Below are 144,179 nucleotides of genomic sequence, written 5' to 3'. Positions count from 1 at the left end.
GCAAAAAATAAAAAACACCCAGTGGTGATTAAATACCTCCAAAACAAAGCTCTATTTGTCTAAAAAAAAAAAACCAAAAAACTAACATTTTTTAATTTTATAAGGGTACAGTATTGCATGACCGCGCAATTGTCATATCATCATGGGTGATAGCGATGAACGCTGAACATTGGCCTGGACTAGACGCGGGTGAAAGTGTCCGGACTTGAAGTGGTTAAACGTTTAAAATGCTTTTTTTTTAAACTAACTTTATTGCTATTACATAAGGGACCAGAAGCCCTCAATGTGATAGCATATAGATGACAGGTTCTCTTTATAGAGTTATCTGGGGTCGATTAGACCCGGGATATCTCCCCTGTACTTCGCTGCAGCTGATGGAACACAGATCATGTTCCATCAACTGCTTCCCCAGGGAGTGATTTTGCAGAATGACCGAGTTGGACCAGGGAATGTTATATACGTAGCCTTTAGAACCACGCTAATGCAGGTAATGCATTAACCCCTTGGGGCCGACGCCTCCTCAGATGCCGGGAGGTGGGGCGGGGTTTTTGATCATGTGACTGCCATGATTGGCTGTCACAGCAGTCACGTGATTGGAAAGCTCCTGATCGCAAGTACAGATCTGGAGCTTCTCATTTGCTTTCAGTGCCTGTGCGGGGATCTTTAGGTCTGCAAATATGTGGCCTTCCTGGTGTTAAGGCCCACCTGCCGAGAGGTGGCATAGATGGGTAAAGCTGGCAAGAAGGAGTTAGGGCCGATTCACACTATAGAAACGCAGTCCAGATGTATTTTGGATGCGGTTCCACATGTGCACTTTTTACACGTTTTTGCCACATTCCAGTGCTTTTTTTTATGCACTCCAGTTCATTTTTCCCTCCTCTCTTTGTCTTCAATTTAAATCGGGACATGTGCAGTTCTGTGCAGAAAAAATGCTGCATGTTCTACTTTTTTTCTGCAACCGGAACGCACTGGAACTGCAAGCATGGGTGTGAACTATGACATTGACAACCATATAACCTACTTTCTGTGCATTTTGGATGCAGAAAAAAAGCAACTGAAATGCATGGAGTGTGAACTGGCCCTTCAGGTAAAACCTTTCACCTCTGGGAATGAATAATAAATGTTGGTGACCACATCATGTTTGGTACCCTAAGTCCAGTACAATTTTCAGACTGGTTCAGGTGTGATTTCCAATGTCATACACTTTAACAATTGGATCGCATTGGAATCGAACCGGAACCACTGAATGAAACCTCACTGGACTCTTTTACAAATAGTACTGCAAACCAGCCCAGCACACATGTGACCCCGGGCTTCATCAATGTATTAGTTCTGGTATAACATTCTATCAAGCCAAACCATTTACTTGGCGTATGTTTTCCTTCCTCCCTCCCCCATCATCAATGTGCTAATAACAAGGAAATAAAACCTTTCCATTTTACTGGGTTTCTGTGCTTCTTTATGCAATGCAGGCAGATCATGGCTGAACATGAGGGCACCAGCATAGTTCTTCTTGAAAACATCAAGGCACGGCACCCTGCCTCAGTTCTCCTCTTAATGCTGAATTTCTGAAATGACACAGAAACACACACCTTGCAATATGCACTGCAAAAAATATCAGTTTTGGCCAAAAACCTTAAATATCTATAGAGTGAAATGCCAGATAATGTTTTATTTCTTCTATTAGAACTTCTGCCAGGAGTTTACTACTGTTGTGTCCCCAACTGAAGATTTCCCCTCACTACCTGTCCTGGTCAGAGGGAATCACCAGGGTATGAAGTTGGGGGAAAGTTAATTTCCAAAAACTTGTTCCAAAAAATAAAATCTTCCATGCACTCAAAATGCCTCTCAGCAAATACCTTGAAGTGTTTACTTTCCAAAAAGGAGTAATTTGAGGGGGTGTTTGTACTGCCATGGCATTTTTGCATCTAAAGAAATGTGATAGGCAGTCTAAAAGTAAAATCTGTGTAAATTCCATTATCTATACCATAGTTTGTAGATGCTACAACTTTAACATAAACCAATTAATTTACACTTGTTGGGATTTTTTTTACCAGACATGCAGCAGAATACAGTTAAATTCATGAAGAAATTTGATTTTATTGGATATATTTTAAACCAGAACGTAGAAACGATTGGATTTTTTTTCTAAATTTTCTGTCCTTTTCATTCATATAATAAAAAATAAAAACCCAGTGGTGATCAAATGTGTGAAAAAATAACATAAATTACATTTGGGTGCAGTGTTGCATGACTGAGCAATTGTCAGTTAAAGTAGCACAGTGCTGAATGCCCTGGTCATGAAGGGGGTAAAACCTTCTGGAGGACAAGTGGATAACAGTTCTGTTCATGTATTGCAACTTTGATTCGACTTTACACTTTCTGGTACTCGTCACATCGACGTTACACTACTTGAACAAAATTGTTATATTTTCCTTTTTTAAGAAAAAAAAAATTGCATCAAAGTCGCACCCATCCATAGTTTCATCCAAGTCGAATCCTTCTAAAGTTGCATCAAAGTCACGCCTATCCAAAGTCCCATCAAAGTGGCATCAAAGTCAATACTTTAACCGCCTCCCGCCCGCCATATAAGGTAATGACAGGTGCAAGGTGGTTCTCTCCTTCTGGGAGGACGTCATATGATGTCCTCCCATCCTGGAGTGCGCAGCACGGCGATCGGTTGATCTCTGATCAACAGAAAGAGTCAAAGATGTCGGCTCGGTCATGTAATCAGCTGTGTCCAATCACAGCTGATCACATGTAAATAGGGAAATGCCAGTTATCAGCATTTCTCTCTTCATGAGCTGTCACGTTGACAGCTCGAGAAGAGAGGAGAGCCGGTAATCGACATCTACACTGATCATCAGGGCACTGATGATCAGTGTGCCCTGATGATCTCTGTAGCCCCAACAGTGCCACCTGTCAGTGTCCATCAGTGTCAGTGCTCATCAATGCCACCTGCCAGTGCCCATCAGTGCCACATCAATGCCACATATGATTGCCTACCAGTGCACATCAATGCCACATATCAGTGCCCATCTCAGCTGCCTTTCAGTGTCACCTATCAATGCCAGTCAGTGTCACCTATCAATGCCAGTCAGTGCCACCTATCAATGCCAGTCAGTGCTACCTATCAGTGCCGCCTATCAGTGCCAGTCAGTGCCGCCTATCAGTGTGCATCAGTGCTGCCTATCAGTGCCCATCAGTGCTGCCTATCAGTGCCGCCTAACACTGCCAGTCAGTGCCACCTAACAGTGCCAGTCATTGCCACCTAACAGGGCCAGTAAGTGCCGCCTATCAGTGCCAGTCAGTGCCACCTATCAGTGCCTCCTATCAGTGCTGCCTATCAGTGCCATATATGAGTGCTGCCTTTCAGTGCCCATCAGTAATGCCTGTCAATGCCCATCAGTGCCAGCTACCAGTGCCTCCTCATCAGTGCCCATCAGTACCACCTATCAGTGTCCATCAGTGCAGCCTATCAGTGCCCATCACTGCAATCTCATTAGCGCACATCAGTGAAGGAAAAAAATCACTTATTTACAAAATTTTATAACAAAAGCTAAGAAAAAACTTTTTTTTTTCAAAATTTTCAGTGGATTTTTGGTTTGTTTAGCAAAAAAATTAAAAACCCAGAGGTTATTAAATGCCACCAAAATAAAGCTCTATCTGTCTCAAAAAAATAATAAAAATTTCATATGGGTACAGTGTTGCATGACCGCGCAATTGTCATTCAAAGTGTGATAGCTCTGAAAGCTGAAAATTGGCCTGGGCAGGAAGGGGGTATAAGTGCCCTGTAGGCAAGTGGTTAATATTGGCAAAAAAAATGCGAAACATATTAGAAAAGCAAAACATACCGTGAAATCGCACAATTTGCAGTCTGCATACGTGTGAACACAGCCTTCAAGCCGACAGAGAATTTGGCCATCTGAGCCAAATGTCCATATCCTGATTATCAACTCAGATTCAGTTTTGGGCTCTGGTCTTGACTTGAGCAAATAGAAATGTTCTTGGATGGCATTTACTGTGAAATACATAGCGAGTGTAATTGGCACTTATTAGAAATCTCTGCGACAAGTAGCACAAACTGAGACAGATTCATGTACACATCAGTAAGGTGTATATGAATCTGTTGTCAAATTGTCTCAGAAGACTTTTTTGTCAAGACACAATACTTACATGTGCAACATAATTCACTCCAGCAGAGAAGAGGGCTTATTTACTTCCAGTCTCCTTATCACCGGTACGGTGGTATTTCTTTATGAATTTGTTACAGCAAAACCAACAGACAGCAAAAGTGTCACAAATAAGGACTACGTGAATTTGTTGCACATGTTGCTATAACAATGAAATAAATGTCTTCATGAATTTGGCACAAGGCTTCCCTTTACATCCACACTGCCAGAAACATGTTGCAAATGCCTTATTGAGTTGTCCCCTCTTTTATAAATATTCTGACTTCAGTTGCTGTAATGGCGTCTTATCCCTTCCAGAGACCTTTATGCTTGGCCTGAATGTAGCAAAGACAATAACTGCAAACAGTCTCCATCACCAAACACTTGACATCCACCAATATCTTTGTGTTGAGGCAAACAATATGAGGCAGTAGATGTTGGCATTTGCAGTATCTGAAGGTCTGAAGAAATATTTATTTCATAGCCTCAATGTGTGTGTCTTGCAGGAACAATACAGGAATTTAAAATAAGGAAGGGAGGAAGTTATATGATACAAAAATGAAAGAATTACATAAAATAAGTGCAGTAAACACAGTAATCACATGGTGGCAGCATATCCACAAACGGGATGTATTACAGAAAATTACTGCAGTTAACAAAGAGACAACAGGGCAGAATAACCACAAAAGGGGAGAATTACAGAAAATGAGTGCAGTCAACACGGTGACCACAGGGTGGCAGCATAACCATAACAGGGAAGGATTACAGAAAATTAGTGCAATCAACACTGTGATCACATGGTGGAAGCATAACTATAAAAGGAAGAATTACAAATAATTAATGCAGTTGACACAGAGACCACAGGGTGGCAGAATAACCACAAAGGGGAAGAATGACAGAAAATTAATGCAATCAACACAGTGACCACAGGGTGGTAGCAGAACCATAAAAGGGAAGGATTACAGACATTTAAACCAGTTAACAAAGTGACCACAGAATGGCAGCATAATCACAAAAGGGAAGGATTGCAGAAAATGAGTGCAGTTGACACAATGACCACGGGGTGGCAGCATAACAACCAAAAAGTAGTGCAGTTAACACAGTGACCATAGGGTGGCAGCATAACCTCAAAAGTGAAGGATTGCAGAGAAGTAGTGCAGGTAACACAGTGACCACAGGGTGGAAGTACAATCATAAAAGGGAAGATTTACAGTAAATGAGTGCAGTCAACAGTGACCACAGGATGGCAGCATAACTATAAAAGGAAGGATTACAAAAAATGAATGCAGTTGACACAGTGACCACAGGGTGGCAAAATAACCACTAAAGAGAAGGATTACAGAAAATTAGTGCAGTTGACTCAGTGACCACAGGGTGGCAGCATAACTATAAAGGGAAGGATTACAGAAAATAAGGCAGTTGACACATTGACCACAGGGTGGTGACATAACTACTTTAGGGAAGGATTAAAGAAAATTAGTGCAGTCAACACAATGACCACTGGGTGGCTGCATAACCACAAAAGGGAAGGATTACAAAAAAGTAGTGCAGTTGACTAATTCACCACAGGGTGGCAGTATAACCATAAAAAGGAAGGATTAGAAAAAGCAGTGCAGTTAACACAGAGACCACAGGGTGGCAGCATAACTACAAAAAAGGATTACAGAAAAGTACTGCAGTTGACACAGTGACCACAGGGTGGCAGCATAACCACAAAAAGGAAGGATTACAGAAAAGGAGTGCAGTCAACACAGTGACCACAGGGTGGCAGCATAACTACAAAAGGGAAGGATTACAGAAAAGCAGTGCAGTTAACACAGTGACCACAGGGTGGCAGAATAACCACAAAAGGGAAGAATTACAGAAAATTAGTGCAGTTAACACATAGACCATAAGGTGGCAACATAACCATAAAAGGGAAGGATTACAGCCAATTAATGCTGTTGACAAAGTGACCACAGAATGGCAGCATAACCACAAATGGGAAGGATTGCAGAAAATGAGTGCAGTTGACACAATGACCACAGGGTGGCAGCATAATAACCGAAAAGTAGTGCAGTTAACACAGTGACCATAGGGTGGCAGCATAACTACAAAAGGGAAGGATTACATAAAAGTAGTGCAGTTAACACAGAGATCACAGGGTGGCAGCATAACCATAAAAGGGAAGGATTAAAGAAAATGAGTGCAGTTGACACAGTGACCACAGGGTGGCAGCATACCAACAAAAGAGAAGGATTGCAGAAAATTAGTGCAGTTGAAACAGTGACCACAGGGTGGTAGCATAACCTCAAAAGTGAAGGATTGCAGAGAAGTAGTGCAGTTAACACAGTGACCACAGGGTGGCAGCATAACCACAAAAGGGAAGGATTATAGAAAAGTAGTGCAGTCAACACACTGATGACAGAGTGGAAGTATAATCATAAAAGGGAAGGATTACAGAAAGTAGTGCAGTTGACACAGTGACCACAGGGTGGCAGCATAACCACAAAAGGGAAGGATTACCGACAATTAATGCAGTTGACAAGGTGACCACAGAATGGCAGCATAACCACAAAAGGGAAGGATTGCAGAAAATGATTGCAGTTGACACAGTGACCACAGGGTGGCAGCATAACCATAAAAGGGAAGGATTACAGAAAAGTAGTGCAGTCAACACACTGATGACAGAATGGAAGCATAATCATAAAAGGGAAGATTTACAGGAAATTAGTGCAGTTGACACAGTGGCAACAGGGTGGCAGCATAACTATAAAGGGAAGGATTACAAAAAATTAATGCAGTTGACACAGTGATCACAGGGTGGCAGCATAATAACAAAAAGAAAGGATTACAGAAAAGCAGTGCAGTTGACACATTGACCACATGGTGGCGACATAACTACTTTGGGGAAGGATTAAAGAAAATTAGTGCAGTTGACACAGTAACCACAGGCTGTGCAGCATAACAACTGAAAAGTAGTGCAGTTAACACAGTGACCATAGGGTGGCAGCATAACCACAAAAGGAAAGAATTACAGAAAATTAATGCAGTTGACACTGTGACCACAGGGTGGCAGCATAACCACAAAGGGAAAAATTACAGAAAATTAATGCAGTTGACACAGTGACCACAGGGTGGCAGCATAAGAATAACAGGGAATGCTTACAGACAATTAATGCAGTTGACAAAGTGACCACAGAATGGCAGCATAACCACAAAAGGGAATGATTGCAGAAAATGAGTGCAGCTGACATAATGACCATGGGGTGGCAGCATAACAACCGAAAAGTAATGCAGTTAACACAGTGACCACAGGGTGGCAGCATAATCATAAAAGGGAAGGATTACCAGCAATTAATGCTGTTGACAAAGTGACATCAGAATGGCAGCATAACCACAAAAGGGAAGGATTGCAGAAAATGAGTGCAGTTGATACAGTGATCACAAGGTGGCAACATAACCTCAAACGTGAAGGACTGCAGAGAAGTAGTGCAGTCAACACAGTGACCACAGGGTGGCAGCATAACTACAAAAGGGAAGAATTACAGAAAATTTGTGCAGTTGACACAGTGACCACAGGGTGGCAGCATAACTATAAAGGGTAGGATTACAAAAAATGAATGCAGTTGACACAGTGATCACGGGGTGGCGACATAACTACTTTAGGGAAGGATTAAAGAAAATTAGTGCAGTTGACACAGTGACCATAGGGTGGCAGCATAACTACAAAAGGGAAGGATTACAGAAAAGTAGTGCAGTTAACACAGTGACCACGGGGTGGCAGCATAACCATAAAAGGGAAGGATTAAAGAAAATGAGTACAGTTGACACAGTGACCACAAGGTGGCAGCATAACCACAAAAGGGAATTATTGCAGAAAATTAATGCAGCTGACACAGTGACCACAGGGTGGCAGCATAACAACAAAAAGGAAGGATTACAGAAAAGCAGTGCAGTTAACACAGTGACCACATGATGGCAGCATAACTACAAAAGGGAAGGATTGCAGAAAATAATGCAGTTAACACAGAGACCACAGGGTGGCAGCATAATCATAAAAGGGAAGGATTGCAGAAAAGTAGTGCAGTTGGCAGCATATCTATAAATAATTAAGATGTGACAAGAGACATAAACATAGATGCAATAGCATTTCCCATATAACTGCTGTAGGCAGCACAATCGTTGTATTAAAGTCACTATTGTCAGGTTTAGAACAATCAAACAAATAAAGGGAATTAAGGAAGAATTCCTGTCTAATGGCAGAATTCCTCTGTGAATGGACCTTTACTCCCACACTGGTCAGTAGAATTGGGTAATGTAATGGTCAGATCAGCTGTATGTGGGGTAAGGAAGGCCGAAAGGAGGTGTGCAGAGAACTCTCAATGGGTTCTTGTTTAGTCCGGAAGGGTCGCCCTGCAGGCATCCACACAAGCAATGGAGAGTAGGGTAGTTCCCCTGGGGTGCCCAGAGTTCACGGTTAGGACAAGGTCACTATACCTGGGTCCAGGCAGGAACAGGTTAAAGAGTGCATGTCACCCCACTAAACAACAAGACATTTATATTTGTAAACTGAACATTTTTAGGTGAAAGTTCTAAGATACAATAATAGTCCTAAGATGCAGTAACTGATGAATTGATCCTATTACATGTGATATCCATTCCTCAAGGCAGATGTATCTGTGAGCTCAGACTGATAGGGGGCGCTGTCTGACAGACTCATGCTGGCCCCAACCCAAGCCTCTTGCCCATCAGCTCACAATGTCTCAGTGAGCGGTGGATATCAGTTGGGACTAGCACAGAGAAGCCAATGCCAGGCAGAAATGTGAGTGTCTTCCCCCCAATGGTGTACTAAAATTTCGGTAATGTAGACAGTGTGAGCAGCACTGACAGATACCCATCCTTACAATGACCACACAGATGGATTAGCATACATCAGTCCAGGGCCCATTCACACCATGTGTTAATGTGCATGCTACCACAACACTTGGCAATGCATGGTAAGGGTGCTGGTGCAATGTGGTGCCATTCCTATTGGAATTGCACTCCAAAACACCTTCCGATGGACATGCATTGCAGAGTAAAGTGAGGAAATGCAGTACCATGTGGTGCCCTGCCAAAACTTTGCATGCATGTAGGCACCATTTTTGTCAGTGCGCCACAATGTTTGTCAGTGTGTTGTTCTGCTGCGTTGCAATGCACATCTGTGAAAAGGTGCTATGGGGTGCCATTAAAAAATATGTTACCCCAACGCAGGGCTGCTGTTAGAAACCACGGGGCCCCATACAGCCAACCTGACAGGTCCCCCCTAAAAAAAACCAAACAGTTTACTATGCTTCAGTTATGAAGGAACACAGTGAGTGATAGGTACCGATCACTCACTGTGTTCATTCAGGAAAGGAAGAGGCTGGTAAATGTGACATACACTATATTGCCAAAAGTATTGGTCGGCCTGCCTTTACACGCATGTGGACTTTAACAACATCTCAGTTTTAGTCGGAAGGGTTCAATATTGAGTTGGCCCACCCTTTGCAGCTATAACAGTTTCAGCTCTTCGGGGAAGGCCGTCCACAAGGTTTAGGAGGGTGTCTCTTCCAGAAGCGCATTTGTGAGGTCAGGCACTGATGTCGGATGAGAAGGCCTGGCTCACACTCTCCACTCTAATTCATTCCAAAGGTATTCTATGGGGTTGAGGTCAGGACTCTGTGCGGGTTATTCAAGATCCTCCTCCCCAAACTCACTCATCCATGTATTTATGGACCTTGCTTTGTGCACTGGTGTGCAGTCATGTTGGAACAGGATGGGGTCATCCCCAAACTGTTCTCACAAAGTTGGGAGCATGAAATTGTCCAAAATGTCTTGGTATGCTGACGCCTTAAGAGTTCCTTTCACTGGAACTAGGGGGCCAAGCCCAACTCCTGACAAACAACCCCACATCATAATCCCCCCTCGACCAAACTTTACACTTGGCACAGTGCAGTCAGGCAAGTACTATTCTTCTGGCAACCGCCAAACCCAGACTCGTCCATCGGATTGCCAGACAGATGCGTGATTGGTCACTCCAGAGAACACATCTTCATTGCTCTAGAGTCCAGTGGCGCCATGCTTTACACCACTGCATCCGATGCTTTGCATTGCACTTGGTGATGTAAGGTTTGGATGCAGCTGCTCGGCCATGGGAACCCATTCCATGAAGTTCTCTACACACTGTTGTTGTGCTCATCTGAAGGCCACATGAAGTTTGGAGGTCTTTAGCTATTGACTCTGCAGACAGTTGGTGACTTCTACGCACTGTGCGCTTCAGCATGCCCTGACCCTGCTCTGTCATTTTACGTGGCCTACCACTTCGTGGCTGAGTTGCTGTTGTTCTCAGTTGCTTCCACTTTGTTATAATACCACTAACAGCTGACAGTGGACTGTGGAATATTTAGTAGCAAGGACATTTCAGGGATGGCACAGGTGGCAACCTATCACGGTACCACGCTTGAATTCACTGAGCTCCTGAGAGCGACCCATTCTTTCACAAATGTCTGCATGCCTAGGTGATGATTTTATACACCTGTGGCCATGGAGGTGATTGGAACACCTGAATCACATGATTTGGAGGGCTGGCCCAATACTTTTGGCAATATATTGGATATATCAGACCCTTACCCCACTCTCCATCCTGAAGGATCCTATTGTGTGCTTGCAGCTGCCGGTTTGAAGGAGAGGAGGGAGGCCGGTAGCACTGCGGGGGTGGGGGCACATAGGGGGGCCTGGGCAGCAGGGGGAAATGTATGGTGCATGGGGAGGGTCATAGGTGCGACTGGGGGGGGCAATTACTGGAACCGATCTCCTGTATGGCTCTCTCTGCAGCAGCTGAAAGCCAGTGGAAGGGAGAGGATAAGAAGGCAGATTTCATCTGCTGCAGAGAGCACCAAACAGGGGATTGGATTCAGTAATTTCCCCCCGCCATGCCGATCACCTCCCTTCATAATCTGATTCACCCAGCTGCCTGGCCCCCCTGCTGGCCTGGGCCCCGTACATGAGGACTGGTGGTACCCCCTTATACACGGCCCAGCCCCAATATCTCATATTCCTGATCTATGCCTGCTGTGCCATGTATTTGTGTTAAAAACTGTCCTGTTCTCTTTGTATTGCTTCCTTTGTGTGAAATCCCTGGAGTCCAGACCCGCACTGGGACACAAATAGGCCCGGGCATTTTAGACTGAGCAGCCCATTATCTTTAAACCAAATTACAAATAATGACAACTACCAGTTTCTCTATATCTTTTAGTTATATTTTGGCAGCTTCAGTCACTGCTGCGGCAAGTTGCGGCAGACAAAGACCAGCGGGGGAAAGCCAGGAGCCTGATATATGCGCCATATAAACCTGACAGGGGTTCTAATCCCTCTCCACTCCAAAACTAAAGACAAAAAAAGTTTTCCCTTCAGTTGCACTTTAACAGCCAGAGAAATACACGGGTACCAAAAATACCAAAAAATTGAGGAAATTTCTTATGGCACCATTACAATAAAACATAGCACTGTACACTGGATACATGTTTATCTACATTTCCATTTTCCCTGGAGTTCCCCTTTAACTGGAGCCCTCCATGTTCACCAGCCTGCCTCTGACACCTCCAATCTCCCCTCCCCCAACACTCTTCCTACCTCAGTATGGACACTGTTATAGTGCACTCAGTCCGGCTGTGACCTCTCACCCACAAGCTCTCTTCACCCTTTTTTTTTGTTTTGCCACAACCAACATGGCGCCTGGCGGTGGCCTCTTTCTATTCCTGGCGCGCTTCATCCATGCTCCATCCATGCAATGTGTGATGGTGTGCAGGGTGGGGCTTGGCAGGTGAGAGACATGGTGGGGTGTCTGATTATCCATCCTTAGGACATGTGACCCACTGATCAAATGCTCGGTGTGTCCTATGGCAAGTCCAGGCATGCAGCACATCCATCCCAGCATGGTCCATTTTCTGGCTGTGCTGGGAACACAGCCTGCCTATCCTCCAATGATCAGACTTCTGCTGACACACCCCCTACATCCATTCACTGGGAAGATCAGTGTACTGCTGATTTTCCACCTCCACCTCTCTAGGGCCCTTATGCAACTGAGAACACAGATTATGTGATAGCTTATAAAAAAAAAAGGTATTTATAATGTTATATAATACACATACACAAACATTTTTTCCTTCATTTCCATTTTAAACTGAATGGGTTGTTTTACAAGGTGAGGGTTCACATATACTTAGGGCAGCACAGTGGCTAAGTGGTTAGCACTTTCGCCTGGAAGTACTAGGATCGTTGGTTCGAATCCCAACCATGGCACCACCTGCCTGGAGTGTGCATGTTCTCCCTGTGCCTGTGTGGGTTTACTCCCACATTCCAAAGACATGCTGGTAGGTTAATTGAATCCTGTCTAAATTGGCCCTGGTATGTGTATGTATGAATGTGAGTTAGGGACCTTAGATTGTATACCCCTTGAGGGTTAGGGACTGATGTGAATGTACAACATATATGCAAAGAGCTGCGTAAATTGATGGTGCTATATAAGTACCTGAAATAAATAAAATGTACTTTAAGAATGAACGGCACCATATTGCACCAGCGCACTTATTGTGCTGTGTGGATGGGGGGGCTGTCAGGTAGGTTGTAGGGAGCCCCATGATTTGTGATGGTGGCCCTATGTGACTGCTTCAGGGTGCCATCATACAGATACACAGCACAGTTACTAAGTACTTAGCACACTTCTCTTTCAGCTTTGCACACTGGGTTTAAATCCTTACAGGATCACTAGCTGCATGGAGTTTGTGCAGAATGTTGGTGGATGCTCTAATTTCCTTCCAAAAACCTACTGGTAGGCTAGTTGACTTCCTCCTTCCCTAGCCCCGGGATGTGTGGACGTTTATAGCGGCAATAGACTGTGAGCTCCTTTGACATGCAGGGACTGATGTACTGTTTACATAGGTTAGTGATATACAATACAGAAAATCAATTTAAAAGTATACCAAAATTCATAGATTATAATCACCCCTGTGCTGTCACTGAGCATGCTCACTTTGTGAACCTTTTAATTTCTCGGTTAAAATCCCAAGGCACTCCTAATGGACTGGCTGCAAGTGGACACATTTGTTTGATCCTAATAGGTCATGCCGTGACATTTCATCTACAGGGCAGGAATTTCACAGCTGACATTTCTCATGAAATATGTGTATGACAGTCAGTGAACATTGCAATTCAGCTTTTACTAGGCTATGGCAGTAATAGAGCTTTATTAGTGTTGCATGATAAAGATACATTCTGATCAAAATTGAAAAGTGAGCAACAAATAAAATCTGGAGTCACATTCTACCTGCCTGAAGGTTCTGCATACTGCAGGTATATCCGGTATGTGTAGTTATCCAGGTCAGCTGAAACCTAATCACTTGCTTACCGGGCACTTTGACCCCTTCCTGCCCAGGACAATTTTCAACTTTCAGCGCTGTCACACTTTGAATGACAATTGCGCGGTCATGCAACACTGTACCCATATGAGATTTTTATCTTTTTTTTCACACAAATAAATCTTTCTTTTGGTGGTATTTAATCACCACTGGGGTTTGTTGAAAAAAAAAACATTTCTTTGTTTCTTGTTAAAGGTAGTTGAACACTATTGTGGGTATAACATCAAGAAATTAGTCCATAAGGTGCAACGTGACAATGGTGATAAAGTCAATATGAAGATAGTAACTTCCGTGACTGCCGTGGCTGTGAAGAATAAGTGTATAATGCACTATTATTATTATTATACAGTATTTATAAAGTGCCAATAGTTCGCTCAGCGCTGTACATTACAAAGGGGGACAGAACATGTGACAGAACAATACCAATACAATGCAGAACATGAGGGGATTGAGGGCACTAACCAGATAGCACAAATGATTGTGTGTTGGAGTATATAAGACCTACTCCATGGTGCTCAGGAAATGGGAACTCTGCATACGGATGAAGTCGTCAGGTAGGGATTAGCCACCAGGTGTCATCCATCCAGGACAGGTTACCACTCTTCAATAGTATGAGATCACATCTAACAGACCAGGTTAGCAGTATCCAGCAATACGGGTTTCAGCCACCAGGGGGATCATGCATTTAAGTATGGCTCCAATGAATAAAGCACCTTAAGGGAAGGGGGCTCAAAGAAGCCAAAAAACGAGCCCAAAGGAGAAAAAGCTCCAATAGTGTAGTATTTTAATATTACTCACCGCATGGCCCTATTCATGTATGGCAGCCATATTGGATTTCTCTTATGTAAGTGTTTACCTTTTTATTGAATTTTCTGATGTTACTTCACTTGGATCATTGCAATTGGCATAGCTGTTGGTGAGAGCTAGCTATAAAAAAAAATACTGTCTGTAACCCAATAAGGAGATTTTCCTGTCATTTCAATGCCCCTTGTGTCCACGCTGAGAAATATTTGACCCTCTCTTTCTTTACTTTGTCTAACTCTCATAACCTGCACAGGAGGTATGGAGGAAACCTCTTTTATATGGAAACAGCAAATAGATCCAACATTCTCACTCTTACTTTTTATTTCTGCTTGCCTTCACTTTGGTGGATTCCCCTTCATTTCCTTTTGTATCTGACACTTATCAAGTAGCAAGGATGTGGAGGGAAATCTGCAACTGGCAGCACTGGCAATAAAAAGTTGAGAGGTGTTTAAGAAAGAAAAACAGAAATTAGGCTTTGATCTAAATAGTTTTATCGTTGTGTATCTTATCATTGCCTTATATTTAGATGGCAAAAACCATATTTACCTGTTACATATGTAGGGTTGTACCTGATGCTGACTTTTTTTCTTTTTTTTGCGGAATCAGCTAAAATTCAAGCCATGGGGCGGCCCTGTAAGCACCAGCAGATTCAGAACTGTAGCTCAAGCCATTCTCAATCAGTTTTATATGGAATCTAGGGTTCTTCCATGGGTTTCAATGGGTTCCGTGAGTTGTAGATAATTGACATCCCATTTGATGATGCCTGCATAATTTTGGAACCAACGCCCCTTGACAGAGCTCACAGCATGAGTGATCAGTGATCTTTTTAGCTATCTGTAAGGGTGGTGTAGCACCCTCCCAGTTAGCCTGTTAGGTAAATTAACTTTTGGCTTAGTCTATTATCAGAGAAGCAGTTATTGTTTGCTCTGGTTCAGAGTTTCGCAGTTTGGGAATTCTATTGCTTTCAAGCAAAAAGCAACTGCCCCAACCTATAACTGGCCTTTGTACCAAGGAGCACATGGACGGCGATTGCTTCCCCTTGCCTCCAGATGAAATTTCTAGAGCTTTGGGAGGTTGCATTCAGATAACCAGACTCAATATTTATCAGGTCCTGGCCAATCCCTGGGGAGGTGTGCCCAGATGTTGACAGGGCTATTGTTAAATAGTCTGGAGCCCTGAGGAGATTGTCCTATTTCCAGCTCTGTGGGGATGGGATCTGTGAGTTGAGAGGGAACTGATCTGCAAGCTTCAGGGGGCTGTTTGCCCCTGGAGCACCTCTGGACTGGCTGCTGGACTACTCTCCTAATAGACTTGTTCTCTGCTTCTGGGATCTATGAGTAGAGTCTAATTCCTGTGCTGCAGTTTATCCATAGTCTCCATGTCAGGAATGGACTGGCCAGCAATGGTGGGACTCACCTGCCTTATGGGCTGCAGTACCAGGGCTGGCCAGCGGGTGCTCCCAGCAATCAGAGACTCAACCTTGCAGCCAGCCAAACACCTGAAACTGCTTATACTGATGTATTTAAGGGATGGCCAGACCTGCAGACTCTGCCTTGGTGTGTGTTTCTCCTGGGCCCTGTATCCTGTTCTTGTCTGATTCGTTGCTGACCCTGCTCTGATCCCTGGCTTTGTCTGACCATTCTCCTGCTCCTGATCCCTGGCTTTGTCTGACCATTCTCCTGCTCCTGATCCCTGGCTTTGTCTGACCATTCTCCTGCTCCTGATCCCTGGCTTTGTCTGACCATTCTCCTGCTCCTGATCCCTGGCTTTGTCTGACCATTCTCCTGCTCCTGATCCCTGGCTTTGTCTGACCATTCTCCTGCTCCTGATCCCTGGCTTTGTCTGACCATTCTCCTGCTTAACCCCATACGTTCTGACCTCCTGTTGATAATCCCGGCCTGCCTGACGACGCTTGCATTGTATGTACTGTTATCTGTGGGTGGTTTGGTTAGGTTCGTTTGCACTGTGTTATGTTTTAGTATTGCACTGCGTTTATGTATTGTTAGTGTTAATAAATTATATTTATAACATATCTGAAGCCTGCGTTTCCCTGCGTCAGTCACATACCTCTGGTCACACCCGGGAGCCCTGACACTCCGGCTGTGGATGCTTGAACTGTCTCAGCCTGCCTATTTGTGCTGCAAACTGTCTTGTGGTACCCAGCTGCAAGAATTCAAACTATTCTAGTCTAACAATACCTGTGCTAAAAGCTATTTTATGGTCCTCAGCCGTGAACTGTGGATTGCTCCACTCTGCCACTGTTTGTGCTCATACTGTTTGCATGGTCTTCAGTTGTGCACCCATAGACTGTACTAGTCCACAACCTTGTGCTTTATGTTCCTGTATGGTCTTCAGCTGTGTACCCATAGACTGTACTAGTCCACAACCTTGTGTTTTATGTTCCTGCATGGTATTCAGCTGTGTACCTATAGACTGTACTAGTCCACAACCTTGTGCTTTATGTTCCTGCATGGTCTTCAGCTGTGTACCCATAGACTGTCCTGGTCTACAACTACTCATGCTATATGTTCCTGCATGGTCTTCAGCTGTTCACCTACAGACTGTACTAGTCAAACTGTCCTTTTGCTACTGCCACTGATAGAAAAGTGTCTTCTGCAGGTTGTGTTTGGCATTTTGGAGTACCCCACAGCCCTCTACCCTCTCCTTTTACAAGTTTCTTCAAGCAATAGATACTCAAAAATACATCCCCTAGACCAGTGGTCGGCAAGCAGCGGCTCGCGAGCCACATGCGGCTCTTTACACACTAAAATGCGGCTCTTCTGTGTGCCGGGCGCCCGCTCCCCTCCCTCCTCTCGGGTGGCCGCCCCAAAAGTCAGGACAATGCAGCTAGCCCAGCAATGGGCAAACTACGGCCCGGCAGACCTTTTAATCCGGCCCGCGGAGCGTGGCAAACATTGGCTGTCAGGATGTAGGCGGGGCAGCGTGACGAACTCCTCTCCTCTCACAGTCCGCCCTGAAGACCGGAACGGCGCGGGAACACGGCGAGAGGAACGCGCGGAGCAAAGGTAAGTGAATTGACACAATATGGGGAATGAATTACTATATGGGGGATGAATTACTATAGGGGATGAATTACTATATGGGGGATGAATTACTATGGGGGATGAATTACTATATGGGGGATGAATTACTATGGGGGATGAATTACTATAGGGGGGATGAATTACTATAGGGGGGATGAATTACTATAGGGGGGATGAATTACTATATGGGGGATGAATTACTATATGGGGGATGAATTACTATATGGGGGATGAATTACTATATGGGGGATGAATTACTATGGGGGCTGAATTACTATAGGGGGGATGAATTACTATATGGGGGATGAATTACTATATGGGGGATGAATTACTATGGGGGATGAATTACTATGGGGGATGAATTACTATATGGGGGATGAATTACTATATGGGGGATGAATTACTATATGGGGGATGAATTACTATGGGGGATGAATTACTATATGGGGGATGAATTACTATGGGGGCTGAATTACTATAGGGGGGATGAATTACTATATGGGGGATGAATTACTATATGGGGGATGAATTACTATATGGGGGGATGAATTACTATATGGGGGATGAATTACTATATGGGGGGATGAATTACTATATGGGGGATGAATTACTATATGGGGGATGAATTACTATGGGGGATGAATTACTATATGGGGGATGAATTACTATATGGGGGATGAATTACTATGGGGGATGAATTACTATGGGGGATGAATTACTATATGGGGGATGTATTTTCAGTTTTAAAAATGTGGCTCTCAAAATAAATTTCAATCGTGGTTTTGGCGAGATTTGGCTCAGTTGAAAAAAAAGGTTGCCCACCACTGCCCTAGACTGTTCATTGAGCCAGAGTGAACAGGGCATTCCATCTTAGTAAATTAAGTGGAAGTACTTTCCAATTACTGTGTGGTAATAACCAGCTAGGGTCATGTCTTTTGAACCCCGGCTAATCAGACACCAGACAGGTCTGAGATTTCCAGCATTCATTTCTATGGTCAAACTGTGTCATGCTGGACAAAGATATCTGATTTCCTATCACATGCCTGTTTTGTTTTGCGTCTCCTAAGGTCACTCTGCAATAAATCAAGGAAGCATAGAAACCTCTGCAGTGTATTAATGTGCTTTTACTAAACAGAAATGATGCACATACAACTATAGGAAAACAATTCACAGCATAGAAAACATCATCAAATATCCATACAATATACAGATGCCCAAATTATCTATCCTTCCCAACAAATTAGTATGGGCAATGTATGCAATAAGTATACTAAACAGCTAGTTAAAAGTGGTTGTAAAGGCTAAAGGTGTTTTACCTTCATGCATTCTATGAAGAGAGAGGTGCTGGGGTCGAGCCGCAGCTCTGTGTATGTGAATGGACACTCAGAGCAGAGGCTTGGGAGCAAGCTTGGTTGGATGCCCCCATAGCAAGCAGCCAGCAGGAAGGAGGACCCAGGAGTGCTGGCAGGGGAACCCAAGAAGAGGAGGATCAGGGCTGCTCTGCTCAAAGCCATTGCACAGAGCAGGTAAGTATGACATGTTTGGTATATAAAAAAAAATTGCCTTTAACCTCCCTGGCGGTATTCCCGAGTGTAGCTCGGGGTAAAGTTTCAGTACCAAAAGCGGTAACCCCGAGCTACACTCGGGCTTACCATGCGGCGTTGCTCAGGGAGTCCCTGCAGCGCTTACCTTGTCCTTTGCTCCCACGATGCGTCCCCTGCAGCGTCCCCGGCCATCTCCTCCGGCCGATGCCGGTATCTGGCTTTCTTGTTCCGGTCCCTGTGACATCGGGACGTACGGGCGCCAGAACCGGCGGCAAATTTGAAAATTTTTTAAAACGATTATTTCATAGCAAAACATTCCTGTATCAAAGCATTTCACATACATTTTGTCCCTACTGCTTTGTCCTGTGCCCTGCCTGCATTTTGACTGTTCTTTTTGCCTGGAAACTTAGAAAAGTCCACGGCGTCCAAAAAGCGTCCCTTTAGGTCAAAATCAGTTTTAGACCAGCTAGAGAACAGTGATAGTAAATCAGAACCACTTGCAGAATTGAGTGATAATGATTCATGGGGGAAATTCGTCATCAGACACTGAAAACGATTTTGCGACTTTGCTCAGTGATGTGCGAACTTGGCGCTATATTTCAAATTTCAGTGTTTTTGGTTTGATTATATTATTGAATTAAATGTATTATTATTATATTATTATTTTTTATGATTATTTATTAAATTATAATTTATGATTTCGTGTTTCAAGTTTTATCATATCTGGAATGTTTACTAGACTCTTGTTCAGGCAGATTTCAGTGAGTTATTCCCAAATTACAGGCCTACAATAACAAAAATACATATTTCCATGCAAAAAAATGGTACCGCTTTTGGTACAAAATTCCTGACATAATCATACCCCCAGGGAGGTTAATATCACTTTAACTCGGTTTTCCTGGTGATGGCGTCTTCTTCCAGACTGTCCCTTGCTTCTTGGAGTTCTGCAAAAAAACTCTTCCTTTCTCTTTCAATTAGGGATGCACTGAAACGTTTTGACCAAAAACAACCCTATCGACCTTTGGCCAATATGAAAATAAGCACCGATACAGGTGCCAAAAATACTCCAGATCTGAATCAGATTTTAAGGTCTCCTTGCCACCCTCATCAGTCATACTCAGAATTTGAAAGGCTTCCTCACTAGTGTACATTTTGTGGACATTTTTGGCAGTGACTGTACTGAGACCTGATGACACTGGCACAGTGGAGTATTTAGGCCTTGTGTTGCCCTAGGCAACACAAAAATCAGGCGCCCCCTCGCTCTGGCACCGACCACCCACCTGGCCTGTCCCCACGCCCACCCCCACCCGAGAGAGAGAGAGGGTGCTGACCTTCACATCTCCCAACATCCCCAGGAACAAAAGTCAGGCTCTCCCTTCACCCTCCAGCAGCCTGAGGAAGGGCACCAGGGGAGGCTCTGCATGAGATGGAGGGTGTAAGCAGTGCCCAACTCTTCTGTGTCCCTTCTTCCGGATGCGGTGCCACCATCCTAGAAAACGTTGCCCAAAGCAAACGCCATTTGTGCGTCGCAGTAAACATTCAGCACCCATCCCTCCACTCCGCTTTTCCCGGATCCCTGCACAGACAATGGGCAGAGCCGAGGTACGGTCTGCTCCCAGGAAGCACTTGGAGGCTCCTCCTCTCCTTTGGCTTGTGTGGGCCCTGCAGAATCGGCCGCTCAGTGATACAGATTCATGGGGATCAGGGGCGGACTGACCATTTGGAAACTCGGGCACTGCCCGAGGGCCCGGGGTCAGTAGGGGGCCTCATGAGATGCCCCTGGTACCTTTTTCATAGGCTTTTTGAAGTTTGGGCAAGGACACAGGGGCCCCATGATCCCCTATTGCCCGGGGGCCCCATGAGTTGTCAGTCCGCCCCTGATGGGGATGTGACCAGATAAAAGAGGGGAGGGGTTGGCTAAGGCTTATGTCGAACGGGAGGAGTGAGTCTAGCTGTGCTAATCCGCCAACACGGCGTGGCGCGGAATCTGCCCGTGATCCGGCCCGGGGAGTAGGATACTGAACACCCTCTCCTCTGATGGCGTACACTGGTTGGTAGTGATCAGGAGCACTGTTGCTGGATTACAGTGGACTGACAACACTGGCACTGGTCTAGTGGCAATCAGGAACACTGTGGCTGGCTGCACTGGTCTGGTAACACAGAGAATGATGTACTAACAATTAGGAACACTGTGACTCGCTGTACTAGTCTGGTGACACTGGCAGCAATCAGGAACACCCAACCAGCATAAGACAGCAACAGTGTTCCCGATTGCTACCAAACACCAGTCACAGTGTCACCAGATAAGTGCAGTCAGTCATCGTGTCCCTGATGACTGTGGCAGTAATCAGGAACACTGATTGGCGTACACTGGTATGGTGACACTGGCACTGGTGTGGTTAGTGATCAGAAACACTGTGGCTTGCTGTACTGGTCTGGTAAGGCTAGTGATCAGAACACTTGCTTGCTTACACTGGTATGTGGACATTGGCACTGGTGTGGCTAGCTATCATGGACACTGTAGCTGGCTGCACTGGTCTGGTGACACTGTGACTGCTTTGGCTAAGGACCAGGGACACTGTGGCTGGTTGCGCTAGCTTTAGTGACACTGACTGGTTTGGCTAGTAATCAGGGACAGTGTGGTCACAGAGCATACTTGTGCATGCTAGAGGGCATACATGAGCATTGCAGAGGGGAAGCCGTTTTAACCACTTGCTGCCCAGAGGCTGTTTATATATGGCCTTGTATATATACTGCCTCGCCAGCAAGCAGTTATACCAGGATCATGGCTGCATGATCCTTGTACCATTTTTTTTTAGAGCCAACAAAAAACTTTCCAGTAAAAGTGATCTGAGTAGCTTTACAGCCACCTGATCACTTTTACAGTGTGTAGAATAGCCCCTCCCCTCCACACTGCCACCCCATCTCCTCTGTGACTAGTGAAACTCGAAGTGATGAGGATTTCAGGGCCATCATTCCGTACCAGCCACGTAAGCATCTGATCAAAAAAGATCTGTGTGATCAGATGCTTTGAAAGGCAGGGGAGACATTTAGACCCATGATATCTCAATACAGAGTACCTGTCACTGCCAAAAGTTATCACAAGGAGCTTGTTCACCCCTTGTGATAGCAATAATATCAAATGAAAAAATATTAAAAAGTTTAAAAAATGTAAATGAAATAAAGAAAAATAATTACAAACATTTAAAAGCACCCCTGTCCCCTCTTGCTTGCACACAAATGCAAACGTGCATGTAGGTCCAGTATACATATGTAAACAGTGATTGCACCAAACATATGAGGCATCATCAAGAATGTCAGGGTAAGAATAATATTTCCAGTGCCATAGCTCACAATTTAACTCTAAACTGATAACCTGTAAAAGCTTTTAGAGCACCACCTATGGGCAATGTCACGGTTCCCCCTGCTCCTCGTTCTCCCCCCCCCCTGGATCCCTGCACTCCACTGCCCCATTGCATGCCCCTGCGCCCGCATGTAGCCCACTTAAGTGGTGTGCCAGGCGCCAGGGAGCTTCCTCCTGCTGGGGACTTCCACACCTTTCATCGGCCGAGCACCAAGGAGTCTGCCTCTCCACTGCACCTGCATGTGGATTCCCCACATGCAGGCCATCTATCCATCGCCAAGCGCCCCTTCTGTTGTCTCGGTTAACACAGTGCAGCCCCGATGTTCCTGCGCTCTGCGCCCGCTGGAGACAGAGACCGCGCTCCCTGTGGCCGCAGTGAGGGTGTGGGGCTTATTGCTACAGCAACCCAATGCCTGGGCTTGTGTTGCCTGGCAACCTGAGAGCCTCTTGCTCCAGAGGTAAATACCGGAGCAGGACCCAGGCACAAGCAGTCACTCCCCTGCTCGCTCTTCTCCTCCCCTGCTATTGTGCTGTGAGAGGTGCTGCAGCCAGACCCTACAGCCCCCTCTCCATCCCAGGACCCGTGGACCTTTGAGGAGCCTGGCTGGCCTGCCACTGCTAGTGGCCACTTGCTCTCTCAACCGTTCTCCAGAGTTCTGCCGCTGTGCTGTGTGCCAACCCCCGTGCTGAGGACTTAAACCTTGTCCACCAGAGTTCTGCCTCCTTGCTGTGTGCCAACTCCTGTGCGAGGACATACCCCTTGCCTCCCTGTTGTGGGTCCAGACTGTGCTATGGACTAACCCCCTTTTGGCTACCAGAACTCGGTGATCCTTGTTGTGTGCCCACCCAGTGTTACGGACTTAACCTTTTTTTTTCTACCAGAACTCTGCTTGCTATTCTAATTGTGTGCCCTCACTGTCACTCAATAGAAGCCTTGTGTGTCCCAGTGCTCTCCGCATGTGTTCTGTCCCACCTACACCTCCGTGACAAGCAATTTTGAGTACCATAGTTTGTTACCATGTCACAATAATGCGCCGTTTTAAGTCTTAATATGTTTGGTATCTATTTACTCAACGCAACATCATATTTTATATTTACAAAAAATTAAGTATTATATTTTGTTTGTGTGCACTAGAATTCATTTAAGTGTATTTTTTTCCCACAAATTGGTATCATGTTTAAGGGTTCTAAGTAATTTTCTATTAAAAAAATGCTGATTTTAACATGAATGTTAAAAAAAAGTCTAAATTGCCCCATTAGGCAAGTGGTTAAAATGGCCTCCCACCTTCAAGAAGCAGCCATCCAGCAATTTTTTTTATACATCGAATAGAAAACAAATTGTTAACAAGGACTATGCTAAATTCAATAAAAAAAAAAATATAGTAATCAAATAACATTGCTAAAAAAGATAAATATTGCGATTCCATAGGGAGCGATTTTTATTCATTATTATGATTCAATACAAACAATAGTATGATATCTACCTCCCACTGCCAAGGGGGTATTTACAAAATGTATTTGTTACATTATCTGCACCATTACATTGCAACAGTTTGCACAGATTATTTGCATTGCAACATTTATTCTAACTCAAACAGGCATACATACATCATACAGATAAATGAAAATGTGTTTTTCAGTTTTTGTATTTAATTATGTTAGTTTATGTGTTATATATATATAATCTTTGTTTTACAAATAAACATTTAATTTTAAACCAACTAAGCATTGCAGGTTTTTGAAAAAGAGGGCAAGTGTTCAGAATTTTTCAAAAAATGCTTCCACACTGCTCCTTTATTGCTCTGAACTTCCATGTACATGTTCTTTTAAATTTCCTCCTATGTCTACCTCAAGCAACAAAGTGGTCAAGCTGAAGTAATATTACACAACGTTAGTTATCATCTTCAATACTGTGACACATCACATGATCCTCATACACTTGTCCATCTTGGAACTCTACAGAACAATATGGGCAAACCTGTATTGTCGGTATTTGTAGCTCTTCTTGATCCAATCTGTGCCCAAGTGGTTCATTCTGTGCAAGGGGTATACAAATTGAATTAAATTGCAAATTGTAACAATTGTACTTACAGTAAAAACATTTTCTTAAAGTCCACTGAGGGACATGGAAATTTAGGAGTTCTTAAACAATCGGATTATACTTATGCCCACATGAAGTTAGAACACTGGTGAAAAAAATCAGTAACAGCAGGGTTGAGTCACAGTAGTAAACACATAAAAAATGCACCGAGTCGCATTGCAGTTGCACTAAAAAATCTCACTGAAAATCTTATCAAAAACACATTGCACTAATGCAGGGGCGGACTGACAACTCATGGGACCCCCGAGCAATAGGGGATCATGGGGCCCCTGTGTCCTTGCCCAATGTCAAAAAAGCCTATGAGAAAGGTACCAGGGGTATCTCATGGGGCCCCCTACTGACCCCGGGCCCTCGGGCAGTTCCCGAGTTTACAAATGGTCAGTCCGCCCCTGCACTAATGTCCCAGTTGCTAGGACATGCTTTGCTTTGCTGGGTTTTTTTTGCCTTCCTCTGGATCAACTGTGGGTTTAGGATTATAACTTTTTTCTTTTTTTTCTATGGTTGAACTGGATGGACTTTTGTCTTTTTTCAGCCGAACTAACTATGTAACTATGACATTGGTGGTTGCCTGCTTCTTAGCAACTGTCAGCAATCTAAGACTGGCTCTGCTCATTTTTGTGTGCATGTTCATACTCGTGAGCATAGTTGTATAACTGGACTTGGCAGAATGAGAATGCGTACATGTCATGGTGCACATGTGCATGCATGGGCACATCCACAGATTCTGATGCCTGGTGACCTATTTAAACCAACGGCCTGACAAGTATTATTGCTGGATGGTCTTCAGCTTTTCTGAGTGACTTGTGTTTCTGAAAGCCTGCGATCGGACCGGAAGTGGGAGCAGGGTACATGTCATACTCGGGTACCCACTCCCCCCCACCCCCCAAAGGTGCCAATCCTTAATGGAGAGCGGGGAAACAGTCCTTAAAGCGGAACTTTCCTTGTTGGGTGGAGTTCCGCTGTAATTGCACCAATTTCCTGGCACCTGCGCCTTTCTGCTACCCTAGTAGTCCCTGTCTCCACCACCAGGGATGCTTGAACAGGGACTGCGCAAGAGGCCCCCACATCAACTCGAGCTCCACTAACAGGTACAGTGGGGATCGAAAGTTTGGGCACCCCAGCTAAAAATTTGTATTAATGTGCATAAAGAAGCCAAGGAAAGATGGAAAAATCTCCAAAAGGCATCAAATTACAGATTAGACATTCTTATAATATGTCAACAAAAGTTAGATTTTATTTCCATCATTTTCACTTTCAAAATAACAGAAAACAAAAAATTGGCGTCTGCAAAAGTTTGGGCACCCTGCAGAATTTATAGCATGCACTGCCCCCTTTGCAAAGCTGAGACCTGCCAGTGTCATGGATTGTTCTCAATCATCATCTGGGAAGACCAGGTGATGTCCAGCTCAAAGGTTTTAAAAGCCCAGACTCATCTGACCTTGCCCCAACAATCAGCACCATGGGTTCTTCTAAGCAGGTGTCTAGAAAACTGAAACTGAAAATAGTTGACGCTCACAAAGCTGGAGAAGGCTATAAGAAGATAGCAAAGCGTTTTCAGATGTCAATATCCTCTGTTCGGAATGTAATTAAGAAATGGCAGTCATCAGGAACAGTGGAAGTTAAAGCAAGATCTGGAAGACCAAGAAAAATATCAGACAGAACAGCTCGCAGGATTGTGAGAAAAACAATTCAAAACCCACGTTTGACTGAACGATCCCTCCAGAAAGATCTGGCAGACACTGGAGTTGTGGTACACTATTCCACTATAAAGAGATACTTGTACAAATATGGTCTTCATGGAAGAGTCATCAGAAGAAACCTCTTCTACGTCCTCACCACAAAAATCATCGTTTGAACTTTGCAAATGAACATATAGACAAGCCTGATGCATTTTGAAAACAAGTTCTGTGGACCGATGAGGTTAAAATTTAACTTTTTGGCCGGAATGAGCAAAGGTACGTTTGAAGAAGGGGCACAGAATTTAATGAAAAGAACCTCTGTCCAACTGTTAAGCATGGGGTTGGATCAATCATGCTTTGGGGTTGTGTTGCAGCCAGTGGCACAGGGAACATCTCACGAGTAGAAGGAAAAATGGATTCAATAAAATTTCAGCAAATTTTGGATGGTAACTTGATGCCATCTGTGAAAAAGCTGAAGTTAAAGAGAGGATGGCTTCTACAAATGGATAATGATCCTAAACACACCTCGAAATCCACGGGGGATTACATCAAGAGGCGTAAACTGAAGGCTTTGCCATGGCCTTCACAATCTCCTGACCTCAACATAATTGAAAATCTATGGATAGACCTTAAAAGAGCAGTGAGTGACAGACAGCCCATAAATCTCAAAGAACTGGAAGACTTTTGTAAGGAAGAATGGGCAAAGATACCTCAAACAAGAATTGAAAGACTCTTGGCTGGCTACAAAAAGCGTTTACAAGCTGTGATACTTGCCAAAGGGGGCAGTACAAGATATTAACTCAGCAGGGTGCCCAAACTCTTGCAGACGCCATTTTTTTGTTTTCTGTTATTTTGAAAGTGTAAATGATGGAAATAAAATCTAACTTTTGTTGACATATTATAAGAATGTCTAATCTGTAATTTGATGCCTTTTGGAGATTTTTCCATCTTTCCTTAGCTTCTTTATGCACATTAATACAAATTTTTAGCTGGGGTGCCCAAACTTTCGATCCCCACTGTATGTGACAGCAACTAATGACATTGTGCAGCCATTTGTGTCCTATCAACCGATGATACTTGTACCGCCACCAAATGAATGACTTCCTGTTGCAGCAACAAGAGGTTTAGGTAGGCAAACATGGCCAAATCTGGACATTTAGTTTGTCCAGTCCACAAACTGTGTAAACGAAAGGTTCTGGGAACCATAGATTTGGACCATGGCCCTGGACCTGTATAGCACTCTGAAGCTTACTACACTTGTTGCAATAACATGCCAAGGTGAGCACCCAACACAGGATCCAGTGCCTGAAACAAGCATTACAGGCCAGCCCCACTATAGAGGGGTCTAGGTATGGTCCCCAAGGTAAACAAGATATATAGGTAGACTTTTTTCATCAGAGTTGAAGAAATGGAGTCCAGTCCACTGGAACAGTGAGGCATTACAGTTAGAGGTTGAGTTTTACAGTGGTTGGCCTAACATATTTTGTTTGCCAGTGTCCATACTCCTGCAGGCAGCGGTATAACTGGACTGCTTAATAATTCCTAAATTCCTCTGCCCCTCAATGGACAATAAAGAAATAAAGGTTACCAGAGGATAGCTTCAAATGCCCTCAATAGCAGACAGACAAAGAGAATCTGATTGGTTGCTACAGAAAGCTTGTCTACTATCTTTTAAGTCTCCCTGCATTTAATTATTGGAAATGTGCTGTATGTGCAAATATAACCAATGGCAGTCTGGGCATTTTTTGTTTCATGAAGTTTTGCTACCATGACTATAATGGCATAATCATTGTAGTCATGCAAGTTTTGGACAGTTACACATCCATTTAAAGGATATGTAAACCCTAGAAATTGTATTTACTCCCTTTTGGTGTTTTAAACATACTGTTTATTGCCTTTTGTTATATCTGATCAATAAGAGCCAAAAAATAGCTGTTGAGCTTGCCAAAAATCTTGTAACACTATGCTACACTGAAATCCCAAGAAGTCTTAACAGACCAGTTTACTTATGTGGGCTACAGAACACCTAACCCTGTCTTATGTACGAACAAGTCCATGGAGCAAAGTATGCCCATTGAGACAGATCTTACCTGCACATCCACGCATATGCTGGCCTAGCACAGGGTGCGGAATTGACAATTATTGGGAGGAATTAAATAAAAGTGTCTGAGACAAGTTCTATCTCAACCAGTCTGTTGCCCATAGCAACCAACCAACTATTATCTTTCATATTATTCACACAGCTTACTGCACTTGCAGTGCCATTTATTGGTAATGGCACCCCCAAACATGCCAAGCAAGAAGCACGTTCTTACAATTAAATAAATGAGCAAGAAGGTGCAGTACTAGAAGCATAGTAAAAGCAAAGAAAAACCGAAGCCCAAAATGTACATGAGCTTCTTTGCTGTGTTTGCCATGTGCAGGGCAGTCCTATGAAATTAAGTGAGCTGTTCAACTCACAAAGTGTGACAACGTGCAAAAACATGCATATGTACAACCAAGGCATGAACATATGACCTATCAATTTTATGAGGATATTAAGAACTATACTAACTACATTGGCTGCATGCATTTTACTTCTGTGGTCTGTTTACAGAAGTGAATCATGGAAAATTGACTTGGTCTGTACTGTCCGTAGCAGTCGATTTGATCTTCCTGATATTTATTGCCTTCCCAATTCATTTGGAATGGCTTGGCACACCATATCACACTAAAAAGGTGCATATGTGAATGGGACCAAAGTGACAGTCAAAAATTAACAAAGGAAAACACATGTAAGTAGATATTACTTTTGTTCTGGAATCCATGCAATTCTATATTCCTCTGATGCCAACCTGGTGGTCCCTGCTGAAAAGACTTGGCGGAATGCATTCAGGTATAAGTCGCCAATCAAAACCACACGTGAATATTGAATCTCTGCTTTGACAGGTTATGAGCAGTGCAAGCTGGGTAAAAAATTGCTATTATTCTAGAACAGTGGTTTCCAAACTGCGGCCCTTTGCTTGCTTTAATTAGGCCCTTAGGCCACTTTTGTCAGCAACAATGGAGCATAGTTCCTGCCCTTGAAACCTACAATGGGGCATTATTTCTCTCACTGACACCAAGGCTGGCGCATTATTCCTCTCACTGACACCAACAATGGGGTACTGTTCCGCCCCCTAATACCAAAAAGTGGACACTGTTTACTCTCACTGACACCGAGACAATTACTACTCCCGCTGGCCACAGTCCAGCCCTCCTAACGTTTGAAGGACAGTAAACTGGCCCTTTGTTTAGAAAGTTTGGAGACCCCTGTTCTAGAAGAAAGTCGAGATTTTCATATCCACTGTCTGCTTATAGGATTGACAACAGGTTAAACAGGAGGGATCACATAGTTTAACAACAGAAAACTGAGCAGTTCCAACATTTGTCCTTTAAATTTCAATCTAAAGCTGGCCATAGACAGTTCAAATCTCTGTCAGTCCCTGCTGATCTGGCCGAGATTCAAACCATGTATGGGCAGGCTGAATATACCCAAGTTGATCGATCAGTCAGCCTGGGGAGAACCAGCCTGTGGGATTTAACATGCGATTATTGCTAGTGGCTATTATAGCTGCTAGCAGTAATCACTATGTTCTCCCGGAAAGGACAGCTCCCCCACCCCCACAAGAACACAAGAGCTCTGCGGTAGGGATTTCTCCATCGACACTGACTGTGTTGATGGGGGAATCATATGATTTTCTTTCCTGAAACCCATGGTTACAGGAAAGAAAATTGCTCCATCTATGGCCGGCTTAAGAAAAGGCGTATCAGTCCACAACATAGAGACTAGTTCTGTAGTGCAAGATAAGAACTGTGAGAACTCCTTGAGAGGACACAAGAAGTGTGCACAGGACATAAGGCAGCTCTAAGTTTCAGACACAACAACAGGTGGACAGATATAACAAAAAGTCTACAATGGTACGTATATTTACCCAGCCAAAAAGGGAGTAAATAAGAGAAGTTCATTGTTAAGGATTGCATACACTTTGAAGTAGTACTAAAGGCAAAACGTTTTATTTTTCATTTTGGATAGAGTGGAGAAAGATTAGAACCCCTGTCGGGTTTTACTACTGTCTGTGCTCCCATTAGGGAGATTCACCCTTTCTATTTGTCCTGTTTACCATTATCATTTAAAAAAGTTAAAGTACAAGAAAATCACAAATTTTGGGTTATCCAACAATATAATAGAGGGGAAATCTTCCAATGGGGGACACTAGTTCTGGTGACCTGTGGGCGCAAGGGATTCCATTAATATGCAGGGATTTCCTCTCACTTCCTGTTCTGGTTATGGAACAGGAAGTGAAGGTAAATTTCCCCAATTGAACACAGATGGCACTGACTATAACTCTCCCTTACTCTGTCCAAAATGTTTGCCTATATGCAACTTTAAGGTCGGGATTTGAGAACATTTAAGCAGGTAGTAGCATCTGTATACTATGTCATTTATACATATTTCTAATACTGCTTCTTGTTTCCACAGATGAGCAAAGGACAGCGAATCAGGGTTACCAAGGGCTAAAAGCCACCGATGCAGTTGGCACCAGAGCCAAGATGCTCATCTTACTTCACACATGGAATATCATATATACTCTCTCTATTTAAAGCGGAGTTCCAGCCGTTTAATAAATTTTTTTCTAAAGACACCCACGTGAGAGTGGCATCTTAGGCAATGCAAGTTGAGATCACCTGTGCTTGTAATCCTTTGCTTTACTTATAAAAAATAAAATTACTTAAGAAGCCTCATATTGTGAACGCTGCCATCTTAAGTGTGGGCACCTGAAGCCTACTCAGACATTCTTCCAGGAAATTGTGCAGCTGGCTACCCAGCATGCACTTCCCATTCTCGCAGTGTTAAGAAGGCGCTGCACTTTCAGTGTGAAGAAGGAGCAATCTTGAACCTGCGCAGTATGAAGAAATCCCCGCTAACGCGTCACTTCCGGTCTCATAATAACACAAGATTTTGGTATTAGGCATTCCCTAGGACTGTTGGGATAGATGACACCAATATCCCAGAAACCCTAGGAAATGCCTGATGATGTAATTGCCTAGGCGGCCGCAACAGGAAGCGGAGACAGAAATGATCAATCAAAGGTATTTAGGAAAAAAATATACATATATATATATATTGCCAAAATGGACTGTGAAAAGGCAGACCATTGTCTTTCAGGGGAGAAAAAAAAAAGCGGGAACTCCGCTTCAATGATGATGATCAGTTTCCCTTAGTCTTAAGGGAAGTTGCCACAAGCTTGTGGGCCACTTGAGCTTTTTAAACACCTTTCATATTGCTAATAGCAGTATCCAAATGCTCAAATGTTGTCTGAAATGATACAGTTCCTATTAGCATGAATTGAATATGCAAATGAATACAGTTGAATTGAAATGTTTTACAGTTTTGTAATCAATAACATTATCAAGTTTAATCAAAAAGATTTATTAAAATCTTTCCCACAAAGCTGGGAACCTGTGCTCTAGTAAATTACTATGGGGGGAATTTACTAAAAATGCTGCACCACTTTTCTGGCGCTAATCCATCTTGTTAATGAACTGCTCCAAATTCATAAAGCATTTGCAACACTTTTGGTTCTGACAACGACTTGTGCAACAAATTCAGGTAGTTCTAAAATGCACCACTTTTACATTGTGTGGTATTGAATGTGCCATTTTTACATTGTGTGGCATTCAAGGCTCCATTTCTACATTGTGTGGCATTGAATGCTCCATTTCTACATTGTGTGGCATTGAATGTGCCATTTCTACATTGTGTGGCATTGAATGCGCCATTTCTACATTGTGTGGCATTGAATGCGCCATTTCTACATTGTGTGGCATTGAATGCGCCATTTCTACATTGTGTGGCATTGAATGCGCCAAATGTAAAAGTGGAGCTAATTAAGGCCAAATCTTTTTTGGGGTACAGAAAGAAAAACTGTCTCAGACAGATTTGGAGAAAGTGTCTCAAGTGAATTCTAAAAGTGGTGCAGCATGAGCCAAATTAAGGTACAAGTTTTAGAGAGGTACATGAATTTGGTACATTCTTCACCACATTTAGAATGCATGAGAGATAGTTTTGCAAAATCTGTCTGCGCCAGTCTTTATGAATTCCACTTTATGTGTTTTAAATACTACTGTAAATAACCTTAACAAAATGCTAAATGATGTTATCCAAACTCACCTGTGTTAAGCTCCTTGGAGAAAATTCTGAAAAAAATACAAACATATGTCAGATTATTATAATTACAACCTAACCATATAATGCCATATACATTGCTTTACTAAATGTTAACATTAGCGAACTAGCGACTTCAGTATTTCCCTGACTTGTCTTGAAACAAGTATATAAAGCATGAGCCAAGGTCAGTGTCTCAGAATATATTGAAGCCAGAGAAGGCCACACAATTAGCATTTTCAGAAGGAAGTCAGAGATGCCAGACTCTACAATTGGCTTTATTCACGGGGGCGCATAGACCCGTACCTCCCTGCAAAGGGTTGTGTTTATACACCCAGATAATGACAGGTGTTCTGTGCATCCAGCCTGTAAAAACCAATGCCAGCCTGGGAGTTGCAGCAGCTGTTTGGATTTTTCCAAGTGTTTACACCCACACAGAGATAGATACACAGGTCTGAACACAAATCTGCTTCTTGCTAATAGGAGTGGGCCTATACCTAATTGCTTTCACCTCATGTATTTGAGGTTTTATCTGGCCAACCCAGTTTTGTATCCAAGGTACAGTGCCTCTTCCGGACCTATGGCACACTTCTTTGGATTTGTTATTAAACTTACTTGTCCTATGGAGTTAAGGATTGCCTCTGCCCTGAGGAAATGACTCTTTTGGGCAGGGCCAAAGGCCAAAAACCAATACATCATCTAAGAAAGCCATTATGAAGTGCTAGACCTAAGAATCTCATTCATCGTTCACTGATGTGTAGCAGGAAAACCCTAAAGGTGAAACGTACTGGAAAAAGCCCTGCAGGGTAGTGGATGGTGTGTTTTCTTTTACCTCCTCCATTAGTGGCACCTACCAATAAAAATGGTCAAAGGTTGTTATGAATCCTCTGGGATCCATCCTCTCAATAAATTCAACAACTCTTGACATAGGCATCAAACTTTGATAGCTCATTCAATTTTCTGAAGTCACTGCAGAACCTCAATGCACCATCAGCCTCGGGAACCATTACCATTGGACTACACCACTTTGGTTTGGCTTCCTCAATTACCCCAAGATCTAACAGGCTCTGTACTTCCTTGGCTACTGCCTGTCTATGGGATTCTGAGACACAATACAGCCTAAGTCCAACTCAAGCCTTGGGGTCCATGATGTCATGCTAAAATATTTCTGTGCAGTTTGGCAACACTGAAAAAATATCCCTACTTCATTGCAGAAAATCTATCACTTCTTGCTGCTGGTCTGAAGACAGGGAATTAAATATCTAAATCTCCCATATGACTTCCTCTTTCTTAGGGGGCCTACCATCCCTGGCTAAGGGCTTCTCCATCTTTCTAGGCTTTAATTACATTTCCATGGCAGATCTGCTCCTTCTTCCATCTGTCTGGGTAGTATAATTTGAAATGTACTCCTCAACTATATTTAGTATCTCATAGGGTTCCTGCTATTTAGCAAGGAATTTATTTTCCACAGTGGGCACTAAATTGACTACATGATTCCCCGGCTCTGGGCTGCATCCCATGTAAACAGACTCATGGCTGATATAGAAACCAGAAGTTTGTTTAAATTTTTTAATTTGACTGCCAGATATGTACTAGAAGTGATTTTTATAGTCGTCTGATCACTTATATGTCCTGCATTAGTGCACCAGGACTGCAAGTTTGAAACCTGCAGAATATGCTGCAAATCCTTGGTAGTGTTGAATGCAAACCTCATCCTTAGCCAGCAGCTGAACTTTAAGAGGTTTTCACGGATGCTTGGAACAACCTACCACACAAGTACCTTCAGAAACTGCATGTCTATCGACCTGAAAAAATGCACTGCCTACAGTTTCATAACCCCTTCCTGATGACTGCCCTTTAAGTGTGCTTTAAAGTGTTACTAAACCCACAATAGTAAAATCGGCCTGTATATGCAGTAAAGCATGCTTGCTATACTCCCTGTGGAACCTAAGGGGTTAATCCTCTGAATTGTGTAAAAATGCTGCTTGATCCTTCCCTTCTTCCAGGACCCCCCCTCTTATCTCCTGATAAGACATATCATGTGAAGACACTCCACACATGCTCAGTTTGGTGTATATTGCTAGAGAGATATTTTTTTTGACAAGTGCATGTGATCAGAACAGGGCCAATCAGCACTGTCCAAACAGAGGTCAGGGGTTCTGCATCCTCCTACAGCAGAAAGAAAACTCCTACAAACTTTAACCAGTGCTCTGGTGAACACTGATAGAAGTCACAAGACTGCTCTAACTGCTAAAATAATTGCATTTCCATGTTGTGTGTACTGTGGGAAACCAGATAGAGTGAATGCAGGGTCCTGGGTTTAGTAACACTTTAATGTTGGCAGGTGGAGTGGCTCAGGTGACTGCTGTGGTTGGCTTGCTGGCTCCCAACCAGAAGCCATGACTGAGAGCTTTTGGAGACAGCTCAGTCAGCATGCTGGGAGCGCACAGCGAACGTGTTCCCAGCACACAACCTCAGACTACCACCACATACATATGTTATTGGGAAGAGAATAATGAATATAGCCTAATCCTGGCCTTTTTCATTTTATTTTTTTTATTTTTTAGATTTTTGTTTTATATTCCATGAACTGCTTATTTGTAATGGTGTGATGTTGTGACTTATTTAAAAAGTATATATAGCCAAATATTTTATTTTTGTATTTTTTTTTTTACATTTTGGAGAGCAAGGTAAAGTTTTGGCTATGGTTGAATAAGGTCGTTAGGAAAAGTCTTGGCAGCTTGCAATCATTGTAGAATTAGTTTTAAAATTAGCTCAATGTCAGATTTTTATTGCTCTGCCCCTGGTGGGTAGATTCACCCTCTCCATTTGTCCTAGTGGCCATTAATAACAAAGACAGAATGTAATAGAAATTTCTAAATATTACAATTGTCACCAGAAAAAAAGCTGACTGGAAATCTTCCAAAAAGGACACTTGTTCCAGTGGCAGATAAAAAGGAATTTCCTCTGATTTTGTAAAAATTTACTCTCAATATTGCAACTCCAAGACAGGAAGTAAAGGGAATTCTTCTCAAACGGACACAGGCAGCTCTGCGTTATGTTGCAAATATCTCTTCATGCACACATAATAAGCTAGCATGGTTACCTGGACTGTAATTTATCAGCTCCAGTAAAATAGCCGTAATAGCACAGGGCTCATAGAAGATGGCTGTATTTCCATGGCAGTGACAGTGCTATGTAGTCTCTTGAAGTTCCACTTGTACAACTCCACATTACTGTGTAGGACACAGGGGCGGACTGACAATTCATGGGGCCTCTGGGCAATAGGGGATCATGGGGCCCCTGTGTCCTTGCCCAAACTCAAAAAAGCCTATGAAAAAGGTACCAGGGGCATCTCATGGGGCCCCCTACTGACCCCGGGCCCTCGTGCAGTGCCCAAGTTTCCAAATGGTCAGTCCGCCCCTGGTAGGACACCATCTTCCTGTGGCTTTTTGAATCATGTAAAGGCATGCGTGACCTAAGAGAACAGTAGTCATATGACCTACAGAATATATGTGACCATGTTGTCAAATAATTTTTGTAATTGGCCTTATATGTGAAGAATCAATGCTGTAGGTTTGTGTCCTTGTCTCCTGTATATTGTCAAGCATATTATGCTTGCACATCAACCATGCTACTGTAATATGCTAGATGGCAGTTGCCACCTTGCTGATATACAACAAGGAAACCTTATACATGTGCATAAGAATGTCAGTACCACGTTGCAAGAAATTCCACCATCAAAAGTTTCCATTCCCTGGAATGTTTGGCCTTGGCATAGACATACAGGTTAAAATGGCAATTAAAGGTGCTTTTTAAATTGTAATTAGTGTCTGTGTATAAATAGTCAATGAGTTTGTTAGCTCTCAAATTAATGCACTGGACAGGCTAGATACTGAGCCATGGGGAGCAGAAAAGAACTGTCAAAAGACCTACATAACAAGGTAATGGGTCTTTATAGATGGAAAAGGATATAAAAATATATACAAAGCCTTGAATATGCCAGTCAGTACTGTTCAATCACTTATCAAGAAGTGGAAAATTCGGGGAACTCTTGCTATCAAGCCAAGATCAGGTAGACCAATAAAGATTGCAGCCACACTTGCCAGAAGAATTGTTCAGGATACATTGAAAGTCAGGAGAAGTACAGGCTGCTCTGGAAAAAGACAGTGTGTTTGATTTGAAGGAGCACAATATGATGATAGTTGAACAAAAATGAGCTGCATGGCCAAGTTTCCAGAAAGAAGCCCTTACTGCGCCAATGCCGTAAAAAAGCCTGGTTACAATATGCTTGACAACACCTTGACATATCTCACCTGGATTTTTTTGTGGCATTGGCGCAGTAAAGGCTTCTTTCTGGCAGCTCTGTCAATATCAATACCAATATCAAAATTTCACAATTTCGCAGGATATGCAAACTTTTGAGCACAACTGTATATCTATGCAGCTGTGAGAACCAGGTGTGTGTCTTCCCATAACTGTGTCTGTGTGGATGAGATTGTCTGCCCTCACTCTGGTCATGCAATAGCTCCAGAGTCTGTGTACTCCATCAAGGGCACATGGTGACAACAAAGGGAAGAAAAAATGAAGCTGACAGGAAGCAGAAGAAGAGCGGGGAGGTGAGAGCACACACTCAGAGTAGGGAAAGGGTTAAATCTCTAGTTAATTTTTTTCTGCAAACATCCTATTGTAGAGACTTCCTTCCCCTTACTGTGCTTTTAGACAGTTGTCCCTAAAGCATATGGCAAGATTGTTGTTCTGGTGACAACGTTAACATTTTGGATTTCTCATCACTTTCTGTTTTGGTGACAACAAGACAACAGTCAGGGAGCATCTACCTAATCCTTTATAGAAAAGCCAATGATTGTCATCATAAATCTAAAACATAGGCATAAGTAACACAATATATACAGTATATTTTGGATAAGGTAATTGGGGCAAAATATAATTTCGGAAGAGGAAAAAAAAAATGTCTCTGAACATGTAGGACTGACCAATAACTCCTATGAGTATAACATTTTACCAGAGGTTCTAGTGTTTTAGGTAACATAACATATAAAGCATGAATTGAATTTTAATATGTTTTAACGGGCCAAATTAGGCCATAAAAAGAAATGAAATGGGCACAGTTTCCAAACAGCAATAATAGCCAGTTACACCTCTGCATCAATAACTGGACTGCATAGAGTGCTATACAAGTGGGTGTTATGGCTGCCATAACTGCAATGATGTCCAGAACTCAATAGGACACAGTGAACACTTACAGCCATATATAGCAGACAAAGCTGGCTATATACAAGACTTTTTGATCCTTTGTATGGGAATGCGCAAATCCTTTTTATAACCCACATAGATATCTACAGTTTACTGCCTGGGTTGTCAACTGTCTAGAAATGCATGGGGCTTTTAGCAAAAGGCAAAAACTGTTTTGAAAAACTGCTTTGTTTTGTGAAAAAAGCAAATGGCTGTAAGTATACATCAAACATTGTAGTTTATGTAGGTATAACTGAAAAATGTATGTTTTCTTGCTTTTTTCAAATAATAAATAAGTCTCTGCATTTTGTGTATCCTTCTGCAAACGGCTGGCCACTGGCCTGGGCCTTGCTCAGGTTAAAGCCAAAGTTGGATTAATAAAAAGTGATGAGAGGTATCCATTTTATCACAGAAGAGACTGTGGATGCCTCTCCTGTCATAGATGTTTCTACTTGCCTGACAGAAATTCTTCTGTATGTGTACATGCATGAGCAGCTCAGTGTACAATCTTGGCATGTGAGAGTTACATCATTCCAAACTAGCCAGTTGGGATAGCCAAACACTCCAAACCCACCAAAAGAGCAGGTGAAGACAGTAGCACCAGCAACAGATGGAACCCTTTTGTGATTGAATCCACTCCCTAAGCTGTAAGATTGATAGAGTTCCACTAAATATGTTTAGTGACAATCTTGAGTTCATGTATGGCAAAAAACAGCAGAAATTGGAATGAAGCTACTATGGTAGACAAGATGGTTAGGAACCTTGTAGAGTATGACACGGCCCTCAGATTAGACTCCCAAGCTCTTCAGCTCATTGATGCTTTTATGCACATTCAGATTGTTCTTTGTTCTTCAACCACTACACATTTATGCTGGTATACAGGGCCACTAACAAGACATAGCAAAAAGAGACAACTCAATTCTGCTCTCCCTGACAGCTGACCATCCAACCCTGGGTAACGCAGTCTTGCTGATAGCCACTTTCCTTCAGGACTAAGCACTGGTGTAGAACTCTGCAAAGACCTCAAAGGGTTAACTGACCCCCAGACAATTACTGACCCACTTTTGACCCTTGCAGTTTTTCATGACTTTGGGGAATCCTAGGCTAACCTATACAGAAAGTGTTTTTTTACTCTAGTGCAGGGGTCTCCAAACTTTACTGTCCTTCAAACTTTAGGGGGGCTGTACTTTGACCAATGAGAGAAAAAAATGTTCTGGTGTCAGTTGGAGCATACAGTGCTCCATCATTGGTATTAGGGGAAGTAATAGTGTCCCGTCATTGGTATCAATGGGAGGAATATTGCTCTGTCGTTGGTGTCAGTGGGAAGAATACTGCCCCATCCTTGGTATCAGTCAGAGGAAATGTGTTCCATCACTGGTGTTAGTGGAAGGAATAGTGTCCCATCATTAGTGTCAGTGGAAGGAATAGTGTCCCATGATTGGTGTAAAAGGGAGTAATAATGCCCCATCATTGGTGTCAGTGGGAGGCATAGCACCTCATCATTAGTATCAATGGGAGGAATGGTGCCCCATGGTTCGTGTCACTGGGAGGAATAGTGTCCCATCATTGGTATCAATGGGAGGAATATTGCTTTGTCATTGGTGTCAGTGGGAGGCATAGCACCTCATCATTAGTGTCAATGAGAGGAATGGTGCCCCATCGTTGGTGTCAGTGGGAGGTATAGTGTCCCATCATTGGTATCAATGGGAGGAATATTGCTCTGTCATTGGTGTCAGTGGGAAGAATAGTGCCCCATCCTTGGTATAAGTCAAAGGAAATGTGCCCCATCATTGGTGTTAGTGGAAGGAATAGTGTCCCATCATTAGTGTCAGTGGAAGGAATAGTGTTCAATGAATGGTGTAAAAGGGAGTAATAATACCCCATCATTGGTGTCAGTGGGAGACATAGCGCCTCATCATTAGTATCAATTGGAGGAATGGTGCCCCATCGTTGGTGTCAGTGGGAAGAATAGTGTCCCACTGTCAATGTTGCTGACAGTGGTTGAATAATGCTCCAAGGGCTAGATAAAAGCAAGCAAAGGGCAGCAGTTTGGAGACTACTGCTTTAGCGTATAATAAAGCCTTCTCTCCAAAACCATTTAGCTTACACCTCATATTAGCCTACTTTCATGCTGTATTACCCAAAGCAATGATAGTGCTAGTAAAGCAATTGTAGGTCTGTGTGTCAAATTCAGAAAAGCTCAATGTACAGGTCCTGAACAATTGCCTTCAACCCAGTTTATTTCTACTAAAAAATTAATATTACTGATATTTAGGTATTGGTTAGACATTGGAGAGTTACAACAGAGGAAGCAAAGGAGAGCTCTAATTCCTGACAGCACAATCCCAAACAATCCTCTTGTGCATCTGATTTGATCTTTACCTGACTGGAGGTTTTAAGAGAGTCAGCGTCAGCTGCATCTTCTCCAACCTGAAGGCCTGGTTTACACCTATGCGTTTTTTAGTTATTTTTACATTTTGCAGAAACTCACTACCGCTTTTTTTGGATAGGGTCAGGGACTTTTTTACCAGCAGCAGATTGCAACACGCATAGGTGTGAACCAGGCATTAATGATACAGTGATGGATTTGGACTATAAGAAACACTCTGAATTCATAGTTTCTTAATAGCTGTAGAGTGTCGAAGTTTGCTTTAACACATACCTTGATATGGATTCCCATAGACCAGTCCATGGGCCTGAGAGGTGGGGGAAAACGAACCAGAGGCTGCAAAACGTTCCCTTAAAAGTTGACTGTTCAGCTCAGCTACTTCTGCTTGCTTTCTCTGTAAATAATTAATACATTTTGTTAGAGAATATAACTGGATACTAACACTTATAAATAAAGTTGATCCAGGGAATATCCGATTGCCTCTCGGGGGATCGGGAAGGAATTTTTTTTTACCTGCAGGAGCAAATTGGATCATGTTTTGCTGGGTTTTTTTTTTACTTCCTCTGGATCAACTGTGGGTATAAGATTATAAATTTTTTTTTTTAATGGTTGAACAGGATGTACTTTTGTCTTTTTTCAGCCAGACTATGTAACTATGTAGAGAGAATCAAGCATAAAATGAACACACACATTACCTATAAACCTAAAATGAAACTCAGCCTCTGAATACTACTGCACATTCAGACAGACGCTTGACTACTACTATGTTGAGAAATTTTAAACCATGATGTGTATTTATTATTCATTCAACACCTTAAGTTATCCCATGCTTTAAGCAGCTACAGTTGTGTTTAAAATAATAGCAGTCAGACATCACTAACCTGATCAATCACTGTTTTTGGTAGAAATGATATTTCTACATGGCAAATAATTTACTAGCAGGTGTAGTGAAGTATCATAAATCCAACATACCCAACAGTCAGGACATGCATGCTGCCGATTCTGTGTAATTGAATCACTAATTGAAAGGGGCATGGTCAAAATAATAGCAGTGTGGAGTTCTATTAGTAAGGTCATTCATTCTTTGAAAAACAGGTGGCAATTATTGCCCTTATTTAAGGAAGGAAGGCAGCAAATGTTGTACATGCTGATTACAGTGCATTTCTCTCTGAAATTCTGAGGAAAATGGGTTGTTCCAGACATTGTTCAGACGAACAGCATACCTTGATTAAAAAGTTGATTGGAGAGGGGAAAACATATAAAGAAGTGCAGAGAATGATAGGCTGCTCAGCTAAAATGATCACAAATGCTTTAAAATGGCAACCAAAACCTGAAAGACGTGGAAGAAAGCGAAAAACTACCATTTGAATGGATAGAAAAATAGCCAAAATGGCAAGGACTCTGCCAACAATCAGCTCCAGGAAGATCAAAGAAGGTCTAAAGTTCCCTGTGAGTACTGTTACAATTAGAAGACGCCTATGTGAAGCCAAGCTGTCTGCAAGAAGCCCCCGCAAAGTCCCACTGTTGAAAAAAAAACGTGCTGAAGAGGGTACAATTTGCCAAAGAGCACACTGACTGGCCTAAAGAGAAATGGCGCAACATTTTGTGGACTGATGAAAGTAAGATTGTTCTTTTTGGGTCTAGTGGCCGGAGACAGTTTGTCAAACGACCCCCAAACACTGAATTCAAGCCACAGTACACTGTGAAGACAGTGAAGCATGGTTGCGCAAGCATCATGATATGGGGATGTTTCTCATACTACGGTGTTGGGCCTATTTATCGCATACCAGGGATCATGAATCAGTTTGAATACATCAGAATACTTGAAGAGGTCATGCTGCCTTATGCTGAAGAGGAAATGCCCTTGAAATGGGTGTTCCAACAAGACAACGACCTCAAACACACCAGTAAACGTGCAACATCATGGTTCCAGACCAACAAGATTGACGTTATGGAGTGGCCAGCCCAATCCCCGGATCTTAATCCAATAGAAAACCTGTGGGGTGACATCAAAAATGCAGTTTCTGAGACAAAACCAAGAAATAGAGAAGAACTGTGGAATGTAGTCCAATCATCCTGGGCTGGAATACCTGTTCACAGGTGCCAGAAGTTGGGTGACTCCATGCAACACAGATGTACAGCAGTTCTCAGAAACAGTGCTTATACAACGAAATATTCATTAAGTGATTCAAAGGAAAGCAAAATCTTCAAACATTTTTCAGTTTATATAGTGAATGTTTGAGTTTGTAAAGAAGAATACAAACACAGTTTTTTTTTTTTTGAACAGTCTAATATTCACTTTTCTTTCATTTTTTTAGAGGAACAACACAAATTTGATATATTTTTCTTCATGTTTTGATTTGGAATAGAATGTGTAGTGTTACCAATGCATTTGTGTGTATGGAAATAAAAGCTATTAGAAGGATTTTGAGCTTTATTCACTTTTCTCAACACACTGCTATTATTTTGAACACAACTGTAATTCCCACACAACTCCATACAACTGGTAGAATCTGACTTTGAACACCTGCTCTGGACTGAATGCTCTGAAAAACCCACTTCAGTGCTGTATAATCATCTGTTCTTGGATTCCCTCCCTAATCTCTCTACCTTCAGACAGGATATTCCAGAATTAGATGATGAGGACTGGGAAGACATTTGGAATCTCCCCTTTCGTCACTTGGTCTCTTTAAGAGACAGACTCACAAGACAAATTTAGACCCACTAAAATTGTACATTATTTATTTAGCTTATTTTACTCTATATAGGCTTTACAAAATGGATGCTTCAGCCTCACCAGAGTGCTGGTGATGTGCCGATTCTCCTGGTGATTTCTCTCACACCATCTGGAATTGTCCCGCGATTACCAGCTATTGGGGCAAAGGAATCTCCACTGTTAATAACATTGCAGAAACCTCTTTTGTACCCTCCAAAAGTAAGTCTCTGCTTACTGGGTCCTTTCCCACTGTAGCAGAAAGGACCATGCTTAGTCTTCTCCTTTTTTATGTTCGAAAGGCTATTACAATGTCATGGAAGAAAGTTACTCCCCCCTCTCTTACCTTTTGGAAATATATGGTCAATGTTAATCTACCTATGTATAAAGATACCAAATAGAGGATTCCCGAATAAATACAATAAAGTATGGTCAAAGTGGTTGGTTGAACTCTCTACAGCTGTAATGCTTGATAGATCCTAGAATCTTTTGTTAAATCCTGACTCTTTACGCCCATTGCCTGTAACTAAGGCGTCATCTTTTGTCTGGGGGCATCTTCTTTTAGTATGAGCCTGGTCAGCATGTATTAATCTTATGTTTTCTGAGCACGAACCATGCCTTTGTACTTTAGCAATGTCTGTAATCCACTTGTCTACAAACCCAGAGATACTCTCAGCGGCCACTTTATTACGTACAACTTTCTAGTACCGGGTTGGACCCCCTTTTGCCTTCAGAACTGTCTTAAATCTTCATGGCATAGATTCAACAAGGTGTTGGAAACATTCCTCAGAGATTTGGGTCCATATTGACATGAGTTACTGTTGCCTTTCTATCATCTCAAACCAATCTGCCCATTCTCCTCTGACCTCTGACATCAACAAGGCATTTTCATCCACACAACTGCGGCTCACTGGATATTTTCACTTTTTCAGACCATTCTCTGTAAACCCTAGAGATGGTTGTGTGTGAAAATCCCAGCAGATCAGCAGTTTTTGAAATACTCAGACCAGCCAGTCTGGCTCCAACAACCATGCCAAGTTCAAAGTCACTTAAATCCCCTTTCTTCCCAATTCTGATGCTCAGTTTGAACTTCAGCAAGTCATCTTCACCATGCCTAGATACCTAAATGCTACCATATGACTGGCTGATTAGCAATTTGTGTTATCAAACAACTGAACAGGTGTACCTAATAAAGTGGCTGTTTCCCTTCTATTCTGCCCCCTGCGAGGGCAGATTATTTTTGTTTTGGTTTGGTTTGCCTTTGTTATTGGAGTTTCACTAGTGTATTGTAATTGTAATATGCTAATAAAAAGATATTTTAAAAAAAACGAAATTGCCCCCAACATTTGCCTAAAATGCAACTCTGATTTTTTTTTCTGGGTAGGCCATGAAGCCTAAAGTCTAGCAACAACCAAACTCTAGCTATGTGGTCTTTTTGGATTTTTTTATAGTTATGCTGGGAAAGTTGACACTTCCTGGATCCAAATACAATCATTCCATAAAGTGGATAGCATGGTGATGGAACCCCCTTTCAAAGCATCAAAGGTTCGTCAAACCCTTCCAAATCTTAAATATTTTGGACACAAAAAGGAAGACAGAGTTTCTCCACTCTATACAAAAAACACATTTGACTAGTTTTGACTTGCATTTGGATTTAAGACTAAGTACAAGAAGAAACTGTAAGACCAAGACTGCATTCACCAAAAGACAGATTAACAGTTCCTTTAAGATTATTACCATATCACCAGTTCACAGAGGACTAATCTAAAATAGAAGAAACTAGCTAATCAGTCTCTGATATGTGCTTTGGTATGCCCAAAATGCAACTGAGCACAACAATTTTTCTGATGGTTTGTGAATGATTTCATATATGCAGTCTATTTGTCTAAATTTCCACTCCACTATGCTCCATTATGAACATTCTAACTATTGTATGTTAGTTCTTGTTGCTGTCAGAACAGTGCTGTAGGTCTTTGCGAAGTGATTTGGCACTCAAAAATTGTAAAAATAGTGAAATATAATCTTCTAAGCAAAAACTTCCCTACACTAAAGCGCCATCCTCATACTTAACTCTCCCTGTACATGTTATGTTTTAACAAAAAATGTCCTAACCCCCTCAATAGCCCCTTCAATACACACAGCTAAGTCCGTACTTACCTCTTCTGACTGCTATAGCATCCTATGCTGTCTGCCGCCTGGCCATTACAGATACAGTGTTGGGCTCCCTGTACTTTAATGTCCATACCACAGGAGCAAGGTCCCATTCAAGTCTATGGGACATTAGCGTGCAGACATCTAGATTTTTACCTGCGGGGTTGTAGAAAATGTGGTAGGCCACAGCCAACGGAAAGGAAGAAAGGAGGGGGGGGGGGGGCATAACTTAGCTCTGTGTATTGAGGGAGCTTGCATACTTGGTGGGGTGTGATAATGTATGTTAAAATTCAACATGTAGCATTACATTTAACCCCTAAACCGTTGTGGAAGAAAATCGAAACTACAGCTATTCTTAAAAATGTTTCTTCCCCCTCCTCATACTTATCCTACCTAACCTGTCTAAAAAAAAAATCTGCGTACCTACCTACTTTCAATCTGCCCCAGTCCAGTCATGTGATCCTGTAGCTCTGTGTAAAGAGGCACTCAAAAATGTTGTCAGCGCTCCCTCCACTTCCCTGCAGCAATTGCTCGCTGACACAGGGGAGCAAGAGCTGCAGGATCAAGTGACCGGAGAAGATTAAAATTAGGTATGGACATTTTTTTTTTATACAGGTTAGGCAGGATAAGTAAGAGGATGGAGAGGGAACATTTTTAGGAACAGTTAGGCTTTTCTTCCACTTTAACTGTTAACCACCACAGTATACGTATTGCCTTAGATATTTAAAGTAGATGTAAACCCAAACACTGCAATCTTTAAAATGTTAATTTACTTTGAAAAGTAATTTTTTTATTCTTTTTAAATATACATCTTTCATTAAAAGAATACTAGGTGATCCTGCAATAAGTTCCATGTTTAGGCACTTTCTGTTGTATTGTGACACCTCTGTGCCCCTATCCCCCAATTGCTCTCCTGTATTGTCACCCTGTCACATACAGTGAAGGAAATTTATTTATTTATTTCAGGTACTTATATAGCACCATCAATTTACACAGCACTTTACATACATCTATTGTACATTCACATTGGTCCCTAACCCTCAAGGAGTGTACAATCTAAAGTCCCTAACTCACATTCAAACATAGACATACTAGGCCCAATTTAGACAGCAGCCAATTAACCTACCAGCATGTCTTAGGAGTGTGGGAGGAAACCGGAGTACCTGGAGGAAACCCACACAGTCACAGGGAGAACATGCAAACTCTAGGCAGGTGGTGCCAGGGTTGGGATTTGAACCAGCGACCATAGTACTGGCAGGCGGAAGCACTAACCATTTAGCCACTGTTCTGCCCAACTTACATTTATACAAGGGCCAATTTAGACAGGAGCCAATTAACCTGCCAGCCTGTCTTTGGAGTGTGGGAGGAAACTGTAGTACCCAGAGGAAACCCACGCAGGCACAGGGAGAACATGCAAACTCTGAATGAGCCCCAAGGCTAAGTTCACACTGGCAAATAATTCTAGCCCTAACCCAAACCAATGTGCCTATAGCATTAACACATTTCTGACACATTTAGCCCGGGTTCACACTGATGCGGTACGGAATTTGCAGCGGTTTCTGTGTGAATTTTGTACATCACAATCGCATCCTGTTCATGCGAACCGCTGCAGGTGTGTATGTTAAATTAACGACACCCCGAAATCAGTTTGCAAAATGCGGTGTGATGTGCAGAATCGGATCACTTAGGTGTTAATACCCATGAGATCCGATTTTATTGCGAAGCAAAAAAAGGGTCCTGCACCTTTTTGGTGCGGATGCGGTGCAATCTAAGCCACACACAGAATTCGCATGTGATTCGCACAGGAATGTGGTGTTGTTCCTGTGTGAATCACATGCGATGTACAGCACCACAGAAGTGTGAACCCAGGCTAACGCTGTTTTAAAAAAAAATGTACCCCAGATGCCCTCCAGGTGAGTTTTGGCAGAAGTGTTTTTTTTTCAGTGATAATTGATAAACACTTCTCAAACACACTGTACCATAGAGTTAAATGGAAGGAGTTAACTAGTTTCAGCTCCTCCCAGACTCGACATTCATTTTTGCGGCAAAGCAACGCAAATGCTACGTTTTTCAAATGTGAACAGCTCTCTCTAAGTATTTGATCCCCTGCTGATTTTGAATGTTTGCCCACTCACAAAGAAATGATCAGTCTAAAAATTGCATGGTAGGTGTATTGTAACAATGAGAGACAGAATAGCAACAAAAAATTCAAAAGAAATGCATGTCTAATAAATTATGCACTGATTTGCATATTCATGAGGGAAATAAGTATTTGATCTTCTTCACAAAACATGACTTAGTACTTGGTGGAAAATCCCTTGTTGACAATCACAGAGGTCAGATGTTTCCTATAGTTGGCCACCAGGTTTGCACACATCTCAGGAGGGATTTGGCCCACTCCTCTTGGCAGATCCTCTCCAACACCGAACTTTCAGCTCCCTCCACAGATTTTCAATCGGATTAAGGTCTGTGGACTGGGTAGGCCACTCCAAGACCTTAATGTGCTTCTTTTTGAGCCACTCCTTTGTTGCCATGGCCGTGTGTTTTGGGTCATTGTCATGCTGGAACACCCATCCACAACCCATTTTCAATGCCCTGGCTGAGGGAAGAAGGTTCTCACTCAAGATTTGATGGTACATTGCCTCGTCCATCGTTCTTTTGATGCGGTGCAGTTGTCATGTCTCCTTAGTAGAAAAACACCCCCAAAGCAGAATGTTTCCACCACCATGTTAGACAGTTGGGATGGTGTTCTTGGGGTCATAGGCAGCATTCTTCCTCCTCCAAACACGGCAAGTTGAGTTGATGCCAAACAGCTCGATTTTGGTTTCATCTGACCATAACACTTTCAACCAGTCCTCCTCTGCGTCATTCAGATGTTCAGTGGCAAACTTCAGATGGGCCTGGACATGTGCTTTCTTGAGCAGAGGGACCTTGCGGGCACTGCAGGATCTCAATCCTTGTCAGCGTAGTGTATACCAATTGTTTTCTTGGTGACTGTGGTCCCAACTGCCTGGAGATCATTGACAAGATGCTCACGTGTAGTTCTGGGATGATTCCTCACGGTTCTCATGATCAGTGACACTCCATGAGGTGAGATCTTGCATGGTGCACCAGACCTAGGGAGACTGACAGTTGTTTTGTGTTTCTTCCATTTGCGAATGATTGCACCAACTGTTGTCACCTTCTCACCAAGCTGCTTGGTGATAGTTTTGTAGCCCAGTCCAGCCTTGTGTAGGTCTACAATCTTGCCCCTGACAGGTGTCTTTTATACAGGTAACAAAATGAGATTAGCAGCACTCCCTTTAAGACACTGCTTCTAATCTCAGCTTGTTACCTGTATGAAAGACACCTGGTAGCCAGAAATCCTGCTGAATGATAGGGGATCAAATACTTATTTCCCTCATGAACATGCAAATCAGTGCATAATTTGTTAGACATGCATTCCTTTTGAATTTTTTTGTTGCTATTCTGTCTCTCAGTGTTGCAATACACCTACCATTCGATTTTTAGACTGATTATTTCTTTGTGAGTGGGCAAACATTCAAAATCAGCAGGGGATCAAATACTTATTTCCTTCACTGTATATTTCCAGTGGAGACTATAAGAGACCATGCTAATGCTTATTGATTCCACAATGGTCACCAGTAGGAAATTCTTACCGAGCAATTATTTAAAGCTATGACTGGAGAACATGTGTATATACACACAGGATGTGGCTGCAAAAGATCAGCAGCATCAATATGCAAAAAAAAATGGATGAAAAAAGTTAAAAACAGTATTTTCCAAAGGAAAAAACATGGCAATTGTTTGTTACATAGTGCTTTAGTAAACTAAATGTCTTCCAGTTACAGTTTATATGTACACTAATAAGGTTATGTGTCGATTATCCAGGACCAGGCATTCCACATGCTGAATGTTCACAGGAATGACTGATGTGGTCTGGGTACCACCACAGCCGGGACTGTCACTGATGGTCGTACGGCCATCTTTGAAATGTTTACACTATTCCAATGTCTTACTGCAGCTGAGCATCTCATCACCGCACTGTGCTTGAAGTCTTCTGTAGATATCCGTGGGTTTTACACCTTCCTTCACAAGAAACTTCATTACCATATGCTGTTCCATGCACACGCTAACACTGTTATCTGCCATCTTGATTAACAGACTCTGGACTGAGCCTGACGTGCGCCACCTATCAGTAATAGGACACACTTGCCACTTAATATTGTGTGTAATATCGCCACGCTAGCATCCCTTTTTATACTTGTAAAATTAAAAGTCCCAGTTTGACTTAAATGCCCTTCGTATAATTCACTGTGTCTGGACTGTGCTGGCAGATCTCAATATCAGCTATAAACTAGATTTAAATACTGTCTGTCCTAACAAAGGATTAAAGGGACACCAAACTCTGTTTAAAAAAAAAATTCAAGTATGTATTCTCGAAAAGTATCTTCTATTGCTCTCAGTGTCCTCCAAACCTCTAACATTTTTTTTTTTGCCGCTGTGATCTGACTTCCATTTAGAGGGTGGCTACCTTTATTCTCCATGTTCCCACTGTATAGGAACACAGCGTCTCTCTTTTTGCTTCTGAGATGGACTATGAACTATAGGATGTGTAGTGTGCATAGAGCTGTGCACATGACTGTAACTAATGTGCACTGCTTGTTCCCAAACAAATGGAAGTGAGAAGCAAAAAGGAGAGGTTCAGGAGCTCACATAGGACATTACAAGGAGGCAGAAAACACAGGAAAAACTATTTCATGAAAAACAGATTACATGGTCATCAAATAGTTTGACTGACTTCACCTTAAAGGTCTAAAAGCTAGGCTTCTCCATTGTATGTTAATGAAGGGAAACTCAGTATGTCCCTCTTTGTCACTGGGAACAGATTGAGTTTCTTCCCAAATTTAACTGAAAAAGTGGAATTACACTTTATGTCTTTCTCTGCCTGTGCCCATTCCTTACAGTGTTGGGATACTAGTGCCAAGATGATATCACTTAGACCACGGGTGTCAAACTGGAGGCCTTCCAGCTGTTGCCAAACTACAAGTCCCATGAAGCATTGCAAGGCTGACAGTTACAAGCATGACTCCCAAAGGCAAAGGCATGATGGGACTTGTAGTTTTGCAACAACTGAAGGGCCGACAGTTTGACACCCTGACTTAGACCGACAAATGCATAGTTAAAATGTTGTCCTTTCTGGTTTGAATTCAGAGATGTTAACCAAGTGTTGGTAAGTAATATAAATAATGAGGAGTAGCCACTAAATGAAACAAAGGGGTTTATTTACTAAAGGCGAATAGACTCTGCATTCTGCAAGAGCAGTTCCTCCAAAGCTTAGTAAATGAGGTAACGGTTCACTTTGCAAATATCATCCAATCACATGCAAGGAAAATAGAAAAAACAACATTTTTGCTTGCATATGATTGGATGATGGAGGTCAGCAGAGGCTCTGCTCATTTACTAAGCTCTGGAGCAATTGCTCCTTGCAAAGTGTACAGTTTATTTGCCTTTAATAAATCAACCCCACAATCTTCTTGATGGGTTCTTCCATGTGAGCATTTTTAGTCGCTATCTACAATTGTGTATACAGTCAGACACATTAAAGTCTGGCAGAGGCAGTTATTCTTACCTCAGTTATTTCATTCAGATCTGCAATTTCTACCTCTCTCAGTTCAACAGTGCTCTGTAATACCATAATATGCTCTTTATTTTTCCTGTTTTCATCCTATGAAAACAAAGCATAACAAATCATTATAAAATAATATGTTACAATTGTGAACAATATTTGCACTTCACAAAAGAGGTAGTTCCCAGATACATAATAATCTTAAAGTGTAAATATAGCCGCCAAAACCTTTTTTGTCCGGTTTAGAGTTGGGAGTGCTTGAAATTTATTTTTTGCTGTCTGTGTTTTTGGGAGATTTTCCTTCACTTCCTGTCTTGGAGAAGCAACAGGAAGGGAGAACAAATCTTTACAAAGGGTAATCCTCCTCTTAGACAGTTACACTAAAACAGGTGTCCCATGGAAAGATTTAGGCCCCATTCACACCTGAGAGTTTTGTAGCTCAAAAATACTCAAAAAGCAAAAACCCATTGTATTCAATAGCCCTTGTTCACATCCAAGCATCTTGATGCTTGTAGCTGAATGCCTGTCGCTCCAAAAAGTACATGAGCTACTTTTTGGGCAGAATTGAGTGTTTATGGCCCCATGGACTTTAAAATGAATGCCTGAAAATGCTTGATTTCAGCAATTTTTTTTCAGGCGTTTTTAGCCTATATTAATTGATCTCCTACCCCTAGTGATTTCCATTAGCTAAAATAAAACGCATCAAGCTTGAATATACATGTAAACCGCCTGTAATACTCTTCTAAAAACACCTGTATACACTTGCAAAAATGCTCAAATAAGCTCAAGCAAAACTCGTGAAATACAGATGTGAATATGCAGCCATAAGCCTTGTACACACAATGAGAATATTGGATGAATGATCGTCTCTTTTTGTTTTTGCATGCTAGTTTCATATCGAAAATGAAGAGTTTACTAAAGTACAACACAATACTACTTCGGAAGTGATTGTAATGTACTATTTTGTTTCCTAGCATGCGCGGTCTTGGTCTCTCGATTTTTTTTGGATGAATACTGTACTGATTACACGAGAATTGTTCGTTCTGTCATCGTATGTGAGCATTTTGCATGAACTGTTGTGATCAGCTCTCGAAAGCTGTGTACTAACGATCAGATTATCGGATGATCGCTCAGAAAGCAGTATTTCTCATCCAATTTTCTCATTGTGTGTACTAGGCTTTACACTCAATTTTGTTGTGATGCCATCTTTAGAAATATTGAATTTTTCATAACTTACTATCTGAAACTGAAAATCTTCACAACAATAAAAAATGGAATGGGGTACTAATCCTTCTTTCTACCAATCAATCTCTACAAAATACAAATATTGGTGACACTCTGAAGTTAAAGAAACATGTCTATCTGCATAAAGGATGCCCAGGTACATCTGAAAAGTTGTGGGCAAATTGGCTGGATGTTCCTGGGTTAGTACCCATGATTCTGATCATAGTAAGGCTTTTGAGGGATAATACTGGGTAAGGGGTGTTGACTATGGGTTTGTTCCTTGTGCATTCCATGCATTTGTTATTGTAATGTTTTATGTATATATGTGTAGCACCCTCTGGTGTACATAGTTTGTAGTGTAGTTGAAGACTTGTTAGAAGCCTGGGTGTAAGTGAGTTTACTTTAAGCATGGCTGGAGGGCTCTACAGGTCAGGACTCTGGTACCTCACTATGGTTCTAGAAGCTTGGAGCAGTTTCTAGAAGCTAGTGGGTGGAGGGCAGAAGTTGCTGATCAGCATATTTATGGAAATCTGGCCAATCCCCAAGTGGGAGGACTGGCAAGGTGGCCTTATCAGCCCATAAATATGAGAGAGCCTGGCCAGCAGGGGAGTTGGGTAGAAGATGGAGAGATGAGGTGTGCTGCTGTGTTAGCCTGGGAGGGGACCTCAGAGAAGGGGGGTTCTGCCTCCAGGCTGGAGGTTGGAAGAATGGGAAAAGGAAGTTGACAGAGGGCACTCCACTGCCCTACAGTCCGCTAAGGAAGGACAGCCTGCAAGCCTGAAAGGGAAGCTCAGCGAAAGGCCTGAAAGCAGTTTTTCCAAAGCTTCAGGACACAAGTACAGTGTGAGTACCTCTACACCCCGGGGCCTACAAGAGAGAGGACTGCTAGGTGCTATACCCAACCAATTCTTCCTAGAACAGTGCTACAAGACTGTTGTAGAATCTCTTGCTCTAAGATACTCTTCAAAGACAGCCAGGTGGATGTGCAGTTTCTAGCTGTGATCTCCTCACAGAGACTATGCTACTGACCTGTCAAGAGACTAATGTCACTCTGAAGAGAGTAGAAAGTCCAGGAACCATTATTTTTGTACAGAAGTTTGTCCTCAGAGTTATTGTTTCAGGTCAAGTTGGACAGCCCATATACCCCTAGGCCTTATCCAAGTTGTTTCCCCAAAATAAAACAACAAAAACAAGCCCATGGACTGGTTACTGACTCTGAATGAAAGTTGGAAAACGCATGTTACCTGGCTGTGCAGGAAATAGGGGGACCCAAATACAGTGGCTCTCAAGGGGTAGCACTACAAATGGTTTGGATGTGTAGTGGTGCATTAATATTGCATTATTGAGATGTGAGATCACTTTGAAAAAATTTTTCTGGATTGTGACCTTCTTGGACAGTGTAATGTATGGTTATGTACTGGCTCTTTTTTTTTAATAAAGTTTTGATGCTGCATAAAAAAACAAAACAAAAATAAAAAACTAAAAGAATGACAAACAACCAAACACCCACCCTAAAAAAAACAAAAAAACAATACATATAACTATATCATTAGATGTCCTTAAAAAAACAGGGTTCTATTAACTGTCAATAGTTATAGCCTGAAAAATACATTCACCTGCTCCTCTGCCAGCTTCTGTTCCATGCTGGTCCTGGTCTCTTCAGCAGATCTGAGGTCTGTTTTAAGCTCTTTTATTTTATTTTCCAAGTCCAACAATTTCTTGTTCTAAAAGTAAAGTATACAAAAGTGTTCCTCAGAAGATAATACAGTATATAATAATAGCACAGGTATATCTTGTTGCATTACAGGTCAGTAGTCAGACCTAAACCTAGTAGCTTTGATGCAGTTGGCCAGCTTAAACATGTATTGCAATATGTGTGAACTGAAAATCGATATTTTTATTGCAAAGTTTGCTGGAAATGGTATATAGCAGTGTGCAGAGGGTTCTTTCAGAATTTCTAGTAATAATATGTGATTACACCCCTTTAGCACCTGATAGATAAATGAATGTACAAGTTATTGGGATTTGAGCCCAGGTATATCTTGTTTGTAGAATTGTCTAATGCATCCACCACATCTAAGGACTTGACATTTTTTGTTCTTGAATTTCTTGAATTTAGATATGATTTCAAACCACTTCAAGTCCGGACACTTTCACCCCCTTCCAGTCCAAGCCAATTTTCACCTTTCAGCACTGTCGCACTTTGAGTGCCAATTACTCAGTTGTGCAACACTATACCCAAAATAAATTTTTATCATTTTTTTTAGATGGATAGCGCTTTTGGTGGTATTTAATCACCACTGGGTTTTTATTTTTTGCTATATAAATGAAAATATAACATTTTGCAAAGTTTTTGTTATAAAATTTAGCAAATAAATTATAAATTTAGGCCAAAATGTATTCTTCTACATTTTTTGGGTAAACACAGTGTGTATTATTTATTCTGTGTGAAAGTTAGAGTCTACAAATTATGGGATATATATCTAAAATGCCGAACACTGGTATTTGGTAAGGCAATGATCAGGATGCTGGTATGCGGTATGGAGGTGATCAACACATTGGTATGAGGTATGGCAGTGATCAGGAAGCTGGTATGGTGTATGGCAGTGATCAGGCCGCTGGTATGGTGTGCAGCGGTGTTCAGGACTCTGGTATGGCGGTGATCAGGGTGTTGGTATGGCATATGGCAATGATCATGGTGCAAAAAACTCCAATGCCGTAAAACACTCTGCCGTACATGCCATTCCATCACCCATGGCCAAAAAGACTTCACAGTCAAAGGAACCACTAACAGGATTAATGGTTTCCACAATTGCCCATCAGAGTACATAGTCTACTGCATAAAATGCGCCTGTGGTCTATTCTATGTTGGAAGGACCATCCGGACACTTAGAAAGAGGTTAGGCAAACACAGACCCCTCATCGAGGATGGTTCAGATAGTGTCCCAAAGCACTTTCTAGAAAACCACAACATGTCCATAAGAGGACTTGTACTATGGGCTATTGAATCCGTCCCCCATTCTTTTCCAACTGCAGAAAGTTTTCAACGGCTATGCCATCGTGAAACCTTCTGGATTTACACCCTCGGAACCTTGGCCCCAGAGGGTTTTAATGAGGAAATAGAGATCCACACTAATCCCTCTAACCACCCATACCTTTGCACCTTTATGTTGGTTTTCTCCCTCTCCTTCTGTTCCCACTATGCTAAATGCTAGCTTCTTTGCAGCTGTCAAAATACCTGAACAGCTGCTGTTCATCCAACAAATTTCAGCCTGTCTTCTGATTTTCAGATTGAAAGATGTTGGGTAGGAGGATGCCGACAGGACCACCCACAGCTCGAATTTTGGCTGGCTCATCATTGACAGCTTTACCTGGCGTTATATAAAATTAGCCTGTTGTTTGAAATTGCATACTTTCTTCTCCTGGCAGGATCCTCTCCACTGACTATTAACCCTTCTTGCATCAATGGGTACCAGCAGAGAATCCATTGATTCAAACCTCACAGCAATGCCAACCAGTGCTTCGATTGTGTGTAGGATTTATAGGGGCATGAAACTAGGTTTCTTAAAGCCTCAGGCCTATGTATTATGGCAAGTGTAAGGGCATCGCAGCAGGATCACTTATCACAGCAATTTTATCATATGCAATTTTTTTTTGGAATAGCTCACTTCAGGTAATATCTAAACTAAGTCAAAGTATAAATTCTTTCTCTCAGTTCTGTGGTTATGCTATTAATTGGACAGAATATAAAATTTTGTGGTCATCAGGAGATCTGAGAGAATTAAAAATTGTTGCAACACCATTTTCAGATGCTACATCTCATATTCAACATTTTGGAATATATTTACCATGAGATTTGGGTTGTTTATGTGAACTGAATTAACTACATATTTTCTCAAGTATTACAAAACATCTGGGGTCACTTACCATTAAGTCTTATGGGGCAAGTGGCTCCCATTAAATTGAGGATAGTGCCTTTATTATATACAGATGTTGTCTTTTTTGTTAAAAAAGGAAGGCATTCTAGAATTGTATGTAGCAATCTCACAAGTACACAGTGCCATGCAGAGTTTTATAAAGTGTGGGGTTGCCATATCCTATTTGGTATAATATCAAAGCCTTATCAAGTATAGCAAAACATTGACTACTTGTTACATAAAGGGAAATTTTTCAATTTTGTCACATAGTGAGGCTGTGTAAAACAGGGTTAGGGTGACAATTTTATTACATGACTAGTTTCATTCATAAAGGTCCCCCTCTGCTGCTCAAAACTAGCACCATGCCGATTTAAAACATTCCCCTGGCCACTTCTTAATTGTATGTGTGTTTTAAGTGTCACAAAGGCAATGGCAAATCTGTAACAGATATTTTATTTAGTAAGTTTGATTGCAGGGGATGAAATACACACAAAAGTTGCCAAAAAATTTAAAGCAAAGCAGCCTATTTTGCAAAAGATATGCAATTGAAAAAGGCTGCCAGAAGATCCTTTGGTGGGCTACTGTTTTTCTTTCTGTTGAATGATCAATTCAAGTGAAATATTTTTGCAAACACCAGAAATTATAGGGCTGATTTACTAAAGTCAAATAGGATGTTCACTTTGCAAGGGAAGTGGCACATTACAAGAGAATTTTCCAGAGAGCTTAGTGAATGCGGTGAAATTTCACTTTGCAAAGAATACCCAACAAGGAAAAAAGAAACAACAGCATTTTTGCTTGCCATGACTGGATACTAAGCATCAGTAAAGCTTCAACTTAATTAACTAAGCTCTGAGGAAAATTCCAAGCAAAGTATACAGTCTATGGCTGGGTTTCTCAACCAGGGTTCCTCCAGAGGTTGCTAGGGGTTCCTTGAGCAAGGAGCAATTTTTACCTCTCAGATAAGTTCCCACTGACATCATTGATCTTTTTAGCTATCTGTAAGGGGGTATTTCTTCCCAATAACCACATGTGTAAGGAGTATTCTTCCCACTGACCATCTTACTAATGTATCAGGAGTTATAGATATAGTACTTTTTAGTAGGGGTTCCTTGAGATTGAAAAGTTATTTCAAGGCTTCCTCTGTGTTGAAAAGGTTGAGAAAGACTGTTCTATGGTGTTGCGTTACTAAAGCTGGAGCGTACAAAATCTGGTGCAGCTCTACATTGAAATCAATCAGCTTCCAGGTTTTATTGTCAGGCTTAATTGAACAAGCTAAAGTTAGAAGTTGATTGGCTGGCATGCACAGCTCTACCAGATTGTGAGTGCACCAGTTTTAGACCCCCCCCCCCCTCCTATTTGTATTTTTTAAATCAACCCCTAGGTTGCTATGAAAGGGTGCCATTTGCTGCTACAAACGCAGCATGATAAAACCTCATAATGCTATTGCTATGGTTGTTCTTTATAAAGAAACAGAGTTGCCTTCATGGATGGTCTCTTGCTACATGGGCAAGAAACCTGTAAAGAACACTGTACTAACAACCTTGTATGTTTCTGGTGGTGGATACAAGGTTTAAAGGATAAGTTCACCTTTTAAAAAAAAAAATAATAAATGCATATCTTTCATTGCAGCTAAAAAATGTGCATTTATAATTTTTTTTAACTGGGAGCCTGTAAACCCGCGATTAGCAAATCACTGGTGCCATGCAGGACTCCTGCAGACTTGTCAGTGTATCTGCCTGCTCATACCTCGTACAGGCAGGCAGATACACACTGACAGGCATTGAGCTGATGCAGTATTGAGCTGCTTATAATAGTCTTTTGTGATATTACATGTCCGTTTACGGAGCCTGCTCTCTTCATGGCCACCTTCCTACTATCTTCAATCTACACATTTTAGTTTGTATTCTTTGTAGCTCTGGTTTCATCTGATGTCATATTCTTTTTTTTTTTTAATCTAAACAATTTTATTGTCATAAAAGTATAGGTGGTACATGTAGAGTGTACAAAATTGTATGTAGCAGTGTTATAGCATATGGTCATATCGCATCACAGAAAAATGAAAGATGTTATATTTTTATGTCACATTTATATATATTGCTGTTTTTTACCTTCTTTTGAATTGCTTTGGAAAAATCCGTAAGTATACAATTATGAAAAAAAAGTGGCAGTAGGGTGGCAAGGCAGATTTTTCAGGTGGAAATGTGTTGATATGCGGAGTCTGGGGACAATAGGTTGTGCAGCAATAGTGCTAGAAGAACAGGAATTCAATAGAGTGAGGAAGTGTAGGGGTGCAGCTGTACAGGAAGTGCAAGGTTTCAACCTATGTCTGTAGCCACTGTCCTTGTTATTTTCACCCTCAGGCCTGGGAGAAATAAAGCTCCAGACACCAAAGTGAGCAAGCTAAATCTCTGAAAGTTTAATGCATGACAAGAACGATTATACAGAACTCAGTAGGCGTTGCTTAATCTCAGGATGACCAATAAAACATTCCATTCTTATCAATATAGTTATGTGAAGAACAGAAACTGGAAATAGTTGAGGGACACCATATAAGGTAGTTTCGTTTACAGGAATTAAACTAGTCTAAGAAAACAAGAGAAAAGTTACAAAACCGAAACTAACTGTCCACACGTCTAGAAATGGAGGCATTATACAAAATGGATGCCAGTTAATAAGATATATTTCCTTACAATAAGAGTCTAGTAGTAAGCAACCAGTGGAGAGAGAGGGTGAAAATATGAGAGTCCAAAGGAGACCAATGTCTGTAGTAGTGACCAAAGAGTGTTCTGGTGAAGAGGATACATCAGCAGGAGCATAGCTCAAGCAAAATCCAGGACTGGAGGCAGAGTTCCTCAGTGAGAAGATAAAAGTGCCACTTAGGCTTTATTAATATATAGAATACTAAAAGAAACCATGAGATAGCAAAATGTGTAACAATACTTAACTAATAGCCGACCGCAGATAGCCCAATGACGGCTGCACTGCGGCCGGCCAGTTCTGGGTGGACGTCATATGACGTCCTACCAGAACGCACTCGGGGGCGCGCACCCGGCGATCTCCATGATCGCTGTGTCCTACGGACACAGCTGATCACGTGACGTGGTAAAAGGCCAATCACAGCGGCCTTTTACCACGTGATCAGCCGTGTCCAATGACACGCTGATCACCGGGAAATGCAAATGCCGGTTCTCGGCTGCACTTTCCTCACGCTGTCAGATCGTGAGGAAAGTACTGCCGAAAACCGGCAGTTGTCAGAGCGGGGATCGGCACCGATCATCAGGGTCACTGATCATCAGTGCCCTGATGATCGGTGCCCAGCAGTGCCACACACAAGTTCCGCCCACCTGTGCCCATCAGTGCGCCCACCTGTGCCCAGCAATGCACTCACCTGTGCCCAGCAGTGCGCCCACCTGTGCCACCCAGCAGTGTCACCACCTGTGCCCAGAAGTGCCACCTACCTGTGCCCAGTAGTGCCACCCACCTGTGCACACCAGTGCCACCCACCTGTGCCCACCAGTGCCTATCAGTGCAGCCCAGCAGTGCTGCCAGTCAGTGCAACCAGTTAGTGCCCAGCGGTTGTGCCAGTCAGTGCCCAGCAGTGCCGCCAGTCAGTGCCCAGCAGTGATGTCAGTCAGTGCCACCTATCAGTGCTGTCTATCAGTACCCAGTATCAGTGTCAACTATCAGTGCCACCAATCAGTGCCACCTATCCGTGACACTTTATTAGTGCTGCCTATCAGTGCCGCCTATCCGTGCCACCTCATTAGTGCTGCCTATCAGTGCCGCCTATCAGTGCCCTTCAGTGCTGCCTATCAGTGCCCATCAGTGCTGCCTCATCAACGCACATCAGTGAAGGAGAAAAATAACCTGTTTGAAAAATTTTATAATAGAAACAAAGAAACTTTTTTTTTTCACATTTTTTTGCACTTTTTTTGCTTATAGCACAAAAAGTAAGGTTCCCAGCAGCAATTAAATACCATCAGAAGAAAGCTCTATTTGTGAGAAAAAGATTATAAAAATTTCATATGGGTACAATCTTGCATGACCGCGCAATTGTCAATCAAAGCGCGACAGCACTGAAAGCTGAAAATTGGCCTGGTAAATAAGGGGGTATAAGTGCCCGGTAGGCAAGTGGTTAATCATGGTTTGTGAAAATCACAGTAATTCTTTACAAATGGAGACCCTTCCTTGTCTATTTATTTAAGGAACTCGCCATACAAATGCTATGCATTCGCTAAACTGTTGCAAAAATCTCAGCAACATGTCTAATATGTTTGTTTCCGATGATTGTCAATTCCAATGCTGTATTTTCCTGAATTCCTCAATCAGGTCAATACAGTAGAAAAGGAAGGCTAGAAGAGGATATATGTGGTAGATGCTAACATAACCAAACTTCACTAAAGGGGATTTTTATGGCCTTTGCCATGTCAAAAAAATGAAATCCTTCTAAATTCTGCAGGAACTGCAGTTTACAGCAGAATCAATAACTTGCCACACAACAGAAATATCTTAATTCCAAAAGGATATGCAAACTGTAGACAACAGATAATCATATTGGTTTTGGACCTCTTGCGAAATTGAAATATTCTGGCAAGGAATGTTATTTTATTGTATACACACAGCATGAAGAGGAAAACATATGACTTAGACAGACCCTAAACCAAAGTTATAATCTATTATAAAACCACAAACGCATGTTATCCTCTTGTGGAACTAATTTTGCTATGTGCACATAAGGTCATAAGGTAATTTTTTAAAATCTTGGACAATTTCTAATGCTCCTTTTATTGTGACAAAATAAAAATATTAGTGATGCTTTTTGTGTTGCTTGTTTCTGAGTCTGATGTACAACGTACATGAACCTTTAGGCCACGTTCACACGGGCAGTCTGATCAGGTCCGCCTGTCAGTTTTTCAGGCAGACTTGATGGGAAGCTCCATGCATCTGTTTACATCCAATTACCTCCAAGTCTGTCTACAGTCAGCAAAAAATTGAAAAGGTGTGCATCCTTTTCCATTTTTTTCAACCTACCTCTTTACCTGGGATTAAAAATACTATTTCAGTCTTTGCAGATGACACCAAGCTGTGCAGTGGAATAACGTCCTTACAGGATGTCTCCAACTTACAAGCCCTCAATGCACTGTTTAATTGGGCAAATATGTGGCAAATGAGGTTTAATGTTGATAAATGTAAGGTTATGCAGTTGAGGGCTAAGAATATGCATGCATACTAGGGGGAGTACAACTGGGGGATTTAATGGTGGAGAAGGATCTGGAAGTTCTGGTAGATCACAAGCTTAATAATGGCATGCAATGCCAAGCTGCGGTTTCTAAAGCGAGCAAAATCCTCTCGTATTAAAAAAGGTATAGACTCCAGAGAGAGAGATATCATTTCCCCGGTACAAATCTTAGTAAGACCTCATCTGGAATGTACAGTTCAGTTTTGGACATCAATTCACAAAAAGAACATTGGGGAACTGGAGAAAGTACAGAGAAGGGCAACCAAACTGATAAGAGGCATGGAGGAGCTCAGCTATGAGGAAAGGTTAGAAGAACTGAATTTATTCTCTCTTGAGAAGAGGAGATTAAGGGGGGATATTATCAACATGTATAAATACATCAGTGGTTCATATAGTGAACTCAGTGTAGATTTATTCACACTGAGGTCATCACAGAGGACAAGGGGGCACTCTTTACATCTGGAGGAAAATAAATTTAATCTCCAAACATGGAAAGGTTTCTTCACAGTGAGAGCTGCGAAAATGTGGAATAGACTCCCTCAAGAGTTGGTTCTGGCCAGCTCAGTGGATTACTTTAAAAAAGGCCTGGATTCTTTCTTGGATACACAGAATATAACTGGATACTAACATTTATAGGTAAAGTTGGTCCAGGGAATTATCCGATTGCCTCTTGGGGGATCAGGAAGGAATTTTTTCCCCTGCAGGAGCAAATTGGATCATGCTTTGTTAGGGTTTTTTTTGCCTTCCTCTGGATCAACTGTGGGTGTAAGATTATAACTTTTTTCTTTTTTTTTAATGGTTGAACTGGATGAACTTTTGTCTTTTTTCAGCCAGACTAACTATGTAACATCAGGCTGCCCATAGATCCAATATGGGTCCACAGAGTTCCTGCAGATAAAAACTGAACAAATATGGATGTCACAAAAGTGACCCCCGTTCCATTCTGCTCTGATATAGCAAGGGATATGTTTTCGGATCCCCTGCTGATTGGACCGGATACAGCCCATGTGAATGGGACCCTAGACTAGCTTGGTCACAGTGCGCAAACCATATTTTTAATAGTAGGTTGTGAACACCATGTTTACTATACTCTCTTACCTGTCTGTTCAGCATTTGTTCTAAGTCGGCCTTCACCTTCTTTTCATTCGATATTATCTGCATATGTTCCTTTAGTATAAAAGATATATTAATAATATCTGTCATAAAGCTAGCAAAAGCCACAGTTTCTGAAACACAAACTAGATTATTTATATATTTTTTCTACTAACACCAAATATCGTGACAAAGGTGTAGGGGAAGCTGAAAAAGTTCTAAACCAAGGCAGAAAAATTAGTTACCTCACACTTGTCTTTCAGCTTGGTTTCATTTCCTTGAAGATGAGCAATATCTAAATGTATTTTTTTTATTTCTTCATCTTTAGTTGCATTTTCTTTCTGTAATTTGAGCATAATTATTTTACGATCAATATATTTATTATACAAGTTAATAGATACAACTCAAGAGTAAGTATCATACATCCAGAAGAACATTGAGAAGCTACATTGTGTGTAGCCATAGGACACAGCTATCTGTCTGTAGCACTCTCCTAGTCAGGTGTTAGGATAGGTAAATTTAGTTCGGGCCCATTGTAGTCAATGGGGTTAATCTGCTCTGTTAGGCAAATATAGTTTAGCTCACTGTACCCAGTGAGGCTGGAATTTTGTTTGGGATTTAAAGCTAAGTGTTAGTGTAGGTAAATTTAGTTTTAGCCCATTGTAATCAGTGGAACTGCATTTAATTATTTTGGTCTGGTCTGTGCTTCGGAGGCTGCATGATTGTTTGCTTCTTCCTGTTTACCTGGAACAGCTCTGGGTAGTAGAGGTGGGGGCCTACCAATCAGCAGCTTAATATTTATGTAGCCCCAGCCAATTCCTGGGAGGTCTGGCCAGAGGATTCTGGGAGAATTCATAAATACCTTGGAGTAGAGAGCAGTCTCATCCTCTTCCAGAGGGAGAGATCATCACTGGGCTTGTTTGCCCTTCCTGTGCATTCTGCCATGTGCTCATCGAGTGGAGGCCCCAGCTGTAAGATTGGAGGGCCTGGAACCACTATTTGCTGCTGAAGGTTGGCCAAAGGGCTGTCATCTGAGGATCTAGTCTGGTACCACTGGGAGAAGCTGCCTGCAAAATATTGGTAGGTGGCCACCATTTGTTCACAGGCATTCTGTGAGTACAGGAAAGGAGAAATCCTAGAGGCTGAGTGCCATCACCCCTTTTGTGTGCTAGCAGGTCAGCTTTATGTTTGCGAAGAAGTTTTGCCTGAGAAGCATAGTCATTCTATTCCTTGTGAAGCTATTGCTTGGACTGTTCACTGAGGAAGGCTCAACCTCCTCAATACTGTTACTGCAGTGCCTGTCCACTATCAGCTACACAGGGACAGTGTTCAGAGTTTCAAGAAGCAAGTTTAGTGTCCTCAAGTTCATTATAGTAGGTTAATGGAGTATCCTATGTTCCCCAAACCCCATCCAAACTCAACCCTTTGTTAAAACATCAAAAGCAACAATCCTGGACTGTTCCTTGAGCCAAGGGAGTAAAAGTGCAGGTGTGCCTGGCTGTGGGGCAATAACTGGGAAAAGGAACCTTGGCACATTACCAACGGCTCCTCCAGGGTTATCGCTACATATCAATAACTGCAACAAAATCTAAAGAACAATGTCACAAAAACCCATCCAATACTTGCCTCAACAACATTATGAAGAGATCAAAAAAGAGGAGAATAGAAAAGAGGAAGGAAAGAAAAAAAGGGGTTTGAACCTGGAGACCTCAACCAATACTCTGCCAGGTACAATATTAAGAGGATAATTGAATGTGTGTATATTGGGCCCTTGGGTCCTACGTTTTTTCAAATTTATTCTTGGCATCATTCTTGTTACTGATCATCTTTTTATGGGTCATTATTCATAAGATCTTTTGTTAGATCTGAGAGAGGGAAATCAAAGTTTTCTTCCACAATTTAGCTATAGTTATCTTAGCCACTACCACTATAAGTATAAAGTAAGTTAATCTTTGTGAGCTATGTGAATTGTTCCCGATTAGCTCATTAGTAGTGTAATTTGAGGTTGTTGCTGCAATTGTAATCCTGTGACCCTCTGAAGTAAGGCAAAGGTCCTGCTCCAAAATTTCAGGGCACTCCCACCAAATATGTAACTTAGTACACTAAACATCACAACCCCTAAAACACAAAGAGAACAGAGCTTAATTATTTTTAATGCCAGTAAACAACTGCATTAAAACCAGAAAGCTCACGTATGGTCACCAGTGCGGTTTACAGGACTTCAAACAATTTCTCACAGCTGGTGTCCACAGGACTACCTCCAGGGGTTTCTTTGTCAGGACCCATAAAGTTTCAGCCTTCGTGCTGTAATCTTGAACAAATTACTTTTTGGTATCCATCTGTCCCCAGGAAAGACATGACCTGTTTTTGGGCTCCCCACAATGTATACAACACTGCATACAACACAGTATAGTAAAAAAAAACATAAGTGCTTACCTGCTGTAAAGTCAGCTGCTGTTGAAATTTGGATACATCATCTTCTGCTCTTCTGAGCATTGTTCTAGTCTTTGTTAAATTGCTCTCCAGGTCCAGTACCTTGCTTTTCTAAAAGCATGAACATTTTTTGTTTAATGAGACTTTACAAATTATTTCCATCTTGAGCCTTAGTGGGCACATCATAAATATGATAAAGATTTTTTTATAAAAAGTATCCTTGCAAATGGTCTTCACACAGCCTTGCCATATAAGGATTAAAAGTGACTTCAACAAGTCAACTCCGAGTTTAACAATCACTTCCTAGCAGCTACATTTTTGGAACAAATTAAGCTGGTCTGCACTTATTGTTTATGTATCCAAAATAGCAACTGTCTATGCAAACTTATTCAGTCCTCCCCTTGAAAATGATAGTTTGAGTCCAACAGTAGAATCAGGTAATATTTGACATGTGTTTACAATGCTGACCCATAATCAGTGTTGGGTTCCAGAATGGGTAAATTTATGAAGCAGAGCAGAGGTGTGTAGAGGAAGTCTCAAACAGGAACAGTTATGCATGGATCGAAATTCAGCTGGTTCCTGCTCAACCGGGGGCTTTTCAATCCAGCTATGGCCAGCTTTAGGCCTGAGCTTCGTTTTCTTAGTATAGTTTCCACATATTTGGTCACACTGTAGGATACTAGCATGCAGGCCCAGGCTGGCCATGGGGCACACAGGGCATTTACGGACAGCAGGAGGAAACCCGGAGTCCGTGGTCCAGACAGGGCTAACACAGACTGCAGTCACCATTCACCTCCCGCAATGCGGACATTTATTTGTCTCCACTCCCGGCTCACTATGTCATCCTATCAGCAGAGCAGGGGGAAGGAGGAGCTGGAGTGGTAGTCTTTTCATATTAACAAGTGGGTAACTACCTGCTTCATAACATGATCCAGATCTGTAGCTCTTCCCATCCCCTACCCTGCTGATAGGATGACACATTTGGTGGGGTGGGAGACCCTCGAGAGGACACTCAGGTTGAATCTTGCCTCTCCCCTGCCAAAGGTAGGACTGTGCAGGGGAGGCATAGAGTAAAAGAGGGCACTGTGATCAGAGAGAAAATGGTGGGGGGGCATGACTGCAAGGGGCACTGTGATGGGGGGCTGTGATTGCTAGAGGCACTGTAATGTAAAGGGGCACTGGAATATAAAGGAACTGCACTGTAAAGGGACACTGTATTCATTACAGTGATCCTTTTCTTTGTATCACAGTGCCCCTTTACATTACAGTACAGAGGACTGACTCCATAAATATCCTGTCATCAACTACCCCGCAAACATAGCAACCCTCCCCTCTTGTCTGTTCGGTCTCTTTTTTGTCACAGTCTGGGCCTGCTAGCATGTAGTATCCTGTCATAATACTGAAGCCAAATGACAAGATCTGGTCATTTGGCTACACCGGGAGATGTGAGTTGTTTTGTTTGTATTCAATTTTATTGTTTTAGGGATCCTGTATCAGGATGCATCCAAACAATGTCTTATATTATGTGTTGCTAGCGGAGGAAGAAAGAGAATATTGGCACTAGTTATTTCAGAATCAAATAGTGAGCAGTTACTGGAATACAAATGTTTGGCTCATTCCTTTGTTGATCGGGGCGTCTCACATTTGGTGAAATTCAGCTGCTGATTCAGATCTTATCTGGCTTTGTCTGGTAACTTTACTCAGGCCACAGTTTCCTCTGTGTAGTTTCTACATACAGTATCTGGTCACACTAATGCTGCAGGAAACAAGCTTTAAGTATCCTGACAACCCACATGGAAGAAAAATATATTTGAAATATATTTTGAAATGACATAAAAAAATCATTTTAACATATATTTTTAGAAGTATTTGTAAATGTATTCCAAAAACGTAGATTTGCATTTTTAAAGACATACAGTATATTTGAAATGTATCTTTAAAAATATTTTTCATATATTTTGTAATAATAACGCATTTCAACATGCAGTATATATATATATATATATATATATATATATATATATATTTATTGAAATATATTTTGAAATATATTGAATATGGCCAAAATTGTAGCATTTCAAATATATAGCAATATATTTGGAAAGAATATTTTTATAATATATTTCAAATATATTTTTCTTCCATATGGGGAAAGCTGACAAATACTGTTGTAACATTCAGGGTGGACATAGCATTTGTGCAAACTGCGCAAGTACACAAGAGCCCTCTGGGAACTAGGGGTCCATTTTTACTAGATGTACAGTTGCAAGAAAAAGTATGTGAACCCCTAGGGATTACGTGGAGTTTTGCATGAATTGGGCATAAAATGTGCTCTGAACGTCATCTAAGTCACAACAATAGAAGACCACAGTCTGCTGAACATAATACTACACAAACATTAGATGTTGCCATGGTTTAATTGCACATAACATGTAAACATTCACAGTGCAGGGAGGAAAAAGTATGTGAGGCCCTAGCTTAATGACTTCTCCCAGAGCTAATTGGAGCCAGGAGTGAGCCAACCTTGACTCCAATCAGTCTGATGATATTGGATGTGTTGCTGACAGCTGTCCTGTCCTTAAAAAACACACACCTGTTTTGGGTTTACTGGGTTCAAGAAGCACTGTCTGATGTGAACCATGCCTCGCAGAAAAGAGCTCTCAGAAGACCTACGATCAAGAATTGTTGACTTGCATGAAGCTGGAAAGGGTTACAAAAGTATCTCCAAAAGCCTTGATGTTCATGTGTCCACGGTAAGACAGACTGTCTACAAATGGAGAAAGTTTAGCACTGTTGCTACTCTCCCTAGGGGTGGTCGTACTGTAAAAATGACTGCAAGAGCACAGCGCAGAATGCTGCATGAGGTAAAGAAGAATCCCAGAGTGTCAGCTAAAGACCTACAGAAATCTCTGGCACATGCTAACATTTTTGTTGACACATCTACAATAAGGAAAACATTAAACAAGAATGGAGTACATGGGAGGACACCACGGAGGAAGCCATTGCTGTCCAAAAAGAATATTGCAGCACGTTTGAAGTTTGCAAAAGAGCACCTGGATGTTCCACAGCACTACTGGCAAAATATACTGTGGACAGATGAAACCAAGATTGAGTTGTTTGGGAAGAACACACAACACTTTGTGTGGAGAAAAAAAAGGTACAGCACACCAACATCAAAACGTTTGGTTGAGGTTATTGCTGCCAAAGGAGGGTCAACCAGTTATTAAGTCCAAAGGTTCACATACTTTTTCCTCCCTGCACTGTGAATATTTACATGTTATGTGCAATGAAACCATGGCAACATCTAATGTTTGTGTAGTATTATGTTCAGCAGACTGTGTTCTTCTATTGTTGTGACTTAGATGACGTTCAGAGCACATTTTATGCCCAATTCATGCAAAACTCCACGTAATCCCAAGGGGTTCACATACTTTTTCTTGCAACTGTAGTTCAGATGGCTGCAGAGATCCCTCCCACCGCAACCTAGAAATAAACACTGCTCACTTCTACCTAGATATCAATCAATACAAAGTGGACAGTAGGTAAATAGGCAGGCTGAAAAAATAGTCCTGCATAGGCAACTTGGCAACCCTGTCCATCACTGGTAACATAAGCATAAAAATCATAAATAAGAATTTTATACCACCTGCATATAACTTTTCTGCCTTAAAAGGCAGAACCATCCCCACAGCACCTTGTGCATGTTTCAGGAAGTCAAAGTTGGCTCCCATATCCAAAATGGTGGTGCCGTGGACCCTCAGCAGTAAGCAGAACCAGCTGCAGGAAGATAGCACTGGACCCTAGGCACTTGTTAGGTACCTTATTTGTAAACATCAGCAACTACAGTATTTGTAGCTGCTGACCTTTAATTAAAAAATAAGTCAAATTTCTCTTTAACCTGCTGCACACATACATTTACAGTATATGGACACTTATTATTCCAAATACAAACTTTTTTGTTGTAGAATAGTGGATAGATGGTCAGTGCACAAATTATTGTTTTACCTCCACCTCCAGTGAACGCTGAAATTCCTCTTTCTGTCTCTTGTCTGATTCTGAAATACCTGTTTGCACCTTGTATATAAAAGTACAGAATTAGTGAGACAACTGTCCCTGTAATACTTTCACACAATCAGCATGGTTACTGGCCATCTCTAGAAAAGGCTAATTAACTCCAGTTTCATTAAACGGGACATCACAACTTCCCTCTTTGTAGCCACCATGTCAAGTGTACTTAGCACGTAGCAAAGGTCCCAATGGTCCTCACCCCTGGATTCTCTGATTAGCTCACTGGCTTTGCCATAACCCGTAACAGAGCCTAAAGTCAAATTACTTACATCCCAGGCATTTGTCATCTAATTAAACAGTGAGTTGGTAAAGCTGACCATACAGTAGCAGATTTTCTAATCTAAAAATATTTGCATGAACAATCAACAAAGTTCTCAGCACTTTTTTTCGCTTGACGAATGTCATTTGAAAGTACTTCAAAATTTTGTTTGCTTTTAACCTTTGATTTTAGAATGAATAGTTTCCCGAAGGAAAACCACATACTGTACACTGTTAGATATTACTTTATTCTTGTCACTGTGGTTGAAAATTAATGTTGATTTTACCCTACTAATGATCAGAAAATTTAAAAATATTTACTACTGTATGGCAGCTTTAGGGAACAACTGAATTAGCATTTATTTTAGAAAAAACATAATTAATTATTAGGATAAAATAAACAATACATGTGCATAAAGGTATATGTGCACATATCCCATCTATATTAAATTCCACCATTTTTCACAAACATCTCATAGCACTAAATTTCATCTACCCATGCTCTATCTGACTAAAAAAAAATCTGTACAACATTTCTGGAAGTATCAAAAAAGGATTCACCCAGTCATCAGCACATCAGTGGACATATCCTTTAATGTACTCTAACGCAGGGCTTTTATTCTCAGGGAATAGGTGCAGAAACTCAACCACAACACAGAGCAGAGTTCAGGAGTGCACTATGTACAGAGTGCAGTGTTCAGGAGTGCACTATGTACAGAGTGCAGAGTTCAGGACTGCGCTATGTACAGAGTGCAGTGTTCAGGAGTGAACTATGTACAAAGTGCAGAGTTCAGGAGTGCGCTGTGTACAGAGTGCAGGGCTCAGGAGTACATAGCGCATGTTCAGGAGTGCATTATGTACAGATTGCAGAGTTCAGGTGTAAGCTACATGCAGAGTTTAGAAGTGAACTATGTACAGCGCGCAGAGTTCAGGAGTGTGCTGTGTACAGAGTGCAGAGTTCAAAAGTACACTATGTACAGAGTGCAGTGTTCAGGAGTGTATTATGTACAGAGGGCAGAATTCAAGAATGTGCTACGTACAGACTGCAGAGTTAAGGAGTGCAGAGTTCAAACGTACACAATGTACAGAGGGGAGAGTTCAGGAGTGCACTATGTACAGAGAGCAGAGATCAGAAGTGTGCTATGTACAGAGGGAAGAGTTCAAGAGTGCACTATGTACAGAGTGCAAAGTTCAAGAGTGCACTATGTACAGAGAACAGAGTTCAGAAGTGCACTATGTACAGAGGGAAGAGTTCAGGAGTGAACTATGTACAAAGTGCAGAGTTCAGGAGTGCGCTGTGTACAGAGTGCAGGGCTCAGGAGTGAGCCACAGAGTGCAGGGCTCAGGAGTGTGCTATGTACAGAATGCAGAGTTCAGGAGTGTGCTAGGTACAGAGTGCAGAATTCAAGAATGCGCTAGGTACAGAGTGCAGAATTCAAGAATGCGCTAGGTACAGAGTGCAGAATTCAAGAATGCGCTAGGTACAGAGTGCAGAGTTCAGAAGTGCACTATGAACAGAGGGCAGAGTTCAAGAGTGTGAGCGATGTCCAGAGTGTAAAGTTAAGTGATGCACTACGTACAGAGTGCAGAGTTTAGGGGGTGTGCTATGTACAGAGTGCAGAGGTCAGGAGTGCACTATGTACAGAGATCAGAGTTCAGGAGTGCATTATGTACAGAGTGCAGAGTTCAGGAGTGCACTATGTACAAATTGCAGGGTTCAGGAGTAAGCTACATGCAGAGTGCAGAGTTTAGAAGTGCACTATGTACAGCGGGCAGAGTTCAGGAGTGTGCTGTGTACAGAGTGCGGAGTTCAAAAGTGCACTATGTAAAAAGTGCAGAGTTCAGGAGTGCACTATGTACAGAGTGCAGAGTTCAGGAGTGTATTATGTACAGAGGGCAGAATTCAAGAATGCGCTAGGTACAGACTGCAGAGTTAAAGAGTGCAGAGTTCAAACGTATGCTATGTACAGAGGGAAGAGTTCAGGAGTGCGCTATGTACAGAGTCCAGAGTTCAGAAGTGTGCTATGTACAGAGGGCAGAGTTCAAGAGGCACTATGTACAGAGTGCAGAGTTAAGGGGTGCACTATGTACAGAGTGCAGAGTTCATGAGTGCCCTATGTACAGAGGGCAGAGTTCAAGAGTTCATCTTCTACAGAGTGCAGAGTTCAGGACTACACTATGAACAGAGTGCAGAGTTCAGACGTGCGCTATGTACAGAATGCAGAGTTCAGGAGTGCACTACATACAGAGAGCAGAGTTCAGGAGTGCACTATGTACAGAGAGCATAGTTCAGGAGTGTATTACGTACAGAAGGCAGAGTTCAAGAATGTGCGCTCTTTTCCGAGTGCACAGTTCAGGAATGCGCTATGTTCAGTTTACTCCTAATTGTCCCTCCTCCACCCAGTACAGAGCTCTCCACCCAGTAGAGAGCTCTACACACCCCACCGTCCAGTACAGAGCACTCTAAATATAGCCAGCAGCACATATCATTGTATTCTGATGGTAGTGAAGTCTCCCCGCTGTCAGAACACAATAACTCAGTGGGAGTGATTTCCTCATCCACCTTAAATGTGTGGATGGGGGAATCGGATCATTTTTTTTTTTTGGATTCAACCCACTGGTTGATTGAAAAAATATGATTCTAGCGTGGGCTGTCTTACAGCAGGAGTGTGCATGCTGCGGGTTTCAGGAGAAGCTGTTGCCATGAGATTATCACAGCTCAGCACATCCCTTACCCCCTCCCTCCTCTGCTCTTATAGGGATAGTGCAGGAAGGGTTCTGTACAAATTGCCAGGAGAGGAGTGCTGTCACTTATACACACAGAAGCGAGCTTCTGCATAGTGAGCAGTGGGCAAGGGGCACCTCTGTCACACTCAAGCTAAAAAAAAGGCCTGCTCTCACCACATTGAAGGGTTTGATAAAGTTCAAACTTTATCATTGTTTTGTTTCCTTTAATACATAAACTTAATTTAACAGATAGACAATTAGATTACCATAGAATTGACAACAACACAAAGTATTCCAAATGATGCTTGTGCTTATCTCCACTGATGACCAATACAGTATTATGCTAAGGTTATTAGTGGAGTACCCCAAAGTTTAGTGCTGGGACCCCTTTTTGTTTAACCTATTTATAAATTATATGGAGTTTGGAATTAAAAGTACCATTTCAGTCTTTGCAGATGACACCAAGCTATGCCATGGAATAACGTCCTTACAGAATGTCTCCAACATACACACAGACTTCAGTGCATTATTTAACCAGCCAACTATGTGGTAAATGAGGTTTAATGTTGATAAACATAAAGCTTTCCACTTGGGGGCTAAAAACATGCTTGCATCATACATTCTAGGAGGAGAACAGCTGGGGGAATCAATGGTGGAGAACGATCTGGGAGTTCTGGTAGATCACAAGCTTAATAATGGCATGCAATGCCAAGCTGCGGTTTCTAAAGCGAGCAAAATCCTCTCTTGTATTACAAGAGGTATAGACTCCAGAGAGAGAGAGAGATATCATATTACCCCTGTAAAAATCATTAGTAAGACCTCATCTGGAATATGCAGTTCAGTTTTGAGCAATTCACAAAAAGGATATCGGGGAATTGGAGAAAGTGCAGAAAAGGGCAACCAAACTAATAACAAGCATGGAGGAACTCAGCTATGAGGAAAGATTATAGGAACTGAATTTATTCTCTCTTGAGAATACAGTGGGATATGAATGATCACCATATATGAATACATAGGTGGTACATATAGTGAACTGGGTGTAGAATTATTCGGGGTATGGTCATCCCAAAAATTCAAGGGGACACTCTTAACGTCTGGAGAAAAATAGATTTAACCTACACATACAGAAAGGCTTTTTCACAATAAGAGCTGTGAAAATGTGCAACAGGAGTCAGTTAAGAATTGCTTCTGGCCAGCTCAGCTCAAGAGCTGAATGCATTCCTAAATGCACAAAATATAACTTGATATTAACATTTATAAGTAACAACACCAGAGATTGCTGATCCAGGGAACTCTTGATTGCCTTCTGTGGTACCAGGAAGGCATTTTTTTCCTCCTACTAGAATAAGTTGGACCGTGCTATATAGAGTTTTTTTGTCTTAATCCTGGATTAACTGTAGATATAGGATTATGTACTGTTTATGGAGGTTTTCTGTTTATTTATCTATTGGTTGAACTAGATGGACTTGTGTCTTTTTTCATCCTGACTGACTATATATATGTAATTAGTGACGGCAGAGATTTATATGAAGAGAGTATGGAGTGGCAAGGGCAGACAAGCAAACCTAATACCATGAACAGAATTGTAGTTTAGGCTGCACACTCTGAAAAAGGACGGATTAATGGAAGTTGAAATCAAGGACATAACTGCAAAGAAGAAAGCACATACTTACATCTCCCACTGGCCATGCTCCATCAAAGGAATCATCCCCCAAAGTCCTCTTCAGAAAGTGACACTTCCGGGAGTGTCAATCTTCTGAGGCCACAGGGCATTCGGTGGTTCCTCCCCTTTGACCATTATGTACTGTATAGAGGATTCCTCATGATCAAAGCAGTGTTTAGCAGTGAAGGCAGTGAGAAATGTTAAAGTGTTACTAAACCCACAACAGTAAAATCAGTCTGTATATGCAGTACAGAATACTTCTAATACTGTGGAACCTAAGGGGTTCCAAATCGTGTAAAAGGATGTTTGATCCTGTCTTCTCTGACAGGCAAGAGAGACAAGCAGTAAACCTAATAAGATGAACATAATTGTAGTGTAGGCTTTGATCCTGTCTTTTCTGATCCTCCCCTTCCTCCACAGTCCCCAATCCATTAGCTGAAAGTACAGAGACATATGAGGTATTCTGCACATGCTCAGTTTAGTGTGTACTGCTAGAGAGTCTTTTGGGAGGGTGCAGGTGATCGGCACAGGGCCAATCAGCACTGTCCAGACAGAGGGTCAGCCTCATAGGATAGTCAGAGGAGAATGAAACTTCTCCTACAAGCATCAACCAGTGCTTAGCCAAACACTGATAGACATTACACGATTGCTATATGCTGCTGATGAGAAAAGGTATTTAGCAGTTTATATTTACTAGATTAATTGCATTTCCATGTTCTGTGTACTGTGGGGGACCAGATACAGTGAATGCAGGGTCCTGGGTTTAGTAACACTTTAAGTGCAGCAATAGAAGTTCCATTCTGAAGAATTCACTATATAATTTGTATGTTAGCCATCCCATTTCCAGAGTGTCCAGAAGAGAAGCTAGAGAAGTTGGCATACAAACCTCAAGTTTAGCTGTCATTTTGGTGACCTCTTTTTTACAGTTATCTAAAAGATCACTGAGGTTCTCTACTGCTTGTTGCTTGGCTTCGTTGTCACTCTGCAACAAAAGAGAGCAAGATATTGATTGTTGTCACAGATTAAGGTTCTATCACATTGCAATCTATCCCTGTATATTTGCCTGCCTTAGTATTTGTTCCTTTGATTTAAGAGCCTGTGTATTATTACAGGAAATATAGATTTATTTTTTGCTGATTTTCTTCATTGTGTTCTCAGGGGAACTAGCAATCCAGCTAGGGTAGACTTGTTTCCAGCAGATGTCTATTGTTTTCTTCCCCAGAACTGGGGCTGGGGGTATGCACTTTCCTACATAATAGCAATTAGAGGCACACTTGGCAATCCTAAAATCCATGTTAACCTCCCTAGCGGTATAATTATTTCAGATTTTTGGTGCTGAAAGCGGTACCATTTTTTTGCATGGAAATATGTATTTTTTTATTGTAGGCCTGTAATTTAGGAATAACTCACTGAAATCTGTCCAAACAAGAGTCTAGTAAACATTCCGGATATGATAAAACTTGAAACGCAAAATCATAAATTATAATTTAATATATAATTATAAAAAATAATAATATAATAATAATAAATTTAATTAAATAATATAATCAAACCAAAAACACTGAAATTTGAAATATAGCGCCAAGTTCGCACATCGCTGAGCAAAGTCGCAGAATCGTTTTCAGTGTCTGATGACGAATTTCCCCACAAATCATTATCACTCAATTCTGCAAGTGGTTCTGATTTACTAACGCTGTTCTCTAGCCAGTCTAAAACCGCTTTTGAAATAAAGGGACGCTTTTTGGACGCCATGGACTTTTCTAAGTTTTCAGGCAGAAAGAACAGTCAAAATGCAGGCAGGAGACAGGACAAAGCAGTAGGGACAAAATGTATGTGAAATGTGTATGTGAAACAGCATTGTTTTACTATGTAATAATCATTGTAAAAAAAATGACATTTTTTAAAAAATTTAAAATTTGCCGCCGGTTCCGTCGCCCATACGTCCCGACGTCACAGGGACCGGAACACGGAAGCCGGATGCCGGCATCGGCCGGAGGAGATGGCCAGGGACACTGCAGGGGACGCATCGCGGGAGCGAAGGACAAGGTAAGCGCTGCAGGGACTCCCTATGCAACGCTGCATGGTAAGCCCGAGTGTAGCTCGGGGTTACCGCTTTGGGTACTGAAACTTTACCCCGAGCTGCACTCGGAAATACCGCTAAGGAGGTTAATGGGATGACAGCTAGAAAGGAATGATCAATGGTCAGATCAAACTTGCAAGGTTGGGAGAGTTCCTACAAATTGCATCTAAAATACTGCCATACCATTTCTGATGTAACTCCATGCTCACAGCCACGTGCATACACCTCCTGATAATAAATACCCTAAATACTAATTTAATCTACTGTACCAATTTTGCAGGGATTCAAATTCTACATCCTCTGCTGTTTTCACAGATTACTTACCAATAGGAGGCAGCTAAGAGGCCATGGTGTAAAGTGTTAAGCATCCCCTTGTAGCCTTAGCAAGTGCTATCTAAGGCTCCATGCACACGGGGCATTTTAACAATGCTGGTAACGCTAGCTGTGTAAAGCCAAGTTAAAAACGTGCGTTTTTCAGTGTATTTTAGCATTTTTGTATTAGCGTTTAGCTGCAGTGTTTCGCTTTTGCATTTGCAGATTTTAGCATTTTTTAAAGTTTGTTTTTAGCAAAAAAAAATTTTTTTTGCTAAAAAAAAGTCCAAAAATGCTGGTTTGACACAATTTACCGCGTTTTACTGTGGTTTGCCACAAGAGCGTTTTTACAGCTAAAAAACTCCTCTAGAAACCCACTAGTTCTGTTTTTTTTTTTCAGCCAAAAAACACCCCTGCCAAAAAATGTTGATTACAGTCTATGTGTGCATGGACACATAGGATAACATGCTGGGGGGTTTACTGGCTGTAGAAAAAAAAATCAAAAGTAAAAAACAGCCGCTGTAAAAACGTCCTGTGTGCATGAGGACAAAAATTCTCACCTTACAGTAGGAAAGGTCCTGCTTAGAGTGTGGACTAGCAGTAAAAGATATACTAAGAAAATGTTAAATATTTGCATGACATCATGCATGTTGGATAATTGGAGGTGGATTTGCATCTTATTGTTCTATAGATTTGACTTCACACATCAGAAGCCTAAACATCATGCCACCCCAATGGTAAAAGTTCTAAGTAGGGTTCTAACATTAACCTGCATAATGCTATCTAGAAAAAAAATTTAACACTGAAATCCAAGCAGATACAAACAATACAAATTAAGCTCTTATTTCATTTTTACGCCATTAAATTTTTTCCTAATTCAATACATTTTTATTGAACATATGCAACATGTGTACATTGTATCATTTTGTAGTTTACAACAAAAAATCAGAGTAATAGTCTTGCAATAAGGCATAACATACACATTTCAAGACCAATGTGTAAGAATATGAATCACAAACCATGCATTACTGTATAACACTGTTACAAAACTCTTTGACTGATGTACATGAGTCTAAGGGACCATTCACACCAGATACTGTAGGACTGCGCTGAGCGGTTATTGCAGCACAGTCCCACTGCATGACAAGGCAAAATTCTGTGACCGATTCACCCCACTGCGTTGCGGAGGTGTTCGGGCATGGTGCAATGAAAAAGAGTAGCGAGTGCACTACTTTTTTTCAGCACACTGCAGCGCGAGGTACCGCACAGTGGCCAATTGAACTTAATGAAATGTCTCTGTGACATTTCAATAAAGTTTGTTTAAAATAAAAAAGAACAGTGTGTTAAAGAGCGGTGATTCCCATCGGACCACACTCTGCACTTAAATCGGTGGCTGGTGTGAAAGGACCCTAAACATAACTGCATATAATACATTCAACCACAAAATAATGTCTTAAAGGAAAAATTTTTTTTATTTTGGATAGAGTGGAGATGGATTAGAAAACCTTTAGATTTTTATTGCTGTCTGTGCCCATTTTTACCATTATCATTGAAAGTGGAAGCAAAAGAAAACCATACATTTTGGGTTTTCCCCAGAAAAGTAATCAAAGGGAAATTTTCCTGTGGGGACACTAGTTCTGGTGATTTGGGGGTCCCTAAGGACCTCCCTAATTTGTAGGGATTTTCCCTCACTTCCTGTTTTGGTTATGGGACAAGAAGTGAAGGTAAATCTACCCATCAGGACACAGATAGCAAAAAATAAATTGACAGGGGTCATAAACCTCCCTTAGGGCCAGTTCACACTACATGTGTTTCAGTTGCTTTTTGTTCTGCATTTAAAAGGCACAGAAAGTAGGTTATATGGTTGTCAATGTCATAGTTTACATCAGTGCTTGCAGTTCCAGTGCGTTCTGATTACAGATTGCACTTTACTGATTACAGGTTGCACTTTTCCTGCACAGAACTGTACTGGAATGCGGTAAAACAAATCAAAAATGCACCGGAAAGCACTGGAATGCACCAAAATGCACATGTCCCATCCACCACACTGCCTACCTCACCGACCTCATCCACAGATATTGTCCAAATCGTCTGCTCCGCTCCTCCCAAGACATCTTGCTCTCTAGCTCCCTTGTCACCTCCTCCCATGCTCAACTCCAGGACTTCGCCAGAGCGTCCCCCATCCTCTGGAACTCCCTACCCCAGTATGTCCGGTCAGCCCCCACCCTGTCTGCCTTTAAGCGATCTTTGAAAACTCACTTATTCAGTGAAGCCTACCCCACCTCTACCTCCACCTAAGAACTGTACTTGAGTCACCTCCATAAGATCATCCCCTGCAGCTATCACCTTTTTTACCACCTACCCCTTCCTTTAGATTGTAAGCTACACGAGCAAGGCCCTCCTATTCCTTCTGTACTGAAATGTATTGTAATTGTACTGTCTCCCTTTATATTGTAAAGTGCTGTACAAACTGATGGCGCTATATAAATCCTGTATAGTAATAATAATTTAAATCGAAGAAAAAGAAAGGGGGAAAAAATTAACTGGATTGCATGAAAAACACACCAGAAAACGTAAAAAATGCATAAAAAATGCACCAGAAGGTGCCAAAAACGCATCAGAGTGCATCTGGACTGCATTTCTATGGTGTGAACCAGCCCTTACTCTATCCAAAATGAAAGAAAAAAAGTTTTCCCCATCGTTCTACTTTAAATCGACAACCAAAGCCAGTTTGGTTATATATTAGTAGAAACTGTCTGGTTGGGAATGCTAATACAGAGATGTTTGTTATCATGGGTTACACCAAGATGGCATCCCCATAGATCATACTGCAGAGCAGATGAGATTAGGCAATGTGCTTATTATTAGGGGGTTTTGTTAAAATATTAAAAAGGGGGGGGGGAATAAAGAAGGAAGAGAAAAGAAAGTAGGAGGAAGAAAAGTTAGAGTAAAGAAGGGAAGGGAGGTGTCAGGGAATGAGCTCTGCTTAGCCAAATGTTAGTATGCCAAAGAAGTATGGTATATTGAATCACACGGTTAACCATGATCTATCAAGATCACTGGGATGTTAATATTCTATTCAAGAGGATCATATACATTTGAAAGTACATGTGTAAACTGAAAATATAGTCGTTGCCACAGGTAAACCTCAGAACAATGGTAAAATAAATTCATTTTAATGGAGGTAATGTATAACACTGTGCTGCAGTAGTAATTATATGGAAAAATTGCAATGCAAAAACACACATACAATTCCTTACTCTTCATGCACCCATAATATAAAGATGATCAATATGATTCAAATAAATTGCATCTCAGTCTAAATGAAAAAATACTGTACAACAAAAACATGATACAGATAGTGAAAATGCAAAGGGTGTGAAGGTAAGGAAGATAGGAACTACCCTTAACATTAATAAACAGAAGAAAACAACAGAATTGTATTCCAGTACTCCTTCATTCCTTGTTAGTTCTTCTGTACTGGACGCAGTTAGGCCCACAATTAATTTAAGACTCATGTTCCCTGACTAGTAGGTTCTAGACTGATTTGTAGTTTCTAAATGTAACCCGTTGAAATGTTATTACCACACTGCCAAGAAGGCCACTCTGACAGCAGATGGCAGAGCAGAAGCCAAGTCTGAACCAGAGGGCCCATGGACTGTCCCTATCCATTGGGAAAGACGTATAGCGGCAATCCACCGAATCACATTGAATGGGTGAGAGAGACCCATGCATTCACTAACAAAGTGAACATTGATAGTTCACCACCTCCGTTATCTACCTGCACATAGTTCTGAACATTACATACAGCTGCCCTAGTTTGTGTCCTAGTTATACCAGCGTCATCATTGGAATACATCTGCAGTACAGTTAGTTGACCGCAGGATATACAGTACAGTTACAGATCAAGATATAGCAGTGCCAATTGAATCAACCAGTCCATTTCCCTTTCTGCAGAGCAGGATTCATACTACTGTCTATCCTTTTGCCTTTGTTCATAGACATTTATACCAATCGCTGCAATTTACTACATCAAGCTCAATGGTTAGAGCTCTTAAAGGGAACCTTGTACTAATTCTTTACCATCGATTAGGAAAGTGTTAAATCTTCTCCTTTTCCCTAAACTATCTTTGATGTGACCATCCTGAGGAACTACCATCCACCCCTTGACGCAACTTCACATCAATTGAGCCCCAACAAGCGTGCAGAGGACATTATAGAGCTCTTAAAGGAGACAGTGCCAATTATAACTGAGAATTCTCTGTATTTCACATCTAATCCTTGTTATCCAGCATTGAGCTTATCTGTTATTGAAAGTAATTCCTGCACACTGGGGATCCAACAGTCCCCTCAGATTTGAGGCAGTGGATTATTACTGAAAGCAGGCCTACTAATAGTCACTGTTGCTTCATTGTAAATGTCATTACTTTTGCTCACAATTGCCAAGAGTGACCATACTTGCTGTCTATATCAGTGTTGTTTTGTTATTCTTGACTCAGTTACGTTCACTTCCAATATAAACTTCAGTTTGGTTTATACTACTATGTATGAGAGTCCATTTTACAGGTGCGATTTATCTGGGTCACCAAAGCATGGTGGTGTAACCAGAGGTTGGGCTTTCATCGAGAGGTCTAGATTGACAGGGAACCCAAAAATTACTAAGCAAACCTTAAGGAGGTAGTGCTACATAAATGTCTAAATCTAAGAACAAAAATTATATGTATAGTGGCTAACTAATATTTAGATGTGGTGTCTGCATTTGTTTTCCTTTTTTTTATGTATTTTATTCCTTTATTTTCATTTGCTGCTCTTGCCAGTAACACAATTCATGTCCTCAGGTGACAATGCTCATCAGGAAGTGCATTAGGACTACAGAATTCCCCCCTCCTCTCATCGCCATAACATACAGGGAGGTGTTCTGTAGTTCACAGAGGTGAACTGAGCAAGACTCATAAGCCTACTTCAGAAAAAAACTGCACAGGACAGCTCCGAACCTCTTGCAGGATAAACTGGTAATTTTTTTCATTAAAACACAGCTGTAACAAAACACTTTCAATGTTATAATTAAAGAGTAACTCCATTTTTGTTGAGATAAAAACATTTCCCTCTGGGTGATCTATGTTCATTGCAAGGATTTTAACAAGCTTTGTTACAGATTCCTATCTTTTGCTATTCTGAAGAAATAGCTGTTTGTTTGTCTGTATCCAAGTGAATCTGTATGGGAGTGGTTTTAAAATTATCAATCAGCTGCATCACCTGCAGAGCTCTAATGAGGAAAGTAGCAGGGCCTGCATCCCTTTAGATATGATTTCCCTTTGGGAGTATCTCACCATAAATGACATTTTTCTTGCAGGGGATGCCAAAAATCAACCATGTGCAGACTTCTGGGAAAATCAGTCAGCCAATTGCTCAAGCATTTTCAGGGGGCGTTCTGTACACCATCTGTGTACAGAACGCCTCCTGGTAGTCATATTGCATTGCATTTTATAGAATATTACAGCACAAAAATCTAACCTCAGATATCAGAAACTCACCTGCAGCTGTTTATTTTCAGCCTTAATGTTTTCCAGATCCTTGATCTTTTGATTTAATTCTCTTTCTAAATTCTGCACTTTATTCCTGTATCAGCAAAAAAGATGCACAATGCATGTTAATGCTAACATATAAACATATAGTTTTTAAAATAGAACAAAGGTTTTTTGGATAGCGTAAGGGAGGGCTATAACCCCTGTCCATTTTTTTTTTGCCATCTATGTCCCATTGAAAAGATTTCCCTTCACTTCCTGTTCCATAACCAAAATAAGAAATGAGAGGAAATCCTTCGAAATTGAGGGAATCCCTAGTTGTCACCAAGATCACCTGAACTAGTGTCCACAATGGAAGATTTCATCTCTATTCCTGTTTTGGTGACAACCCAAAATTTGGGATTTTCTTATATTTTCACTCTATAAGATAACATTAAACAGGACAAATAGAGAGGCGGATCTCTCTAACCAGGGCAAAGACAGTGATAAATATCTGACAGGTGTTCTGATCTCACTATATTCTAACCATATATTGATAAAATTATGTACTCCAAGCTACAGTGCTGTGAAAAAGTATTTGCCCCTTTCCTGATTTTTTATTTGTTTGCATATTTGTCACACTTAAATGATTCAGATCATCAAACAAATTTTAAATTTACACAAAGATAACCCGTGTAACTACAAAATAAAGTTTTTAAATGATGATTTCATTTATTAAGGGAAAAAAGCTGCCCAAAGCTGCCTGGCCCTATGTGAAAAAGGAATTCCCCCCCTCCCCCTCCTCCTTGCTAAATCATGAATGAACTGTGATTAACCACATGGTTTGGAAAGCAGAATTAAATTTCACTTTGCACTCCTTGGCCAGATTACTGACAGACCTGTTGAATCAAGAAACCACTTAAATAGAAGCTGTATGACAACACATCATGCCATAATCTAAAGAAATTCAAGAACAGATAAGAAACAAAGTAACTGACATGCATCAGTTTGGAAAGGGTTACAAAGCCATTTCTAAGGCTTTAGGAATCCAGAGAACCACGGTGAGAGCCATTATCCACAACTGGAGTAAACAGTGGTGAACCTTCCCAGGAATAGCCGGCCTACCAAAATTGCTCGAAGATGACTCATCCAAGAGGTCATAAAAGAACCTACAACAACATCTAAAGAACTGCAGGCCTCACTTGCCTCAGTTAAGGTAGTGTACATGATTCAACAATAAGAGAGATACTGGGCAAAAATGGCATCCATGCAAGAGTTCCAAGGCAAAAAGCCACTGCTGACCAAAAAGAACACAAAGGCTTGTCTCACATTTTCTAAAAAAAATCTTGATTATCTCCAAGACTTTTGGGCAAATATTCTGTGGACTGATGAGACAAAAGTTGAACTTTTTGGAACTTTTTCATAAAAAAGCATCATACCAACAGTGAAACATGGTGGTGGTAGTGTGATGGTCTGGGGCTGCTTTGCAGCTTCAGGACCTAGACAATGTGCCGTAATAGATGGAACCATGAATTCCGAGCTCTACCAGAAAATCCTAAAGAAGAATGTCCAGCCATCAGGTTGTGACCTCAAGCTCAAGCACACAGGTCCACCTCTGAATTGCTCAAAAAAAACAACAAATGTAAGCTTTTGGAGTGGCCTAGTCAACTTAAATCTGATTGAGATGCTGTGGCATGACCTTAAACAGGCCATCAGTTTGTAACCTCAAGCTCAAGTACACTTGGGATATGCAGTGGGGGGTTTAGGAGGCAATTACTTTTTCACATAGGGCCAGGCAGGTTTTTTACGTTAATGAATGAAATCATCATTTAAAAACTGTATTTTGCGCTTACTTGGGTTATCTTTGTCTAATATTAAAATTTGTTTGATGACCTGAATCTTTTAAGTGTCACAAATATGCAAAATAAAAACAGAAAATACTTTTTCACACCTAAGAAAGACATTGAAATGATTATACGTTCCTTTTATTCACTCAAATAAGAGGACACAGTGGGGTTGATTAACTAAAGCTGGAGAATGCAAAATCTGGTGCAGCTGTGCATGGTAGCCAATCAGCTTCTAACTTCAGCTTGTTCATTTAAGCTTTCGCAAAACAAATCTGGAAACTGATTGGTTTCTATGAAGAGCTGCACCAGATTTTGTACTCTCCAGCTTTAGTAAACCAACCCCAATGCCTGCTGCTTTAAAGACAAGAGGAAAGAAAAGGTATACAATGCATTTTCCAGGACCCTAAACAATCCCCCTTCATCAGGACTACAAAAGGTACATAAATTGAAAATATATGTAGCAATCATCAATAAAAACTTTAAACAGATGTAGCCCAGTGCTGGTTAACTTACTTGTACTATTGCAACCAGGGCCAGTGCTAGACTATTTTGCGCCCTAGGCAAGACTAGCTACCAAAAAAAATAAACAAAAATTAAAAAAAAACTGTAGAAAATCAACAAAACATGAAACTGCTACATTTCTTTTAATTTGCAAAAATAAGTACCATAAGATGCCACCAACACTAATATTAAAGACAAAATCAGTGTCACGGACGGACTGTATCTGTGGCTGGCAGTGGCAGAGTGACATTTGCAGTGAGTGGAGGATGACGGATCCACACTCTGACAGATCCCAGGCTGCAATTCCCCAGGCAATAGGAGGAGATAAAACACTGTGACAGCAGGCAGCCCAGCCCCCACACACACACATAGATCAGCAGGAACTAGAAGAGCAGGCTTTGGAATTGTGATGATGTCATAACTCACTGACACGTTGCATATGTGATGGATGGTCGGCCAGGTCACACTCACACAGACATGAGACATCAGAGTCAGATATCACCATCCTCCACAGACACAGCTCTTCCTCCTCTGATGAATGGGAAGAGAAGAACTGGAACGCCACAGTGATCAGCAGCCACCAGCTGGCTTGCAGTAAGGGACTGAGTCTGAGAGGAACACTGGAAGGAGCAGCAGCTCAGCTACTACACTGGCCCCAGACACCCAGCATCTGCCTCTGTCCTTTCTTCCTCCCCTCTGCTGCCCCTCCTCTCAGCTGCAGGTTCATTCATGACGTGGCGGCATCCCACACAGAGAGAGCCGGCCTGTGTTGTGCTCCCAGGTACCCCTAGGTGGCAGTGCGTCCTAGGCAGCCACCTAGTTTCCCTAGTGGAAGCACTGGCCCTGATTGCAAGAACTATGCTAAGTTAGCGCTCCCTCTAGTGTTCAGCTGTGATAGCGAAATATTGTTCAGACGCTGAGAAAGGGAAGGACCCTACAGATGAGCTGAGGATTGTGGGATATGTAGTTCAGAAAGCTGGATTTGCAGAGGGACCAATACAGTTGTGAATTACAAGTTCCAGCTGGCTGGCAGAGGAAATGGAATGCTGGGAGAGTATATATAAATCAGACCCCGGGAGAAAGGCTCTCTCTTGGGACTACAGGCAGAAGCTGAGAGAAGAGACCTGGTTGCTGGGAATAGTGGAGTAGGCCACGCAGGCTGGACAGTGTGGAGGATGTTTGGTGGATGAGCTACAGACCTGGAGGCAGATCATCCGTCCCCAGCTTCCTGTTGGCAGAGTGACTAACTGGAGTTGTGCACATCATCACTGACACAGCCACTGCGGAATTCCAGTGTCACAAAGTGCTAGGTCGGGTGCCACACACTGGTTGCAAATTCTGCAGGAGCCTTCCAAGACATCCTGGATCCCTTGAGCTGCGGTGTCATCAGGATTGGTGAGCGGGCTGAAGTCCACACTGTACACTACACACTGAGGGACACTGCATGCAGACACCTTTACCACACATCTGATAGTAAATCAGTCACCTTTTCAGGAGCCATTTACCTACATTATCAGGGATTGCTGGTTGCCATTGCACAGTAACCTCTTTGGGCCCTATTGAGCTAGCTGAAGATTCAGGACGCTCTTTTCAAGACTCCCTTTCACCACTCTTCAAGCCAGAGACTGGCTGTGCCTCACATCAGTGCTCATATTAAAGGGGAACTCTATTTAGAATTTGTTTATAGCATAGTTGATATGTTTAGCTCTCTGAAAGTGTGTTGGTTTTTTCTGCACCTGTGGCATCAGGATTCTATGACAGCAGACTGACACCGAAGAAAAGTCGTTTTCTCCCTTTCATACCTGGGATCAAAGGCTCCCTTTGAGTATATCTGAAATTCTGTTTGACTTATTGTGTTCACTACTGCAGGTACATTTGTGTTTCACTCTGAGATTAGTAATCAGGTGACTACCTTAAGAAGAATGTGCTTTAACTGTCTGCAATTAAAGAACCATTAGTAAATACTCAATTGTTTACTGCACTCTTTGAAATTTTGATTTCTTGCGCATTATGTTTGATTCCAGGGTGTCAGAGGTGTCAGGAGGCGCGCAAGGTCAGGGCAACCTTTGAGGACTGTCATCTTACAGCGGCCGTCATGAGAGTAGTGCTACACATTAACATCAATAAAAACATTAAAAACATTAATTAGGCATGAAAGTCCACTACCAAATGTTTTTGTTGATTTAACTAGGTGTTAGTGTATTTATATTCCCTGTGTTGCTTGTTTGCCTTACCTTGTAATGATGGGCTCAAATGTAGTGGCTGCAGTTGGTAATGTCATGGCTAATTAATGCCACTATTTCTATGTATTCACTGGATTTTGCAATTGTTACATTTGGGATGTTGGCAGGACATAATGGTTAGATATCACTCAGCGCAGTTAACTTTCTGTCAGTATTTCTATGTATTCATTCACCTAGCTTGTCCCTATTCACTTAAGGGACAAGCAATGTCTTGGTCATGCAGTGTCCAATCCATGCCTTGCCATTTCCTATGTGTTGCATCACAAATGTGAGTGTGCCTATGTGATGAAACATACTGTAGCTTTTCCCTTCATTGCTCTTTCTACTTGTGTCTGCATCAGATCTAATTACTATGCAGCTTTCACCTGCAGAACACTAGACTGAGAGACCCAGAGACTGTGGGACATATAGTTTCTTCACAGGAAGTATCAGTTCCTACACTACAGACAGAGGTCATGCATTACCCTATGCAGTGCCATTCCGCATGCCAATGTTTGAACAAAAACATAAACTGCTGACACAGGAATTTGAAGACTTAATCGTCTGTAGGCTGTGCATACAGGGCAACAAATGAGACCATGACACTACATGATCAATTTACATCATATGCAGGTGAAAAACACAAGGTGAAGGTAGAAAGGTTTATAATGCCTTTAGGGATGCACCGATAGCGTTTATTTTTCGAGTATGAGTACTGATACTTTCGATCAAGAACTCACCGATACTGATTACCAATACTTTGCAGTGTGATTTGCATTAATGGATGCAAATTGTCCCCCAAAGAATAGCATGCAATTTGAACAGGAATGCGATTCCTGTCCAAATCGCATGCAGTTTCCCCACTGCTCCTGCGTTAACCTAGGCTTGTCTTAGGAGGAGCGGTGCAGGGTGGTTTCCCGCAACGAAGTGTGGGTGAGTGGGGATGTATACTATGGAGACAGATGCTCCATAATCTCAGTGGTAGGAGAGGAGAGAAAACAGCTGGGATTTGAAATCCCCGCTGCTTTCTTTCCTCTCCTAGCAGGGATGACAGTTCAGGCTAGAGGACTTTTGATTGGTCAGCATCGTCACATGGACTGTGCTGATCAATCAGATTCCATCTAGCTTGAACTGTCATCGCTGCAAGGAGAGGAGAGAAAACTGCTTCACAGCTCTGGGGATTTGAAATCCTCGTGGCTTTCTCTCTTGACCAATTCATTGGGTGGAGATAACGGCTTCTATTTGTATCAGATGGAGATTCATGTCGAGGCCTTACCAAGGGGGCCACAGGCAATGAAAGCACATTTTTAGTACCGTGGAGGAAGGTTAGAACATCTTCTAGGTCAGGGATCTCCAACTTTATAAGCAAAAGGTCAGTTGACTATCTTTCAGGCTTCAGGGGGGCCGGACTTTGGTCAGTGGGAGTAGAAAATGTCCCATCATTTGTTTTAATGGGAGGAATAGTGCCATGTTGTTCGTATGAATGGGATGAATAGTCCCCCATTGATGTTCTCAGGAGGGGGAATTGTGCCTCATCATTGGTGTCAGTTGGTGAAATAGTGCCCCAAGGGCCAGGTAAAGGCAAGCAAATGGCCACATATGGCCCCCGGTATGCAGTTTGAAGACCACTGTTCTAAGGTTTTTCTTGCAGTTTGTGTCCCTATTAAAGAGATTTATCCTCACTTTCTGTCTTTGTGACCAAACAGGAAGTGATGGAACATCTCCGTATTCAGGACACACAGAGAATAACTGTAGAAATAGTGGCTAGAGCTCTCCTCCTAGATAAATGAAGTGGGTGAGTAGCAGGTTTATGGAGCAGAAGTATGGATATTTGTATGGATGGATTATTCAGTAGTTGCATAGTGCCACATAGTCTGTATGCTGATGACGCTTTAAGTAAACAGAATTCAGTATTATGCAATATATGCAAAGAGCTATAATTTACGTATACATACAGTAGCAGCTCTGATTCCAGGTTCTTTCTATGCCATGTCTCATTTTCCTCTTCAAGGTTCTTCACTTTGATTTGCAAATCCTGATTAAATGGACAAATACATTACTTCAGTTTATATGCTGATAACGTGTGGCTTTAAAACAAGCTGTGACTTTGGTATCGGCTTTAAGAACCAGCGCAGGGATTTCCGATAAAAGTGATCAGGTGGATCTAAAACCGCCTGATCACTTTTATGGGGTTCTCAAAGGGTGCACCCCAAGTTGGCGTCACCCACGGCGGTTCCCAAGCTCTCTTGTTCTTTGCCCCAGGGGCACAGCAAACGGCTTCCTCAGTGAAAGCAGGAGGAACTCAGGGAACATCCATTCTCTGATCCCTCCTGCAGTGTATTACATCACCTCCAGGATCACAGCTGTCATTCCTCAGCTAATGGTGACGAGGATGCAGCTATTCAAAAATGATCTGTTTGAATAGCTGCATTGGAGGGCAGGGGAGACATTGGGGGTATAATAGACCCCCAATGCCTCCATAAAGAGTACCTGTCACCAGGCCATGCTATTGCATAAGGAGCTGTTTAGTCACCTATGGAGATATTTGGGTATCATAGTTTTTTCCAATTCCACGGGCATGTGCAATTTTAAGACTTGACATGTTTGGTATCACTTTACTCGATGCAACCCGATCATTTAAACGTTATCAAAAATTTGGGTTTAATATTGTGTTTGTTTGCACTATATTTAATTTCAGTGTATTTGTTCCTTAAAATATGTGTTTAATAAATAACTGCTCAAATATTGTGCAACATAAAAAATTGCAACTACCACCACTTTATTCTCCAGTTTTTCTGCTTTAAGAAAATATATACTTTTTGGGGATCTACAGAAAATTCTAGGGAAAAAAATGCAGATTTTAATGTGTGCAAAATAAAATGCCAGGTATATAAGTAGTTAAAGTAGTTCTATCACAAGAAAAGTATAAAAGTATGAGGGTGGCCCCTGGATAGATGGAAAAACAAATCCTTTAGCCAGTTAAACAGCTTCCATACAGTATATGTATTTCATCTTTGTATTTAGCAGTTTTACCTGGACTTTAGCTTTATCAAAGGATAAACTTCGAAGGAGCAGGGTAGAAACTTTTTCTCCGACAAATGAATTAGAATTTTGTTTGGGAAAGTAAAAGTATATTTACTTTAAACTCGACTGTTAAAAGAAAATTGTTTTGAAATACTTTTGAATGACATTCATCGTGTCATCAATTGAGCCTTACACGCCTGCTTAAGGGCTGGTTCACACCAAATGCAGTTCAGCGCATTTTTTAATCTGCATCAAAAACGCACGCATAGTGTTTTCCATGTATTCTAATGGCCACAGTACATACCAAGGCAGTGCATTTCAATGCAGCCAACATATGTAGAATATGCTGCATTTTTTCTGTATGGAACACGGCAAAACACATGGAAAACGCACCAGAACACACATATCCTGAATTGAGATGCCCTTGCTTTCACTGGGGTTGCCTCCCAAAGCTATTTGCTGGGAACCCACATTAGGGTTCTCACATGTAATCAGTGTCAGGCCCATTTGCAGGTGTGAATGCAGCCTAAAGCTGGCCATACATTATACAATTATCTTCCAATTTTCTGCCCAATTTCTTTAGATTCATCTTCAACTGTGTAGTGCAAGGGCCTGCCTAATTGGATACAACTGAAAGTGTTGTTCAGGTTTGTCCTCCTATTATATGGTTTTTGGTAAATCTAAACCAAAAATCTCCAGATAATTTTATAATGTATGGCCAGCCTAAGCTCTGGTTCCAAATGCGATTTCAAAGTGATGCGACTTGATCCCATTTAAAAGGAGACTTCAAAGTAGCACTGATATAGACACAGGTGCGATTTCAGTGCCATTTAGTCTATATGAGTTAAATATATGAGTATATATATATATATATATTTTCTTTATAAATATATACAGGCATACCTCGGTTTACGATATTGGTACTGTGATTCAGCGCTATAATTACAATAAGTGCAATAGCCTATTATTGATACATATAATAACGTCAGAGTAATAATAGATAACACTAAATCATACAATACATATGGTATAAGTTCCGATAGGATCTGATTCAGTGAACCACAAGTGCTAATTAGTGCACAAACAGAAAAAGAGGTTCAATGGAACCTAAACAGGTGATGTTGGTTTGATTCCCATCAAGGGATATGATTAAACCACGGTGCTTCCCTATATAGGGATAAATATTCCCATATAAGTGACATGTGTATTATTCATAATGAAACAGATCAATTAATGTCCATAAATATTGTTATAGGATCAACCATGCATTTGCAAACGTGCTCACGCATTTGGTGATAAAGTGAGGTGAAAATCCAAACCAGCAGGCATATGCGCTCACCTTCCCACTGCGACCACCAAGGGCCACACCGCCTTTTGGATCACCCTGGATCCTGCTTTTAATCACTGGGTTGGTCAGGCTCCACACTCCTTGATGGTATCTCCTTCACTCCCCTTTATTATATGTATCAATAATAGGCTATTGCACTTATTGTAATTATAGCGCTGCATCACAGTACCAATATTGTTTTGTATGCACCTTGAGGGGATGTGTTAGATGTTAGCTGCTCTTATTTAGTTTGCATAACAGCGCAGGTGGATCCCTTTACACTTTTTTATACCTCGGTTGACGAACACCTCTGTTAACATAATTTTCTGTTTACGTATGAAAATCCATTGAAAATAATGTTTTTTAATCATGTCCCTGTACAGTACTATGCCTTTATAAAGAGTTTTGAACTTTGTTTTACTTTTTTCTGACCTCCGGAACGGGTTAATTGGTTTTCAATACATTTACAATTTTTTTTAATCATGTCCCTGTACAGTATTAATTCCTTTAAAGTGCACTTTACAAAGAGTTTTGAACAGATAAGACTTTTTTTTTACTTTTTTCTGACCTACGGAATGGATTAATTGGTTTTCAATGCATTTCCGAATTAATTTTTAATCATGTCCCTGTACAGTATTTATGCCTTTAAAGTGCACTTTATAAAGAGTTTTGAACAGATAAAAGACTTTTTTTTTACTTTTTTCTGATCTCCAAAACGGATTAATTGGTTTTCAATCCATTCCTATAGGAAATCGTGTTTCGGTTTCACGAACTTTTTGCAATACGAAAAGTTTCGCAGAACTAACTAAATTCGTAAACCGAGGTATGCGTGTATGAGTCAAATCACACTGAAGTGGTTAAAAAGTAATGCAGGAACTATTTTTCAAATCGTGATACTTGAAATCGCACCTATTAAGACAGTGCTATTGAAGTACATTAGATTACAGTACAGATTAGAGTACATTGTAAATCGCATGTCGCACCTGAAGTCGCAGCAGTGTGAACCAGGGCTAAGGGATAGTTAAGAGACAAAATGTCAAAATGTTGGAAACTCACCTGCAACTGTTTATTTTCAGCCTCAAATTTTTGCTTTAATTCTTTCTCGAAATCCCGCAATTTATACCTGTACCAGGAAAAAAAAATAAAAGCATGATGCATGTTTGTATAGTATAGTTAAACTGGCCATACACACTTCAATATCACACAATTCCACATCCACCCAACAAAACGTAGACGAAGGAATCTCCCCCACCAGCTATTGGGGTTGATTTACTAAAGGCAAATAGACTGTGCACTCTGCAAATGCAGTTGCTCAAGAGATTAGTATTAGCTATTTTGCTTGCACATGATTGGGTGATGGAAGTCAGCAGAGCTTCCTCTCATTTACTAAGCTCTGGAGCAACTGCACTTGAAAAGCAAACAATCCATTTGCCTTTAGTAAATCAACCCCATTGTGTTCTGACAGCCGGCAACCATGACAATTAAAGACATTTCTCCTCGCTTCCTATCTCGGTGACCAAACAGTAAGTGTTGGAAAATGTCTTCAATCAGGATACAGACAGTAAAATAATAGATGCCTTCCTCATAAATAAATACAGTTGGTACGTTGCCAAGACTGTTTTATGCATTCTCTATTGAGCATAAGACTCTCAATATTTATCTGTATGAGATACAAAATAAATACATAATGCCACATATAATCCATTAGTATCCAATATATACAAAGAGCCATCATTTAGGCATACATACACTTCCATGTCTAATTCAAGTTGTTTTCTCGTCAGCATCTCTTTTTCCCCTTCAGCGCTCTTCACTTGGCATAGTAAATCCTGATTAAATGGACAAATACATTACTTTAGTTTTATACAGGGCTTTTTTTTCTCAAACAATTGTTGCTGGAACTCCCCCCTTCTGAGTCAATTTTTGTCACTGCCCCTTACCCACCTCCGATCACCATCACTTGGTTCCACCCCCCACCCACCTCTTAGTACCTCTCCTTTTAGAGAATACAGAGCCAAGTATCATTTTGTGGTGCTAAATAATTTACATGGGATTTGTTCATGAAAACAAGAAAAGCAGAAAAATAGATCCCCCGCAGCCAGCAACAATAGATTCCTCCAGCAACAATGGACCCCAAAAACAAAATACCACCTCTGCAACAATAGACCCCCAGCAGTTACAACAGATCTTTCAACAACCAGCATCAATATACTTGCCAGCAACAATGAACAATAGACCCCTCCCTCAACAGCAGATCTCTTCCAGCAACAACTTACCCCCAGCAACAATAGATCCACCACCAGCAATAACACACCTCCCCAGCAACAACAGACCACCAAACAAAAATAGATCCCCTTCAGTGACATTAGACCCCCAGCAGCCAGCAACAATAGATTCCTCCAGCAACAATGGACCCCAAAAACAAAATATAACATGCAACAATAGACCCCCAGCAGTTACAACAGATCTCTCAACAACCAGCATCAATATACTTGCCAGCAACAATGAACAATAGACCCCTCCCTCAACAGCAGATCTCTTCCAGCAAAAACTTACCCCCAGCAACAATAGATCCACCACCAGCAATAACAGGCCTCCCCAGCAACAACAGACCACCACACAAAAATAGATCCCCTTCAGTGACAATAGATCCACCAGCAGCCAACAACAATAGATTCCTCCAGCAACAATGGACTCCAAAAACAAAATACCACCCCTGCAACAATATACCCCCAGCAGTTACAATAGATCTCCCAGCAACCAGCATCAATAAACTCGCCAGCAACAATAGACCCCTCTTTCAACAGTAGATCCCTTCCAGCAACAAGTGGCCTCCATCAACAATAGATCCATCCCCCACCAGCAATAACAGACCTCCCCAGCAACAATAGACCCTCCACAAATTAGATCTCCTTCAGTGACAATAGATTCCCAAGCAGCCAGCAACTATAGATCCTCCAGCACACCTCAGCACCCCTTGCCTTTACATACATTCAGTGCTGGAGGTGCCAGAACTGGTAATACACCTCCTGTATTAGAGTGAAGGAGATGAAGAAGGAGCACAGGGGGAACATTTGAACAGCAACACTGTCAATCTGGGAAGAGGAAAGTGTTAGATGTACCAGCAGATTTAAAGCCAAACACCTGGCAAATGTTTTTTTTCCGATGCATGTGCCCACACTGCATGGGTTAACTGCTCGTTTTGTCTAAGGGTGAACACAAAGCCTATACTCACCCGATCCTCCAGAAAACAGCGCTCCCCCACGCCCAGTGGTGGACTGTTCCTGCCATCTTCACATCCATCGCTGGTTTATGGGTGTGATGACATGCACAGTCCACTGCACAAGATCACTAGACAGCGGGGGGGGGGCAGCTGGTCAGGAGCGGTAAGGACTAGTCATGCACTGGGAGGATCAGCAGATTAGCCCTGTTGTGGGCTGGCAACAAGAAACATTTTTGTGGACTGTGGTGTCAACCATCCCAGTGTCTTTTACACTTATACCCCCTTCCTGCCCAGGCCAATTTTCAGCTTTCAGCGCTGTCACACTTTGAATGACAATTGCGCGGTCATGCAACACTGTACCCATATGAAATTTTTATCATTTTTTTCACACACAGCATTCTTTTGGTTGTATGTAATCACCTCTGAGTTTTTTATTTTTTACTAAATAAAACAAAAAACACCTGAAACTTTTGAAAAAAAAAACCGCACTTTTCTTCGTTTCTGTTATAAAATTTTGCAAATAAATAACATTTCTTTATAAATTTAGGTCAAAATGTATTCTGCTACATTTTGTTGGTGAAAATAATCATAATAATTGAATTTGTATTTTTTTTTCAAATGTTTCTATTTTTTTTATTTTTTATTATATTTTTTCTGTTTTTACTATTTTATTTTTCAGCACACTGTGACCAAAGCAATACAATGTTACCATAATAACATTCAACTACTCTGGGCAAGTGATCAGGATTTATTTATATTTTTTAACACTAAGATTGCTAATACCAATGTATTTAATTGATATTTGCAATAATTGTTACTGAATGAAACTGATTCAGTCAGTCTTTTGTTGTGATTAGCTGTGATTGGGCAAAGCTGATCACATGATACAGATGGGCTGTGATTGGCCCTGTCTGTATCATGTGACTGCCTTGACCAGTCACAGCTAACAACATAATTGTATACAATGGATGGCATGACAGGAAGCAATCCATTGTATACAATTGACATGTGATCTGCTGTGATTAGTCACAGCGGTCACATGATACCTGCAACAGGCTGATGTAGTGATATGTCATCGGCTGTGTCCCGTGGACACAGCCGGTGACAGATCAAGCCCCTGCGCGACCCCGCAGCCGCGTGAGCGGCTCGTTTTGATAGGACTTCATATGATGCCCAGTCACAATGGCGAGTGTCCCGTCTGGCTGTCAATCTGCTATAGGCTGGGCAGGAAGGTGTTAACAAAAGCCGATTGCTAGATCAAATTCTGTTGAGTGAGAATGGCCATAGATGGATCAAAATTTCAGTCCATATTTGGCCAGCTTAATGCACCACCACACTTTGTTTTATGGTGCAGTTACACACTGAGGCTGATGGAAGCTTAAAAGGAAGTTACCAAATGGACCATGCAGCCTATATAATATAAAAAATACTATATAAGCCACATGGTCCATTTGGTAACTTCCTTTTAGGCTTCTATCAGCCTAAGAGTGTAAGTGTACATGTATTTGAGTTACTTGGACCATACCGCTATATTTTTCAGGTGAGAAGGCGGGAGATTGATGGTTGGTATTTCTATATTTATTTTTTACCACCCACTTTGGCATTGCTCAGTGTGGTCCTAGGCATGCCCTGCGTTGCAAAAAATGGTGCTTGCCTTGTTTTTTTTGGGGTTTTTTTAAGAGTTCTTGTGCATTGGTAGCTGACTCAAATGAATGGGCTGCCATAACGCAATGCAAGGTAAAGCGTGGCACAAAGCTTGCTAAAGCTTATGTGTTCACATAACGCACCAGACCTTAATGGTATGAATGCACCCTAAAACTTACAATAATTAAAGGTGTGTGAGTTGGCCCAGGGCAGTTAGGGAATAGTTCATAGTAATGTGGCCTTTGATTTACATCTTAAATTGCAACATGGTGTATGGCAATACAGCACTTGTATCATATGGTACATATGTAACATGGCCACTGTATGACATGGCCATAGTCATTGTGTTCCATTTCAGGTAACGCTGCTCTTCTGGTAACATTGCACTGATTTTGGCTGTAAAGGTGGAATTTTACTTTTGGATTATATTAACGTTCATGCACAGTAACACGAATTACACCATTGGAGTGGCATCCCAATACACTTTCTCCAACACACTTGTATTGTATTGAGCAGCAGCACATGCAAATGAATGGTTTGCCTTAACGCAATGCATGTTAACGCTCAAAATTATGCACCACACTAATGTAATTTGGCCTTCACAGTATTATGTTTTCTAATACTAAAGCTGGCCATACCAGCATGGATCATTCTTTTTCAAACAGCCAATGGCAAAGTGCTGTGCCGCAATGATGACTCCCAAGCATGTGACGTCATCGAGGCTCTGCCATTCAAACTGCTGGAGAGCACAAACCTGAAAGGAAGACTGGGCAAGAATGGGAGCTCCAGCAGCGGTGAAAGCACAGTGCTGGAGGGCTCCATTTTAGAGGTAAGTCTGCCATAATGTGCTAGAATGTGGTGCATGTTATCCCATTATGGCATAACACTGCAGAGGAGCCATTTATAAAGGTGGTAGAGTTTGCAACTACTATAAAGCCTATCTCTGGGCAACAATTCATTTTTGTATATGAATATACTGTATATATTTGAATATATTTCAAACTGTTCATATTATAATCATGTTTACGCCTTAGGAATTCCGTGTATACTCTTTATACACTGCTCAAAGAAATTAAAGGAACACTGAAAACACATCAGATATGTATACTGATATGGACTGGGTAAATGTGTTAGGAACGTAAGGATACCCCATCGTTTGATGGTAATGAAAATTATCAACCTACAGATGACTGAAAGTTAATTGCAGCAAATCAAAATGGTGCTCAGGTACCCAGGGCATCACTGAGCTCTTAGACAGTCTGAGGTGCAACCTGGCGGTGTCGAATGGACCGAAACATGATATTCTAGAAGTGTTCTATTGGATTTAGGTCAGGCGAACATGGGGGCCATTCAATATTATCGATTCCTTTATCCTCCAGCAACTGCCTGCATACTCTCGCCACATGAGGTCGGGCATTGTCCTGCACCAGGAGGAACCCAGGACCTACTGCACCAGCGTAGGTTCTGACAATAGGTCCAAGGATTTCATCCCGATACCTAATGGCAGTCAGGGTGCCATTGTCTAGTCTGTAGAGGTCTGTGCGTCCTTCCATGCATATGCCTCCCCAGACCATCACTGATCCACAACCAAAACGGTCATGCTGAACGATGTTACAGGCAGCATGTTTTTGGCGGCTTCTCCAGACCCTTTCACGTCTGTCACATGTGCTCAGGGTGAACCTGCCTCATCTGTGAAAAGCACAGGGCACCAGTAGCGGACCTGTAATTCTAGTGTTCAATGGCAAATGCCAATTGAGCTCTATGGTGCCAGGCAGTAAGCACAGGGCTCACTAGAGGGCATTGGGCCCTCAGGCCAGCCTCATGAAGTCTGTTTCTGATTGTTTGGTCAGAGACATTCACACCAGTGGCCTGCTGGAGGTCATTTTGTAGGGCTCTGGCAGTGCTCATCCTGTTCCTCCTTGCACAAAGGAGCAGATACCGGTCCAGCTGATTGGTTAAGGACCTTCTACGGCCCCATCCAGCTCTCCTAGAGTCACCGCTTGTCTCCTGGAATCTCCTCCACAGGGGCGGACTGACCATTTGGAAACTCGGGCACCGCCCGAGGGCTCGGGGTCAGTAGGGGGCCCCATGAGATGCCCCTGGTACCTTTTGCATATGCTTTTTTGAGTTTGGGCAAGAACACAGGGGCCCCATGATCCCCTATTGCCCGGGGGCCCCATGAGTTGTCAGTCCGCCCCTGCTCCTCCATGTTCTTGGGGCTGTGCTGGGAAACACAGCAAACCTTCTGGCAATGGCACGTATTGATGTTCCATCCTGAAGGAGTTGGACTGCCTGTGCAACTTCTGTAGGGTCCAGGTACCTCATGCTACCAGTAATGACACTGACCCTAGCCAAATGCAAAACTAGTGAAAAACAGTCAGAAAAGATGAGTAGGAAAAAAAATGTCATTGGCCTCCACCTGTAAAACCATTCCTGTTTTGGGGTTGGTCTCATTGTTGGCCATCTAGTGCACCTGTTGTTAATTTCATTAACACCAAAGCAGCTGAAACTGATTAACAACCCCCTCTGCTACTTAACTGACCAGATCAATATCCCAGGAGTTTAATTGACTTGATGATATACTCTAATTAAAATGTGTTAATTTAATTTTATGAGCAGTGTACATGAGATAGAGATACCATATTTTCCTTCTCCAGTGTGGTGATCTTCTCTGTAGCAGACTGTAACTCAGCCTTTTGGGTCTTGAGCATCTCATTCATATCCTGATTTTCTTTCTTCAAGAAAGCAAAAAGAGAATTATGCATATATATTTGGTCTACAACTTAATCAGTGCGCACAAAATTATGATGTAAAAATATACACAATTGGTGTATCTTTGCCAAAACAATATGACATAATAGCCAAGTTTCAAAGTCCACTGCACATTGGAAATCCATAAATCTGCTATTGCGAAAATGCCCTTAACCCACTACACTGTGAAAAAATAATGCCACCTTTCTTCTGCTTGAAAGAGCTGTGATGAGACCTTCTCTAAAAACACCACCACCAACAGTCTTCATCTTTATAAGTTCACCCTGTTTAATGATCTCTAAGTTATAGAAGGTCTCAGATCTCCTATGGAATTCTCCATGTAGGTATACCATACACATCAATCCTTACACCTACATAGATCCTTGTAGATCTCCCTCATGGCACAGGGGACTTTGTACAAACTAAAATAAAAACGTTTTGAGTATACATACTAAACAAGATGGATAACATTTTTAAATGGTTGTGAATCCTTATATTTACCCACTGAAGTGGTGACTATCCTCGGATGGTACACAAAGATGAAATAAATCCTACCACATAAGTTGTTCCTGTTTATCTCTTCTCTACAGCCTCCTAAAGCACATATTTTACACTGCATTTCTTAGCTCTAGAAGGCAGGTGGGTATTCAGTGAATATTACAACCTTGAAAGCTGATGCACTTTTAGGCAGGTGTAGTATATTTTCTCCACTGTAGGTGGAGCTAGTCCATGGTAGCAATACATCTGGAAGGGAAGTCAAGCGAAACTGGGTTTCCCTATGGTTTTCTGGTGCAGCGCTCTGGCTGGCTACGCTGCATCCATGTTACCCTGGGGGCCATCTTGGGTCAAGCAGTGTCTTTTTACATCCCCAGCCCCAGGAGTTGGCACTCATTTGCAAAGTGGCTAGTGTAGGGACTAGCATCAGGGAGAGGTTCTGGAGGAGTAAGGAAAGCTTAGGGCCTACATCTGCAATATCAGAAAGCTCCCTTTTGGGTTAGACCTGTCAGGCTGCTTTCCACCCCTCTTGGCAGGTGCTGTCTTCAGTTTGGGCCTACTCGCCTCTGACCCTTTGCTCCACTGACTTCCAACTCGGGTGGCTTCCCCGCCGGGTTGTTGTACTGTTTACAAGTGCTTCAGTTGGTTACTGTGTTCTGGGCCTCTGTGTGTTTACTACTGCTGCAAATACCCAACACACTTTTAAATACATTCCACCATTTATTTTACAACATTTTTGTAAAAAAGCTATTGCTGAAATGTGCTGTTGGCTGTAACATGCTGTTTGTGTTTTATTTCCAGCTACTGTTGACTGTACAGAACAACAAAGAAGAGAAAGAAGAGGGTTTCATGTATATTGAACTACAAGGGGTCTTCCGGACCTCCAAACTGACAGGAAGTGCAGTGATGTCAGGTGACATCAAATCACTTCTTCTGTGAACATTATGTGGAACCAGGCCCGGACTGGAACAAAAAATAGGCCCAGGCATTATAGACTGAGCAGCCAATTTCTTGGGGGGGGGTGGGGTGCAAGGGCATTTGTGGGGCAGTTGGTGACGGAATATTCACGGAGTCGATCCTCTGCACTGTAATGTAAAGGGGCACTGTGATATAAAGGGGACTGTACAGTGCCTCTTTCATTACAGTGCCCCTAGAGATCTAATCACAGTGCCCTCTATATATTCAAAGAGATGGCCCAATCCAGCAAAGAGACATCCCTATTCAGCAAAGAGACAGCCCAGTCCAGCAAAGATACATCCCCATATAGCAAATAGACATCTCAATCCAGCAAAGAGACATCCCAATACACAGACATCCCAATCCACAAAGAAACATCCCAATCCACAAAGAGATGGGATGTCTCTTTGCTGGACATGGATGTCTCTTTGCTGGACCCAACTGAGCAAAGAGACATCCCCATCCAACAAAGAGACATCCCTATTCAACTAAGAGACATCCCAATCCAGCAAAGAGACATCCTGTTCAGCAAAGAGACAGCCTGTCCAGTAAATAAACAGCCCCTCCAGTAAAGAGACAGCCCCTCCAGCAAAGAGACAGCTCGTCCAACAAAGAGACAGCCTCTCCAGCAAACAGACAGCCCGTCCAGCAAAGAGACAGCCTGCCCAGCAAGGAGACAGCCCATCCAGTAAAGACAAAGAGACAGCTCAACCAGTAAAGAGACAGCCATTCCAGCAAAGATACGGCCCAATCCAGCAAAGAGACAGCCCAGTCCAGCAAAGAGACAGCCTTTCCAGCAAGAAGAAAGCCCATCCAGTAAAGAAACAGCCCATCCAGTAAGGAGACAGCCCATCCAGTAAAGAAACAGCTCCACCAGTAAAGAGACAGCCCGGCCAGCAAAGAGATGGCCCAATCCAGCAAAGAGACAGCCCAGTCCAGCAAAGAGACAGCTCATCCAGCAAAGAGACATCCCATTCAGTAAAGAGACAGCCCCTCCAGTAAAGAGACAGCCTGTCCATAAATGAGACAACTCAACCATCAAAGAGACAGCCCAATCCAGCAAAGAGACAGTCTAATCAAGCAAAGAGACAGCCCGTCCAGCAAAGAGATAGCTCAACCAGCAAATAAACAGCCCATCCAGTAAGGAGACAGCCCATCCAGTAAAGAGACAGCTCAACCAGTAAAGAGACATCCCATCCAGCAAAGCGACAGCCCAATCCAGCAAAGAAACAGCTCAATCTGGCAAAAAGACAGCCTGTCCAGCAAAGAGACAGCTCAACCAGCAAAGAGACAGCTCAATCCAGCAAAGAGATAGCTCATCCAGCAAATAGACAGCCCATCCAGTAAAGAGACAGCTCAACCAGTAAAGAGACATCCCATCCAGCAAGGAGACAGCTCAACCAGCAAAGAGACAGCTCAATCTAGTAAAGAGAAAGCCCGTCCAGCAAAGAGACAGCCCATTCCAGCAAAGACACAGCCCAATCCAGCAAAGAGACAGCCCAATCCCCCCCCCCCACACACACACACACCAGCTACACAGCAGGATGTGTGACTGCACTGCATTCACCTTCCTCCCCTGTGCAGCCATCATGGTTAGGTGACATCCCGCCGTGCTCAGTGCAGTGTATTTACAGCGGCCGGAGGTGTATCCCCTACTAGCAGGTTCTCTTTTGCACCCCCTAGTTTGCTGGAACTAGTCCTGCTGTAGGCACGGCCGCATAGCGGGAGGCGAGCGGCTGCTGCAGTCTGCGTTAACCCTGTTCAGACCACGGTCTCCACTTGCCTCCCGCTGTGTGGCCTGGTCATCTTCCTAGGACACGTGGCCCTGGCCCACCAGGCAAATGCCCAGTGTGCCCTATGGCCAGTCCGGGCCTGTGCAGAATCATCTTGTTTCTAGTGCTCTGCTACACATGCTTTTATGGAGCTCTCCTATGCAGGATAGGTATCAGAATGAAGGACCTAGGCTTACTGTTGCATCGTTGCTGTCATTGACCGCCAGCTGTGTTTCCAGCACTGAACCTGTAAGGACGCACTGAGTCTGAGTGCCATTTTAAGGTCCATAGATGTGGATTTGTGTTGGTTACATCACTTTGATATCGCTTGGCAACTTATTTTGGATCATTCAGAATTTATTGATGGATGCATCTGACCTGCAGTTGGCCTCCTTCTGACCTGCATTTGACCTGCTTTAAACAGGTTTCACATTCTCATAGACATGTACAGGAATGCAAAACCTGCTAGAAGAGAATAAAAACCATCAATACAGGTGCTAAAACAGACCTGGGATAGGCAACTACTGTCTTAGCAACATTTTAAAAGGGCACCTGAGACTCAACTCGTTAATAGCTGTAGCTTTAAACAAACTTTAAAAAAGCATTTTGCAAGCTTCTATGGTTGTACGGTATGTATCACAGGTGGAAGCCTCCATGGACCTCGCTATTAATTGCCATATATAGGACAGTCTCACCACATGTAGACCAAGTAGCCGAGTGTCCTCCTTGACTCTGTGTCCAGGAACCGCAGTGTCCATGCATTGATGTAGAGCTGTGTCCGGGGTCTCACCAGAGTGGCACTAAATATCCAGATGTGAACTAGAAGCCGGTGCGCGCTCTGGCATCTCCCAGGGGGATCTCTCAGGATAAGGAGATGAGATCCCTTCTGCCTACATGTTTCGCCCCTCTGTCTCTGCTGCTATTCCACCTCTTAAAGCAACCTCCCAGAGAAATTTCCACTATGGACTACACGTGGGTGCCCCATGTCGACTGGTCAACCAGTAGGTATGTTGTAAAACAGGGTAATAAACCCCAATAATTCATCCTCATATCCACATTACTCCCCAAATCTGGGCCGAATCCAATTAATTACTATTTATACCTGACTGATGACCAAGCATCTGTATGAATACTGTATTCTGAAGCCCAAAGACCATGTATATGTCATGCGTAAATAGATTTTAAAGGTTGAAAACAAACCATTGTTGTCACCATCACAATTTCATTTTCATCCTCATTCACTGTAAACTGGAAAGGGGTACTGACTCCTCGAACATCTCCATTCTGGTCCACATAGCAGAACTGATAGTCTTCATCATCCTTGGGCAGATAATAGGCTGCGAGAGAGGTTCTCATGTTACCATCTGGGCTTTAATACAGATTCTATTAATGATGGTTGAGCTAAATGTATACAAATCTGAAAGAAATACAAGATAGAAAACTACAGCACACATCTGATGGATTCTCTAGAAAATTTTCCCTTCACTTCTAACTTGTCTATGAAACAGCTTTCACACTTGTGCAGGTGGAAGCCACTGTGGGACCGCACACAAGTTGCAACCAACCGCACACAAAACTCAGGACCCACAGACTGGTGCCATTAATTGTAATAGCACGCACTGGAAATCACACCCGCAAAATGGCACTAGTGTGAAGCGAGCCTAATAGAATACCTCCAAATTCAAAGCAAAATCTGTTCAGGATGCAGTCTCTCAACCAAGGATCTGTGGAACCCTACAGTTTCTCCAGAAATTGCTAGGGGTTCCTTAAGCACTGAGCAACCTCTTCCTCTCAGATGGGTAACCACTGACAGCAATGATCTTTTAGCTATCTTGTAAGGGTAGGACTCTTCCCAAAAACCACAAATGTATGGAGCGTTCTTTCCACTGACCATCACACTAATGTACCGTGAATTGTATAGTAATTATTAGCAGGGGTTCCGTGAGACCTGAAAGTTGTTTCAAGGGTTCCTCCGTGTTAAAAAGGTTAAGAAAGATGTGTAAATGCTACATTGGAACTGCAACTGTGCTGGAGCCAGAACTAAGCTTACCTGGATAGAGTAGGAAAGGGTGAGAACTGAAATCCTATGTGATATACAGTATGTCTTGCTCAACATTTCTGTGTTGCAGAAAACTTGGCAAACTAGGAACACATTTTAACAAATATACCTGCAAGTTACTTTCCACAAGGTGATTTTGAAAGATCAAGGGGAGTGCATTTTTAGAGAGAGAAGTGTAGTGAGTTAGAATATATGTCACATATGTTTTTTTGCCATCTGTCACCTATTGAGATTTCTTCTAATTTCCCATCTTGATGAAAGGAGGTCACCAGGACAGGGAGTCAATCGCTCTTGCAGAAAAGCAATAGTAGTTTTAGCTTTTTCTCAGTTCTACTAAAAAAATAGTAATTTAAACTGCCTATTTTTATGTAGATTTACCCTTCTTGTCTCAATGGGGGAGTGGGGGGTGGAATCTCTCCAATTAAACACAGCAATAAAAAAGAAGCCACACTACTAATCTTTGACCAGAGCAAGCAGAGGATGATTGAAGAGTATAAAGTACAATACATGGCTGTGAAATCATCTATTTAACCACTTAAAAAAATCAGCATGTGTTGCTAGAAAATGATTGAGAAACCCCAAGCATTGAATATTTTTTAAGTGGAGGCCCTGGAGAATAAAATGGTGGTTGCTGCAATTTTTTACCTCACAGGATATTTGCACAGCCATTTTTTAAATAAAAATTTTCACACAGAAATACACTTTTATTAATTTTAGTGCGCAAAAACACAATAAAATAACCACATTTTTGGTCAAATATATAAAAACCCAGTTCCAAGAAAGTTGGGACGCTTTGTAAAATCTACTTAAAAACAAAATGCAATGATTTGCAAATCTCATAAACCCATATATTATTCACAGTAGAAAATGGAAAACATATCAAATGTTTAAACCAAGAAAAGTTTCCATTTTAAGAAATAAAATAAGGTAATTTTGAAATTGAATTACAGCTGCAGCCATCATCATGGTATAACCACTTCAACCCAAGGATATACAGGTACATCCTAAGGGCATGAAGTGATTAAAAAAGTTCACGAGAAATTATGCATTTTAGCAAAGTTTCCTAAGAAAAGATTCTAACCTTTGAATAAAACTTGGTTATCCACACTTGTTGACAGTGAAACCCATGTGTAATATTCTTTTGTGTTTTGCCATCCAACCTAAAGAACAAAAATCCATAAACAAAGGACATTATTAGCTTTACATGTCACAAAGCCAAAGGATTAAACTTGTAAACAAGAAATTATCCAAAATTGTTCATAAAGATCCAGGCAGATGTTAAAGTCCAACTCCAGGGCAACATTCAAAATTAACATGTGTGCTAGCAAGCATGTACATGAACATTATTCCTCTTTGTCAAAAAAGATAGTTACTACGATAGTCATTGTTCTTATGCATGTTCTCTTGATCTCCTGACCACAGGATTGGACTCTTATCTGCATGGTACTCAGTCCCCTCACCCCCCTCCTGTAGTTCTCAGTGCTGGCATTTAGCCTTTCTGAAGGTATGGGCAGAAGAACCATAATAGATAAGAAAGTGGGAAACCTGGAGATGGGCTTCAAAGGAAACATTTCCTGATAGAAGCGTAAAAAAACTGCAATTGATGTCTTCTCAATCTTGCCTGGCAGTCATTCTGAGTGTATTGCTTCAATAGTTTGAGTCACTAATGTGGAACATGTATGCAGATAAACCAGTTCTAATGTTCTTTAACTGCTGGGCATAATAGCCAGGAAACTAAAATGATCACAAAGCTAAAATGTATGTATAGCTAAACATTATCATTTTAGTCCTGAGTAGGGTAGAATAAAACCATCATTTTTGGTTTTGGTTTTTGATTTCGCTATCACAATAGGGAAATTTGACTTTACTTCCTGTCTTGGAGATACAACAGGAAATTTGTAGATAGGTGGTAGAATAGGTCCCCTTAAGGTGCCTCCTCCCCCTGGGAGAAAGTTAGGAGGTTAGGCAGGAATATGGAGGAAGGTGGGTCAGACTGGAGAGCAAAAAGAAGAAGCAACATCTAGCTGCTGTGCTCCTGCTCCTCCCCCTCTGGGAGAGGGCAGGGTGCTCCAGGGTTCCCCACCATAGCCCCAAGAGAGAAGGAGAGCTCCAGTGGGACAGTTTAGGTTCAGAGGAAGACCTCGAGAGATGGTTTACCCCTCAGCTCTTCCCCTCTCTATTCCAAGAAGAGAAAGGGAAGAAGAACTATAGGGAGTGAGAACCCTTTGACAGAAAACACAAGCAGCCTCCAGCAGGACCTAATATCCAATCTTCTTTACATGCTGCCTATGGAACTGTGTTGGGGTCTGTGACCTGAAAGAGCCATATCATTGTTTAAGGTTCTACAGTAAAAGAATAAAAAGTTGACGCATTTACGGATTATTTACATACAACGCGCAGTTTGTATGTACTTCTGGTAAGTGCATTATTATACTATCACTTCACGTAACACTTGGCATTAAGCTACACCGCTTGACCTCAATAGGTATTGAAATACCATCCTATTTGGGACTCATATAGTGTATATGAACATTTTATGGACTTATATCAGTCCTTGCTTTTTATGGTATTACTTTAATCTAGTGCTGCATACCCAAAACTTTTTATTGTGTTACTGAGGTGCCGAGGTATACCTTTATATGCTAGCAGCTTCCTATCACGTCTGCCTAATCTGTACTAAATTGCGCTCGTTCATCTTGTTTATTCTACAGTAAAAGAGCTTAAATTACATCCAGCCTCGGTATGCCCTATTCGGTCACAATGCTGCTCTGAAGAGAGCGAGAGAGTTCTACTAATGTCACCTGGCTGTCAGGCTTGAGAGAGGTGAGACCAGCGTCTGGGACCCCTGAGAGTGAGACAGGTGAAGCCATACAAACAGTTGGGTGGAGAGGAGGTCCAGTGTCCAGCTGCCACCCACACATCGGGGAGAGTCATTAGGCAAAAGGGTTGTGCTGCCCAGAAGGTCAGTTCACATTGGGGTTCAGCTCGGCTTCTCGCTTGAGGCAGCCTGCCACCCAACAAAACGTTAGAGAAAATGATCCTCTCTTAGCCACTTGCATACCGTCTGCCCACAATGTACTGCAAATGGGTGGCCTGTACAGGCACAGCAACAAGCCTGTACGTAGTGCCCCACGTCCACTGACACGCTGTGATTGTGCACAGCGGGAGTTAGTCAGCAGGTCCCAGCCAATGATTCCTGCTGATTGGCTGTCTCAAATCACAGCCCAGAACCCAGTGTTGATTAACAATCAACACAGGGCTCTGTACAGAGGCAACAATCTCTTTGTTTCTCCTCCCTGCAAGCAGAGAGATATTTAGTAAAAGCAAGCACATAAAACACACATTACACATTGTTAGGCACACATTTTACCAGTTGATAACCTGAGATGTTAACCCCTTCCCAGCCATTGTCATTAGTACAGTGACAGTGTATAGTATTATCAGTGATCACTGTATTAAAGTGTTACTAAACCCAGGACCCTGCATTCACTACAGTATCTCACAGAAGTGAGTACACCCCTCACATTTTGACAACACTGAAGAAATGACACTTTGATACAATGTAAAGTAGAGTGTACAGCTTGTATAACAGTGTACACTTGCTGTCCCCTCAAAATACCTCAACACACAGCCATTAATGTCTAAACCGCTGGCAACAAAAATGAGTACACCCCTGAGTGAAAATGTCCAAATTGGGCCCAATTAGCCATTTTCCCTCTCCGGTGTCATGTGACTCGTTACTGTTACAAGGTATCAGGTGTGAATAGGGAACAGGTGTTAAATTTGGTGTTATTGGTCTAACTCTTTCATACTGGTCACTGGAAGTTCAACATGGCACCTCATGGCAACAAACTCTCTGAGGATCTGAAAAAAAGAATTGTTGCTCTACATAAAGATGGCCTAGGCTATAAGATTGCCAAGACCCTGAAACTGAGCTGCAGCACAGTGGCCAAGACCATACAGTGGTTTAACAGGACAGGTTCCACTCAGAACAGGCCTCGTAATGGTCGACCAAAGAAATTGAGTGCACATGCTCAGCATCATATCCAGAGGTTGTCTTTGGGAAATAGACATATGAGTGCTGCCAGCATTGCTGCAGAGGTTGAAGGGGTGGGGGTCACTCTGTCAGTGATCAAACCATACGCCGCACACTGCATCAAATTGGTCTGCATGACTGTCGTCCCAGAAGGAAGCCTCTTATAAAGATGATGCACAAGAAAGCCCACAAACAGTTTGCTGAAGACAAGCAGACTAAGGACATGGATTACTGGAACCATGTCCTGTGGTCTGATGAGAACAGGATAAACTTATTTGGTTCAGATGGTGTCAAGCGTGTGTGGCGGGAACCAGGTGAGGAGTACAAAGACAAGTGTGTCTTGCCTACAGTCAAGCATGGTGGTGGGAGTGTCATGGTCTGGGGCTGCATGAGTGCTGCTGGCACTGGGGAGCTACAGTTCATTGAGGGAACCATGAATGCCAACATGTACTGTGACATACTGAAGCAGAGCATGATCCCCTCCCTTCGGAGAATGGGCCGCAGGGCAGTATTCCAACATAACGACCCCAAACACACCTCCAAGATGACCACTGCCTTGCTAAAGAAGCTGAGGGTAAAGGTGATGGACTGACCGAGCATGTCTCCAGACCTAAACACCATTGAGCATCTGTGGGGCATCCTCAAACGGAAGGTGGAAGAGCGCAAGGTCTCTAACATCCACCAGCTTCGTGATGTCGTCAAGGAGGAGTGGAAGAGGTCTCAGGTGGCAATCTGTGAAGCTCTGGTGAACTCCATGCCCAAAAGGGTTAAGGCAGTGCTGGAAAATAATGGTGGCCACACAAAATATTGATACTTTGGGCCCAATTTGGACATTATCACTTAGGGGTGTAGTCACTTTTGTTGCCAGAGGTTTAGACATTAATGGCTGTGTGTTGAGTTATTTTGAGAGGACAGCAAATTTACACTTATACAAGCTATACACTCACTCATGTCACATTGTAGCAAGGTGTCATTTCTTCAGTGTTGTCACATGAAAAGATATAATAAAATATTTACAAAAATATGAAGGGTGTACTCACTTCTGTGAAATACTGTATATCTGGTCTCTCACAGTACACAGAACATGGAAGCGCAATTATTTTAGTAAATATAAACTGCTAAATACCTTTTCTCACCAGCAGTTAGACCAGTCTTGTGACTTCAAACAGTGTCCAGCCGAGCACTGGTTAAAGCTTGTAGGAGGAGTTTTCATTCTTCTCTAGGAGGATGCAGAACCCCTAACCTCTGTCTGGACAGTGCTGATTGGACCTGTGCTGATCACATGCACTCTCCCAAGAAAAAAAAAACTCTCAGGAGATAGAAAGGGGACACTGGAAGAAGGATCAGAGAAGTCAGGATCAAACAGCTTTTTTCACAATGCAGAGGATTAACCCCTTAGGTTCTACAGTGAGTATAGCAAGAATGCTTTACTGCATATACAGACTGATTTTACTGTTGTGGGTTTACTAACACTTTAATGTCACTGGTAATGTCAATGGCAGTTAGTTACTTAGTATCAGATTGCCCGCCGCATTATCACAGTCCTATTATAAGTCGCTGATCACCGCCATTAGTAGTATAACAAATAAATAAATACAAATTCTAGTATATATACAGTGAGGAACAGAAGTATTTGAACACCCTGCGATTTTGCAAGTTCTACTTAGAAATCATGGAGGAGTCTGAAATTCACATTGTGGGTGCATTCCTACTCTGAGAGACAGAATAAAAAAAAATTCAGGAAATCACATTGTATGATTTTTAAAGAATTTATTTGTCTTGCACTGCTGAACATAAGTATTGGAACACCTAAGAAACAGCAAGAATACTGGCTTTCGAAGACCTGTTACTGTGCCTTTAAAAAGTCCACCTCTACTCCACTCATTAATCTAACTTAGTAGCACCTGTCTGAGCTCTTTAAAGACACCTGTCCACCCCACAGTCAGTCAGACGCCAACTACTACCATGGGCAAGACCAAAGAGCTGTCAAAAGACACCAGAGACGAAATTGTGGACCTCCACAAGGCTGGAAAGGGCTACGCGGCAATTGCCAAGCAGCTTGGTGAAAATAGATCAGCTGTTGGAGCAATTGTTAGAAAATGGAAGAGGCTAAAGACGACTGTCAGTCTCCCTCAGACTGGAGCTACATGCAAGATCTCACCTCGTGGGGTATCACTGATGATAAGAAAGGTGAGGAATCAGCCCAGAACTACAAGGGAGGAGCTGGTCAATGACATGAAGAGAGCTGGGACCAGAGTTTCAAAGGTCACTGTCAGTAGAACACTACGCCGTCATGGTTTCAAATCATGCATTGCACGGAAGGTTCGCCTGCTCAAGTCATCACATGTCCAGGCGCATCTGAAGTTTGCCAATGACCATATGGATGATCCAGAGGAGGCATGGGAGAAAATCATTAGGTCAGATGAGACCAAAGTAGAACTTTTTGGTCTAAACTTCACTCGTCGTGTTTGGAGGAAAAAGAAGGATGAGTTGTATCCCAAGAACACCATCCCTACTGTGAAGCATGGAGGTGGTAACATCATGCTTTGGGGGTGCTTTTCTTTGAAGGGGACAGGACTACTGCACTGTATTAAGGAGAGGATGAATGGGGCCATTTATTGTGAGATTTTGAGAAACAACCTCCTTCCCTCAGTCAGAGCATTGAAGATGGGTCGTGGCTGGGTCTTCCAACATGACAACGACCCGAAGCACACAGCCAGAATAACCAAGGAGTGGCTCCGTAAGAAGCATATCAAGGTTCTGGAGTGGCCTAGCCAGTCTCCAGACCTAAATCCAATAGAACATCTTTGGAGGAAGCTGAAACTTCATGTTGCTCAGTGACAGCCCCGAAACCTGACAGATCTAGAGGAGATCTGTGTGGAGGAGTGGGCCAAAATCCCTGTTGCAGTGTGTGCAAACCTGGTCAAGAACTACAGGAAACGTTTGACCTCTGTAATTGCAAACAAAGGCTTCTGTACGAAATATTAACACTGATATTCTCAGGTGTTCAAATACTTCTGTTCAGCAGTGCAAGACAAATAAATTCTTTAAAAATCATACAATGTGATCTCCTGAATTTTTTTTTTATTCTGTGTCTTAGAGTGGGAATGCACCTACAATGTGAATTTCAGACCCCTCCATGATTTCTAAGTGGAAGAACTTGCAAAATTGCAGGGTGTTCAAATACTTCTGTTCCTCACTGTACCATAGTTTGAAAAGGCTATAACTTTAGCACAAACCAATCAAGACACATTTATTGGGATTGTTTATTTACCAAATACATGTAGCAGAATACATTTTGGCCTACATTTATGAAGAAATTTAAATTTTTCTATTTTTTTCGATATGTTTTATAGCAGAAAGTAAAAAAATAAAAAAAAATAAAAAATGTTCAGTAATTTTTTCATTTATATAATAAAAAATAAAAAAAACCCAGCAGTAATTACATACCACCAAAAGAAAGCTCTAAAATTATATAAAATGTATTTGGTTACAGTGTTGCATGACCGTGCAATTACCAGTTAAAGTAGCGCAGTGCCGAACAGCAAAAAATTGCCTGGTCATGAACGGGTTAAAACTTTCTAAACCTCAAGTGGATAAGCATCTGTCACCAGAACAAATGTCTACATTGGAAGATATCCCCCGTACAGAGGGGTTAAATCTCCTTAGTGGAAACACAGACAACGTTGAAAATCTGAGCGAGGTCCTAATCAAAACCATAAAGAATATTGACTGTAGGTTCACTTTAAGGCACATTTAATGGGCACAAAATTGGCACAAAAATGCAAGGCTTTTTCTGAATGGAGACAGTCCTGAGCGAGCAACCCCCTGTGGTTATTATGCACCATGGCAGCCTAGGCTCCTCCTTGGCTCTGATGTATACCATGCACAAGAGGAGGAGAAGCCAGGAGGAGGAACGTCCCCCGTATTCAGCCACAATGATCTGAGGTCTGTTTAAGGGAGGAAAAATTGCACTGGAGGGCTGTATGATGAAGGGGGGGGGGAGCAAGAGGATTTGTACTGGAAGGGGGAGGATTTGTGCTGGAAGGGGGAGGATTTGTGCTAGAAGGGGGATGGGGGGGGTTTGTGCTAGAAGAGGGGAGAGGATTTGTACTGGGAGGAGAGAGTTGTACTAGAAGCAGTAATTTGGGTTGAGGATTGGTACTGGGAGGGGGTCACAGAAATTTGAACTGGAAGGGCAAGAGGATCTGCGGGTAAGGCACAGATTTTCTTACTATGATATATATATATATATATAAATATGTGTGTGTGGGTTTTTTTTATATTTCAGGTACTTATGTAGAGCCATCAATTTACGCAGTGCTTTACATATATATTGTACGTTCACATCAGTCCCTAACCCTCAAGGGGCGTACAATCTAAGGTCCCTAACTCACATTCATACATACACATACTAGGGCCACTTTACCTACCAGCATGTCTTTGGAGAGTGGGAATACCCGGAGTACCCGGAGTAAACCAAAGCAGGCACAGGAAAAACATGAAAACTCCAGGCAGGTGGTGCCGTGGTTGGGATTCGAATCAACGACCCGAGTACTGCCAGTATATTATATGTATACAAGTGCAGCTAACACTACCTTCTTGACATTGCTGCTTTCCAAAGGTGTCTTTGTTAGGAGTGGACACATCAAAAGACAGAAAGTGTGTCACTGTTAAATGGTTTGTCTCAACACTCTAACTGATACATTTTCAGGAGAGCTTGTTCTGTTGAAAAACAACAGACTTACTGGCTGAATCACAAGATGAAAATAAAGGAAAAAAGCCTAAAAAAGAAATCTAATGCAGCCATCCCATCTAATGATATAAGCTGCAATATATTCCATTTTTTGTTTATTGCTACTTTCATAGTTTTACTTTATTCACAGCATGTGGGCACCTTTTCTATAGATCACAGTGCCAGTACTATTATCTAACTTTATTGCACTTTTAACACTGTACCAGCAAATGTTACTACTTCTAGCCACTAAACGTCAACATATGTATATTGTAAGGTAAAATGTATTTTCTATGGAAAAACAAAAATGGTACTACACTGTATTTTGGGCTAACTAGGTCCTGGCTGTACGGAGAATTGTATATGTGTATAGCAATTTCATACCAACTTACCTTAAAAATTCCTATCCAGTCTTTGGTGCCAGACTTGAATTTGTTTCTTTTGTGAAAGGTGCATAGAATATCAGTTTTAGGTGGATAAGAATTGTTTATGTTTGGGAAGATGACTTGTGAATAGTTTTCAAAGCTCCCTGGATTCATGGATGTGGGGGGTCCATCTTGTCCTCTATCTGTTTGTACGGTACCTTGCTCCTCTTGCATTTCTAAAGCACTTTCAGCCTCCATGTCACTTTCCCTGGGTGAATTCTACATATTGAAATAGAAAAACAGAAGAACATTTGTTTCAGATGCGTTACTAACTCTTAAAAACACCTACTTTTAGTCACACAAATTAGTCTTCTATACTGTTCTGTATTCACATCATCGGGAAGTCTGAATCACACATCAGTTCAGTTCTAGTTTAGCTTCCAGGAGAACACCAGTGAAGGCTTCCCTTCTCCCTTTGATACGCATATGCCTGTAAATTCTTTCGCTGTTTTTGTTAAAGTCACATACATAGCTAGATTGCATTTCAATTTATTCAATGTCATTTGTAGGTAGCTGTTTGTATGAAATGTGCTCACTGTATACATTTGTGAGAGACATGCATACAAGCATATTGTAACTTTAGTTTATGTGATTGTATTGCAGTTTTACAGAACTAGTTAATTCAGTGGTATTGGGCTGAATGTTCACTGAACACACAAATGATATGGGCATTCAGCGGGCTGCTTACCCGCCGCACCCCACAATGCATTGCACCCTGACAGTGCATTGTGATTGGTCAAAGCAATGCACCTGACCACAGGTTAGGTGCAATGCTTTGGCCAATCACAGCACAGGATGACGTCATGACAGTATTTAAGAATTGTCATCGCGGCGCAGCTGTCTGACAGCGGGAGCCAGCATCAGGCTTTTTCTTTTTTCAGATAGCAGCGAAGGCGGGCATCGTGATTGATATTTTTTTTATTCTTATTTTAAATAAAGGACTTGTCAAAGACTGTCTCCTGTCTTTTTACACTACACTTTTGTTTGTGAATGGGTAGCAGTACCATGTACCACATACTCAGACACATGGGGAGGCAGGATCTGGGGGCCCCCTTGTTAAAGGGGGCTTCCAAATTCCGATAAGCACCCCACCCGCAGACCCCCACAACCACAGCCCACGGTTGTGGGGAAGAGGTCCTTGTCTCCATCAATATGGGGGAGACCCCCCGGCCCCAAAATGCCCCCCCTATGTTGAGGGCCTGGTATAGTTTGGGGGGGAGGGTTTGCTCACTCATCGGCCCATCCTTTCCTTACCTGCCAGGCTGCATGCTCGGAGAAGGGTCTGGTATGGATTTTGGGAGAGACCCCCTTGCCACTTTTTAAAACATTTTGGCATGGGGGTTCCCTTCAAAATCCTTACCACACCGGAAGGGCTTGGTATGGATGGGAGGGAGGACCCCCACATCGGTTTTTTTTTTTTTTATAATTGTTGGGCAATGCTGACAATCTGTTTTACATTCAGCTGTCAGCGGGGAAGCCCCCACAGCTGAAACATGAAAGAATGTTTCACTACTAAAATACTGCATGACTTAATATAACTCATGCGGTATTTTAGTAACTGAGCGGTATCATACCACATACTCAGATGCAGTAAGATACCACTCATTAAATTATTTGTGTTCGAAGTTCGCTGTCGAACATTTTGCAGGTTCGAATGTTCAACCGCGAACCAAACGGGGGGTGTTCGGCTCATCATTAGAATTCAGTTTTGGAATGAAACACAACGCTGCTTTCGTCAGATTTGTCAGCTAGCATTCGGCTAAGTGTTAGTAGGACAGCATATATACTGTACAATTTAAAATCAGACCTACAGACAAATTAAAAATAAAACTTGAACTGTATCTAAATCCAAGAATAATACTGTATCTCAGATTACCAGTTCCTAGATGTGACAGCTGCATTCATTTTCTTAATCCATCCTTTTTTTTCTTTTATTCACCTGGCAATCCTGCCAGTAACACACTTCCCGTTGTAGGATGGCAATTCACTCACTGTAACGTATCTATGGAGGAGCAGAGTTGTCACCCTAGGACAAGAAGTGAGTTAGGATTACAGAAATCTTCCCAACTGTTCTTTTGAAAACTCTAGGAGTTCTGTAATCCATAGCAACAACTGGAAATAGAGCTAATAAAAGTGTGTATAGGAAGTTAGGGGCTCACAAGATTTCTGGCAGGATTAACAGGTGTTTTTGCAATTTACGAACACATTTATCAAGACTCTTTCAATGGTATTTTGAATAGACAAAAAGAGTAAAAAAGTTAATTGTTATGGTTGACATATATTCAGTGACGGAGGAGATTTTTTAATTAATTCCATGCCCCCCATAAGTACTGATCCCACAAATATCGCCCCCATGTGAGGCTCTGTACACCAGTATGACTGGATCTGTGCAGCTTCATTGGAAGGCAAGTGTGACATCAGGGGTCTTTTAGACCCATGATGGTTCAATAAAGAGAACCTGTCACCAATTAAAAAAATCACATAAGGGACCTTTTTGTCCCCTATGTGATGAAAAATAAAGAAAAAAAATTATAAAGTGTAAAAAAAATGTAAGTTCCACCCAAACACTTAAAACCCCCATTCCCCAAAAACGTTTGAGTTTCCCCCCCACACATACATGCCAGTACAAACGTAAATGGATACATCAGTTGCAGAATGTTGAAGACTGGTATAGCCGGCACTCGTCTTCCCGAATAGTAAACTTTATTGAACAAGTAAAATGTGCATATAAAATGGCTTACGCGTTTCGGCAATAAGCCTTAGTCATAGCCATGCACCTAAGCATGAAAATGTCAATTGTGCTACACATTACATATTCCTGGCTGGACAGAGATCAATAATTCAAGGTTAACTCTAAACTGTTGACCTGTAGGGGCTTTTGGAAAATGTAGGATACCAGTTTCATGGGTACACGAAATTTAAGCCTTGACATGTTGGGTATCTATTTGCTCGGCGTAATCTTATCTTTTATATTTTACAATAAAATAAGATAATATATTGCGTGTTTGTGCCCTAAAATTAATTTTAGTGTAACATTTACTGAAAATTTGCATTTCATAAACCGTTGCACTAAACTCGTGTGACATAGAAAAAAAATTTAAACTATCATCATTTTATTCTCCAGGGTGTCTGTTTTTAGAAACCACTGTATATAAAATCTGGCAGTTTCAACTAATCTTCAGGCCTAAAATGATAATACAAATGTGCCAAAAACACAAAACTCTTTCGCTGCTTGGAATTTATCTACCTTGATTTACAGTCAAGTAAGCAGGCTTAAGGCGTATCTAAACCCAAGAACACATTTGACAGTCTTGGAGCTTACTGGTATTTAGATGTGGTGGCTACATTAGTTTTCTTTTTCCACGCCTTTTTTCCTTTATTTTTATCCAGTAGTCTTGCCATTAACACACTTTCTGTCTCAGTGTGACAACTGTCCTGAGCAGTGTTGTCATCCTAGGACAGGCAGCATGTTAGGGCAACTTAACACTGTGTTAGGTCAACATAACACCTCCCTCTTTTTTTCATAACAGGGGAAGGTGGCTTATAGTCCATGGAGATAGCTGGGAACAGTTCCAACTGCTAACTGTGCAGAAGCAAAGAGTACAAGCAAATTTATTGTTAGAGTTTACATACGCTTTAAGAGCAAAGATGCACCATAATAAGCAGCAGGACTGTAAGTACTGGTATGGATGTTATCAATGTGTGTCTATAGCTATTACTTGACTATAGATGTGCAGAGAAAAGGCAGACTGTGAAGAATGTAGGCATTATCATGGTTTATTAACCACTTGCCTACCGGGCACTTTTACCCCCTTCCTGTCCAGACCAATTTTCAGCTTTCGGCACTCTCATACTTTGAATGACAAATGAGCGGTCATGCAACGCTGTACCCAAACAAAATTTTTATAATTTTTTTAGACAAATAGAACTTTCTTTTGGTGGTATTTGATCACCACTGGGGTTTTGATTTGTTGCTAAACAAACTAAAAAAGACCAAAAATGTTGAAAAAAAAAGTTTTTCTTAGTTCCTGTTATAAAGTTTTGTATAAGTAATAAGTAATTTTTCTCCTTCACTGATGGGCACTGATGAGGAGTCACTGATGAGCACTGGTGGGCTGCACTGATGAGGCTGCACTGATATGCTGCACTGATGGGTACTGATGAGGAATCACTGATGGGCACTGATAGGTTGCACAGATGGGCACTGATGAGGCTGCACCAATGGGCGGCACTGATCGGCACTGTTAGATGGTACTGATGGACAGCACTGATGGGCACTGTTAGATAGCACTGATGGGCACTGTTAGGCAGCACTGATGGGTACTGATAGGTGGCACTGATGGGCACTGTTAGGCGGTACTGATGGGCACCGATAGGTGGCACTGGTGGGCACTGTTAGACAGCACTAATGGGCATTGATAGGCGGCACTGATGGGCAATGATAGGCAGCACTGATGGGCACTGTTAGGTGGCACTGATAGGCGGCACTGATTCAACTGATGGGCACTGATTGCCAGCACAGAAGAGCGGGCACTGATGGGCACTATTGGCCGAATTGTTGGGCTACACTGATCACCAGGTTACCGATGACCAGTGCCCTAATGATCAGTGTAGATGTCTCCCTGTGAAATGCCGCTTAACGGCTCTCTTCTCCTTGCAGTTGTGTCAGACTTGACGTTAAGCCACCGGATCAGGAGGTCCGGTGGCCATCATCTATATTTACTGGTCAGTGTATTTAAGAGCTCATTTACACTATACCTGTATAGGTACTCCAACCCTGTACGTTTACTGTTTTATCTTAATGATATATACTCAATAAATACTTTTTACAATACTACACTATGAGCATTCTCATCTCTACTACCTGGCACTGAGCCTCCACATCTCAGCCCAGCATTCTAGGAGTCCACCCAGGCAGGACAATTTGGGAAATTGGTCCAGATCAACTTCTCTGGCAGCCGTCACCCTATCCACCACCAGAGGGCACCTTTATCATCAGGCTATACCTTCATGGGACCTCCGGCTTCATGGAATTTCTATGTGCACATTAAATTGCACTTCCGGTGAGTGGGCAATTTTTCTACACCTTCATGTTAGGATGCTGGAATATACCCATTTGGATTGAAGTCGTTTATACTCCATCACTGGAATATACCTTTTTGGACTGATATTATATTACCTTGGACTGTTTAACATCCAGTTTATGGGATTTTTCCATTTCTGTCAATTTCGTCATACTTTAGACAGTGTGTTTTATTTATATAGCGCTGCACACCCTATTTTTATGTCATATTCTTAGAAAGGCTTTGTGGTTCCTTTTTGTGCATCAGCAGCTTTTTATTGGTGCGCTCGCTAAACTCACACATTTATACTGTCCATTTTCAGATGATGGATCGAACAGTGCGCCGTGAAATGTTCAAAGCTTGGGATATTTTTTATAATCTAGCCCTGCTTTAAACTTCTCCACAACTTTATCCCGGATCTGTCTGGTGGGTTCCTTGGCCTTCACAATGCTGTTTGTTCACTAATGTTCTCTAACAAACCTCGGAGGGATTCGCAGAACGGCTGTATTTATACTGGGATTAAATTACACACCGGTGGACTCTATTTACCAATTAGGTGACTGCTGAAGGCAATTGGTTCCACTAGATTTTAGTTAGGGGTATCAGAGTAAAGGGGGCTGAATACAAATGCATGCCACATTTTTCACTTATTTATTAAAAATGTAATAATTTTCCTTCCACTTCACAGTTATGTGCCACTTTGTGTTGGTTTATCACATAAAATCCCAATAAAAAAAATTTAGGTTTTTGGTTATAACATGACAAAATGTGGAAAATTTCAAGGGGTATGAATACTTTTTCAAGGCACTGCAGATTTATCACCCAGTCAGATTTGGTGATCAGATTTTTTTGGGTGAAAAAAAAATGAGAACTGAGCCAGGAAGTTACCATTTTACACATTATCAGTATAACTGCAGGATTGCTTGTGCTGTAAAGCATCCAGCAGTGTGTATCTCCTCACTTCCTCCTCCAGCAACCCTCAGGGGGAATTCATTATCACCTATATGACAATTTAGTACACAGATATTCCTGAAAGATGCATGACACATTCAGTTTAACAGAGACAATATGTTGCTGTTTGAAACTGCTGTGCCAATACTGACGCAGACATTATCTACTTCCCGGCAAACCCTATAGCAGAAATACTGCAACAGGGTGGCACGGGTGCACAAAATCACGAATATATACGTGATTTTCCATTTACGAGCGAGAGCGAGGAGCGGGCGCATGCACCCTACCCGCCCCACTGTTCGCAGCCGCGAATCAATGGGATCCGGTGATTGACAGCCGCAGCCACATATACCACCAAAAGAAAGCTCAATTCGTGGGAAAAAAAGGACGTAAATTTCATTTGGGTGCATCATGGCCTGGTCAGCAAGGGGGGTAAAAAAAGAGCTGAGAATTTAAAAAAAAAACGTTTGACTTTTGGCTATAAAACATATCTAGTAAAAAAAATTTAAAAATCTAATTTCTTCATAAATTTACGCCAAAATGTATTCTGCTACATGTCTTTGCTAAACAAAAATCCCAATACTTGTAAATTAATCGATTTACATGAAAGTTATAGCGTTTACAAATGGCAGTATATATACTGGAATATTTATTCAATTTTTTTTATACTAGTAATGGCGGCGATCAGCGACTTCAGGCAGGCATTCTGACACTGGGTGGGAACCGGCTAACTGCCACTGACATCCCCAGTGACACTAATACAGTGATCAGTGCTAATAAAAAGCACTGACACTGTACTAATGACACTGGGCAGGAAGGGGTTAACGTCTGGGGTGATCAAAGGGTTAACTGTGTGCTGTGTGTGTTTTACTTGGGAAACATGCTGCTGTGTATTTCTTTGCTGTGCAGAGAAATACACAGTAGCATATTATTGCTGTCAGGAGAGAGACCTTTGTTGTTTACACAAAAGTCTCTCCCCTGCAACTGTTTCTCGGCAATCGGGAAATCTTCGGTGATCCCCCTACCTGGAATTACAAAATCACGTGTGTATATATATATATATATATATATATATATATATATATATATATATATATATATATATATATATGTGTGTGTGTGTGTGATTTTGTGCAGCCCTGCCGCCCTGTAGCAGTATTTCTGCTATAGGGCAGCAGGGAAGCGGTTAAAGTTGATCTTGTGTGTCTCAGGTATAAAGAAGAAATTTTGGGATCGCTTTTATTTAACCCCTTGACGCCAACGTCACACAAATAGGCGGCCTCACAGAACTTTTTTATGTGGGGCCGCATATTTGGGTACCTGTGTGCTGGGAGTGCGCCGCAAAGCACACCCTTCCAGCACAAAGACCGGGGTGTCACTGAGAGCTCCGGGTCCCATTCTAACAATCGGGACCCGGGACACCCGATTCCGGGTCACATGACTGCTGTGATAGCCTCTGATTGGCTATCACAGTGATCAGTCACTGGCCCCCTTGTTTTTTTTGTTCTCTCTAAGAATGGAGGAGAGAGATACATTGCTTCTCTCTAACTCCTGGCATAGAGGGGGAAAAAAAATGTTTGTTAAAAAAAAAAAGATAAATAAATATTAAAAAATAAAGAAAAAATACCTAGATCAAGGTTTGATCTAGTTCAGTGCCAGGATAAGGTCAAGGGCAAAAGGTCAGGGTCAAAGGTCAGGATTTATTATTTTTTTTAATTGATATTAGTGTCAGTGTGTTTTAGGTTAAAAAAAAAAGACAAAAAAACTAAATGTGCACTATTGTTTCTGGGCTGTACTACAGGTACAAACATACAAACAACAAATAACATACACATATATGATATCATTGTGATCGTCAAGAGCTGGAAAATGTATTTTGGGTTGTTCTTTGGTGGTAGGTTATGGTAGTAACAAGAAACACACAGCTAAATTTTAAAAAATTTTTTTTTTTTACTATTCTGGGCCAGTTTTCCTTTGATAATAAAAAAAAACAGGAGAAATCCATTACCATTTGCCACCAAATGAAAGCCCAATTTGTCCTAAAAAAAACGCGGTATAATTCACCTGGATGTACAAAGTAGTTGTGATGATTTGTACGGTTTTACTAACACATGTCAACGTTGCAAAATTGTGCTTAGGCATTTAGATTTGTTTTACCCTTAGGCGTGAAGGGGTTAACATTAAAATTGCACTTACATTGATCAAAAAGTTTCAGGCACTTATTCTATACAGCAGGGCAATGGCTCCTGCGTCACTTCCGGTGGCTTCCGGTGGATCACGTCACTCAGCTCCGCCTCACGCAGTTTAATACACTATGGTAATGTCAGCTCCAGAGAAAGCTGTGATACAGCGGAGAGACATGAATGTAATAGGCAGAGAAGAGAATTACACATGGGTGTACTACAGCTTAGGCCTGTGTGAGGGCTGTGTTTATCTGCACGGGGATGCCGCAACACTTAGGTCAGTTGAGTTGCAGCGGTTGCACAGACACAGCCGCTGTTCCCAATTTGACGTCACCTGAAGCACAGAGAGTGTGAATGCTGGCGTGTGAATGAGGCCTAAAAGGGAAAAGAGGGATATTTGTTTCAAGGTTCCCCTTTCCCTCATGGCATTGTGACACTGACAGTTTCAATCCCCTTATCTCTGCACCTGAGGGGCATGAGGGGGCCTGTGGCAGGTCAGCTGGAACCTTCTAGAAAGGTTTTTGGTTCCTATATAAAATTCCCAACCTGTCTGCTCTTTGCTGCAGCCATTAACCACTTGCCTACCGGGCACTTATACCCCCTTCCTTACCAGGCCAATTTTCAGCTTTCAGCGCTGCCGCACTTTGATTGACAATTGCGCGGTCATGCAACATTGTACCCATATGAAATTTTGATCATTTTTTTCTCACAAAAAGAGCTTTCTTTTGGTGGTATTTAATTGCCACTGGGCGCTTTACTTTTTGCGCTATAAATAAAAAAAGTGCAAAAAATTTGAAAAAAAAAATTTTTCTTTGTTTCTATTATAACATTTTTCAAACAGGTATTTTTTCTCCTTCACTGATGTGCGTTGATGAGGCAGCACTGATGGGCACTGATAGGCGGCACTGATGGGCACTGATAGGCAGCACTAAAGGGCACTGATAGACAGCACTAATGAGGTGTCACGGATAGGCGGCACTAATATGCAGCACTGATAGGTGACACTGATGATGTGTACTGATAGACGGCACTGACTGGCATCACTGCTGGGCACTGACTGGCGGCACTGACTGGCACAACCCCTGGGCACTGACTGGTGGCACTGACTGGCAGCACTGCTGGGCTGCACTGGTGGGTGGCACTGGTGGGCAGCACTGGTGGGTGGGCACAGGTGGGTGGCACTTCTGGGCACAGGTAGGTGGCACTTCTGGGCACAGGTGTGTGACACTGCAGAGTGGCACAGGTGGGTGATCTGCTGGGCACAGGTGGGCGGAGCTAGTGGGCGCACTGCTGGGCACAGGTGGGCGGAACTTGCGGGTGGCACTGCTGGGCACCGATCATCAGGGCACTGATCATCAGTGTCCTGATGATCGGTGCCGATCCCCGCTGTGACAACTGCCGGTTCTCGGCAGTACTTTCCTCACGATCTGACAGCGTGAGGAAAGTGCAGCCGAGAAGCGGCACTTGCATTTCCCTGTGATCAGCGTGTCATTGGACACCGCTGATCACGTGGTAAAAGGCCGCTGGGATCGGCCTTTTACCACATCACGTGATCAGCTGTGTCCGTAGGACACAGCGATCACGGAGATCGCCGGGTGCGCGCCCCCTGGGGCGCGCAGGAGAGCGCGTTCTGGGGGGACGTCATATGACGTCCACCCAGAACTGGCCGGCCGCAGTGAAGCCGTCATTCGGCTATCTGCGGTCGGCAACTAGTTAATATGCGGTGCCAGGGCCGTGGGTACCACCAGTCCTCCTGTACGGGGCCCAGGCCAGAAGGGGGGCTCAGGCAGCTGGGTGAATCAGATGTGGGGAGGGTGATCGGCACGACGGGGGGGGGGGGTAATTACTGGATCCAACCCCCTGTATGGCTCTCTCGGCAGCAGCTGAAAGCTGACATCTCTTCTCCCTCCCGCTGGCTTTCAGCTGCTGCCGAGAGAGCCACACAGGGGATCGGTACCAGTAATTGCCCCCACCGCACCCATCACCCTCCCTGTGCACCATACATTTCCCCCTGTGTGCCCCCACCCCGGCTTCCCTCCTCTCCTCACCGGAAGCTGCAAGCACACAATAGGATCCTTCAGGATGGAGAGTGGGGGAAGGGTCCTGTAAAATATGTCACATTTATCAGCCCTTTCCTTCCCTGAACGAACATAGGTAATAATCAGTACCTGTCACTCACTGTGTTCATTTATAACTGCAGCATAGTAAACTGTGCACTTTTTTTTTAGGGGGGGGCTGCCAGGTTGGCTGTATGGGGCCCCATGGTTTCTAACAGCAGCCCTGTGTGGTGTGCCATGTTTTCCATGCAATGTTCAGTCAAGTATGACTCCTCTGTGACCAAGCCCTGGTGGGCAGGGCGAAACGCATTAGAGGGCGTGGTTGGAGCAACGGCTGAGGCCATCTTCACATAGAACTCCATGAGTGGTTAGAGCGGCATCCTTTCTTCCATTGCGCCCACATGACTGGAGACATTTGAGGACACCGCTCCCACTTTCATACCGGTGAGGTGATTATTGAGCTCCACCATGGAGCGGCGCCATTACGTTATATACGCCAGCTTACTGCAGGTATGAATACAGCTGGAATCATGGCGACTGATAATAAAGCTCATATCTATAGTCAAGGTCTGCGGACGATTTTTGTACAACGTTCTGCCTGTTTGTTTTTTATTGCTCATTGGTTGCCCACGGCCTGCACTCCAGTGCGGGGAAGGCTTTTGAAGTGGCGCAGCCTGTGAGGAAACCTATGATCCACACTGAAGGGCCACAGGTTATGACATTGCGGGCAGCAAGGCAGACAAACCTAAATAATTAAATATCAAAACATCAAATCTGGAGATAAAAATTGTCCACTGCCTTTTATTATTGGTTTAAAAAAAAATTATTTATGCAGAATATGGAAGCTCCTTAGATGTTTAACCCCTTTGCACCGACACCTCCTGGCCCTTTAAGAGATTCAGAAGCCAGGAGGCGGGGTGGGGTTTTAGGGTCATGTGATTCGTCACAGCAGTCACATGATTGGAAATTGTCCCGATCGCAAGGGGAGATTGGGACCTTTCCGTGAGCCGCGGACATATGTGCTGGGAGCTCACAGGGCACGCGCTCTCAGCACATATGTATTTTCAAATGGTACGCAAATATGCGGCTGCGCGGCGTCAAGGCCCACACGTCAAGAGGCCGCATATTTGCGACTAGGGGCTAACTTATTACCCCCCCGTTCCCAGCTGACATGAGTCCACCGATGTCTCCCTCCATAACTGCTTCCCTACCGCCCTATAGCAGAATATACATGATTTAGCATCTTGTGCACACGTGTGCACGCCACCCTACCCGCACCACTACAGCTGTCGATCACTGGGTCCCGGCTGGAGATTCCCCACCAATATATGGCAATCGTCGAGGAACACTGACGGGGAGAGGTCTGTATGTAAACAATACAGATCTCTCCTCTGTCAGCAGGGCTGCTGTTAGAAACCACAGGGCCCCATACAGCGAACCTGACAGGGCCCCTCCACCAAAAAAAAAACCCCGCTTCAGTTATGAATGAACACAGTGAGTGATTGTTACAGATCACTCATTGTGTTCATTCAGGAAAGGCAGGGTTTGATAAATGTGACATATTTACCGGAAACTTCCCCCACTCTCCATCCTGAAGGATCCTATTTTGTATTTGCAGATGCCAGAGGAAAGGAGAGAAGAGAGGCCAGCAGAACTGTGGGGGGCACACAGGGGGGCCTGGGCTGCAGGGGGAAACATATGATGCACAGCAGGGTGGATTTGATTTAAATCAAACTGATTTAAATCACAATTTAAATCACTAGTCAGTAAAGCTTGATTTAAATCCTAGTTTTCTACATAGACTAATTCTTGCTGGTATAACTTTAATATGCAAGTAGATGAAGATTTTTAGAATAACTTTTCATATTAGTTTTTTTATCCCCAGTTTAATAGGTTAATCATTCATATTTGGACAACTTTTCTGTTGTACTTAGGAAGGAGAAAAATTATCATTACCTTAATAATAACAATTTAAATAGATTTATTCATCTGAAACAATAACATTCCAGCATATATTATTTGCTTAAACATCCATGTTTGTTAACTAATTTGGCTAAACAAAATATATATATTTTAAGAAACTTAGACTGTCAGCCCCTTCCTCCTCACACTTAGTTTCACTTTCTTCTTGTGCAGATCTATTCCACTCCAAACAATCAGAAAAATATTGTTTCTATTCTATTCACTGAACTTCTTGAAACTTAGCACTGAAGGGGTTGATTCTGTATTCATAGGTTTGTAGAAGTTAGGATTAAGGTCTTTTTCTTAACTCTGTTCATGTTATAACATTTTGCTGTGAAGAGGCATGTGATCTCTGCTGAGTCAAATTCAGTTCTGAGAACTGCAAAAGTAAACCGAGCATCTGTGATAATATCTTGTAGGCAGAGAAACTGCCCAATAATCTTACAAAATCCTCTGGAAGAGCATGACATTGTGAATGGATTCATGGAATTTATTTAACAAAAAATTAAACATATGCAGCCTTATTCTACATAATTAAAAAACTAATCTTTATTTCATGATGGAATAACCTTTGGATGGTAATATATTTTCCTCAAAAAGCATTTTATTTAAAAAAATCCGATTTAAATAAAAAAAATCTAATTTTTTTTATTTTTTAAAAAAAATCATTGATTTTTATCCACCGTGATGCACAGGGAGGGTGATGGGTGGGGCGAGGGCAATTACTGGAACCGACCCCCTGTATGGCTCTTTCTGCAGCAGCTGAAAGCCAGGGGAAGGGACAGGAGAAGAAGCCACCCTCTCTTCCCACATCTGATTCAACCAGCTGCCTGGGCCCCGTACAGGAGGACTGGTGGTACCCCTTTATCCACGGCCCTGCCTGTCAGCACCAGCATGCTGCTTTGTATTGCTCTGCATAGCAGAGCAACACAAAGCAGCATCCTTACATAGTAAAACACACACAGCACAGTTAGTAAAACAGCACACAGTTAACCCTTTGATCGCCCCAGATGTTAACCCCTTTCTACCCAGTGTCATTAATACAGTGTCAGTGCTTTTTATTAGCACTGATCACTGTATTAGTGTCATTGGAATGTGAGTGGCAGTTAATCAGTTCCCCCCCAGTGTCAAAATGCCCGCCGGAGTCCCGCTATAAGTCACTGATTGCCACCATTACTAGTATAGAAAAAAACATTTATTAATTTACACGTATTGGGATTTTTTTTTAGCAAAGACATGTAGCAGATTATATATTGGGCTAAATTTATAAATTATGAATTTAATTGTTTTTACTGGATATGTTTTATAGCAAAAAGTCAAAATTATAGTTTTTTGTCTCAGTTGTCTTTTTTTGTTTATAGAGCAAATAATAAAAAAACGCACAGGAGATCAAACGCCACCGAAAGCTCTATTTGTGGGAAAAAAGGACATAAATTTAATTTGGGTGCAGCGCTGCATGACCGCGCAATTGTCAGTTAAAGTAATGCAGCGCCGTATCGCAAAAAATGGCCTGGTCAGGATGGGAGGTAAAGCCTCTGGAGGGCAAGGGGTTAAACACTCCCCCTCCCAGGTAATAGAAAACAATTGTTATCTATGTACTTTGTTCACACCATGACTAACACTTTATTATGCTTCTTTTTGTGGAATGTGCTGCACAGAAAAGCAGCTTGACTACATTTTTCCCTGGCACATACCAACACGCTAGTTTGGTGTGAATGAGGGACCTGTACAGGGAACTGTAGTTTTTGCTTTTTCAAAGTGTTAAACATTCCTTGATCAACTTAGATCAGCACCTGGTGTGAAAGCTCCACATTTAGGGTCGCAATTTGCGAATTGAAATTGCATCTGATGAATGTGAATGTCAGTGCCTTAGCATTTGCGTTTTGCTGCAGCGCGATTTCTAAAATAGTTCTTACATTACTTTTTCTGCAGTTTTGTTGCAATTTCGCATACATAGAATATAATGCAAATCACACTGCAAGAAATTGTTGAAAATCTTCACAAGTAGCAATAAAGTCTTTAGAAATTGCACTGAAATTGCACACAAATTTGCAGCAGCAGTATGACTGGTGACTAACATGATATCCATTTCATTTAACTAGACATCTATCACCTGCGGCCCGTTGGCCCTCCGCAACTTGGGCCATCATTTGTTGGGCACCACTTTGGAATCCAGCACTGCCTGTTCCAACACCTAGCACTGAAATAAACTTTACTGTAGGCTGTGACGACCACGGTGCCCGACCCCTGCTCTTCTCACCAACTCATGACAAAGGACCAGCCAATCTCCCACCGCGCTGTCACATGCGTAACAATGCCACTCTCAGCTGCACCCTGCACAAAGATTTTCTAGCTTATGGGACCACAATCTATGTGCCAGCAGCCTGAGAGCGATTGTAACTGGGTTAGGTTAATTATGCAATCAATCCTTCAAACTTCAAACTGCCACCAGATAGTTTTGGGCCTATCAACCCTTCACAATGTTAGCAACAACAAATGTGAACAATAAACGTCTGTAACACGCACTGTCACCACAGACAGGTATATTCAGAGGATTATTATATACAGTAACATTTTCAAGAGACAGGGATTCTTTAGTTTGCATTAAAAGCTTTAAAGACAGTTTCAACATTTCCAAATAGGGTTTATTACTAAAAAGATCAAAATGGCGCAATTAAAATATTTACAGAAAGGGATGTTGTAAAGACATAAAGAGAACAATAAAGCAACAGAGAGATAAAAGGAATGAGTTAAAAAGGCAGAATACTTGCAAAGTCCTGATTTTAGCAGAGTACAATTGTCTGAGCAAAAACATTGCCCTGGCTCTCAAGTCCGTTAAGATATTCCTTTGGTTGATGTTAAACGAGAGCTCCAGCTTAACAAGTCCTGTCATCCCCTTTTCTATGATATCAAGAGGGTGTGGACAGAGACCAACTGACCAATTATCCAGTTTAAGGGATGGGTGCTAGGAGGTCCCCAAAATTATGACCAAGTCCCAACTACAGTTTCATACTAATTTTTCAACTTCCAGTACATGCAGGTGGTATTCTAGCAACTGGCATATTAATATTCAGAATTATATTTCGAACCCAGGGATACCAAACACAGTGCACCTTTGTCAGCCAGGAGGGAAAAGACTGCTTTCTCCCCTTTCCTTTGTGCTAACATAGTCATGTATGACCTTGATTTGTTCAGTCTGATATTCCCTATTCAAATATATACCTAATATTAATGTTCTTGTTGAATTCTTTGAATTGTATGTGGAATTGTTACACGTGCACTAGACGTTTTATGGCATTTTATCTGCATTCCTAGAGCTCTAATGGCCTTACAGGTCATGTGTGACGGCTTGACTGAGCTATTATTGTTTTAAGATAGGGCAGAGGAAAGTGTTTTCCATGGTTCATGGAAACAGACATCCTGCCAAGACAGCCCTGGACGCTGGTGTCTATTTGTGTTTTAATTAAGATAAGAAGTTCTTTTGAAGTTTGTTAAAAGTTACAGCTACAAATTCCATAGTTTGCAAAGGGGTAGGGGGAAGAATAGGAGCACTGCTCATGAAACCAAAATGCTGAGACCTTAACAAGATGGCTGTCGCGTACAGCTTCCATGTCTCTTTTGCTCCCAATTCTTATATAGGAGAGTAGGGACACAGAACGCGGAAATCAGGAAGTACACTGCTTTTTTGCACACAAAAGGTACAGGGTACTGCTTAACCCCTGCATGACTGAGGGTAAAACAAATTCTAACTTCTGAAAATTGTACATATTATCGCAACTACTTAGAGTAGCTGGTGAATTATATGGTTTTTTTTTCAGGAAATATTGGGTTTTCATTTGATGGCAAATTGTAATAGGAATATAAGGAAAACTGGCACAAAATAGTAAAAAAAAAATAATTTTTAAAAATATATCTGTATATTTCTTGCTATTATCATGACCTACCACAAAAGGACAACCCAAAACAAATTTGCCCACTGTTGATGATCGCAGCAATACCACATATATGTATGTTAGTTGTTGTTTGTACCCATAGCACAGACCAGAATCAATAGTGCGCATTTTGTTTTCTAACCAACCTACCTAACTGACACTGATACTAACTTTAAAAATTGTTTTTAAATCCTACTTAAAATACACTGACTCTGACCTTTGACCAAGACCTTTGACCGTAGCCTTGATGCTAACCTTGAGGCCCCATCCATACCTTATGTTTCGGGATTACACAATGGCAGGCGTCACCTTTATGTGCTTTTTGTGAGCGTTTGGTGCTACCCACACAGGGCATCTTATTTATTTCAATGGGCTGTATGACGGGCGCTGCGTAAGACCCCAGCCATTCTCACCAACTTGTGACCGAAGGACTAGCCAATCTAAAACCGCGCTGCCACTTGCGTAACAATGCCACTCTCAGCTGCACCCTGCACAAAGCTCATTGGACCCCAATCTAGGTGCCAATAGCCTGAGAGCGATTGTTACTGGGTCAGGTTAATTAGGCAATTAACCCTTCACACTGCCACCACCACCTTTTTACAGAGAAGGAGGAAACTCACAAATCTCAGCAGTAACACTATGATGTTTGAATAAGCGTCTGTATACACACTGTCACCGCAGACAGATGTATCCAGAGGTTTTAAAACACAGTAGTACTCTTCTTAGTTTGCATTAAAGAGCTTTAGAAACAGTTCAACACTTTTCAGAAAATAGGATTCATTACTAAAAAGGTCAAAATGGTGCAATAAAAATATTTACAGAAAAGATGTAACCAATATATATATATAAATAGAGAAAGCTATGACCAAATCCCTCACACGTTTATACCATGGCCAATACCCTTCACTAGGTACATGTAGCAGCCTAGCCACTGGTAGATTAATATGCAGAATGATTTCCTGAACGTCCAGACATCAAATATGCAATATCATACCATTCCAGATAACAACATTTTACTTTCTACTCTCTTGTAAGTGCCACATAGGGGTGTAATGTGTCAGGTGACTCGTATTAAACTGACATATCTGAATATATGCTTTGTTTTATTGTACCTTGTTCCTGTTGGGATTTATGATCTTCTATTAAAAAGTGGTTTCAAGTGGAATGTATGTTTTACTGCCATTCTGGAATGCTTTTCATGTCCAGTGACGGACTGATTTATATCTTTACGACCAGGCCAAGGCAAGGGTTTGACAGACATCATGGAACCAGCTAATTGGGTTTACAACCATGAAGCATATCCAGCTGTGCCCTGTGCACTCAGAACTGAACTCAGCACACACACAGTCCACATTCCTTGCAAGGGGAGGGGGCTGAAGGGAGAGAATGATATTTGCAGAGTATGATACAAGATGCCTCCAATCGCCACAGGCTGCCCTACACACGACAAATGCACCAAAGTAGCTCATGTAGCTTTTTCAGCTAGTTTGCCACATGTCCACTTGACATGTTTGGGTGCCATTACCAATGAACACATGTTTTCATGCATCTTTCCATCATTTCATAAACACAGATTTTTCTCGGAAACAAGATTTTGCACACGGTCATGAAATGCGCACGTGTGAATGGGGCTAAACCCTGACCTAGATCAAACCCTGACCTTTAGGTTAGCCTATTTTCAGCCTGTTGTCAGGCTATGGTGCTGCGCAATCTTTCACCAGCTGTGTCCACTGGAGACAGCAGATGACTGATCAGTGTACTGGCATGCTGCCGGTATCATGTGTTGGCAGTGACCAATCACAGCAGATTACATGACAATCGTAAGCAATAAATGGCTTTGATTCATGCCATTCATTGTTTACAATTGTGTTGATAGCTGTGAGTGGTCCAATCAGGGCCAATCACAGTTAATCTGTACCATGTGATTAGCTGTGGCCAATCACAGCTAATCACAACAATACACATTGACAGAAGCAATTTAACCACTTGCCCTTCTGAGGATTTACCCCCCTTCCCGACCAGGCCATTTAGCGTTATGGCGCTGCGTTACTGTAACTGACAATTGCGTGGTTATTCGACGGCGCACCCAGATGAAATTTTCGTCCTTTTTTCCCACGAATTGAGCTTTCTTTTGGTGGTATTTGATTGCCTGTGCGTTTTTTATTTTTTGCGCTATAAGCAAAAAAAGACAATATTTTTGACTTTTTGCTATTAAACATGTCCAGTAAAAAAAAATTTTAAAAATCATATTTCGTCATAAATTTAGGCCAAATGTATTCTGCGTCATGTTTTTGCTAAAACAATATCCCAATACATGTAAATTAATTGGTTTATGTGAAAGTTATAGCGTTTACAAATGGCAGTATAGATACTGGGATTTTTTTTCCTATTAGTAATGACAGCGATCAGCGAAATTTGGTGGGCATTCTGACACTGGGGGGGAACTGTGTCAGGAATCTAGGAGTGACCAGAAAGGTGTGGACTGACACAGGGAAACGCAGGTTCCAGGTATAGTATAATAATACAGTTTATTATTAGCCACACATATATATATATATATATATAAACGCACAGTGAACAAACCAACCTTCCACTAATCTTAATACGTGCAGGAACACAGGCGTAGTCAGGGCTGGAGAGGTGGAATGGTCAGGCCGGCCGTAGGGTTCTGTAATGACCGTTTGGTGGTACGTCTAGCGGTCCTCAGGACAGGATTCCCCAGAGCGCGGAGTCTAAGTCCCAGTCTGCTTATTCACCAGGGCCCCTGATGGTGGGGATGGACTTGGAGCAGACAGGAACCAGGTCGCGGCCCCTGAGTACACCTGCTAGTGGTAGAGGGATCCGCCAGAGGTATGTGCAGGTAGAAAGCCTGATGTGAAGAGGCAGAAGGTGTGAGCAGGGACGGCTGGATCCGTGCAGGATGGATGGATGTCAGAGTAGTTAGCGTGGTCAGACGGGCCAGGTAAGCAACGTGCGGGCAGCAAGGTACCAAAGGAGCAGGTAGAGAATGGTCAGGGTCACAAGCTGGGTTCAGTAACTCACGGGCAGCGTGGTACAGGGGATCAGGCAGAAGGATGGTCAGGCAAGCCAGGGGTTCAACAGGAGACGGTCAGCAGAGGTCAGGATCAAGCAGGGTCAGCAATGAAGCAGGAACACAGGATACCAGGTACAGAGGCTCATGGGAAAACATACAGCAAGGCCCTGATCACAGGCCTGGTCATGCCTTAAATACACCTTCTGCAATCAGCCCCAGGTTTGGCTGATTGCAGGAGTGAGCTTCTGGCTGCTGAGAGCACCCGCTGGTCAGCCCTGGTACTGCATCCCACACGGCAGGTGAGTCCCACCACCAGTGCTGAGTCCATTCCTGACAGTACCCCCCCCCCTCAAGGAGCGGCCTCAGGACGCTCCAAACAGTCCTTAGTGGGCCAAATGTTCCACCGCCCGGGTCAGGTAACTGGCTGAATATCCTACTGCCGGAGTAAACCTGCTGGCTGGGTTTCCTACTGGTAGACTTCTCTTTGTGTAGGAGAACCCAGGAAGGCAGGTCACTGGACACAGGATTTCCAGGAGCAGGCTGGGAATCAGTTATTGGCCAGTTTAGCTGGACATCAGGGGCTGGCATGTCGGGCTGCACAGCAGGCAGAGGCACGTCAGCGGGCACCAAGTCATCTGGCACAACAGCGGGCCACCGGGCACCGAGCCATCTAGCAGAACCGCGGGCACAGAGTCACCTGGCAAGTCAGCGGGCACCGAGTCACCGGGCATGTCAGTGGGCACCGAACCATCTAGCAGAACCGCGGGTACCGGGTCACCAAGCTCGACAGCAGGCACCGAGTCAACTGGCACGACAGCAGGCACCGAGTCAACTGGCATGTCAGCGGGCACCGAGCCATCTAGCAGAACCGTGGGTACCGGGTCACCAAGCTCGACAGCGGGCACCGAGTCAACTGGCATGACAGCGGGCACCGAGTCATCAGGCATCAGGTCATGTGGCTCAACAGCGGCATTGGGTCCTCAGGCATCAGGTCATCTGGCTCGACAGCGGGCACCGAGTCAACTGGCACGACAGCGGGCACCGAATCATCAGGCATCAAGTCATCTGGCTCGACAGCGGGCACCGAGTCAACTGGCACCGAGTCAACTGGCACGACAGCGGGCACCGAGTCACCGGGCATGTCAGCGGGCACCGAGCCATCTAGCAGAACCGTGGGTACCAGGTCACCAAGCTCGACAGCGGGCACCGAGTCAACTGGCACGACAGCGGGCACCGAATCATCAGGCATCAAGTCATCCGGCTCAACAGCGGGCACCGAGTCAACTGGCACGACAGTGGGCACCGAGTCAACTGGCACCGAGTCAACTGGCACGACAGCGGGCACCGAGTCATCAGGCATCAAGTCATCCGGCTCAACAGCGGGCACTGAGTCAACTGGCACGACAGTGGGCACCGAGTCAACTGGCACGACAGCGGGCACAGAGTCAACTGGTATCGGGTCATGTGGCTCAACAGCGGGCACTGGGTCCTCAGGCATCAGGTCATCTGGCTCGACAGCGGGCACCAAGTCAACTGGCACGACAGCGGGCACCGAGTCAACTGGCACAACAGCGGGCACCGAGTCAACTGGCACAGAGTCATCGGGTACATCAGCGGGCACCGAGTCATCAGGCTGAACCACGGAAGGCGGGTTCTCAGACGGCAGGCTGACCGGTTTGGATACTGGCAGGATGGTACAGCGAGTGGGAGCAGGGGACTGACATGTGGTAGATAGCAGGGTATACTGGGCTGTCACTGGGGGTGCTGTCGGGAATGCAGGAAGAGAGCTTTGAACAGAAGAATGATGAGAAGCAGGACTGGTTTGTTGCAAGCTGACTGAGGCTAGCTGTAACAAGTCTGACCATGTCTGCAGTATGGGTTGGACAACGCTCAGTTTACACAAGGCCTGTCTGGTCAAAGACTGCACTGCGTTTATACACTTCATTAGCATATGTGGTGAACATGCTGAATAATGCTCCAAGAAGCAATCCGGATCATCCTCCAACAACCATACCAGTGATATTATTTGACTCGCCCTGAATGGAGGAAGAAAGTCATCCCTGCTTCCAGGGGTACTAGACGAAGCCAGCTCAATACAAGCCTGAATCAATGGTTGTACCTCAGAGAGCTCCATGCCCTGACCTACTAGGGAATGAGCGACCCGTATGCACTCTAGCAGCTGATCCCGGGTATACTCCTGCAGAGTCTGATAAGCATATTCTCTGTCATCAAAGACTAGCTGAGACAAATATATAACCTCATCAGGATGCATCCTTCACAACAAGTCATAATTTCATAATTCTCAGTCTTTTTTTGTTTATTTAGCAAATAAATAAAAAAAAACAGTGGTGATTAAATACCACCAAAATAATTCTCTATTTGTGTGAAAAAAGGATAATAATTTAATATGGGTACAGTGTAGCATGACCGAGCAATTGTCATTCAAAGTGCGACAGTGCAGAGAGATGAAAATTGTCCTGGGTGGGAAGGGGGTGACAGTGCCCAGTATTGAAGTGGTTAAGAAAAGAAGGGATTATATTACTTCTTGGTTAGTAATGGGATAAACTGTAATACAAATTGTTATGTTGGGTGACTCATCCCAGTCTGTACATGGTCAGGACGAGTTTCCCTTAGCTGTAGAATAAAACAAGCAATAACTTCCGTCATACACTACAATTACTCACTGTCCAGCTGAGTGGTCTTCAGAAAGGTGGTGTCAAAGAAGAACCGGATCAACTATAAACATTGGGGTATACACAGACAGAAATAAAAAAGTGAAGCTATGACTGTTTCTTTTTCATAAAACGTCCGGGTTTTTTTTCTGCTTCCTGCAGGAAGGCCTCACCCAGCTCCACTCCTTCTTCAAGCTGTACGGTACTGTTCACATCCGGGTGTTTTAGGTGTGGAGCCTTAAAGAAGTATTAAACCCAAAACCAAAAAATGTAATATATTGCAGCTTAGCCATCATTAGATGTGGTGGCCGCATTAGTTTTATTTTTTAAATCCACACAGAGGGGACAGCAGACAGCAGCATTGTCAGTCTGGGGCAGTGTTTCTCAACTCCAGTCCTCATGGACCCCCCACAGGTCATGTTTTCAGGATTTCCATTATTTTGCACAGGTGATTTGATCAGTTTCACTGCCTTAGTAATTACCACAGCTGTTTCATCTGAGGGAAATCCTGAAAACATGACCTGTTGGGGGTCCATGAGGACTGGAGTTGAGAAACACTGGTCTGGGGGAAGGGGAATGTCAGATGTACTAGCAGATTCAGGTACACTAACAAATTGAAGCCAAACTCCAGCCTGCACTGTAGTTCAACAACCGTTCTTTTTCTGCAAGATAAGGCCTCTTTCCATATGTCCGTTTTTCATCTGTCCGTTTACAAATGAAAAACGATCACCCATGTATTTTTATGGACTAGGGATGTAAGCGGGTGATCATCCGTTTACATCCGTTAAGGTCCGTATCCGTTAATATCTGCTTTTTTAAACGGAAGAAAACCCTATTTTTCTTCCGTAAAAAAAAAAACGAAAAACAAATGTAAACGGATGTAAACAGATGAAAAAAGGATGAAAAAACGGATGTAAACTGATGAAAAATGTATAAAAACTGATCTGTTTTTTTCTTAAAAGAAACGTAACTGAACTGATGACAGAATGCCCGTGTGAAAGGACCTTTAGACCTCATGCACACTGGACGTTTTAAAAACGCTAGTAGAGTTAGCTGCAGAATGCTGCAATAAAAACGTGAGGTTTTTTAGCTTTCTGTATTAGCTTTTTTCAGCGTTTTTTAGTGCTTTTCATCCTTTGCTTTTTTTAGCAAAGTTATGTTCTCACAAAATTTTCAGGCTTAAAAATGCTCATAAACCCCGGATAGCCGCATTTTTTAGAGTTATTTTAGCTTTTATCAGCATTGGAGCATTTTTACAGCTAAAGAACTCCTCTAGAAACCCACTAGTTTTGTTTTTTTTTCCAGCCAGAAAACACACCTGCCAAAAAATGCTGATTAAGGCTGAGTTCACACTGATGCGGTGTGGAATTCTGCGGGACTGCGGCAGGCATTCTGACACTGGGGGGGAACTGACTTGGTGTCACTGACATCCCTAGTGACACCAATACAATGATCAGTGCTAATAAAAAGCACTGGCACTGGGCTGGAAGGGTTTAACATGTGGGGTGATCAAAGGGTTAACTGTGTGCTGTGTGCATGCTTTACACTGTAAGCACACTGCTTTGACCGGCTCTGCTGTGCAGAGCCTTATAAAGCAGTGTGCGGAAGCTGACAGGAGAGAGATCTGTGTTGTTTATACACAGGTCTCTCCCCCGTCGGTAATACTCGCCAGCTGGGACCCGGTGATTGATAACCGAGGCCACAAATGGCCCCCTGCCTGGCACTGCAAAATCACGTATATATATATATATATATATATATATATATATACGTGATTTTGCACCCTGTGCCGCCCTGTAGCAGTATTTCCGCTATAGGGTGGCGCAGAAGCGGTTAAACAACTTTTCTCCCTCAGAGACAGGCTCATTCAATTTACAATAGTACATAGAGCATATTTTACCCCCTATAGAGTACACAAAATGGATCCCACTTTTTCCCCTAATTGTTGGAGAAGCTCCCTTTGCTTGGGGGGACTTCACCCATATTTTGGTTGTGCCCTCGCTATCGCTATATACTGGGAGCCCGATGTTGATATAATTAAAGCTGTATCTGGTATTGCATTTTCACCTTCTCCAAGAATATGTCTACTAGGTCTGATAGAAGGGCTCGCTCCTACCATAGCTGAACGGACACTCTTGGGGCTTCTCCTGTTCTATGCCAGAAAGGCCATTACTACCTGGAAAAAGTCCACTCCCCCCACCATAACCTTTTGGCAACCGCTAGTCAATACGACCCTTCCTTTACATAAAGACATGTACTCACATGTCTTTATGAGGCTGCCCAAAAAAATGTACCAAAGTCTGGTCTAAATGGCTTTGAGATAATTCTACAGCTAGCATGTGAATTACGGTTTAAATGCTATATGGTTTTGTTACTTGTTAAGGGGAGGGCACAAAGCCACCTTGGCCGGAAGGGGGGCTACTCAGTACTCCTCTATGTTCCCACTGTGCCACACACACACACCACCACCGTAATCTGTGTTCTCTGTTGCGCCTGCGAGGTCTTGTGTTGTATGTTGTTCTTTTTGTATGTTGAGAAAATCAATAAATAGAATTAAAAAAAAACAATTAAGGATTGGCACTTTTGGGGAGCGGGTACCTGAATTTGAATTTTCCGCTGCGATCCACTAAGGCGATCAGAAGTTGTCCTCCTCCCTCCCCGTAGTCTTCTGGGACACGTGACAGGTCCCAAAAGACTACGGGGCCATTCACAAAGCGCAGCGCTTCTCGCGCATGTGCAGTGGGCACCCAGGTGTGAAGCCGCAAGCTGTCACAGCCAAGTGCCCACACTGAAGATGCCGGCGCCGGGGAGAGAAGACACCATGAGGACACCAATGGACCAAAGGATAGGTAAGTCTGTATTTTAAAAGTCAGCAGCTACAGTTTTTGTATATTGTCGATAGCATCTCAATTTTCACTGTGGAATCTGCTATTCTGATCGATTGAAATATATTATATGTTGTATTTATGAACAAAGTATCTCAGGGCTGACAATCAATGCAAAACGATGATATCCTGCCCTTGCTGCTCATGCCTTTAGCTTTGTTTGTTCCCCCTGCCCAAAGTCCCAGCCCTTTCCTGTTCTCAGACCTAAAAGAAAAATGTTGAAGATCAAAGACCTTCAGCAGTATAAAAGTGACATTACTACAATAGATCATAAACAAAAACAGTTTCTACTCACCACTATTAGAATATAGCGTCACTGTTTCAAGAGTAAATCAACAAAATCTTTTCTTGAAGGATACACAACAGCTCTGTACTGTGAAAGCTCTGAACTTTCTTCTACAAATGTCAGCTGGGCTTTCAGTTTCACTTCACTCCGAAGGGCTGGGCTATTACAGGAACAATCGTAAATAATACGTATCTGCTCAGCTAGAGAATCCTGTTCAACAATTCACATTTACAGCACTATTCCCAAATGTTTGCATGTATACATGAGACTAGTATATTAATAGAAGCAGAGATGGGGAAATATTAATGCGGATTTGAGGATGATTTTTGTAAGGTGGCTGATTCAAGGAGAATGGTAAGTAGGGACAAATAAGACACAAAAAACACATGGTATTTGCGCAGAGGTTTTTCAAACGCAATGTTTTGGGGAAAAAATACACTTTGATGAATTAAAAAAAACAAAACAATATATATCCCAATTTTTTGTAATATATATCCACAACTACCTTTAGATTGTACGCCCCTTGAGTGTTAGGGACTGATGTGAATGTACAACATGTATGTAAAGCGCTGCGTAAATTGACAGCGCTATATAAGTACATGAAATAAATAACTCTGCCCCCAGCTACATCACCTACCTGGTCTCAAAATGTCAACCAAACCGCTCTCTTCAATCCTCCCAAGACCTTCTGCTCTCTAGTTTTCGTGTCACCTCCTCCCATGCTCACCTCCAGGACTTCTCCCGAACTTCTCCCATCCTATGCAACTCCCTACCCCAATCTGTCTGGCTATCTGCTAATCTATCCACCTTTAGATGATGCCTGAAAACCTTTCTCTTTTAAGAAGCCTATCCTGCTTCTAACTTGTAAACTGCCTCTCATTTCCTCCATCAGCTCATCCCCCCACAGCTATTACCTTTTGTATCACTCAACCCTTCCTCATAGATTGTGAGCTCTAACAAACAGGGCCCTCTGTTTCCTCTTGTACCAAATTGCGTTGTAACTGTAATGTCTACCTTCATTTTGTAAAGTGCTGCGCAAACTGCTGGCGTATATAAATCCTGTATAATAATAATACAGGGAGTAAATAGATACCTAACATGTCATGCTTTAAAATTGCGCACACTTGTAGAATGGCAACAAACTACAGTACTTAAAAATTTCCATAGGCGACACTTTAAAAATTTTTAGAGGTTACCTGTTTAGAGTTACAGAGCAGGTCTAGCACCAGCGTTATTGCTCTCGCTCTAACGTTCGCAGCAATACCTCACATGTGTGCTACAAACACCGTTTACATATGTATGCATGACTCACATATGAATTCGCTTCTGCGTGTGAGAAAGAAGGGATGGGGGCGCTTTAAAAAATATATTTTTTCTTATTTATTTTATTTTTAATTTTTACGCTGTCCCTTTATTTTTTTTTATCACTTTTATTTCGCTTACAAGGAATATAAAAATCCCTTGTAATAGAAATTAGGATGGCAGGTCCTGTATATACGTATTGTGGTCGGCAAGTGGTTAAAGGGTAACTCCACTTTGTGGTAAAAAATTTTTTAGGAAATAAAACAAAATAATATAGCTTATACAATTGCAACCCAAGCCATATCGTTATTGAATGTTAATTAAAAATGACTTTTCCTTTTCAATATGCATCACTGTCATTTTCTGTGTAATGCAATGCATTATGGCCACCTGGAGGCGTTCTGTACATAGATGTGTATAGAATGCCCCCCAACAATGTCATTTCCTGTTTGTGTGATTGGCTTATTGATTTTCCCAGAAGTCTGCACTAAGATACAAATCAGATTTTTTACTTTCCCTGCAACAAAATTTCATTTTTCGTGAGATACTCTCGGCCAGTTCACACCACAAAAACATCCTCTAGATCAGCCTTTCTCAACCAGGGTGCCTTGAGGTTTCTGCCTTGGCAAAATGTATAAAAATTGCTCAAAACTTGTATACAAGCCAGCGGGTGGAACAAGCCTGCCTCTTAGTTACACAAAGCCACATGTTTTCATTGTGCACCACTACGACCTTCCAGCCGCCAGCATCCTGACAACCAATTACATCATCAGTTAATAAGGAGGATGTCAGTTGCCTGCACAGCATCCTGGTTTGACCCTCCCCTGCCCCTCTCCATCAGTGCTGGGGTAACATTAGCTCAGTGATGGAGAAAAACTGAGGCAGAGGAGAAACACTGGAATACTAGTCAGTACCAGTGTGCAAAAGTGTATTTGCTTTGGAAGAATAAATCACCTCTAATGTTGGGTGTCCTACATGTGTGGATTTTTCTGCGTTATGGGACTGCCCATAATTTTAACGGGTGCCTTGATCGAAAAAGGGTTGAGAAACACTGCTCTAGATCTGTTCCACATGTGGTTCTGCATGTGCTTTTTTTATGCATTCCAGTGCATCTTTTATGCTTTATTAATGTATTTTTTATGCATTTTCGGATGCATTTCAGATTATTTTTTGGGTCATTTCCATTGCAAAATCTTTATCTTCATAAGACAATGCTTTTCCTTTGCTTCCTTTTCCTGTTTTTTCACTATGCTCGGGTCCAGTGCTTTTTTGATGGGTTCATGATACTTTTTACTGCATTCCAATTCAGTTTTGTGCAGGAAAAAAGCAGCTTGTACTTTTTTTTTGTCTGGAACTAAGAAGCACTGGAATGCACTGTGTTGATGAGAATTATACCTTTGTAACCCATATACAGTAACCTATTTTCCACGCTTTTTTGATGCAGAAAAAAAGCACTGCACTGTATGTGGTGTGAACGGGCCATCAAAGGGAAATCATGTTTAACCCCCCGGTCACACCGATCCCGACTTTGAAATCGTGCGACTTACATTGAAGCCGAACGATTTCAAAGTCGGGCGACATGCCAATTTGAGGTGCGATTTGCATAGACATCTGACACAGATGTCTATGCAAATCACACCAAAAGTAGTGCACTCAATACTTTGGAAGTCGGTGTGGCTCCGACCAAGTCGGAACCGCACTGATATGACAGCTGTAATTGCGGAAAATAGGGTGCGAATTACCATGCGATTTGCAAGTTGCAGGGCATGCAAATCGCATGCCAATCACACCCAATGTGACCGGGGTGTTAAGGGATGCAGAGTCTGCAAATTTCCTCATTAGAGCCCTGCAGATGCAGTGGCTGATCGTTAATTATAAAACCACTCCCGTATAGAGTCACTCAGCGCATGGACACAGACAAACAACAACTATGTCGTCAGAATAACAAATAGTAGTAACAAAGTTTATTAAAATCCCTGCAATGTACATTGACTACCCAGAGGAGAATGTTTTTCTCTCAACAAAAGTGGAGTTACTCTGTAAGAGCGTAGATGTAGGAATCTTCCCTGCCAACTATTGTATTCTGACAATTGGTACCTGTAGCTGTCAGAATGAAAGAGTGGCTGCATCCTACTGGAAGCGGCAACTGTGCAGTCGACACTTTTTCCAGATTGAAAGATGTCATGTGGGAGTGTGCTAATAGGGCTACCCATGGTTTATATTTTGGCCTGTTCATCAGGAATCAACCAAAATGTATTGTGTGCATGGCCAGCTTTAGACATTAAAGATGGCCTTCAGTCCCCCCTCAAAAAAATAAAAGGAACTACAAATACTGTATCTGCTGACTTTAAATAGAAGGACAGTTACTTTTCCAGAGATCCAGTGTCATCCTCAACCTGGACAAATCTTCTCCAATGTCCCTGGTGCCTCCATGTTTACTAAGCTGACTGTGACTCCTTGTGGGTTCACAGCTGGCTTCCCACTGCACAGGAGCGAGTCGTGCTACACTTTGTGAATGGCCTCACAGCACTCCTAGGACCTGTGATGTGTCCCAGAAGGCTGTGAGCATGGGGGGGGATAAACATCTGCTCAGATCGTGTATGCGAAGTAGAAGTTTTGGGTGAAGTTCCTCTTTAATGAATGGAAAGGACTAGTTAACTGGGCTGTGCCACTTTATAGGATAATGTATGAGGTCTGGAAATGACCAAGGTTGATGAATTAGGGGCCACTAGGTAAACTGGTTTAACTCATGAACATCAAGCCCTGGACTCATACTCTCAATACTGATAATCACCTCTCAACAGCATCTATTCATATATTTGTACTTTATCTCTTCCTTTAACCCATTTACGGCTGCCTCAACAGATAAACATTGGCCACCCAGTGACACATATATGTGTTGTTTGTTGGCATCAAAGCCCACCCTTTTGCCCTCATATGTGTCAATGGGTGGCCAATGTTTTTGTGCTGAGAATGCACTCACTGCCCACTCCCAGCACAAACACAGAGCTGTCAAAGACAGCTCTCGGTCAGGACTTAAGATTGGTAGCCGACTGGACCAGCTTATGATCATGTGACTACATGATCACCCATCCTTCCCATACCTGGGCATTTACAACTGTTTAAAGGGACTTGGGTTGGGAGGGAAGGGGTTAAACCATCATACAGACTGAAAAACAAGATTTAGCTAAAGAAAAACTTCTTTTATTGAAAAGTATGCTCCACCACACAGGACCTTTGGATTTTTTCTTGGTTTACCCCTTTATGACTGCCTAACACATATGTGTGGCAGAAAAAGGGTGGGAGTTAGTGCCCACATGCCACACATATGCATTTCTGTGCAGCCGATGATTCTGCGCTGAGATCGCACTCATTGAGAGCTCCCAGAACAGAGACCAAGCTGTGAAAGCTCCCTTCTAAAGATCAGTTGCCAGCAGGACTGGCTCCCAATCATGTGACCACTGTGACAGCCAATCACAATAGTCATGTGATTAGCCGATTTTTTTCCACACTGTCATTCAGGACTCTTTAAAAGGATGCTGGTACGGGCAAGAACGTCTTAAAGTTATTACCTTTTAATGTATATTTTTTTACTGTTTATATATCAGAAAAATATTGTACCTTTTATTCTACTTTGACATCTATGTACTATGTGTTTTTTGTTTAGCAATCTTTAAAGTTCCACCTGAAAAAAAAAAATTAAAGTCAGCAGCTACAAAAACTGTAGTTTCTGACTTTTAAAATACAAACTCTTACCTATCCCTCGCTCCAGCGGTTTCCTCACCACCGCTGGTTTCACCTGTTGTCTTTTCTCCCTGGCGCTGGCATCTTCAGTGTGGGCACCCGGCTGTGACAGCTTGCGGCTTCAGAGCTAGGTGCCCACTACGCATGCGCGAGAAGCGCTGCACTTTGTGAATGGCCCCGTAGTCTTCTGGGACCTGTCACGTATCCCAGAAGACTATGGGGAGGGGGGGGGACAACTTCTGCTTCCGATCACCTAGACGATCGCAGCGGAAGTGGGGGCGGGTAGCTGTCAAATTCGAGTACCCGCTCCCCAAAGGTGCCAATCCTTAATGTTGAGCGGGGGACAAGGGTTTAAAGCAGAACTTCCTCTTTTGGGTAGAGCTCCGCTTTAAGGTGGTAATTCTTCCTAATGACCACAAGTGTAGAGAACATTCTTTCTACTGACCATCACACTAATGTATAATGAGTTGTAGATATAGAAATTATTAGCAGGGGTTCCCTGAGAGTGGAAAATTATTTTAAGGGTTCCTCTGTGTTGAAAAGTTTGAGCAAGGCTGATCTCTACTATGACTGTACAACATTTATTTTTGTACCAGACTGTGTTTAATAAAATCACTATAAAAAAGTGTTGCTGTTACCCTAAAAATTAATTTCTAGCTTCATTCAACCACTTGCTCACCAGCGACGTACCAGTACATTGCTGGATTTAAAGGATGATCACTGGCCCTTTAAAAAGGGCCTTGATTCTGAAGTCGCTGGATTACTCTTACAGACAGCGGAAGAGGGGCCACCTCCTTTACTGGGCTCTCCAGCAAACTCTGGAAGATGAACTGCTAAACTCTGATTTCAGTTTCTAATAGTCCACCTATGGGAAATCAGTGTTTCACTGCAATGCATATTTGGAGGTCTGAAGCTATGGCTAACCATTCAGTAGCGATGACAGGCACTGGTGACTTTGATATTATTAGAACCAGTGCTGTGATCTATGTTTGCACTGCTGAGTAATTCTCTGCTGATGTGTTCTGTGGTGCCAAATCTCAGGTTTCTTGGCAACGCACAATGTCAACCTTCCTTCCCATATTTACAGCATGTCCTGAATGGTCTTGCTTATTTCTTCCAGAGACAAGCAAATACGAGTGGACATAATGAGGAGCTCGGTGGTTCTACAAATGCAAGAGGTGCTACGCAGGAAGCTTCAAAACAAAAAAGACTAAAAAGAAATCTAGGAGAAAAGGCAGAGTTGGCGGTCATTTATAGCTGAACCTGCCCAACAGAATAATAGAACACAAGAGAAGTACTGTATGCAGTAAGGTTTTACTGTATGTTAAATTCATAGGTTGTTCAATCATCGAGGTCACTTGTGACGGAATCAGGAATCATTGCTCTCTGGGGATCTAGGGTCACCACTCAAAAGAAATGCATCATCAAATGCACCCCATGTGCCTTGTTTTTGTTCAGAGCTTAAAGTAAAACTCTGCAACAATCTATATTTTTGTATATTTCCCTCTGCATGCCGTGCAGCTTTCATCCCTGATTTTTATATGAAGGTGATTTCTTGATCTATACATATAAACACAATTAAAGTGTGCTCAGAAAATATCCCCATGTAATGAGGATGGGGAGAGGGGAACAATTTCTGGATATAGGGAGAAGGGAAGTTGTTCTGTAGTCCAAAAAAGTATCAGGCGGCCTGGTGACAACACTGCTTCTTCCTAGATACAGTGAATGAGCTTGATCACTTTAGGACTAGAAGTGTGTTACTAGCATGATTACCAGATGAAAAAAATAAATAAAAAAGCCTGAAAAAATACAGATTCACTACACTTTTTTCAGGAAGGATTTTCAGTCATGGTTTCAGGCTGCTAAACAAAGCTGCCAAATCACATGGATAGCCATTTTTAGTTGTCCAGAGACACTTAGATGCTACGCTTGTGTATTTTAGCTGATGTGTCTTAGAGGACCACAGAGACCATTACAATCCCATGACATGTCGTAGAGTCAAAAACACCTTCCCTGCCTGAAATAAACACACCCAAACTATGACATAAACTCTTTTATTATTTCAAATATTATAAGTAGTCCTGGATAAGAGCTAGTTGGGTATTGCGCCTGACCACCCTCTCT

General features: G+C 42.2%; 1 protein-coding gene across 3 annotated transcripts; it reads right to left on the bottom strand.

Moving 5' to 3' along the window:
• Positions 1 to 23,762: 23,762 nt before the first annotated feature.
• Positions 23,763 to 137,160, bottom strand: CALCOCO2 (calcium binding and coiled-coil domain 2). 3 transcript variants are annotated; one of them, XM_089674363.1, is made up of 20 exons: positions 137,019 to 137,153; positions 120,195 to 120,337; positions 111,952 to 112,203; positions 103,870 to 103,948; positions 101,930 to 102,066; positions 97,394 to 97,489; positions 91,637 to 91,716; positions 90,944 to 91,010; positions 87,492 to 87,571; positions 80,997 to 81,081; positions 73,957 to 74,052; positions 68,360 to 68,428; positions 64,358 to 64,465; positions 62,167 to 62,262; positions 61,928 to 61,996; positions 53,290 to 53,397; positions 50,453 to 50,548; positions 40,230 to 40,350; positions 32,321 to 32,346; positions 23,763 to 24,382 (listed from the first exon to the last, which is right to left on the bottom strand). In XM_089674363.1, the coding sequence occupies exons 3-20, from the start codon at positions 112,180 to 112,182 to the stop codon at positions 24,239 to 24,241; spliced, it is 1,788 nt and encodes a 595-aa protein (XP_089530489.1). In that variant the 5' UTR covers positions 112,183 to 112,203; positions 120,195 to 120,337; positions 137,019 to 137,153; the 3' UTR covers positions 23,763 to 24,238. The 3 variants fall into 3 exon arrangements, with proteins under 3 accessions (XP_089530489.1, XP_089530488.1, XP_089530490.1); XM_089674362.1 differs by lacking the exon at positions 120,195 to 120,337 and having other exon boundaries at positions 137,019 to 137,160; XM_089674364.1 differs by lacking the exons at positions 120,195 to 120,337; positions 137,019 to 137,153 and adding an exon at positions 133,851 to 133,976.
• Positions 137,161 to 144,179: the final 7,019 nt, after the last annotated feature.

The sequence above is a fragment of the Staurois parvus genome, unplaced genomic scaffold (genome assembly GCF_062004578.1).
Source record: "Staurois parvus isolate SC_StPar_1 unplaced genomic scaffold, SC_StPar_1.0 ptg000151l, whole genome shotgun sequence".
Lineage (NCBI taxonomy): Eukaryota > Metazoa > Chordata > Amphibia > Anura > Ranidae > Staurois > Staurois parvus.
This window is presented reverse-complemented; position numbering and strand designations above follow the sequence as displayed.

Excerpts from the sequence above, each read along its gene's own strand:
- CALCOCO2 (XM_089674362.1), bottom strand. The coding sequence starts at position 112,182 with ATGGAGGCTGAAAGTGCTTTAGAAATGCAAGAGGAGCAAGGTACCGTA. Across the intron at positions 102,067-103,869 it reads TAACCAAGTTTTATTCAAAG|CCTATTATCTGCCCAAGGAT; the intron begins GTTAGAATCTTT and ends CCTCTCTCGCAG. Across the intron at positions 68,429-73,956 it reads AAATGACAGCTAAACTTGAG|GTGCAAACAGGTATTTCAGA; the intron begins GTTTGTATGCCA and ends TTTATATACAAG.